General features: G+C 36.7%; 4 protein-coding genes across 4 annotated transcripts; 2 read left to right on the top strand and 2 right to left on the bottom strand.

The window, feature by feature from the left end:
- Window positions 1–44,196: 44,196 nt before the first annotated feature.
- Window positions 44,197–67,754, top strand: LOC128558739 (basic proline-rich protein-like). Its single transcript, XM_053548917.1, has 5 exons — window positions 44,197–44,295; window positions 53,909–54,049; window positions 64,414–64,523; window positions 66,183–66,533; window positions 66,593–67,754. Exons 1-5 carry the CDS (start codon window positions 44,197–44,199, stop codon window positions 67,752–67,754), a joined length of 1,863 nt encoding a protein of 620 aa, XP_053404892.1.
- Window positions 67,755–74,590: 6,836 nt separating this feature from the next.
- Window positions 74,591–76,135, bottom strand: LOC128558394 (cytochrome P450 3A13-like). The gene has a single exon (XM_053547382.1). It carries the CDS (start codon window positions 76,045–76,047, stop codon window positions 75,496–75,498), a length of 552 nt encoding a protein of 183 aa, XP_053403357.1. The 5' UTR covers window positions 76,048–76,135; the 3' UTR covers window positions 74,591–75,495.
- Window positions 76,136–80,227: 4,092 nt separating this feature from the next.
- Window positions 80,228–84,633, bottom strand: LOC128558393 (low-density lipoprotein receptor-related protein 5-like). Its single transcript, XM_053547381.1, has 3 exons — window positions 82,573–84,633; window positions 82,120–82,288; window positions 80,228–81,233 (listed from the first exon to the last, which is right to left on the bottom strand). The coding sequence occupies exons 1-3, from the start codon at window positions 82,832–82,834 to the stop codon at window positions 81,083–81,085; spliced, it is 582 nt and encodes a 193-aa protein (XP_053403356.1). The 5' UTR covers window positions 82,835–84,633; the 3' UTR covers window positions 80,228–81,082.
- A 14,213-nt stretch (window positions 84,634–98,846) lies between these two features.
- Window positions 98,847–100,604, top strand: LOC123556085 (uncharacterized). Its single transcript, XM_045346681.2, has one exon. It carries the CDS (start codon window positions 98,847–98,849, stop codon window positions 100,602–100,604), a length of 1,758 nt encoding a protein of 585 aa, XP_045202616.2.
- Window positions 100,605–144,179: the final 43,575 nt, after the last annotated feature.

A 144,179-nucleotide genomic window follows, 5' to 3' on the forward strand; every position in this document is an offset into this window, starting at 1 on the left:
AGTAGCAAAATATATTAAAAATATAGAAACAATAAACAACAAAATAAGTCAAACATTATTATAAAATTATATCAAATGGTCTTTTAAAAAGAGTCTTCAAAAATTCTTGACTAAATTAAAATAAATAATGAACTAGAGAAAAATACGGTCGTAATCTGGGCTTGAACTCGCACCTCACAGTATGCAATAATTACGCTCTACCAATTCCGCCAGCAATATAATCAAGTTCAACGTAAACAAAACATACATATGAACTTACTCTATAGAGATTTTTAGCCAGGTATGGACCGAATTTCGATATAACCCAAATGAAAAAGTGTATCAATCCGTCACGGCTCAAAACACGCGGTCGAACTATAAATTAAGCAAGACGGCGTACTATATCCTGTTTTACCTATCTTTAAAGACCGCAAGGAGACTGTTATTTCTCTTCGACCTGAAACATAAATTATCTACTTCAAACGCTAATTCAAATAAAAATGAAATAATCCCGCAAAACATTTCTATGTCAAACGCACACACGCATGCATGCATGCAAGCACGCACACACATAAATACACACATAAACCTTTTGTGTAAGCGCGCACAGTCGCACACATGCACGCACGCGCATCGCGCATACATACAATGTATGAATATTTTGTGAATTACAATCATTTAGTTATCAGGTGACTTTATGACATAGACATGTATCCTTTTATGTACTGACATTATTCTAACCTGACTAACATTCATGTGGTATTTATGTAAACAAATCGAATGCCAATTTGTGACATTTCGTTATTTCAATATAAATGAAAAGTTACGAAGATGCACTCATTTTACAGGAGTAACTTTATGGTAGGCTTGCACGTTTTATAAACCGGAAGTCATGTCGTAAGGTCATGTGTCAGGAAAACGTGGAAAAAAAATCTCGGACGAAAACCATTTTATAAATTAATTGCAATTGGTGATTACAAAGACAACTTTACTATCTTTCTTGTTTTAAAATGTGTTGTTTAAATATCTGACACGCTAAACCATTCCAAAAAATGTCTTTAAATCAGCTTTTAAAAAAATACAGGCCTAAACATTTTTACCATATCTTTATTCAACACTGGGAGTTTTTACTAAAATTTACATTGTAGATAACATTCTTTTCTCCAAAATGTTATCAAAATTGTAATTTTCCTATAGCCTACCATTATAAAAATTTGTGAGAGGTCAAAGTTTTCAGTTCAGTCTAGCAAAAGATCGAGCACAGGCCCAATTTGTTTTATTTGCCGAATTTTCTCAGTGTATTACAAAGTTTTGAAAAATCGGGGTTTAGATCAAAGTCTACATTGTAGGAAAACTTTTCATCAGAACTTGCAGAACTACCTTAAGGTATAGGTCCATGTTTCGGAGAAAAAAGTTCGAACGTCATCAAATCATAGAAAGAATGCATTGTTTTACATGAAAATTTAACAGCATATAAAACATTTATATTATTCTACAAAACCATTGTCAATTTATTCATGTATGTATTGAATTCCAGAAAGGGACTGCATGAAGGGGCCACACTTCTGGACAGTTCAGCGACTTTAAAAACTAACCATTTTGAAAAAGCTGTTACACGTCTTCGTTTTGATGCTTTTGCAACATCGTGCGAGTGTTTAAATTTTACATAACTAGATAAAACATCGTTTTTGACAATTGTTTACATTTATTTCTTTACAAATGGCATTCTTATTCAAAGAGGGACAACTCATTAAGAATATTTTAATAATCCAACTCTGCGGGACAGAACAGTAAAGCATGTATTGGACAGAAAAGTTACGTGTCAAGATGCTGTTCATTTACTAAAAAATCTGTTATTCTGTAATATACTGCTAAACCTTAACGAAATAATTTCATTCAACATGACAATTTTGTAGTTTCGTGTTTTCATCATTTCACCAACGTAGATCCGTTATATTGACTTTTCAACATCGATTAGGTGCCAAGTGCATATAGGAAGCATAAACTAAAACTGAAATATACGACTATATCAGACTTTGAAATTCTTAAAAGTGCATAATGCAGGCATACGTCAAACGAGACGACTGACGTAACACGTAAGTGCTGTGTATAAATGTACAAAAAGAGTTCATTTTGAGACAAATACGCGATAAATATACGAATTTTCATTGTTGTTTTGTATAAAAAAAAATATATCACAACACCAGCAAAGAAATGCACATGTCATCGTAAACTTGATTATTGAAGTATTAAAAATTCTTATCAGACAGGAGATCGGAATCTTGAAGTGATGGACTTGTAAACAATGTTATATTTCAGTCATATCTAACATAGAATAACAAAAACGTAACCCGCGGTCTAATCTTATTCGACTTTGGCTGCGGTACGCCTCGGTTATCTACAAAACTTAAACATTTCTGCGACATTTTGCGACGTATGTACTTATGTGCGTAAGACGTAGGCCTACGTCTGTTCCCGGTTATACCGCTCATATGACTTTCAAGCCAGTAAACTGCAGTTGTTCACACAAAACCTCATACCAAACTTCCATGTAATTTAGCTTACATTCTTGTATTTCTTTATCATACATGTGCTCATCCTAGATAGCAGTCGTAACCTTTCTTCACTTGATCTGACAATTTGTCAATCAAACATTTTTCTCGATTTTGAATGGAAAGTACTAGATGACTTGCATGGCAGTGACCATTTTCCAATTATTATTTCAAATACTTCTAACCCGCCTTCTAACAACCCTTCATATTTTAAATTTAATAAAGCCGATTGGAAGCAATTTCAAACTCTGTGTAAAAATGATTTGACTCTAGAGAATTTCACAAATTTTTATGATCCTGTTGATCGGTTTTCTGTTATTTTATCCGATATTGCTGACAAGTCTATTCCGAAAACTTCAAAAAATGGTAAACATAAAAATAAACCGTGGTATGATGATGATTGTAAGACCGCTGTTAGAAAACGTAGAGCTGCGATTAAAAATTCAATATAAGACCAACTAAGGAACATCTACAATCAGTTAAAATTTTGAAAGCAAATGCGCGTAGAACAATTAAACAAGCAATGGGAAAGTCCTGGCAATCATACGTTTCTAAAATAAATTCCAGATCATCAGTTAAAAGAGTTTGGGATATGATTCGCCAATCCTCGAACTTTGGTCATTTAACCAAATCGGATCAGTCGATAGCATCCACAAAAGAAGATATTGCAAACACTCTTGATGATAATTTTTCAAAAAACTCTTCGTCAAACAATTATGATCAACTTTTCCAAAACGTTAAATCAACTGAAGAAAATAACCTTTTACATTTTAGTTCAAGTAATGATGAAGATTGTAATAAACCTTTTTCACTTACAGAATTACTTGACTCCCTTGAGAAATACCACGATACTGCAGCTGGTCCTGCCCAAATCCACTATCGACTTTTAAAACATTTACCACCAGAATCATTGGAGCTCCTCCTCGAAATTTACAACATCACGTGGAAAACTGGAATTTTTTCCAGATTCTTGGAGAGAAGCGATAGTTATCCCCATACCAAAACCTGGGAAAGATAACACCGATCCCAGTAATTATAGACCGATCTCTCTAACTAGTTGCTTATGTAAAACATTAGAACGTACGATTAATTCTAGATTAGTTTGGTATTTAGAATCTCAAGGCCTTATAACAAACTTTCAGAGTGGTTTTCGCAAACAGCGTAGCACAACTGATCACCTTGTTCGACTGGAAAATTTTATTCGTGATGCATTTGTCAAGAAAGAACATCTTGTATCTGTCTTTTTCGATTTAGAAAAAGATTATGATACCACATGGAAATATGGTATTATGAAGGACCTTGACGACTTAGGTTTAAAAGGTCGTCTTCCATTTTTTATCTCCGAGTTCTTATCAGATCGCACTTTTAAAGTTCGTGTTGGTTCTACCCTTTCTGACTCTTTTGAGCAGGAACAGGGCGTTCCGCAAGGTTCTATTTTATCTGTTACACTTTTTAGCATTAAAATCAATAATATTGTGAAATGTTTGTTACCAGGGACAGATTGCTCATTATATGTCGATGATTTTTTGATTTGTTATCGTTCAAAAAATATGCGTACAATTGAACGCCAGTTACAGCAGTGTTTGAATAAAGTTCAAATTTGGGCCATGAAAAATGGTTTTAAATTTTCCAAGTCTAAAACTCAGTGTGTCCACTTTTGTCAATACGGAAACAACACTGTGACTCTGAGCTTTTCCTAAATGGTACCAAAATACCCGTTGTTGACGAAGCAAAATTTCTTGGTGTTCTCTTTGATAACAAACTTTCTTTTATACCACATATAAAATATTTGAAAGCCAAATGTTTGAAGTCATTGAATCTTTTAAAGGTAATTTCAAATACTGATTGGGGAGCCGATCGCCAGGTTTTATTAAGACTGTATAGAGCTTTGATTAGATCCAAGTTAGATTACGGTTGTGTTGTTTATGGTTCAGCAAGAAAATCTTATTTACAAATGTTAGATACCATCCATAATCAAGGTCTTCGTATTGCTCTCGGTGCATTTAGAACATCGCCTGTTGAATGCTTGTATGTTGAGGCAAACGAACCCTCTCTTTACACACGCCGAGAAAAACTTTCATTACAATATGCTTTAAGGGTGGCTGCCAACAAATCCAACCCTGCTCATAAAATAGAGAAAAGTGGAAACTTCACAGATCGCTCAACACGACAAAAACGAAAATGTTGCAGGCTCGGTTTGATTGAGCCTATTCATGGACGGTAGTGGAAATGCATGCTACCGTCCACGCCCTCTAGCCCCGGGTTGAGCAGAACTCAACATTTACTCATGCTAAAAGTACAAAATGCAGTTTAGAGACATCCGCAGATGTATTCATACGGCGGTTAACATGGAACCTTCAATGATACACTTGTTGAGGCGTGTAATTCCATGAAAAGCGGCGTTCGGTCCCCAGATAAAATAATGGGTTTGCCCCAAACGAGAAAACAATGGACAGAACTAAACAAACTGGAATTTAGGAAGGGGATCTGAGGTTATGGAGCCTGTGTATCACAGGAACTGTCAAAAGACAAAATTAAAAAGCAGGCAAATCATTTTTAAGCCCAATTACTTTGATTAATATGAGAATAAACCGAAACAAATCAAACCGTTTGGATTTCGCATAAAATCTTCTATGAATGAAACTGACTTTGAATTCGAAGATATCAAAGAAAATTCAATTCCGGATACGCCACCATGGACCCTTGCTTCCCCTAAGTTATTTCTGATTTGAAAACAGCCTTTAAAAAGTCAGAAACAAATCCTGAAATATTTAAATCCAAATATAATGAGATCAAGTCACTTTACAAGGATTATTTTCTAATTTACACTGATGGTTCGAAAGATGATTCGGGGGTTGGCTGTGCGGCCATCAGCCACCTTCATCAGTCAAAATTACGTTTACCAAATAACGCAACAATATTTTCAGCCAAGGCAAAAGCTATTGATTTGGCCCTAAATTTTATATCAAAATATAGTGAAGAAAAGTTTATTATTTTTTCTGACTCGCTTTCTGTTTTACAGTCAATTCACAACCGAAACATGGAAAATTCTTTCATTCAAAATATTCTTCTCAGGGTTCATGCACTATCTTTCAAAAAGTCTATCATATTCTGTTGGATTCCTAGTCATGTTGGTATTGGTGGAAACGAGGATGCTGATACTGCAGCAAAGAAATCCCTTTTATTATCACAATCTAATATGAAATTACCATATACTGATTTTAGGCCAAATGTCAAGAAATACATTTTATCTAAATGGCAATCGTCATGGAACAATGCTTCGTTCAATAAACTTCATGATGTTAAACCTACTTTAGGTAAATGGCACCAAAGGAACAGATCTGTTCGCAGGGAGGAAGTTGTTCTTTCTTGTTGTCGAATAGGTCATACCCGTTTGACTCATTCTTACCTTCTGAACAAAGAAGAACAACCTGAATGTGTACCATGTCAGACACCGCTTACTATTAAACATAATTTAGTCGACTGTGTGGACTTCGTTCCACAGCGCAGTACATACTATGACGTTCAATCTTTGAAAGAGTTGTTTGAAAACATTTCTGTCAGCAATATCTTGTCCTTTTTAAAGCAGATAGGCATTTATCACAAAATCTGAAATCATATATTTTTCTTTACACATTTTGCAGTATTGTTGTTTGTCACTAATATTTTAACCCCATAAACGTTTTTGCATAAATGTTTTTAGACGTGCTTTACAATTTACTTTACGTTTTGTATGTTTATACATTTTTACATAACTGTTTTTAGAGATGCTTTACAATTTACGTTTTCAAAGCGCTTGTTTTCGGCGATATATGGCCTTTTTGTGTCGGTTCGCCGTAAAATCTAACTCAGCCTCACCCTAGATAACAGTCGGCGGTTGTTTTGACATGACATAGTTGGCTGAAGACATGATCGTGTCTTAAAACTGGCAGATGAAGTATAAATTCATGCGTTTACAGAATTTTATTACAAGCGCGAAGAGCAGGGTCTTTCGAGAACCGAGCTTAGCATTAACGCACATGGTGATGGGCCGGAAGCTAACAAGGCAAACCTAGCGGCGAGCATTTCCTCTCTGCGCAGTGAAGAGAGGACGTCATTCTATTGCTCTAAATTATCACTCAAGTTTTTCAAGTTAGTTGGGGAAAAAAGCCCTAACCCTAACCTTCTTTTAATAGATAAACTGGAAAGAAACTGGAAAATATTGGCATTAATATTCCCAAACCCGGTAAAACACGGCGAATAGGGAATTACGTCACCATGACATCCCTTGAAGCACAATTAATTCCAATTTAAAAGCACAAGATAGAATTAAATGTTCCATTTAAACATGTTTGATACACTCTAGCATTTATGTAACATACAAAGTGCATACAGTACATTTCGGAGAAATTTATTGATAAGAAAATGGAAAATAGCATAATTTGAGGCGGCCGTTTTGAAATAAAGATTCCGCCAAAATAATGATAATGAAAAGATGTCACCAATGGATTTTGAGAGGCTGGGTGATTAAACTTTGAAAAAAAAACTTTGTAAGATATAGCAAAAAAAAAAACAAAAAAAAAAACACAAACACATTTTAGGACAATTTGGCACAGACTATAACGGTATTTAAAGTATAAATAGCTTCTCGCGAATTTCGTTTTCATTTGAGTAGTGAATATGGTTAAATGTAGAGCCTGATTTCTTCGAGATCGCTTTAAGGCTTTGCCTTACTTCATATCACATGTTTTTCAGACACTTTATTCACTTTGAGAGGGAATATATGATGTGTTTTCAAAAAGCTATTTATAAATGGGTGAATTTCGTAAAAATATGGACAAAAAATTTAGAGAGAGAGAGAGAGCTGTCTTGCACAAATCAGACACCAATGTGTCACATATTTTACATAACTTTGCACACCAAACATGAACCTGAAAGAAATAGAATGCATTGTAGCTGACAAAGGTTTTCATATATACGTCGAAACCTAAATAAACCGAAATAAAAACGAAACCGAAACAAAAACATGCACGTTTGGAAACTAAAATCGGGCTGAAGATGTTTAAAAGGGTCTTTTTCCAAAAACTGTCATTTTTTCCTTTCTCGTGCAAAGTGTATACCAGATAATCGTTGATGATCATCGTCGTGCAATTCCACGGGAATTTGTCTCTCTGTGTACATGTATATTCTATGCAGCCATATGCTGTTCGTTTCTTATTTTGGCGGGAAAACTGCAAGTGTATTTCATTGTGCTCCATCGGTTCATTAGCATACAATATCATGTTGCGTTTATGATTTCATGCCAACAGAATTGTTTTATCATAGAACGTTATGTTGAACTGTTCTGTAAGTAAACCAAATGAAAATGCGCGATTCTGAGCGTGAATGAATTTCGTTTCTGTACAACCGTGACTAGCTCTGAAATGATTGAATTCATAGTATATTCCTTTCAGAGATATTAATATTTTGATTGTGTTCAACTTCATAAAAAAAGGATGTTACGTTAAATCACAAAAAGACTGACAATGACGATATTTTCACTTATTCTGGCGAACAAAAAATTAATTGCCAGCTGTACAATGTTTAATAAACCCCTGTACGCCTCGTACTCTTGCAAGATCATGTACTCGCTGTTTTCAGTGACAAACATGTACAAGTTGTGAATCGAATCGGATACGATTAACAAATGCTGCTATTAAATATTATTTCAATAATAAAGATAATACGTTAAACTGATATCTTCGGAAAAGATATCTTGGTCCATTTTACTTTTTTATCTTCAGTGGTGTTTTGCATAATTACATGAAAATGTGTTTTTTTTATGTTTTCCGGATACCCACTGGTCTAGGGCAAGTATACTTAAAAATTGGACATTTCAATGGGACGTTTTGTGAAACTGATATTTCATCATTAGGTCCTAAATATACATTAAAAATACAGAAATATTAACAAGTTTAAATCTGTGTTGATATTTTACTCTTTATTTCGAATTTTCGGACACTTGTCCTTTTTTCAAGAATGGAAATATTTTTCTGACTAAGTAATATCCATGTAACATTTATATGACAGGAAATGAATGATGTTGACGTCCTGTCTCTAAGACGACGTCACGTCATTTTCTGTGTAAGACGTGACGTCGTTTCCCGCAAAAAGGCAAGGTGTCAACAGCATACATATCCAGAGAGCAAAACACAATACTAAGTACAGCAAGATATACAAAAACTAAAAAAAAAAAAAAAAAAAAAACCAACAATTTTTCGCAGCAAATAACTGTCCAATTCAGTTTAAACCCTAAAATATACAGGATCTATATGCACAGTCAGTACGGAAACACTAGAAATGCATGCATTGTCATTTAAGTGAAGGGACCCTCCATAGTTACTAAAATTACACAAAAAAGTTGAAGAATCCAAGGGTCATTACTGATGACAATAATGACCGAGATAAGTGTCCTTACTGAATGTATTTAAATATTAAGTTTTACGTTACACCCCTGTGGTGTCTTCGTGCCTAGCTTCTTTATCCATTCTTCTTCCACCATCTGTCTGTAAATGCGTCCTTCGTTAAACACCTTTTGAAGTACTGCAACCTTTACATCTGCTGCTGTATGACCCTCGAAATGTCTCATAATTGGTTTATCTGCTTGTTGACGGACATCTCTAAGATGTTCTTCTGTGCGTTCCTTCAGGGATCTTTCTGTCTCTCCCACATAAACTGTCACGCCAAAGCATATATTAGGTTTCTGTAGGTACATTTTGGAACTGAGGCTGTATTGTAGCTGTTGACACAGTTGGACAGTTATTTGCTGGAAAATTGTTGGGTTTTTTTTTGTTTATGTTTAATATCGTTTTTTTTTTTTTTTTTTTTTTTTTTTTGGTTTTTGTATATCTTGCTGTACTTAGTATTGTGTTTTGCTCTCTGGTTATGTATGATGTTGACACCTTGCCTTTTTGCGGGAAACGACGTCACGTCTTACATAGGAAATGACGTGACGTCGTCTTAGAGACAGGACGTCAACATCATTCATTTCCTGTCATATAAATGTTACTCATATAAATGTTACATGGATATTACTTAGTCAGAAAAATATTTCCATATTCTTGAAAAAGGACAAGTGTCCGAAAATTCGAAATAAAGAGTAAAATATCAACACAGATTTGTACTATACTTCCCTTTGGAAGATTTACAGACATATTGTTAACAAGTTTATTTAGGAAAACTCAATATTTCTATTTCTAGCAGATCAGCATCTTGTAAACGGTCACGAGGGCCTTTTTACAGTAGTGATAAAAGTCCCAACGAGGCAAATATTTGGAGTAGTAATCATTTTTATACCGTCATATTTTCATGTTAAAATTTAAGATTATACAATTATTGACTCTTGAACCATTGGATATGAATAAGTAACAAATATTTGTTGCAATATATTTAATGTTTGAAAGTAACAATAACTTCCATTCTATTTTTAGAAAGTTATGTTTAATTGGGAAAACCCACTAACTATTAAACATGGAATATATTTTGAAAGATGATGAGCGGTTTCGGCCAATGAAATTTAGGTTATTTTTAGAACATATAATAAATAGATTTATTGCCCTTTCAGTTCAGATTAATGTGATTGAAAAGGGAACATCCGGATGGACTGCGCTTTTATTTAAAACGGGTAATGTATCAATAAATCTCTAAATATACTCCCAATCCTGACTCGGCGAGGGTAATGTTTAGGTTACATCAATTGAAGTGAAGTTAGTTTTTAAAGTGAAAGAAAAGAAGTATATAAGAACGCCGATGTTTTATCAAAACAACGAGGCGTTGGCATACAAAACTTTTTTCGATTTACTCCTTGGGATTTTCTGTTTTGGGGTTTGTTGGATCTTTTTGGCTTTTTGGGGGTTTTATTACTATTATTATTATTATTGTTTTGTTTTGTTTCGTTTTTTTAACACTGACATGGCCTGTACATAAAGTCCAAAGTATTAACTCGATATAATAATGTAAATTCACAAACCAACACAGTTTTATCAAATATTAACATGGGTATCTTAATTTTTAGTTGAGCCCTAGTTTATTGCGCTACGGGCGCTGTCGTATTTGAAATTCTAATAAGACTAACAATGCTTTAATCATCGCAACAATATTATGTTGATGTCACGTCTACGTGATATTTAGCGCCATGTACGCATCAAGAAATAGCGCTTTCAAATTTCATGAAATATTTTACTAAATAACATGTTTTAAACGAACTATCACATTGCATAAATGTGTTGATTAATTTACAAACATACTGAGTTAGTGTTTCGCTTTGCTAAATAATTCGCAATAATTTTCGCCCGAACTGAATTCTGCCGCAAGACGTATTACTATTTCCTGTCCTGGCGTGTATAAACAAAGACCTACTATTGGTGCCATGCTTGCGCGAAGAAACAGTTCCATCATATTTGATATAAATTTTACAATAAAGAACATATTAGAATCGAAATAATTTATAACGAAACAGTGCTTTAGGGTTAGGGTTAGGGTTAGGCTGCGCCCTCGTGAAATTATTACGCCCGACGTATAACCGCCCATCGTGTATAAATAGTGATAAAGCTCTGTTTTGCTATAAATTATTTCTTAAGTCGACGTAACGTCATTTAGCATTACGGTCTTTGGGGACAACAGAAAAAAGTAAGATTATTTCTTTAAAATTGGATTTTTTTGAAAAAATGAAAAAAGAGATATTGATGTATGGTCTATAAAACTGTCTTTTTTGGACGATTTTACCGACACGGATAACTCAGAAACTAAGTAAACGTAATAGGTGGGACAGACTGTAGTCTATGTATATATTTTTCTGTTGATAAGATATTCACATACAGAAAATGGATATACAGGAAATTTGACTGGGCTTTCAAGTACCATTTTCACTTGGAGGAAGGGTTGGGGAGGGGGACGGCGAAAGATTGGGGAGTAAACCGGCATTAAATAGAAGTGTGAAAAGTGCAATTTCACATGTAGCAAAAGGCTGCAGACAAGGTTCTTGCAAATATGACAGTAATCGAAGGTTAAACAACATTTATTGCCCTTTGTTACATAAATGCAAACATAATACAAGCTATCTATTTAACTGAAAACAAAATGGTAGTGCTTCCACTTGTTTAACTGTTCATCCCTCCCCTTTAATGAACGAAACTGATTAAACGTTATGAGACTGAACACAACGCTGTACTATATGCATAAATATAAGGTTTTTCGAACTTGAACATGTTGGCTCGTGTAACACCGCCCACCACCATGCACAGAAACCAACCAAGCAAAGATGCAATTTCATTTTAGATTATTCAGATTTCACATCATGAATAATTGTCAGTCATTGCTGATATGTGTAATTGTACTTGAAGTATTAATCGAACCTGCAAGACAGTTTGTACTTCTAAATTGTGATGCCGTTTTAATCGTTATAAAGTATCTCCCTAAAATATAGAATTGTGTTTATAAGAACCTTACAATAACCATCATCTCGTAGATGTTTAGGATAATTTACCTCTGTAAGACGATTATTGTACTGCTTGTAGTCTCGGATGGGAAGTCAGTGTAGAGGGTAACTGTTTAGGAAGTAACGAAGCTCTGCCGAGTTACCGCGGAGACAGTTACCCATTTCCGCATGTAACCAGACACTGGAATCTGTTTCTTGCATGTGGTCGTGCAGTAATTAATATTTTCACAAGAAAACTGGATAAAAATCAAATATTTTGATAGACCCTCTTTATTCCTTGAAATATATTTCTCGATTAAAAAAAAACATTAACAAAGAAATATGTTCCGCTATGGATTTAGCATTTTCGATTTTATTTCTTCATTTTATCGCTCACATTAGCATTAAATCTCTTCAAATTTTCAAAACAATTTCAATAACTAAAATTAATATCTAAAGATGAAATACATGATTTATCAAAATCTTGGTACTATAAGGGGAAGTCATTGCGTAGAAGATGGCTACATCACGAGTCATCCTACATGGCTGTAAGATTGGTTTCTAGCACCGGTGAAAACTCTGGAAACTACAGTCCGGTATGCAAGATGTAATATATTTTTAATCATTTTAAAGTAAAAGTACTTTAAATGGTTTAAACGCACTTTTTCAACATTATTTCAGTTATGTAACGGCGCACAGTTAACCTGACCACTGTTCTTCTATTACGTACCAGTAAAAAGCTGTTCCTCCCAAGTAAATGCCAACTTCCCCTCATGAATCAGAGGCGGAGCACAAACGATTTTAGACAGAACGTCTTTTATCAAATCGTCACGGAGAGTATACGTCTCGCCCATGGATCGAACTCACGGCCCAGCGATCTGTAAATCTGCGCTCTCCTTATTGAGCTAAGCGAACGGGCAGTACTTTAACTAGAATGTGTCTGTAGGACACAGGGTGTGCCCCCACTGATACATTTGTCACAAATACGGGGCAATAATTCAAATGTTTGCAGTCTTAAGGGGGCATAGCCTCAACAAACATTTTATTAAAGGATTCATTATTCTAGGCCATATACTTTGTAAGTTATGAGCATCACAAACAAAAAAATCCACTATTTTGACTATTTTAAGGGCCGTATCTCTGTAATTTGTGCTAAAATCTCAAGAAGAATGCTAAGTTTGCAAGGTCACATCATGATAAAGACTCATGCAAGGGTTCATGATTTTACAATAAATACTTTTTGAGCTAGGCAAGTCATTAGTTGAACAATATAGTCATTTTTGACTATTTCAGGGGCAATAACTTTGGAATTAGGGGGTGTAGCCAGACGACAAATAGTAGGTGCGCAAGTTTGTATTATGATAAAGACTCATGTCTTCCTCAATTTTAATAAAATAGTTTTTTGCTAGATGCGTCACAAGGTAAAAATGTGCATTTTTGACTATTTCAGGGGCCATAACTCTAGAAATAGGGCGCTAAGGCAGAAAAAATAGGAGGTGTACAAGTTCATATCATGATAAAGATTCTTCAAAGGTTTCATCAATTTATATCAAATACTTTGAAGAGCTAGGCGCGTCACAAGGTGAAAATGTGCATTTTGACTATTTCTACGACCATAACTCTAGAAATATGGGGTGGAGCCAGACGAAAAATAGGAGGTGCACAAGATAAAATTATTCACGTTTTTTATCGTCTGCTAACTATTTTGTCTCCAGTTCCCGGTAGTTATTTTACCGCGTTTTCTGCTTGCAATTCACGATTTTCTCATGTTTTCAGTGCACTATATAAGTGATTGTTAATTGATATTCTTCACTCGAGGTTGAATATTTGACAGCATAACAAGTATTTTGATTATTTGTTTATTCCCTCCCACCCATCCTAACAGACATTTCAAGTTTCTTAATAGTTATTGCTGATGGCTTGTAGCTGTATTCGAATATCAAAGACAGATTTGACTTTTTGACTGTGATTTAAACAAGAGTAATCATTTAGTTCTAGAGAGATTCCTCAGGCCAGACATTACGTCTCCTTTATGTTCTGATAGAAAATAAGGTTCACAGTTACGTACCTTATATTTCAAGGGTCTTTAGACATGAACAGTTCCTTGTTAATTATTAATGTTGAGTATTCATGTATTACTAGAACTTTGAAGGCAGATATACATTTAACATTATATGAGAACATTTGAATTCTTCATGCCAGACTCGGTATCTACATTTAGAAAAGTAACATTTACAAGTACGCATTAAATTCTACATCAATATATTTTATGCTGTTTTTTCCCATGCAATGTTATTCTATCGTTATCAAATGGAAATTGCCGTTATCCTCTTTGAGCTAGTTTTCATTGTATTTTTGATTATACATTGAAAGAATGTTATGTTTTACACACTGCACATTTTTTCTTATTTTGTGGTTATTCAACGAAGCTGAGAGAGACCAGAATTGCCATCTTATATGCTGTTTAACTATTCTAGATAAGATGAGTTCAAGTTATTACATTTGGTTCATTCGGGACCTAATAGAAAGCACATTTTTACAGTTTAGATTTTCATGTACATCTGATTGTATGTTTGCCTTAAATTTTGATAGTATGTTTTCAGGCTGAGTGGTGTACAAAGATAAAGATAACCACATTTACCCCACTTCTACTGGTCGATCATCAACACATCGCACAACATCGTACCGTCTGACATTTGCAAGACAAATATATTCGTATTTTTGTACATTGGAATGCTGTCAAATACTAAGACCTGTATCCTATATTTTTGTTTGTTGTTTTTGTAGTTAGGAACATGAAATTAGTGAATAATTGGTTTACTCACGACATAGAGTGAGTAATTCATATCATGATATAGACTCATGCAAGGTTTCTCATGAATAGTGTTAAATCTACGTTTTACCAATCAGAATTGCTGAGTCAGTCGTGTTCATTTAATTGACGTTTTCAAATCGTATCGGATTCTCCGCCTACCTAACTGACACCTTGGAGTAACAAAAGTGTGTCGGCTGCCTTTGAAGTATTAACGAAGGGCGGTCATTGGTACGCATGCGCATTCAGTCCACGCTCTTCAGCGTGTAGAGCCGTTCTCCGAAAATTATTGCCCACGTCACATTGGTCTTCAGGAATAGGAAGCCACATTTTTTTTATAATAACTAGCTCTGATCTGGTCAAAAAAATAGGTTGCACTTCACAGAACACATGCGACGTTTAATGACTGTTATGCTAAATGTTTTTGATTACAAACCTTTTTATTTCAGCTCAAGGTCACCTAGATCTTAGCTATTTATCTACTGACCCAAAAACAATAGGGTTATCTACTGGCCACATGCAATCATCAAGTTTTATGGATTTTTCTGTTAGTGGTTGAAAAAAAAAAAACTGTTTGCACAAGTTCACTGTGATCTTGACCTTTGACATACTGACCCAAGTAACTATTGACATTTTAAATATAATATTCCACATTCTGTTTTGCTAACCCTCCAGTTCATTAATACCATGAACATATTTGTATTAAGGATTTTGACCCTTAATGCAATCGGTAAAGTTCGTACACTTTCCGTGACGATTTCCGATGTAGAAATCTATACGATCGTAAATTTACGGAAACTTTTTTTAATTTTAACAAAATTGCATTCGAATTTCGAATTCAATTTCAAGTAATAACTTAAAGAAGATAACTGCTTTTATAGATAAAAAGGAGATTTTCCATGTAGTATGATGTCATTGCGGAAGTCCATGTTGTTGACAAAATGGCAGGATCCGCTGAAAAATATTTCACAATCGAGGAAGATATTGAAAGATTTAGAACAAACACCACTCGCATCAAAATAAACCACAACTATGTTGATGCTCAACTGTGTAATGTCATGGATTGTGGTAATCTGTCTTGTAGTTGTAACGTGTATATGCACAATAGCAAATGTGCAAATATTAAAACGGATGACGAAGGATAGTAGAGTTTGACGTTTTGTGGGTTAAAATCTTGCAGAATTTGCCGTTTAGGCCCAGAACCATTTATTATCGTGTTCCATATGTATAGACATACTGCAATAAAACTACAGGAATGCCATGTTTTGCTGTAAAAACCGAACTTGGAACAGCCTCAACAGGTAATTGGTGAAATCTTAAATGCACTGTTGATTTTCTGGTAAATAGATATAACATTTGTAGCATACATATCAAATGCAAAGGAACTATTTATACAATTAGCTGCAAAGACGAGTTTTGCTATGCGTCAGTACCGGTTAGTACTGCGGTAAATGGTTGTTAGCTATAGTCTCCCTTTTGTTTTTGTTTGCCATTTGTCGTACTTATTAGGAAGTGGCTAGGGGCCCAGTAACCGGACCTCAATACCATGCAGTTATGAACACAATCCAATTCTGAAATACTAAAGAAAAACAAAAGTTTATTGTTTTAATCCTTCAATCCTTCATGCAAAAACACAAAATCGACAAAAAAAATTCTATTAACTATTTATTGACGTATACATGGCTAATTTCTATACATGATTTATTAAATTCGCGATCATGTTTTTCTCGTGAAAAAAGGATAATAAATACTTCTGTTTCCCATCATTTGCAATGTGTGTATATGAATGTATTAAAGGAGAGTAAATTTTTAAAATCATTACCTGATTTTGATAGATAAATGAAAGTTTCCTCTGTGCATGTACCATTCTAAGTATTCATATTGATTACCGGATCTCTAGACAGCGCACACGGGTAGCCTAGCCACTGCCTAGTTATTATGTTGTAAAATTAAATTGACATTTTACTATATCAAACGATCCTGGATACAGCTGTCATTTTTATTGTCAGGAGTGAACTTCACTATCAACTGGGCATGTGCAATTTTGTAAGACTTTTATATATTATGCTAAACAAAGCTTTCTAAAAAGCAAATTGATTTTGTTGTTGTTTTTACGAAAATAATATTGTTGAAGTTTCTTTTTGGTAAGTTTTGAATTTATTTTGAAAAAAAAAAGATTTTGCTGGCGTTTTGCTATTGTAAATTACAGATTATAACATTGCTTATTATGCCCAACCCCCTTCGAAAAAGGAGGGTTATATTGTTTTGCAGATGTTGGTCGGTCGGTCGGTCTGTCTGTGGGTCCGTAGACCAATCGGTCTCTGGATAATAACTCAAGAACGCTTTGGCATAGGATCATGAATGTTGTGAGGGAGATTGGTCAGATGACCCCTGTTGATTCTGCGATAAGTAGGTCAAAGGTCAAGGTCACAGTGACCTGGAACAGTTAAATGGTTTCCGGACGATATCATGAGAACGCACGAAACTTGACAGGAAGGTTGATTATGACCAGCAGAGAACCCCTATTAATTTTGAGACGGGTAGATCAAAGTTAAAGGTCACAGTGATCCGGAACAATTAAACAGTTTCTGGACGATAACTCGAGAACGCTTGGGCTTAGTTCACAGGGTTCCTTCTTAGGTAGATGGCCCCTATTGATATCTGGGTCACTTTTATGATTTTGAAAATATTCCTTTTCTATTCAGTAAGAGCGTTCGGGTCTGCATATCCTTTTCGACACCATTTTTAGCATACTCATCAATAGATTTCAGAAAGACATGTTTGAAAGTTTATAGACGAAAGAATTCTATACTTTGGATCTTTAGAGAAAACATTTCTGATTCTTTTATCATTAAAAGTTCTTTAAATTATCCGTTATGAAATGACCGGCCGGTTGATAACAGTATTTAGATTCATGTTTGCCAAAGATTGGTATCTTGATTCGTTTTCATGAGTTGCGCACAGCGATTTTGCCTGGCTTTAATGCTGATAGTCTCCTTGGGGATGTCAAATTCAGTCACCCAGGATTCCGTTTTTCTTGCTTGTTGCATAACATTATTTACTTTATTATTGAACGCACTGGTCAAATTTACGTCTTCTTAACTTTTTCAATATATAAGTCGATATCGGATATGTTTTAAAGTGTCTATACAGAAGTGTTCAAGTTGTATTTAAAGTTGGACAATGAGAGTACAATTTTCTTAAACTGGATTACACTTTTAATAATGCACTTACTTCGTAGCATGAAAATTGTTTAGTGTTTTTACTACAAGACATGAAGTCAAGAAGAAACAATATCCTTCTTGTTTTCATTATGATGCTGTCATTGTTTGTGTTTGGTTACCAAAACAATAATTGGTCGGTAAGTTTCTTAACAATTATATATAAGAAAACATCAAAATATTGTAACAAATTTGATCATAAAAAGAAAAAAAGACTTTCTCTGCGCAAGGCATGTGCACGTGCACGTGATGTAAGTTGCGGTTTTGGTAGGGTGCGATTTTGGAACATGGCTCCTCCTCTTGGATATTTACCCTTGTTTCATTCACAGTGTAACCTGCTCGGGAGTCAGAGACCACTTGCATCCCGAGACGACTTTTTAGTACCTTTGTGTAAAAGAAACAATTATTTTGTATTAAGAGACCACATGTGTTAAGCGACAATTCTGTCCTTCTATAAGCTTGTTTCTAAATGCATCGTCATGTATATATCAGTGTTTTTGTAGAGTTACAGGCTGTATTCTACAAAACTGTACCTTAAGTCCTTTATTTTTCGGAATGACATATCTTCGTTGGCTAAAAATAGATTGAAACACAATCACAATGCTATGCTGTCGATTCAATTTTTGCCGGTAAAAATAAGTTTGCTGTTGAGAAATAATTGACGGAAGATCTTGAACTAGCTAGACATTGGTTAGTAGATAATAAACTTTAATTACATTTTGAAGAAAGGAGTCCTCGGTTCTAAGCAAAGATTAAAGTCAAGCACTTGTAGTATTTGGTGCTTATGTAGTTAGTTTACCATATTACATGTATATACACCTATGCTTTCCCGCCTTACGATATAGTTGCACAGCAAGTAAACGAAGTATAAAAATAAAGCAGAGTTGTTTAATAAAGAAAACAAAAACATTAAAAATAGCGATGAGTGTAATATCAGTGAAAGGGATGAAAAAGCAAAATATAAAAAGAGATATCTGGCGTTCATTTCGTTGTACAGTAGAGTGTGTTGGACACTTGTTCATACACAAAAATGTCTGGATTAAGGCCTGTCCTGCAGATCAATGCGCATAAAGATATGCAGTCAGTTGATTTTCTTTCGAAGAAATATGTCGGAAAATTGAAGACCTTATTCGTCGATGTGAAACTCTATTCAAAGAAACGACAAATGCGCTACTATTGCACTACGCAGGGGACGATTTGCATGACATATATGACATACACCAAACATTGGATGTGACCAGAAATAGAACAAACTATGATGAAACTGTACAAGGCCCTAAAACTACTTTAAACCAGAGAAAAACGTTCAATTTAAGCACTATTGGTTCCGTAATATGACACACACATGTACAAAAACAGATGACCAGTTTTCAACGCGAGCAAAATGCAGGACATAGTAAATTTCATGATAAAGAGGCTGAAATAAAGTCACAAATCATTCAAGGCTGAATTTCAGAGAAAATAAGGCAAAAATGCTCAGAAGAGGATTATTTGTTGCCAGATATCTTGAAATAACGTCCGATCAGGCAGGTAAAGTATAAAACAACAACAGAGAGAAATTGTCAAAAAAAAAATATAAAAAAATAACTCATCGTTCGTTTACACCTTTTACATCAGAAAGACAGAGGACTTAGAATCTTAGATTATTCAAGAAAAACGTACCTCAAATGAAAGTAGAAGATACAGTATATTATATGACCAGCTTTATATTCGATATGTAACATTTGATGAAAAAGAAATCATTTTTCGAGAATGTGCTGAACACAGAGGCCGAATCTCACAAAGTAAAAGCTTTCAAGACCGAAAATGACAACAGTTGTGATTAGTCCTTAACATTCGAAATAAATGAAACTGAATCGTGCAGCACGATTACAAAATTACCGCGTAGGAATGTATACATAAATAATACAAAAAACAGATATTATTACCGATACATGTAGCACTATTTATATTATTAATGAAAAACAATGGCAGAAATTAAGATCTCTTCCAAAACTACAGTAAACTCATATTTAGGCATACGCTTACGGTAAAAAAGCATTTTTTTTTATTTGAAATTTTCTAAGAACTGCTGAAAACTAAAACAAAATTGTAACAGCAGAATCTCATGACGTCAATACTTGTGATCCATTGCTATCATATCAAACGTCCATCGATTTGAGGATGCTACCTGATTCAATACCGTTGAAAAAGGAGAGGAGTTGTGCCAAACATATTCTGATCGTTTTGGGGGAATAGGAAATTTTTAAAAAAAGGAAATAAGAATAACATTGGTGATAAAATCACCCCTGAATCAGAAAAGCACAAGAGAATTCCATTCCACATGCGTTAAAAGGCTGAAGTTTCGGGATATTATAGAAAAATCCTCAGGCCCAATGCCATGGATATTAGATACTGTATGTGCTTCAAAGAATGTGGAGAAATTCGCTTATGCGTACTCATAGGGTTAGGATTAGAATCAGGGATACGGTTAGGAGAAGCAACAAGGTAACAGTTTAAACCCTGCTGATTACATGTCGCGCCATCTTTTTGAAAACAATGACACTGGATGTACTAGATCAAGTCTCGCAGAGTGCTATTTTTCTTTCGTAACAGAAACTTCAGTACATGAAGCTATGGTTTTACAAGAAATAGTGTAAGCAACTAGTAATGACGACAAATTTCAATGCAATCTGCCAATCAAAACAACTGCGATAAATAGGTACGTAAAAAGTAAAAGCTATGACTGTACAATAAGATGCATTAATCATTATACGTTCATTACATGAAAATGCACCACTTTCTTTTTCATTCTCTTTGTATTGTGTACGTCAAATTGTATTTTGAATTGAATGCACATATTGGAGAAAAAAATACAGCTGTGAACGACGCAAGTCTCGTTTTGTGTTTGTGCATTAATATGCACCTTTCTAACTTTCTGAGCTGTGCTTTTTGTACATTTTCAGCCCGTACTAGAAGAGAACTTATGCCCCATCACCTTTGTTTTGGGAACAAACATTAGGGGCGCAACATTGAAATACTCCTTTTTAAATAATCAACATCCAGCATTATTCTCTTTCTATCTATAACTTTACTAAATGAGTTACACGATTCATTTTTATCACAGAAATATCAGCCAAAGTCGCAAGGATATTCTTGCTTTTTCTTAGACTTGATATCACCTAATGTATTTTCCATTTGATCTGTTTGCAATTCGCCATAAGTCATATAGCTAGTTTCTTTCTCCAGTTTTTTCTATTCTTTTTCTTCCAAATTGTACCTTTCTTCAGAAGTTTTAATTTTGTTTGAAAATGCTGTTTGCTCTAACGATTTTCTCTCTGTGCTTAAATTTTGCTTTTTGAAAACAAATATAATTCCTACTTCGTTAAAATGATTTCAGAGGCATTTTCTTGTTCTGATGGCAGCTCACTTGTTTTGTTTAAGGAAAATGCTTTGTTGGATTCCGTGGTTAATGTAGAAATATTTGGATTTGACGAAATGCTGTAGTAGACATACGAAAACACTCTCTCTGGGAACTTGTGTCTCTGTTCCTGCTTTTTGGTAATTTACCTGAGCAAATGGTCACCATATTGTCCTTATTTAAGTTTTGCTAATGCTGGTAGAACTACTGAAAGTATAGCAAGAACATAATTATCAATGTCAGACTTTTCTTTCAGACGGTTGTGAATGACATCCTCTTAGACTGGAGTATCATCAAACAAAATAAACTACCGCGCATAAAATCATCAAGATTCAGTGCAATACCGTCCAGTTGTTTCAACAATTTAAGAAATATTTGCAGTCACCATTGAAGTATCTGCCTCTTTATCTTCTTTGACTTTCCAAAGCGGTATTCTGTTATATTCTAAAATTTAGCCCAAAGCTTTACAACCAGCTAGAAAAAAAATATCAGACTAATCTATTTGAACATGTGACAAAAAACTACTGAGTTATGGACTTTTATCGAAAATATCTTTTCTTTCATATCCTCTTGAAAATAATATATATACCTTGCATTTGTGAACAAGATATTAAGTTGATAACCTTTCAGGGTCTATAATGGAAGTAACCATGACAACCTTTTTTGTTATCACCACGACGTGCAAATTCTTTACAGGGTTAGGGGGTTATGGTTAGGGTTAGGGTTAGGAAATTGTGTCTGCCATTAAATGTTGTCTTTTGACAGTTTCCATGATATGCATTCTCCATAACCTCGGTTCCCTTCTCTAATTCTAGTTTGTTTTAGTTCTTCTCATTGTTTTCTAGTTTAAGACAACATCATTATTTCAACTGGGGACCATACACCGCTTTGCATAGAACTGAACTCTGAGTATCAATGAAGGTTTCATGTACACCGCTGTATAAATACATCTGAGGGTATCTCTAATTCATAATCTGGTACTTATAACATGTGTAAATGTTGAATTCTGCTCTACCCGGGGCTATAGGGCGTGAACAGCAGCTGGAATTTCTACTACCGTCCAGGAACAGGCTCAATCAAACCGATCGTGCAACATTTTCATTTATGTCGTGTTAGGCGACCGGTGGTTTTCCACTTTTTTCTATTCAGGAAGCAATATCCTTTAAACCCAGAAGAGTATTGTTCCCCCCCCCCCTACCCCCAGCCCCAGAATCCCTTGTCACAAAAGCCCCCAATTTCTGACCATATTTTGATGTTTCGCCTGAATTAAGATTAGCTTTTTTTTTTATTTGTCTTAATGCAGAAATCCCCCTTCAATAGACCAACTATGGACTATTCCAACTAATGACAATTTATAAAGACTTTATTTTGACAAGTTTTAAAACACTAGTAATGACTGCACCTATGATTGTCTAATAAAGAGTAAACAGATGCATGCAATTTCAAACTGTACAGTTTTCATCAAAGAACTCATTGCTATTTGTTTTTCAGTTCAACGTTATTTCTTATTGTTATGTTCTATCTTCTTTTGATGCATATCATCGAGCATTTTTTTTTAATTTTATATTTGTTGTCTTCTTCCTGTATTCAATTCTTAGTTTAAAAAGATTCGTATCATCTTTAGTACACTTCTATTGTCAGCTTTAAGTTTCGAACTTTTCCCTCCTGTACATCTCTTTATTAGCAGTATTTGACTGGAGTTTTTTCTGAGATTTTTAAGCTTCCATTCATGTTTTTCTTCAATTATTAGATTCAACTTCCTACTCAGCATTTCAGACGTCGTCTGGAAGAAATGGATAATGATTGATCTTTCCAAAAGTATAAAAATGTCAAAGGGTTTAATGATGTCAAAACCTGTGTAGGGGAGTTATTTTAGCACAAAACTCTGAAGACGCTGTTTTATCTTATAACTAATTTCATGCCTCAATTTGAATTTCCACAGTGTTTCATATGTTCGGAGCAGCGATTGATTTAGATTAATTGTTCGATTATTCATAAGTTGTTCATACACATGTTCATATGTAGGACTCAATCTACTGGCTCTCAAAAGCGATGTAATACGTCTGCTTCTTGGTACTGCTTGTAATCGGTTTGAGCGGAATGCAGTAGTGTTTTCATCCAATGAGATTTTAATGATAAACTCGTCTGTGTATTATTGGTGGCAACATATAGCTGATAAAATGTAGTCAGTCATTTCTGGCATGTATATTTTTAAAAATATCTATTTCTTTCATATCGAAAAATCGAGAAGCTTATGGTGCAATAGAAATATTAGTGTAAGTCGATTATATTTGAATACGAAAATATACTTCAACTTAGTATAAACTGAAAGTTTTGTTATACTTGCGCAAAAAATGAATTCAAAATGTTATTTTATATTTTACCGTTACAGAATACAGTTGAATATACAAAAAAAGGATCATGCAAAAGTCTTGGAGACAAGTGCAAGATTTATCTTTTACCTGATGATGACAGCATAGAAAAAATGGACAACGACACACTGTATTTGATATTTGACAAGTGAGCATTGTTATTAAACTTTCAGTTGTAAAGAAGATATTGATCCTCCATTTCCTGCAAAGCACTAAATATGTATGAAAATAACTCACAAATATGGCAGTATAAACCAAATTATTATTCTGTCTAATACGAAAGTAAAATACAATAATTTCTACTTGTCACAGGTATTACAGTGGATCAGTATTAACATCATCCAACTTGCAACCAACCTACTGACAGTGATATTTTTCTAAATTGATCAAACGATATTTTACACAAACCAATTTAATTAAAGTAGATTTCAAAACATTTCCGTATTGAGTGTGCTTAAGTTGCAGATATAAGGTATGTTCAGAACATTTCTACCCTTGCGTCTTATTTGCCGTACAATTAACTTATTCAACCTAGGTAATCTTCTATCATTTGGCGTTTAGCCTATCCCGATGCTGACTTGGATGTCATATGCCAATAAAATATCGGGTTTTTTCTTAAATGCAATATAGTATACACATGTAACCAAGACTATCCAAACTTAAAAAATAGATGTTGAGGCACCCAAGAAATAGTGAACATACGTGTGTCTCTTGCTTGAAGACACAAACGATTAAAAGAAGTAACACAATACTATGTTTTCAATTAAATACTATCTGATTTATTTTCTAAAATAATGAATAGCTTTGTTGTAGAGGAAGACGGCTGGTGCCCTCCGTGCATTATTATCTCACGCTGAAGGCGGAGGGATAAAGTTTTGGCGATGACCGTCCGTCAGTCCGACGGAAAGGTGAAAACAAAGTTGTTACTCATAACTAAATGTTTATGCATTGCAGAAATAAATGCTTGGGAAATAAAAAGATGTTACACAATTATATGGCGATTTTCAAGCTTTTCTTACTATCACAGGAAAGGGCGGACGACTTGATAGAACCACCAATTGTCCGTAAGCGAGCTATATGGTTTCCTCACAATATACCCTTAACAACCCACAGCTGTAAGGGGCTTTGATTTGAAGTCAGTGACCTTAACCACTCTGCCAAGAGAGACCCCTTTTAAGATTGTTCTAGCTCCGGAAGATATGTGAGTTTTGAGCTTTTCCCACTTGATTTTTATCCTTGTTTCTTTGACGCTGAAAAACATCGGACATCCAAATTTGTACTTACACAGGATGCCCGTTACAAAACTAAAAAGATTTATTAACGTGTAAGCGTCTCTTTTTGCAACATTAAACATTACATATTTTGCAAGTCTGGAGGCTAACTGCCAGATGGGTAAGTCAACCTGATTGATGAAAAACTACCTTTAATTATTCTAGGGTGATTTACAGTCGAAACTTTTCTGAATACGTCAAGTCGATTGATAGAAGTAGGGTTAGATTTGGGTTAGGGTTAGCTCACACGATACGGAAATACACGTATCTTTGCATTGTTATCTATCTGATTCCAGCAGTCCATGTTACGTCACCAAACAGAACAACTGTAATTGCGTAATTGCATAAACTTTCAAAACTCAGTCTTCTGCTGCACTGACCTGGTTAAGTGAGCCAGCTTATGCAAATATCATGTCAAAATCCTGCTACATTTGCTTGAAACAACGCTACATCATGTACTCTGGTTAGCCGAATCGTCCCGTTTAAGACGTTTTTGTTTTTCAAATATCACAAATACAAACATTATGGATTGGTATATTTCAGGGGTACCTAGAGGGGATACTACTATGCATTACAAATGTAGCTGAAACGTTTCAAAATAAGCATTTGTGTTAAGGGTAAGAAGGAAAAACATTACATGGAATTTCACATATACCACATGTTCAGCCAAAAAGTTTAGTTACTTTTGCATTATTAAATTAACAGACACGTACATGGCAGAAAATGATGAATAATTTCGAATCCTTACTCCGCTTAAATCACCAGACCTGACTCAAAGTAAAACTCCAACTCTTTAGGTTCATTGTACGTACACGTTGCATGCCATATTGTATGCCCGAAAACGTTTACAAAAATGAAGAAGTTTGTGCCGTTAGACGTTCAGCACTCAAACCGAATAAACGCTTTAAATACATTCTTTTAGCACCATTGTTATATCTGTAACAATTTATACAAACTTAGATCTTAAGCCAATTGAATACTTCTCTGTATTTTTGTTAGTTGATACAAAATAATGTGGAGTGTGGCAAATTCCGCGACTAGTTCGGAACAGAGCTAGGTCTAAGGGATGGCTTATAAAAATATTTAGAAACACTGACCCTTTTTAATTGTTAAAAAGATCAAGAAAACGTAGATAAAACTGTAAATAAAAATATTTGCCTTTAAGCATACTTGTTGGTACATTTCAGTTATAGGTTCAATTAAGAAGTGTTTTTTTTTTCTTTTTCAGCATATAACCTTGGGCTAAAGCCAGTCTATAATCATCACTTTTATTGCAGACAGCTGTAAACTATATGACAATATGCACATTCCAAATCACCCTAGACATTTTCAAATACCGTTCAAATTACTACATGCACATTATTTATTTTTACTTATTTAGTAAAATGTTGTTAATACAATGTCCAAATTACAGCTACTTGAAATATAAAATCTTAAATACTTTTATTCATTTCAATACCTCAACCAATTTAGAAACGGTCGTAAAATAACACATCAGTAAAGAACTTACATTCATTTAAGTACTTGGCTCACATTTTATTCTAAATTGGAGTCAATTAAAAAGTTTGGTTAAAACTGTATGTTTAAAAGTGTCATGTGAGAAAATCGTTCTGACATGAACTGATGCAGGTTGCCCCGATAAGGTTGAATATTCGGAAAAGAGGGGTAACTCATTCCAATATACTACTGGACTTAATTTCAGTTTCTTTTAGTTGTTTTGACTTGTCAAATTATTTTATTATAAAGATTTATTTTGTAAACTCTTACTTTTCTCAAAACTTCTCAAAGCTCTAAAAGATTACTATTCTCTCTAACTTTGTTAAAACAATGGTGTTATTGCTCGTTTCGTGATTTATTTTTGTATTAAACGTTTAAAAATATATTACAATTATATGTTTTTGTGGCTTTTAAAAAACGGGTTAGGTCGCACGATGAGAAAAATGCATGATTGCTTAAATATGTTTTACTGAAACTTCTGTATGACATTAACAATGCTATTTTTTTTCAACTTAAAGTAACGTTAAGAAGGGGCATTACTATTAAAAAACTTTCATTATGATGCATGATAGGACGTCTGTTGTTTCAATAGTTGCCAATAATACAATACAATACAATACAATACAATACAATATTTCATTATTGCGTCAGGTTACATGTGCAACAACATTCAATATAATAAACAAAACAGAAAAACATATACATATGGGTAACAACAAGAAAGTACATAGCAATAACGTTTTTTTATATAAATTTGTAGTAAACTCTGTCATGGGTCGTGGTAGGGGACAGTGTTATTAATTTGTCCGCTTAACTTAAAGTATTGATTTTTAGCATGAACATTCAATATTGCAGCGCATGATAACTAAGTGAGTAAATAAGGAATGTCATTGACGAAAAATATTACTAGTATCAGTAAAGGGTCACGAAGAAAGTATACAATGTTGGAAGAATTGCATTTTATGAATGAGTAGGTATAAACTGTAGAAACAATTATAACTACAATAGTCATTTGTGATAAACTGTGAATAATTTGAATAGATTTGGATTTATGCAAACAAATTTTTACTGAACGTGCTTCATAATATATGATACAAATGTGCTGAGATTTTAAGTATTTCTGGATCCATGCTGTTCATAAGTTGGTTGTATTTAATAATATTTGGATTTCTGTAAAATCGGATTAGGATTAGCTGGATTCTTTTAACTCTGAATCGATTACATACAAGTAAATAGTGAAATTCATCGCCGAATTCTCTGGAATATGAGGAACATTTCCTATCAAAATATGGAATATGTGACCAGCGACCGGTCTCAATAGGATATTTATGATTTGCAGAACGATACTTAAAGACTGGCAAGTAAAGATGCTTAGGTAATAATGTTAGATAGTTCTCACAAGCATGTTGATCTTTAAAAAAGGCCGTAAAGATTACCCTTATTAGATGCTTGCATTTACCGTGCCACTCCGAAAGGAACTGGTCTGTCAATGTTTGTTTTACTAATAGGTGAATATGGTTGCAAGTTAGATCTGCTTGATTTAAAAATATTCCACTATTTCAAGTTCTATCAAAAATATTTCTAACATAATTAAACCATTAGAATTGCGTGTACTATTAAACATAATATTACAGGAAATTCTGGAATACTTATTTGAATCATCTATCACTAGTTTATTCCAATATTTGATAATTTTTGTGCGTATTCGAATATCAATAGGATATCTGCCAAACTCCCCATATAAAATATAAGCAGGGGTGCTTTTGCGTGAATTAGTGATTTTACGTAGAAATTCTAGGTGTACCTTTACAATATCACTTGAAATTTCTATACCCATACTTCACAAGAAAAGGTCAGGATTGGTACTACCGTGTTGTCAAATAATTTTAATTGAAGATCTGTTGGTAAATTCAAATTATATATACGCTTGTATAAAAGATGTATTGCTTTTCCAGTTTGTGTAATTAGATGTATTCTAGCTTTATTAAATTTACCAGTTTTGCTGAAAACAACACCCAAATATTTAAACTGATCAACAATTTCTTTATCAGTTCCATTTAAAAAAAATGACATATTTTGCGTACCCAAAAATCATGGCCTTTGTTTTATCTGTATTAATTTTGAGTTCCCATATTTGACAGTACGTATTAAATTCGTTCAGGCATTTTTTAAATTAATCCGGGCTATTAGCTATTACGACAGTATCGTCTGCAAAAGGAGAACAAAGATGCACAAGATTCAAACTATTTTTTTTTTCAGACAAATACTCCAAACAGAGTCCATGGTTATCTTTAGATTCCAAAAAGTCTAAAAAAAATCGTTTAAGAACAAAGAAAATAATAGAGGCGAAATATTTTCTCCTTGTCGAACGCCACGCAAGGAGGAGAATTTGCCATTTAGTTGGATGCAAGACTGTATATTATCATACATGTTGCGAACTATTCTAAGGCATTTCCCATTAATACCAATTAGCTTCTGGAATTACTGGGGCCTTGGTAAGTTGTCAAATGCACGGGAAAAACACGTAAGCAACTAACAATTTACGTTTCTGAGTCTGCAGTAAATTTACTAGAAAATTTAAGGTAAAAAATGGTCTACGGTAGAATATTTTTTCCTGAAGCCTGCTTGATTTTCATGTATTATATTATATGTATCAATAACCTTAGTCCATCTCCCATTTAAAATCCCGGTAAATAGTTTACCTGAGCAAATCGTGATTGGCCTATAATTTTCAGGTGACGAAGTGGAGCCATTTCCGTCATAAATTGGGATAATATAGCCCTCAGACCAAGTAGTGGGTATATTTCCTGTATCTAAAATTAAATTGACAAGTTTTGTATAAATAGGTAACATTATATCTTTAGTAAATTTGATATATTCATTGGTAATTTTGTCGGAATTACTCGCCGCTTTTCCATTCTTACATTTGTTAATGATTTTTAAAATTTCATTATCAGTAAAAGGATCATTTAATATAGCATCATTATAAAAAAATTCTTTGTTCAGCTTGAAATACATCATTTTCGTTAGGTGCAGAATTTAAAATTTTAAAATACTGATAAAACTCTTCGACTGTAAATTGAAAAGTATATCGTTAAAAAACTAAAACGTCAAAGTATGCAAAACTGAGTCAGTGTAAATATTGTTAAAGAAAGACAAGACAAAATTGTATTTATATGATATTGATATCGTTTAGTAGTTTCCATTTTGGTATGTAAAACATGTGCGCGTTTAAAACACGTATTTTTCATACACAAATGAACTACTAAATCGCGATTTATTTCTTGTTTTGGGCCTACTTTGCGATGCATGGCTCAATGGCTGTGTTTGGAATACTCTGTGCTTCCGGGAAATCTGCCCTTACTTTTTGTCTTTTTTATTATTATTAATATGTTTTCTTTTGTCTGACATATGAATATTAATATATTGAATGAATATGGACATTAGAAAATGAGAAGTCACACAATGCTAGAAAACGTCTTACAAAGTTTCAAAGGTCTATGACCATAGTGTAAATAAAAGTCAGCTCGGAAAAAAAGTATTCAGGCAGATTTGAACTCAGAACCGTGATAAATCAGGTGACAAACCATTCAAAGACCTTGATTATTTTTATTCTTATCCAAGTAGTAATAAACCGGAAGTCATAATTGACATCATGCTCTCTTACCGGTCCACGCGTCAATGATTATCGCAGAATATACAGAGATGGACTTTCTTCTTTATTTAACTGGCAACCAAATTCAGCCATGTTAGAATGTGCAAAATATTAAATGGTAAATTGCTCAATGTTTGATATGTCATCGATTTATTAACTGCAAATAGACTAGTATTTGATGCATGCCAAGAAAAACATGTACGATATAATAATGTTTGTATTTTTCTATTAAAGGTTCCCCTCAGTTTTTCTTCTTATGACAACGAACTTTAAAATCTATATACGTAAGTACCCGAATATTTGTAATGAATCACGATCGTAACACATTTATCACAGTATTGTGACAAAATATGCACAATTTATTTCCATTTACCGATTACCTCCCTTTCAATTGCGTTTACTTACGTTTTTTTTTCAAAAAACTGATTTATTTGATCGCGGATATTCTCACAAAATTAGTTTATACTAATTTGTTTTAGCTCGATTGTGATGAAAGCTTCAAGCTTATTGGAACCACTCTCGAGTCCGCTTCCTGGAAAAACCAGTACTGGTGTCATATGAGAAGTCATGGTCGTGACCCCAGTGGGGCTCGAACCCACGACCCCTGGATTGAGCGGCCGACACTTTATCCACTAGACCACCGCTCCCCTCACAAAATTGTAAACACTTTTGTCTTAAGGGTTTCCTATGGAAAAGTGACAACTATATAACATATATATATTACGGTAATTTTGATGTAAAGAAAGAATCGATAACTGGACATAAATCACAATGAACTATTTTTGTATTTTTCTGAAATGTATGATCTATTTTATTGTTTCAATTTTGCATTCCTATAAAGATAAATAAAAAAAACAATTTCGTCAGGTTTCATTAAAGATAACACTTTTCAAAGCGTTTTAATAAAATAACAGTGGTCGTTGTGCATGAATGAACTTGACAGTAAACAGGCTTTTGTTTCTATAAATAGAAAGACATTAACATAAAACACTTAAATCCTTACATTTATAAACTTTTACTTTAAACTGAGCGAAATATGACGCTTTAAAAATATAAATAATAGAGAGTTTGAGATTTCAACCTTCGCCTTCCCCTTCAACGTCTCTTGCGAAGTTAACGTATGAAGTTGAAGTTCGATTAAAATTCCTTGAGATTTCAAACATTAGAATGAACCTTACTTCTTTTAATCCGCCCATTCAATTTATCCGTAATTATGATCGTTTTTTTTTCGTGCATTTTGATACAAGTTGTCCGAAAGGGCAGGAATTTTACAAGAGGTTTTAAAAATGAAAAAAATGGAAATTAAATCAAAAAAAAACATTTAAATTAATATAATCATCGCATGGATATTAGAGCGATTACCTACAAAAAAAAGAAAGAAAAAAAGATAAAACAATGTGAACAATGTAAAAGTTTGTTAGTTTCTTTAGATTTTTGTTGCTATTGTGTGTTTGTTTAATTTGTAATTTATGCAACATTTTGTTTACTTTTACACTTTGATTAATCTGACCTATTAGATACTGGCACGTAGTAATTTATCAGACTGAAATGAAATGGAAGTTATAATTACGTCATGAGTTGGACTAATATAGGACGTGGAATGTTTTCTTAACGCGGTAATGGAAAGAATCGCGTGACGTCCATGGCGTCCACGCGCACGTCGCGACAACAAGTTGACGTCATTTTCGCGGAAAATATTAATGCGCGTCAGTTTGATTTGTTTATTGCGTTTTCGGAGATTTTTTTCCGTCTTTTTTCCTGTCTTCCATGACAGAACGGTAATTTAGATATAAATTAATCATTTGATAGTGGATATGTAATAAAAAGGTTATCAATTTTGTATGTGGATACATGCACTCGTTCTTTTGCGGACAATATTGCACTCCTAAAGTCGCGCAATATTACCGCTGCAGAACTCGTGCATATATCCAAATACAAAGTTAATAACCTATAATGATCATATCAAAGTGATAATCGCACTCTGTATGACTCTGTATAATGCCAAACTCTCAGACAGTACAATGTGATTTTAATATACTATTTTATAAGTAAAGCATCTGTGGATCCAGGACTTTTGGTTAGAGGGACACCAACATTAAAGAGGGGGTCACCCATTTCAGGTGGGGTGCGGGGAGGGGGTAGGGGTAGGGTAGTGTCACACCGAGTTTCAAGACCGACTTTCTTTGTAAAATGTAAGAATCAAAGGGGGAATTAACCCACAATGTCCCTCTGCCAGGCTCTGGTTCCGTGCATTTAAAGAATGGAATTATCCCATACGGCTAACAGGAAACGTCTCTCATCATATCATAGATCTGAAATTGTCTGATACTTCAAAAGAATTTTCCGTCTTAATAGTACCATTTTATGTTTATAATTAAAACGCAGTTGTCGTATTAAGTGTCCGACAGATCAGATTGATTTTATTTGGATGTGAAAATAAAATGTTCCACCAAATGATAATCGCGATTCAAGTAAAATGACTGTCATGCCATGTGCCTCCATCCAGATTTCAGTCTTTGATGCCGAGTATGTGGACAGAGTAGATGTAAAAAGAATGAAGTTTCGACTTTCGTGATATCACATCTTCGGACGTTCAAAACTTCACTTCATACGACAAAAGGGCCCATCTGGTATAATCGACACCGCCTGGGGACACAAATATGCCGTAGAAGTTAAAGTTTGAACAAAATCTCAATGCTTCTCAAAATCAGTTGATAACTTCATACTTCCAGGTTCAATTCAATGTATTTAGTTAAAATCATTATCCATACAAAACTTCATTATTCTTATACCTATTGATAGTGTTTCGCATCAAATTTAGTCTAATTATATATATGGATAATCAAATAACTTAATAAGCAGAAATCCTGAAACTAAGCTTTTTATTTCGCATAGTAATAAAGAAAAGTTTTAGGCTTACGTGATATTACATGGAAAACTTTAGTAGCAGCGTGTGATATAAATAAATTACACGCATGTCGGTGACGTTTTACCCAAAATATATATGAGAGACGTTGAAGGGGAAGGCGAAGTTTGAAATCTCAAACTCTCTAATATTAGTTGCCTGCCCGTCACAAGACGAGGTGCGAAAAGTCAGTGTTCCATATCCAGATTTCTATTTGAAATAACATTCAATTATTTAATGTTCATGGTTTGTCTCTACTAAGTAGTGCACGATTAAATTACTTAGAAACGTAGCTAAAATGTCGTCGAGGAAGAATAAATATCCCTGCAGATGCATTTTATCCACGTGAGGCGTTGAATTGTGGCAGGTGTATTAGTGAGCCCATAGCCAATACGATTCCACTCGTAAAATCCAAGGGCTCCTACGCTAAAGGCTGTCTTGGCTTTGTCTTTCCAAGGTCCTTTATTTGTGTGGTAAATACATTTTTCCGCTTTCCAAGGACTTGCTGAAATCTTAATACCTGATTAGGAGACAAATTGGTATTGTCAATACTGACACCTAGGTCCACCAGAGAAGAATCTGAAAATGAGTCCTGATTTGAAGAGATATGTCCGGGTTTGAGGAAGTATATGATGAAAGATGATCTACAACCTTTGCTTCAGAGATTACACAAAGTTCTGGAAATTGTCTTGGCCGTTATATGGAAATTCTGACCGGAACTTTCACAGTAGATAGTTGATGAATTTTTACAATACGAGGGCAAATATCATAACCTGATAATTTTCAGGTGATTTTATAACAACCAAAGAAATATTGTTGTCGAAATTCCGTGCAATCCCATTGACAGTAACCTTTCAAATGGGGCAACTATAATACATTTTCTACCGTAAACCTGAATCGTAAAAGTCTTGCTATCAAGATAAAGTTTGGCATTAAAGGAATCACGAATAATAAGCAATTAATCATAATGATCAAGGGAGTCTGGGGGACAAAGTTACGTTTAAGTTCAACCAGTGTCACACCTTCCAAAACAGTGTTAATGTATAACACTATACACATAAAATATCCCCAAAGCACTTAATACAGTACTTAGTGCTAATATGCAGTATCGAATACGAAAGTACTAAATATAGATAATCAGCACCGAACACGGAAGTACTATATAGAAAAGTACTTATCAGCAAAATTCCCAAAGCACTGGAAAAAATATTAGGTTTCCTAATATAATTGAAGTACTTTGCACAAAAATATCAGTGATTTGTGTGGAAATATCCGCGATTTATTGTACTTGTAATCGAACATTATGTCTAAACCAGGTTTTGAAAAAAAATACACTTTAATTTGTATAAATACGGTATTTGTGATCTAAAGTAACTAAATTATGCATTATACCTTGATTTTCATATCACACCAAAACAGTACTTTCACTTTCACCTCTATATATTTTTGATCGACCAGATTGAACATACACACTCTTGTAGACGTTACCAAGTTTAGAAAAATGTGAGTGTCTTAAAATTATTTTCTAAATTTCAAAGAAAAAATGTCAACATACCAAAACGATCAAAATTACAGAAAAGTAATTAAAAAACAGACTTTTAAGTCGAACGAGTGGCTTTAGTGCACTCGTATGCCAACAAAATTGATCAGCAATTCAAATTGCCTAAAGATGCCTAACTTTAAAACAAAAATGACCAAATTTTAAAAATCACTCTCACAAAAACAGGGGAAACGTTTTAACTGTATAGACTGAACCAGGAATGAAACTCAATAGCAAATTACTAAAACATTATTTTAGCAGACAGTTTAAACACATGACTTATGTTTCCATCCTTAATCCACATAAAAACATTTGCAGAGAAACTCGATAAAATAAATATGAAAATACTGTAAAATAGTTCACAAGACCACATTATAAAGTGTTCTTCATCGCGATGTTGTAGTTCCTTGACCTTCTCCTGGTTGAAAATACTTATTTGGTAATGAATTTAAATGATTGAGAAATCTCGAAAATCAATCCAGTCATTTTATAAAGAAATTGGTATACAAATACCGGTACTGCAATACACTGCACTAGTGTACTACACCGATGAAAACTTCTCAGCGACGTTGATGAATTGAAACACAGATTCACGGGGGAATCACCGCTGAGGTGAAAAATGCTGTCTTCGGTGTCTTTCGGTCTCGGCAGTATCGCATCACATATTCAGTGCTGATTGTCCGGCTCTTTTAGTTTTCCACATTTCCTCTTCGGGGAGCCATCTTGTATAAATGATATACAACCTCAGAAGTTCTATCTTATTACGACATGGTGATGGTAAAAGATTATTGCAAGAGCCTGCATAAAAATGATAAAACTTATAAAAATACTTGCGCACTAATTATATGAAATTTTAAAAAGAGCTACATATATATTGACATTTATTTCTAGCCCTAGGAATCTTTCTCACGGTGAAACACATAAAAATACAAAATACAAAAATATTATGTTAGACAATTTGCATATTTCAATTTACGCTTCACCGGTCAAATTTACATTATGTGTGTCATATTAGTCGGGCGTCGAATAAAAAAGCTAGGTTCATCATTACTAAATGGCAACTCCTGTCGTCTGTCTGTAATCCAGAATATTTTGCAGAACGGGAATAACGTGCGATCGGAAAAAAGATTAATGGCGACATATACCAAACTGTTAGATGATGTCTGAAGGTCACAAAATGACATGTCGCCAGTCTGAGTTCACTGACTGGACGGATCTATAATCTCATCAAAATGGCGGAAATATAACTTTCCTTATTTTAAAAATTACTTAAGTTACACAACAATATCTAATATTATTAATTTCAATTTTACATCCTTATATATTTGTTGTCATTGTATAACAATACTGAAGTATACAAATAATTAAATGAAATGAAGTAATATTACGGAATCCTGTTAGTGCCATGTGAAATGTCGTCCGTCGCCCCTCAAAGACATTGCGATACAATATCGCGACAATGCGATACGACGCGCGACAATTCGATACGACACACGACAATGCGATACGACGCGCGACAATGCGATATGACATTCGTCAAAATGTCGCAATGTCGCTTCGCAATGTCGTGCGTCGAGTTGGCAATTTTGGCACGATATGTCGCGATGTCACGTCGTATTGTCGTCCGTCGTATCGCATTGTCTCGCGTCGTATCGCATTGTCGCGATGTCGTATTGCATTGTCGTGCGTCGTGTCCTGCATTTTAGCGACGCGCGACAATGCAATACGACGCGCGACAATGCGATACGACACACGACATCCTCAAACGACATTGTCGCGATGTCGTGTCGTATTGTCGTGTGTCGTCTATGCGCCAATAGCACGACGCACGACATCGCGATACGACACACGACAATGTGATACGACATCGCGACAATGCGATACGACAAACGACATTCTCAAACGACATTGTCGCGATGTCGTATCGCATTGTCGTGCGTCGACCGGTGTTCACTTGAATAAATACCGGTGTTCACTTAAATAAATACCGGCTAATATTGGTCGCATTTTTTCGAACAATTCATCAATTTCATTTTATTATTAAAAGCGTTAAAAGTAAGGTATCAAACTGAAATTTCTTTTAATAAGTAGTATTGCCTAATCGAATATTAAAAACAATGTTCTTCCCCGGGCAGGCCGTCGGGAACATTTGCTGAACTTTGCCATTTTTGGCTTAAAATATTAGCAGTAAAAATTAATAAGGAAAAAGTGCTTATAAAATATTTATTTTGGGTAAATAACTGCAAATAAAAACTTGCTTTGAAAGAAAATGACAAAAATCTGAATGTTTGTGACAAAAGAGACAACATCTGTTCGTCCGTCTGTACGTGATTTAGGATAAAAGCTGTATTTCCGTACTTTTTCGTACGGAAAATGTCCGTGTTTTTCATTAACTTCAAATAATTGTATAATGCTCCAAACACCGGTATTTATTCAAGTGAACACCGGTCTACGCACGACAACTTGTAAATGCTATCAGTTATTAGCTTAAACATAATTGTGAATCTTGCGTACATGTAAGAGTCGAGTGCATAGGGTTCTGTGACGAATTGAGAACGAGACTGTCCATGACATGTCCAAATTGTCACTTTCACTTTCCGAGGAAGGACCGAGAATCAACCAATGTAGAAAAAGTGCAATTAAATAAGTATAGACTTCCCAAGAAGATCTTGATTATCAGCAGTAAATGTAACTTATTCTGTTAGTACCAGGGCTAAGTATCATTATTCCCTAAAGAATTTAGCTGTGGATGGAAGCTTTTCCGTCGAAAAACTGAATCGTTATGTATTCGTTCCATCGAAATTAACTATATTTCTGAAGTTTGTGTGATTATTTTGTATTTGTCAAGTTATGTAGTTAGTAACATGTCTTCTCCAATAGTGTTTACAATATCGGTATTATCTGCATTGCGTATTATTGAGTTAATTGCCGAATTTAGACTTATTTGAAATATTAAGATTTGGATTGGGGTTTGTAATTTGTCACCCACAGAACATTGTACTCTTTGAACAACTTATTTTTGCGATTACCTGCTTGACAGAAAACAATTTTTTTTCCTAAACGGATCAACAGAATTTCTAGTTAGTAGTAGCAATCTTTCAATGTGTTTCATACAGAGGCTAAAACATTTCTGAAAGGATTGAAAATGCTCCGCAGACAACTTGTCAGTTTTCAGTATATGCCATGCATATTTTACAGAACAGCTATATTTCATAGTTTAAGGGTTACACAACACATCATTCGAAGTGTGTCAACAGCGGCGATATATGAGTGTTACAACAAAAGCATGAATATAGAGAGTAACTGCTAAATGTGAAAGTGAAATTAGATTTGGTTATACTTATTATTCAGATTTATTCTATAGGTGTGTCCATTTGTGTTAGATAGAAGGACAAAAGTTCACTCAGAAAGATTCGTGAAATAGTCCGCATGCAGAATTACGGCATATAAATATACAATATTTCGAAGGGTCGTGAGTTCAAGTCCTGGCAACGTGATGGTGTTTTTGGTTTTAAGTTTTTTAATCTGTTAATATTGTTTTCAGTTATGAAAAAATAGTATTAGTAGATGTCAACGAGTGCCTTTATTTTATGTACATTTCATTACCATGCAACATAGAAATGACTTCATCAAAACATTTGTTTTATTCCACGTTCCTTTAAAGATGTATTATGTTCAACTTTTACGTAAATATTTCATCATTACAAATCAATTTAAATCTAAAAGAATCTTTATCAAACAATTAAATGTATATGTCCATTTGTATTAAATAGAAAGACAAGAGATCACTCGAAATAAAAGAGTTAACTCATTCAGAAAAAAAAATCGTGATATAGTCAAAATCTATAATTCTATATTCTATAATACAGTATATCAATATACAATTTTTGAAGGGTCATTATTTAAGTCCCAGCGAGTTGATGGTGTTTTTTGTTTTACGGTCTTTTTAAATATTAATATTTTTCCAGTTATTTAAGATTATTATTGTGTTAAATATGAACGGGTTTTTTATGTTTGCTTTACATTTAATTACGATGCAGTATATGGGCGAAACGTCCTGCTGAATGAGGAATACTTCAGAATATGTGTAAGCTGAAGCTATGCATCTTTTTCTTTCAAATAAACGAGGTATTTGTGCACATTTCAGCCCAAGCCATTTTCAGTTCTTATTGCAATTACAGCATCCTGATCATTCAAAGGTTTTCATTACTTCTAGACGCCAAGACAAAACTGACTCGTGGTCAGATTGCAGAATCTATCGTATTTTTGTGTTAAATAATGCTGTTCTGAGAATGCTGATTCCAATGCATTATCGTCTTGAAAACGCAATAACTTTAACATTGTTAAATTTTTATTAAAAGAAATCAGCTACTACTTCCATCCAAGTTTACTTTGAGACATCTGAAAAAAGGAAATCAAGGAATTTCATTTCAAGTTTAGTTCCAGCAGACAAGGCGGCTAACAATTATCATTATCGTCATTTGACGCCTACATTTTATCAATGTTTCTCAACACGAACTAAATAGCACTAAAGTACAATGAGTATTTCTGTTGAACAACATTTGATCGCTGATCACATCACTGAAGTTTCCAATTTGAAAGTGCGTATAGATGACCAGCAAATTAAACTGCCTACAATGTACTGGATTCCAAAATTACATAAACAACCATATAAAGCTCGTATTATCGCTAATTCAAGCTCTTGTACCACCACAAATATTTCCAAGTTATTAACATCATGTTTTACTGCTGTAAAAGCCCTTGTGAAAAGATATAGTGACAAAGTATGTGAAAACTCTGGTAAAAACTTATTCTGGTCGATAAAATAGTCTGACGAAATCCTGGATAAGTTTAGAATTAATAATAAATTTAATGTTTTTAGTCAGTACATACGATTTTTCTACTTTGGATACCACTTTACCACATAATTTAATAAATGAAAAACTAACTGTCCTAATTCAAAAGACTTTTGCTAGGGAAAATGCTATATTTTTCGCTTGCAATTTCATTAAAGCACTTTTACTAGTTACATTGTAAAAGATTATACTTTGTGGACCTGTGACGAAGTTTGTAAAGCCATTTCGTTTATATCGAAAAATATTTACGTCAGGTTTGGGGATGCAGTTTTCAGACAAGTAATTGGTTCTCCCATGGGAACAAATTGTGCACCCCTAGTCGCAGATTTGTGTTTATATTATTATGAAAGCGGTGTCATGTTGGACCTTTATCAAGATACACAGGCAGACATTATTACTGCATTTAATAATACATCACGCTATCTGGATGATATTCTTAATATGGATAATCCGTTTTATTGCGCAATTGGTGAATACTATTTATCCCCGGGAGCCCCACTTAAATAAACTAACAATTCGGATACTACGTTTTCATTTCTGGATTTACATCTCTCTGTTTACGACAATTTTAAACATACTTACATTAATGACAAGAGGGATGGTTTTAATTTTAGTATTGTAAATTTTCCCCCATTTGGATGGTGAATAGGGATGTACACCGGGCAACATCTAATGGGATATATATTTCTTAGTTAATTCGGTTTGCAAGAGCGTGTAGTCATGTTGAGGACTTCAATGAACGTAATCAATATATTACAAATAAGCTTCTTCATCAGGGCTACCGTTATTATATATTACGTAAATACTTTGGTAAAGTTCACTATCGTAATTCAAATTTGGTTTTAAAATATAAAACTTATTTAAAGACACTTCTGCGAGAAGGTATATCAAAACCCCTTTTTAAACCCGCATGTTTAGTGTTCAGCCCTTTTACACTGGAACGCTACGCTTTCCTCTTTGAATGGGTCTGACGAGCCCTTAATGGTGTTTTTCTTGTTGGTCTGTCTTCTTCTAAGGCATAGAGTACATGCGTTTTAAGTTATTAACGACTGCTTTTTATATAAATATACAAGACATTTTTGTGTTTTTGTGTTTTACATTACGTGCCTTCTGTTGCCTTTGCGTATGTTAGGTTTCATCTGGCAGGATAACTTTTCTTTAACACTGTCCTGTGACTTTGGAACATGGTGGGGGTTAAAGTAAGGTTATGTGCACCAAAAACCGGTTTAAGCTCCCTAGTGGTGGTTTTGCCACTGACCTACCAAGGCGGTGCCCCACTGTGTTCCTTTATTTGTTCGTTTGGCCCTAGTGTGCTTGCTTTGTGTGAGAGAGTGCGTGTTGGTCGTGCTGGGGCAACGTTTGGGGAGACTGAGGTTTTGGAACGTGACTTTCCCTGTTTGATGTCTATCCTTGTTTTTACAATTTATTACCCAAATTGATTTTCAGCAATATTAATTTCACAAGCTGTTATTGCACGTGCAAATGCTAATTGTTAAACTTTATCCAGACTGCAATTTATTTATTTCCATCATATCTAAACGTTTTATACAGGATATCATTGCTTAACTTTTTATATGACAAACTATTTCGTTATTGTGCTTTTTTTCAAGGCCTGCGTTCAGCCGATGGCGCTTATCTCTACCTTAACATCCCACTTATGTCTTTGGCGTCAGACTTACTTTACTGACAACAAATTTGATGATTGCTTCTTTGGACGTGGGTCCATTTTAGATGAGACAGGACACTACAAACTGAAAACTGAAAACAATATCCAAGATATAATATGTATTTATTTATCATGAAAGTAATATAGTTCAACAAAGTATATTGCAACCACTATGATATAACGAAGGCGAATGCAGTGAATAATCACGAAAGTACAATGTCATGTTTATCAATAATGAAACAATGATTCCTAGCTGTTCAACTATGAAAATATATTACTTTACACATTTAGTGTATACTGAATGAGTGAAATATCAAACTAATATGAAAACAATATTCAATATATAATATGTTTTTATTTACTATAAAAGTAAAATAATTCAACAACTTATATTGTAAACACTATGATATAGCAAAGGCGAATACAATGATTCATTGCATTTATCAAAAAACACCGAGGGTCACATGTTAGTTAGATACTAGTAAAATATAAAGGGACGTAAATATTATAAAGGGATAGAGGCACGAACGGAGAATTTGAGGGTTGTCGGTGGTTATTGGTCAGGCTGTACTTGATTATTTCCCTTTCATGTACGAATTAACTTGAGATTATTTGCCCTAAGACATAATTAAAAAGTCAACACAAGTAGGCGTATTGCACACATCATAATCTATGATGAACAACAAGATATATCATTTCTCTTAATTTGAAAATTAAATTGTGTACCAAACTGGATGTAGCCTATTTTGTCATGTACAGGTATGTGCATATACACCAATTCCACTGCTGTAGTATATCACGACAAGGCCCATGGAGTGATTCCGGGAAATATATATGTGAAGATAGCCCATTCAAGCAAAGTTCACAGTGTGTAGTGTATTCATTTGGGTAAGAACAGATGTTAACATACTGGTACAAATTTTAATATAGTAGATAATTTAAATGCATGCGCAAAGAATATGAAATATATTTATCAGTTTGTTACTTTGAATGTTAGAGACATAATTTTATTTTTAACCCGTATATTTTCATTAAACACGATAAGCCGAGGAAGGCAAGACGAAGGACATTTTGAGTAATGACTATGAAACGTGTTTAGAGTAAAAATGGTGTATAACAATAAAGACACTTTCAACAGAATCGATATTTTCAAATACCTCACTATTAGTTTTTTTTATTAAAACCTAGGTGCAATACCTTGTCCAAGAAAATGCTTTGGTTTATATGATTATCTCCGCATGATATATACTGTACAAGTATTTGGGAAAAACATTTGATATGGTAAAGTGCACAATCTTATAAGGTCACACGTTTTATAGTCAGGCACTTATTCATAAAATTAGTCATAACATTAGTGACATACTAGTATAATAAGAGGGATTTGAACGACCTTGTTCTTACCGTAGGTAACCTAGTAACAAATAAGACTTAGATTTCAGTGAGACAGATATCTGACAACAATTTATGTAAATCAGGAATATTACTGATAAGGGTTTCAATGGTTTGACAAATTAACCTTGTTTTCTATCTATGTGATCCAGTTAAAAAGCGATCCTATATTCTAAACAGAGAAGCATTCTGAAGTCGTATGCAAATCAGGTGACATCTCTAGTGTCAACAAGGTTTTAAAATTATTTTACCTCATGACCTAGTTTTTTACTTCAAACGTTACATAGATGTCATGGAGACAAACATTCTATCAAACTTTTAAAAGATTAGATACGAGTTCTAGCTTATGTTTTCTTTCTATTATTTGCCAAAGTGACATAGTTTTTAATCTTGCATAATCATGTTTACAACTTGACATTGATGTTATGGTGACAAACATTCTGGCCAAATTTTATGAAGATCACGTAAACATCTACGTATAAGTCTGTCAACGGTTTTTGACCTCTGCTAACCCAGCTTGGCCTTGACAGAGGTTCTGTTGAGAAACAGTCTATAGATAAACATCCGGGCAAAAACGATGATTAAGTAAAATATATGACCTCAAGAATGTTTTCCGATGATTTGACCCAGTGGCCTACATTTTGATCTAAGAATATCCATTTAACATCCCGTCCGACACCTTACAAAAGGAGCTATTGAGTATTTCGTTTTTTACATGGTATTGCAGGCCAAATTCCTTGCTAACTCATCAAACATATTCACGGAAGCTATATACGCTGTATTTTACGTCTTTAATAACATGATAGTTGTGTTGTATTGTAACAGGTAATTGTCATAAAATTGATATATTTTGAAAATTTATCACACGCTTTTGAAACAATATTTATGAGCATAACATGTAATAACATAGCCGGAAAATCACAGACAATATGTGATGACCAGGCTATCTAAAATATATATAGAAATAAATAGTTATATTCCGGATTAATTGCTAGTCTTCCAAATTGTATCGTAGCCTTAAGTGACTAGCTTGTACATGGTTTGATAGTTTTAGATTCTGAAGCTTGAATGCAGGCAAAATCTTTTAGAGTAACTTTTTGTACTAGTGTTACCTGAATAATTATAGTGTGTAATCATAGTTACCATGCATACATTGATAAAACTCTGAAACATGTTTATGTAATTTTTTAGGTCGAGACTCGATTTTGCCTTTGAAGATGCCATTTGGAAATCATTCAAATGCGAAATACACACGTTTGACCCGAGGTATATACTTTTAAATTTCCATCCCTCTCTTTTGTATTCCATCTACCAAATGTAACGCTACTTTAGTGCTAATGAATTTGCCTTTTTTGCAGAAAATAGCAAGATATTGTGTCCTGTTGTCTTACCGAGGTTAAGCTTATCAAAAATAGTCAGTTGGAATTATTCTTAATTACTCTTATAATTGACACATTTATTTTGCTAACACCTTGTATTCATTAATAAAAACGATAACACTGAGAATAACGCGCTTCCGTAGAAAGTATTACAGGTACAATCACCTTTTTTAATTGATTTCTGTATATTTCTGTGGCCATGTACATTGAATATTTCAAACGTTTTAACACACCACACTCATATACACTGGTGTTATTTTATCGTAAGCATGGAGGCTTACCAGGTAGGAATGAAAGTTAGGTCCTACGTAAAGATGCGTTGTTCTCTTAATATAACAACCAAACAGATCATGCAAGAATTTAAATCTGTAAGTGGTGATTCTTCCGCCTCGAAAGCCACTGTTTATATGTGGTAGGGGTATTTGATGAGGGAGAATCTAGAGTCCATGATTTACCTAGAGAAGGGCGCATAAAACTGCCCCATCTTCTCATAACATTGCTGTTCAATAGCCGAAACTGTGGTCATTTCATCCGATGGGAGTATTTATTAAATTCTGACTGAACGCTTGAAATTATCGAAGGTGGTGTGTTGAAGGTGGGTACCTTTTCTTTTGACCAAAGAGCGAAAGCCCAAATGGTGCAATGTTACAAAAACTTCTAAATTTCTATAAAATGCAGATGAAAGTATTAATAAACTTCTCTCAGGGGATAGGACATGTTGCTTTTATTTCGAGCCTCAGAGGCGGAAAAGCAACAAACAGCGGCTTATGAAAGAACAAGAACGACCAGTTATCGCAAAAGATCTCAATATTGCAAACGGGTTCTTTATACAATTTTCTTCAATTTCAAAGGCCATGTTGTGCAAAAAAAAATGCATCCGGCAGATTTATTTCTAGAAAGTTTAACAGGGACAAGGTTCTAAAATCAGTTAGAAAACATTACGTTAGAGGTCGCCCACAAACTGGTTTATTGAGCTTCTGCCTTATTCATGACAATGCATCTGCACATAAAAGCAATTTTGTACAGGATTATTTTCGTTTGGAAATAAGGAAATGGATAAAAAAACATCTTTACATGTTCTTTTTATAGCAGAAATATCTCTACAAATAAAATAAACATAACGATATTATTGATTTTTTGTTGTTCTAAATGTTTTCAAAGTTTTACATGGTTTAATTTAGAAATTGTTTAATTATTGTCTGAATACAAAGGCAGAGTTTTCCGGAATAACACAACATTGACGTTGTTCAATTTTGCTGCTTAGGCTCATCACATTTCCTCAAAAAGAAGGAGGAAGTATATTTCAGTCAAACAGATTATGGTATTATTGCCCGAGTACTTGTAGAATATGTCAACCCCAGTTTGAAAGCAAAAACTTAGGTTAAAATATCAATTAAGAATCATGCATAATTTACACGGATTGATTTGAACATGTCTCACGGGAATTTCTGGTCCACGTGCAGAACCTGGTACAAATACAACTTCCTTTCACAAACTTATGAAGGAAAGATAACCTTCTTTATATTCTCTATTACCTCCTTTGAAAAGGCATGCTGAAATAAAGATGTGCTCATTTACTATATACTTACAGAAATTCTGTCAAAATACGACTTGAATTTCACAGGTAAATACAAACAGGCAGAAAAAAATCCTAATTGTACCCTGTTAGTGTATGTTGCCGGACTACTTTCATTCTATATACATGGCCAGACACAGTTCTTTAAATAACGCACACAAAAACTTCACTCAGTTCTATTTTAACATCGATAGACATTGAAGATTTTGTTCGATAACAAAACAACAAACAAAAAGGTGGTGGTGTATAATACAACGGTCATTATAACAGTAGCTAGATCTGAAATTTTGTATTCGGCTCCCATGAATATTGTTACGTCTAAGGGTAACAATTCTTGTCACTTAAACTACTTAAGGTAACAGAAAAACAAACCAGAAACTATGAACAATAATAAAGGTTACTATGAAAAGAAACAATTTTAAATACTTTAAAAATATTTACTTGGAGAAAAGTCCAATCTAATATGCAAGAATAGTATAAATCTTGACCTGGCCGGATTTAAATCCAATCAGCGCTAATTCCAAAATATTTCACACACAGTTCAAACTGAATTATATATATTTAAAGAAAATAAATCCTCTTCTCAGACATAAATTTTTAAATCACAATTCTTATGTTAAATGTAAAAATTGGCAATATTTTGTTATTTGAAATACATGGAAGTTTTTCAATAAAATTTGACTGTTAGTTTTGCCGTGTCCTGAGACATCTTCTTATTTTAAGGATCATGCAAGGTTCCAGCTTTTTCTTGTATCATCAAGAATAAAAAGAAGATTCTGGAAATGTTCAGAATAACCCAGACTTTAGAATAGTGTAAACGCCCTGTTTGTAGAACCTTCTAGAAAACCAAAGTATAATGGTATAAATAACTTATTGACATACTTGATCCCTCTTGATATTAACATGGAGATTTTTTAACGGTAAATATGTTCTACATCTACATCAGGTTGAGATTGGTAGCCCTGGAGAAGTTTCCTTTAAGTGTCATTTTTCATTAACTCGTTGTTGATCTTGCAGCATTTCAATCATTATAATTTGCTCTGAAGTGCTAGGCATTGAATAATAACACCTGTATAAATTCTTGTGGCCATTCACTGATATTTTCTCTGTGGAAACTCATCTATCTATCTGGGAACCTAATTGGGTAATTCTGCATTTACTGTACAGAATTGAATACACATCATTAAAATACTAAAAGTCCTAGTGCATTGAGTGACTGCTGCATTGGCCCTTTACAAAGATTGTACAAATATACTGTTTCATAATAAATTCACAGGCAGAATCAGTACATATATGTAAAAGACAACTTCCTAATTTAAAAATAGTCTTCTTTTTTAACAGAACTTTTCCATCAGTACAAAAATGCAATGACCCTAGATGTACTTCATGTATTAGTATCATTGAAGGGTCTTCTTTCAGATTAAAAAATAGAATATTTCATGTTAAAGTAAGTATGGACTACACTGTTCAAAATGTACTATATGTACTGGTTTGTAATGGGTGTAATGAATTTTATATTGGTCAAACAGGAGATAAACTCAGAAATAGAAGGACAGTACATGACCAACAAATAAGAGACCCATCTACAAGACAATAACCTTTAAGTACACATTTAGATATATGCTCCAAAACCGTCCCAAAATGTTCAATAATTCCTTTTTACAAATTTCATAGTAATGATGTTTCAGCTAGGTTATTTAAAGAACGCTATTTTATTGACATTTTCAAACCAAAACTTAGCAATTACGCATTTTCTGACGCCATATTGTATTATTTGCCAAGAGGAGTAAATAAACAAAACCGGTTGGCAAGTATTAAGTAACCCATATATTGCTATTTATATTTTCATTACTCAAAAATATTTCTAATTCCAAAACTGTTTTGAAGTTTGCCTATTTTATAACTCTGTTTGCAAACTATCGTAGAGATGGTACCTATCCAAGAACATCTAAGGGAAACAACTCTGAATTGACCAATAAACTGAAGCCAACATAAAACATTGGTCAAAAGTGAAAGAAAAATCAAATAGGTCCTTTTCCCAACAACAGAACAAGCAGACAAAATATGACCTACATTTGTTTAAATCTCTTTGTACTCAATATACAACATGCACACTTTTCTCATGGCTTACACTGGCAGTTATTGTATAAGTTGTAGTGAGGCCCTGATAGAAAGTTTAGTAGTGCATGACAAAAAAGTAAAATAATGCAGAAATTTTACGACATTAAGAAACGTTATTACGAGGGATGTTCCAAAAATAATGTCATTTGTGTTTTATTTCGCGGAAATCGTGTCATGTGTACACAAAACCACCTCGTGTCGATAGAATGATCACTGAATCGTAACATAGGTAAATATCGCGCTCACACGTTCACTGACCTTGGTACAGTGAACATTGCTTTATAGCGTATTCATTACACTTTACACAAAATGACTGGGAAAAGAGCTGAAAATGTGCTTGAAATTAGGGCCTACATAAAAGGTAGGTCGCTACTCGGCATGAAGCTTGTAGATATTCACCGTGAGGTGTGCGACATTTATGGGGAGGGTCAAATGTCTCATAGATCTATTTGTAGGTGGGTAGCTAAACTTAGAACCGGGCAGCAGCAACTCAAAGATGCTGCTCGCACAGATCGTCCTTCAACAACTACGTCGAAAGGTAACATCGAAAAAATCCTCAATTTGCTAAAAAAGGATGCCCGATTCACCTGAAGGCAACTGGCCCAAATGACAAACTTGTCGTTAGCACGAGTTCATGGAATTTTGAAGAAACACCTAAAACTTAGAAAAATAAATGCAAGATGGATACCCCATTTGTTAACAGATGAACAAAAGAGGACCCGTGTAACAATGGCAAAAAAAAACTTCTGAACATGTACCTAAAATACAGCAAAAAGGTTTTTGATAATATAGTTACTGGTAATGAAACCTGGGTTTATTATTTTGAACCAAGGCGGAAGTATTCCAACCGAATTTGGGTCACCAAAAATGCGAGACGCCCAAGTATTGCCAAACGAATACGAACGGTGAAGAAGGTCTTGTATGTATTTTTTTCACTCATTAGGATCCAATCATTCAAATTCCGGTACCAAAAGGCAGTACGGTCATAGGAAAATTCTATAAAAAAAAGTTGTTCTAAGAAAATTGAAGAACTACTACAAAAGTCGCCGCCCTAAAACAGGACTTAAGTACCTCCGACTTTTGCATGATAATGCACCCGCTCACAAGGCACGCATTGTGACCGAGTTTTTGGAGTCAGAGAAGGTTACCGTCCTTCCACATCCTCCGTTTTCGCCAGACCTGGCCTCCTGCGACTATTTTCTGTTTCCCAAACTTAAATATCATCTGTCTGGAAAGAGATACAACTCGAGAAATGCCCTTGGATCTGCTGTTTATTAGTATCTGATGGGTGTTCCCATAGAAGAGTATGAACAATGCTTCCAAAAGAGGACTGACCGGCTCAAAAGGTGTATTCAGGCTGACGGAGAGTATTTTGAAGGGCAGAGCAAGTTAAAATGATCAGAACATTTGCAGTATAGGAGAACCGATGCAAGTGACATTACTTTTGGAACACCCCTCGTAGGTTTTGATCTTTTAGCTAAATTTATTTATTGTTCTCAATGATGATACCTTGGTTTACACAAAATTTATATATTAAAATGTAAATGTATATATCCAACAATGAGAAATTACAAAAAACGTTAAATTGGTATCACGTTTGTGTAACAACGTACTTATGCGTTAGTCATTTTGAAGCATTTCTCTTACTGTTCATGAGTACTTTGCTGCAAATAATGTAACACAAAAAGTCATCGTCATCAAATAGATTTACTACATTTTAAGGTAGTAGTTGTAATTACATTTTAAGGTAGCTGACAGGTAATGACTCTCTGCAATGTATTTTAAGCAATTCAGCATTCTCTGGATGGAACTATCACGATCATTGCTTTCCCTGAAAAACGAATAAATGCTGAAAATGCATATGGAGATTACTTTATTTGATGATTTTCGTTACAGGTCAACTACGTTAAACAAACTATAAGGTGTTTTATTTATTGTTGTAAACAAAGAAAGCGGGTAACTTCAGATATCAACATTAATTTACAAGTTAAACTGTTTACACAAGATTTTTGCTGGGGCCTCTCATTTACAATTATATCAACAATTATCACCTGAATTGAGTGCATTCATGAGCGGACAATATTGATGGTAAAATGGTGTAGAGGTTTGTTTACATTATAAAATCTTTAATAACTTCTTTCAGGTAAATTTTTGGTATGGTTTTGGTAAGCTTATAATAAAGAGCATGTCATTCTCTTTCACTAAGATTTTTTTCATGAGTTTTAGACTCTTTGCTTGTCTTGGATTTTGACTTTATTAAAAGACAAAAGGAAGTTCAGTATAGGCTCTTTCAAAATGTTGAAAGTAGATTAAACTTACACTGTACTCTATTGAATTTATTTAGCTGTGGAGACTTTTGATATAGACTATAATTGGGGAAATCCTAAAATCATTGAAAAGCGGTCAATACAAGAGTTGTCCATTTTGCTTCAGATATTTTGAGGACGTCATTTTTTAAGTATCAAATATTTCTATCTTTACACGGAGAGGAGGAAAACCATAAATATATTCAGTAAATTGGTGCACTTAGCTATCATTTCACTCTGAAAAAAATCTGTAAAGATGAATTGGATTTTTTTAGGTACCATCTCGTGTTTATGGTCAGATATGTTTAAGTCCCTTGAATGATTAATAAACATAAAAAGATAAAACGTTAATAGATGGCGCATATAACACAATTTTAGCCATGTCGATTTAAAGCTTATGTCAAACAGGCAGTTAGTATCAGTGAGAATGAAGGGCTCAACCAAACATTAACAAAGAAAAGTGAGGATAATTCTGACAAAAAGTGAGGATTTTACACACATTCCTGAGCAACCCAGTTATTTTCACTTGAAACAGAAAACATTATATCATTATCCCACCTCCACCTTTTACGGTTTATTTCTCAACTTCTCGGATAAATCATAACTAATTATTCAAATCTACATCTTACTTTTAGAAACAAGTATAATATCTAACGTAACTGTCTTGTTGTATTATATTGAATAAACATCTGAAATACGCATTTTTCTTCTTAAACATTAAACATAAAGGCGCCGATTATATACCCCTAGAAAATCTGAACGAAGATAGTTCGGCTACACATGAGCTTATATAATGCGTGTTCTTGTTATTTAGTGAAAACATCATTCCACAATAGAAACTTTTAATCAAAGAAATCGGTTTCTTATTTAAATAGTTACGCCCAGGTTGACAAATATAATAAAATACATATTTCTATGGCGGCTAACAACATATTACCCACGATTGTTATTATTATACTCAGGTTTCTTATATTTCATTCGTTTTACTCTTTTTTTTCTAAAGTGGTATTGTATATTCTTGTAACTAATAAAACAAATTCTGGGACCCTAACATAATCCGTAATAGTATTAATAACATAACAGAATTGTTATTTACGTTTTTTTTTTCTTTTTAAGCCGCTGTGCGTGTTCATATTAATAGTTGCATTTTCTATGGTTTATAGATTACTTCTTTAAATTTAATTTCATTCGTCTTTTAATTCTATTTCATTCGTTTAACTTTCCCCATTAAATGGTTTTAGTATATTCCTTTAATTGATTTTAATTAATATTTTTATCTGCCGTGCGTTATTTTCAATGTTTGTTTTGATATCTGCGTTTTTGTAATTTAAACATCCCCCAACTAATTCGACAACTTTCTTTCTAGATAAAAATATTTTATAGGTCTCTTCTTAATTTTTTTTTCAATCAGTGCATCAGAATCCTTTCAAGAAATGCATGTTTTAGTAAGCATTGGCGTTTTGTTAAACTAGTGAACAAATGGTATCTTGGAACTTATAAATTCTCCGACGCCCCCTATATATTTCGTTTTAAGCAGATATATAAATCTTAATTGGTCATTTCAGGCAATCGAACAAAGTTTATCATACATTTTCTTTTCCAGCTGCTTTTTTCAGGAAAAATACAGGGTTACCAATCAAACGCGCTCTATCTTTTACATAATTGCTATTTTCTACTTTCAAAACACATCGTCACCTTAGCGCAAAAGTAAATAAGTCCTTCTTTAAGTCACTGAGGTGTCGTTGAGGTGACGACATGTTGCTCTTCTGGTAGAATAGGCGATAACAAATCAGAAGCATGCTATTTTTAGATACCTACTTCGACTGAACTGGATGCCTGGCACCTGTCATCAATTAACCTGATCTTATTGAATTCTGTTCAATTAGCATTTATTTATATTAATTGGTCGTGTATAGCGTGGTGTTGATAAACTCGTATGAAATAATGATTTGTAATGCGAACTTGTATCCTCGCGGATCTCACGTATTGGAAAGTCAACTGTTCCGGATCTAATTACATACCTAAGTTCAAACTCTATATCAAACTATATCTCTATAGATTCAGTGTATTTTCTAGATCCAGTTAACTTTCAGAGAGAGAAAATATAGCTTCTCTGGTCCCAATCAGTAAAATAATATTAAAATGTCACTGCTGATTTTTGAGACATGATAACAGGGATTTGAGTTGAATTAGTACGAATGTGTAGTACAATTCGGGTGTGTATAAAGCAGCATCGAAACTAATGTCATTGGGTTAGTGGACTTGCTGCGAAATACGCACGCTCGTTTGTACTGCTAGGCGCTTTGTCGTAAATGGTTTTGATATATTGTGGTGATGATTATTTCGTATAACATCTCTCTACTTATTACAGTATATCAATAACAAAGTCGTCAAGAATTCCTTCCTTCATAAATTACCATCTTATTGGACTCTCTGGAAGAGATTTTGTTCAAACAGAACCTGAAATATGGAGACATCATGACAGACATGTCCGGAAAACGTGGGAGATGCAACGGCTTTCTACAATACTGAGATCGCTTTCCCACACTAACGTAAGTGACATCACAATATAAGGTTACATTTATTTCAATGAGGAACTATTAAACAATTCGCACTATTGAAGGGATAGTGAGTGTTCTTCACAATGCTTGGCTAAAGAATACGGCTTACAGTGTAAGGAAAATTAGGCTAGAAAAAGGAGTTACTTGTTCCATGCATAACAATACTTACCAAAGATCGTGTTAAAGGCACTTGTTCAAATGTATAAGTATGATATTTAAGAAAAAAACAATTGCGAAAAAAGAAATTTTCAAGATAGTTTACAAAATGACGCCAAATAAATCTTGACGAAAATAAATCATAACAATACTTACCAAAGATCGTGTTAAAGGCACTTGTTCAAATGTATAAGTATGATATTTAAGAAAAATCAATTGCTAAAAAAGAAATTTTCAAGATAGTTTACAAAATGACTCAAAATAAATCTTGATGAAATTTTTTTTCGAATTCAGTAAACACTTTCTTTCTGTCAGAAACTGCTGATATAAAAGAGACCTGAGAATTCAGAAATCGTTTTTTATATAAAGAAAAAAATCTTGAATAGTCTGTTCAATATCAAAAAGTCATTAATTGCGTTAGTGAGCAGAAGACAACTGATGTAAAAAATAATAAAGCATAATGTGTATTTTTTTTTTATCAATGTAAATATCATTTTCTGAATCTTTATTTTTTTTAAATTTTTATGCCTGTAATAGTGGTATACAGAAATCGAAAAATCTGTCTGCCTTTGGTCCGTCCATCTGTCCTTGCCTTATATTATGTCAGTTTCAATTCAAATTTATTTATTTCATATGATGCATTCTACATGTTTCTGAAATGTGTGTTATCGTTAGTTGAACTGGAAAAAATGATCACTTGCAGTCTAAAACTACACGAACTGTAAGTGTTATCATTCGTTGCGTTCAAACTCTAACATGATTCGTAACATCACACACTTGTTGTAAAATATTGCAGTTTACACTGAAATAAATAAAAGGTAGGTCAGTTGTTACACTGGGAAAACATAGCTCATTATAAAAGAATTGTGATTTTTACAAAGCCATGTGAATTTTTCAAATCTCCTTCCTTTTATGTGGAAAACAGCCATAAATTCAAATGTTTCGGTTTTTAAAAAATGACTTAAAGCTAACGATGTACGGGGTAACCCCAAAACAATCTACCCTTGTTACCTGTGCTATTACAAATATTTGTAACAAACTTACGGTATTCTCTGGGCAGTTGAGTATGTTTTTAACATTAGTATATACAGCAATCAGGTATGAAATTGACCTCTGCCTTTTGTTCGAGAAAATCCGATTATTTATGGTCATTTAGGTACGTGTAGAATCGCCATGCACAGATATATAGAAATTACTATAATGTTTTCTGGTTTCCATGCACGTTGATAGTTACACATTTACAAATACTATTTCATTTCAGAAAATAATAGACATTCTGAAGATAGATATAGAAGGATGGGAATGGGACGCCTTGCCAAATATGCTTCAGACGGGAGCTGTGAGAAATGTTAAACAACTTTGCATAGAAATACATTTTGGGTTCAGTTTTAAGGAGGTTATCGTAAACGGAACTAAAATGCCGCACCCTCTATTTACAAAAAATACCTGGGGTAATATTTCCATAAAGAATCAAATAAAAATTCTTAGGCAATTATACATTGCCGGATTCAGGATTACCATGTATAGCACAGTTGAATATGGATCAATAACTGTTAAAAGTAGAAAAATATCTACACTGTATGAATTAACATTGATCAATCTAAATTTATTAAATAATTAAAATTGTATTTTTCAGCTTTTGTGTTTCTTACTGTTTTGTACAATTGATATATTTTGTTATCGGTACTAATGGTTCGTTTGTGTGCAAAAGTATTCTTACGCTTTTGAAATTCCAACAACTGATTTAATAAAGATAAGAGTACTAATAGAGATGTACAAGCATAGACCGATGTGAAGATGGACACCAGATTAGCGACTAAAATCGGGGAGTTTCTCAAAGTAATCACCGTAATAAATAAGTAAGAAGCGATAGCTTAAATTATGCATACATTTATTCCTAATTTAAAAGATAAGCCCAATGGATTTCCTCCTGCACACCAAAGCTGCACATATCCTCACAGTAACAGACAACAAACTCCTGGGATTGCGCCACACAAGGCTTACACATTTATATGTCTTTTTTTTGCCTTTGGGGGGTTTTTTTTTCAACGATACTCAAAAATCCCTTTTGATTTCTTTTTATATCGTACACACTTTGGGCCTTTCTTGATTTCTTTTCCCGCACATAAGGGTTTTTAAAACGGGAAATTCCGTTTGGATATTTTTTTCAATTACCAAATACATTTTGCCCGGAAATGCAAATCGCTTTTCCCAATTTTTTACGAAATTACCCCTTTACGTTTGTGGTTTTTTGGGTACCAAAAAAAACCTGATTCAATTAAAATATTTTACCACTGTTATTATGAAAAAGGGTAATTTCTATGGCCTGAATAAAATTCGGTTTGGTTACATGGGTTTTTATTAATTCAAGGCGGTCCCATCTAGGGGCTCAAACAGCCCTTGAAGCTTGGGTCAACGTCCCCGCAACTGTTTGCCAGTTCAATACTTGGAAACCTGAAAATACGTTAAAGTGCATCCAATGCTTTATTTCAGTCTCAATTTACAGCCCCCAAAAACCCAAACTTTCTTGACAAAAACCGGGGGTAGAGGGGGGAGGGGGTTTGGGTTTTGGTTGGGGTTAGGGTTAGGGTTAGGGTTTTGGGTTGGGGTTGGGTTAGGGGAAAGTTGGGGTTGGGGGGGTTTTGGGGTTAGGGTTAGGGTTGGGGGAGGGTTGGGGTTGGGGTTTAAAGGGTTTTAAGGGTTAGGGTTGGGGTTTGGGTAAATTGTTAATCCCGTATAGAGGCCCTGGGGTTTCCTATAAAAAGGCTGGGCCCCCTTTAACGAAAATCCCATATAGGGGTTTGGGCGGTCCCATATAGTGGTTTTGCACACAAAGGCCCGCTCCTATATAGTGGCTTGGGGGTTCCAAATTCAAAGGCCCCGGTTGACATGTAGGCAAAGCGGTTGACCTTGACCTTGGATGTCCTCGCCCCCTTAATTTCGGACATTTTGGGCGTGCTCTTTCAAGGGTAGGTGCCCTTTTTTGGGGTTTGGGGGTAAAACAAAAAAGTTGCCAAATAGGGACCAGATTTTTCAAACCCCTTTTGGTACTATTTTAGGGGTTTTGGGGGCCCGCCCTATAAAAAGGCTTTTCTACAATTGTCTCCCTTCAAATTGTTCCCCTTAAATTGAAAGGGGGTAGAATTACTCCTATAAAAAGGGCCTTCGAAATTAAATTGTCTCCCTTAAAATTTTTCCCCCTTTAGTTCCGGGGGGTAAATTTTACCTCCTATAAAAACCCCTAAAAAATTTAAATTCTCTTTGTTTAAACGCCTTTCCCAAACCTCGGGGTAGGTTGCCCTATACAAAGGCCCAATTACTCGGGGGAGACCCCCAACTTGGTTGTGGGGGTTTTGGGGGGGGGTTGGGGCCCGTGGTCGGGGTCGTGGTTGGGGGGGGGGCGTGGTGGGGGTCGTGGTGGGGGTAAAGGGTTTCCGGTTCATGGAAAGTTTCGGGCTGCAAAGGATTTTTAAATTTTTGTAAGAAAAAAAATTTCCCCAAGTCCAAAAGGGGCCTTTTGGGACAAAAATTTGATACATTTGTTTAAAATTTCGACCTGTTTTTTTGAAAATAGATTTAGGGCCCCAAACCCTTTTTTACCCCAATCTTTTTTAAACCACCCTTTGACACTGCAAAAAATATGTGCTACAAAAGGGGAGTAAACGTCCCGTATATGTTGTCCCTAATAACATGTCCAAAGGTCCAAAAAAAAATTAAAGGGGCCCCTTTTGAACTGAAAGGGGAAAAGTTTTGATTTTTGTTTTGTTTTGTTTTGAAAAAGGGCCCTTTTGTATAGAAAGGGTAAGGGGGGGGTAAATCCTGGCAAGAGCCCAACAAATAAAACCTTTTTGAGATTTAAAGTTTGGTGGGCAAAGGCCCTGGCCCTCCGATCGGGAAAAAATTTCTTGGGGGAACCCGATCGACCCACAGGAAAGACTTTAAATCGGCGGAGTTTTGACCTCGACGGTTTGACCCCTTGAGGGATTTTAAGGCCCTTTGAAAGGGGCAAAATTAAGGTAAAATAACACCCTTTTTGGGCTTTTAAAAACCCTTTAAGGGGATTTTTTGTACTCCTCCCCCCGACACCATGGAGGGACTACCGGGACCTCTGGGGTTAGGGTCAGGGGTGATAGACTGTCAAGGTCATGCCTATGGGGGAAACCATGGAAAAACCCTGCTGTTTGTAACATCATTAAAAGGTCTAAGTGGATTTTTTGGAGGGCTTTTTGAAATAGGAAGCCCTTTTGTATAGGAAGCTATCCCCTAAAAACCACCAATTTGCAAAACTTATGGGGCCTTTTGCACGGGAAAGCCCTGTTGGGAAAAACAAAGGGCCTTTGTAGGGGAAAGGCCTTTGTAGGGGAATGCCTTTCCTATATAGGGCCCTTTTAAAAATCCCCTAAAAAGGCCCCTCTCCAAAGAAAAAGGCCCTGTAAAAAAAGAAAAAGGGTTAATAAATTGGGCCCTTTTTTGGCGGAAGGAAATTTGTGGGGGAAAATGCTTTCCTATATAGAGGCCTTTAAATCACATACAAAGGCCCTCCCTTTAAAAAAAGGGCCCCTTCAAAAAGAAAAAGTGTAATAACGTGGGGGCCCTTTTTGGGGGGAACCCTTTTATGGGAATGAAATTCCAATAGAGGCCTTTAAATAAACATAAAAAGGGCCCTCTCCAAAGTAAAGGCCCGTCAAAAAGACAAAGGGAAATTAAAGTGGGGGCCTTTGTGCGGGAAGGCCTTTGTATGGGAATGCATTCCTATATAGAGGCCTTTAAATCACATAAAAAGGGCCCCTCCCCCCTAGGAAAAGGCCCGGGCCCAAAAAGACAAAGTTAATAAAGGGGGGCCCTTTTGTGGGGGAAGGCCTTTGTAGGGAAAAGAAATTCCTATAAAGGGGCCTTTAAAAATCACATAAAAAGGCCCTCTCCTATGTAAAGGCCCTGCCCAAAAAGACAAAGTGTAATAAAGTAGGGCCTTTGTCCCGGGAAGGCCTTTGTATGGAAGCATTCCTTATAGGGGCCCTTTAAATCACATAAAAAGGGCCCCTCTCCTTTTAAAAGGCCCCCGTCAAAAAGCAAAGTGTAAAAAAGGGGGCCCTTTTGTGGGGGAAAGGGCCCCTTTATTTGGGAATCCCTTTCCTATATAAAGGTTTATTTTTCAAAATTTTAAAGGCCCTTTCCCGTATAAAGGCCTGCAAAAAAAATTTTTAAGTTAATAAGTTGAGGGCCTTAGTACGGGAAAACCCCTTTTTATAAAGGACTGCTTTCCTATATAAAGGCTTTTTTGCCACATAAAAACCCCCCTTTCCCTGTAAAAAGGCCGGGAAACCAAACCCTAACCCTGAACCCAAAGGGGGGGGGAAAATATTAAAGTTAAAAATTTTGGGGGCCTTTTGGGTCCAGGGGCCTTTATATGGGACTGCATTCCTATAAAAAGGCTTTTTTGTCAAAATAAAAAGGGCCCCTTTCCCTTAAAAAGGGCCTGGGCCAAACCCAAAACCCAGAACCCTTCAAATATTAAAGTAAAATAATTTGAGGGCCTTGAAAGGACAGGGTTTGGGGTTTAAAAAAGGCCCTTTTGTCCCAAAAAAGGGCCCTTCCCGTAAAAAAGGCCTGCACCAAACCCTAACCCAAAACCCCAAAACCCCAAAGTTAATGGGTTTGGGGGCCTTTTGCACAAGAAACCCTTTTATATAGGAATGCAGTCCATAAAAAGGCCTTTTAAAATCACATGAAAAGGGCCCCTTTTCCTATAAAAAGGCCCTCAACTATTACACTTAAAGGTTTTTTGTGCAGGCCGGGAACGAATAGAGGGCCTTTTTTTGAAAGGGGACGAATCTGCCCTTTGAAATTGGGCCCGTGGCTGCCTGTCGTGCATGTTTCCCTTTTTCGAAGGAACAAAAAACCACTCTTCCCCCTTTTTAAACCCCCCTTCCTTTTTAAAAATTTTATCAAAAGGGAGCCCTGCTTTCCTATACAAAGGCCCAAAACAATTGTTTTTAACTCCGCCATTGCCGGGTCTTGTGTTTGTGTTTTTTTTTAATCCCTAAAAAATTTTGGGGGAAATTTAAAAAAGTACAAAAGGGTCGTTTCTAGCAGTCAGTTTTTGCTTGGGGTAAGGGGTTATTATCACAGTTTTCTTGTTCATAATGTGTAACCCGAATATTTATATGCCCATAAATAACAATTGGTAAAGTTTAAAAAATTTTTTTATTAACAGTCCCTTCCCAAATTTTTAATTCAATAAGAAATATTTTTCAACCTAAAATTTTTACAGGGGAAAAGAAACCGAACGGTTTCGGTATGACTTTCCTTTTAGAAAAGTCAATTACCCTTAATAACATTTTACAGGGTTTCAAACCCTTTTCCCCTTTAAAACATAAATGAAACGTTTGATATACTATAAGAAAAGCTCTAATCCATTTTAAAAAAAGGGTTTGGGGTTTTGGGTTTGGGTTAGGTTAGGGTTTGGGGTTTGGGTTAGGGTTAGGGTTTGGGTTAGGGGTTTGGGTTAGGGGTTTGGGTTAGTTTTGGGGGGGTTTAGGGGGTTAAGGGGGTTTAGGGTTTAGGGTTTTTGGGTTAGGGTTTAGGGGTTTGGGTTAGGGTTTAGGGTTAGGGTAGGGTTTTTGGGGGGAGGGTTAGGGTTAGGTTTTGGTTAGGGGTTTTGGGTTAGGGTTAGGGTTAGGGTTTGGGTTAGGTTAGGGGGTTTGGTTAGGGTTAGGGTTTTGGGTTTAAAGGGGGGGGTGAGGGGTTTGGGTTAGGGTTAGGTTAGGGTTAGGTTAGGGTTAGGGTTAGGGTTAGGGTTAGGGGTTTGGGTTTGGGGTTTAGGGTTTTTGGGTTAGGGTTTGGGGTTTGGGTTAGGTTAGGTTAGGTTAGGGGGTTTGGGTTAGGGTTTAGGTTTTAGGGTTAGGTTTGGGTTTTGGGTTTTAGGGTTAGGGTTAAAGGGGTTTTGGGTTTTGGGTTAAGGGTTTTGGGTTGGGGTTTGGGTTAGGGTTAGGTTTTGGGTTAGGTTTGGGTTAGGGGGTTAGGGTTTTTGGGTTTTGGGGTTTGGGGGTTTTGGGTTTTTGGGTTTTGGGGTTTGGGTTAGTTAGGGTTAAGGGGTTTGGGTTTGGGTTTAGGTTTTGGGTTAGGGGGGTTTGGGTTAGGGTTTGGGTTAGGGGTTTGGGTTAGGGGTTTGGTTAGGGGGGGGGGGTTAGGGTTTTGGGTTTGGGTTAGGGTTAGGGTTTAGGGGAGGGGTTTGGGTTAAAGGTTTTTGGGTTAGGGGTTTGGGTTAAAGGGGTTTGGGGGTTTGGGGTTAGGGTTAGGATTTTAGGGTTAGGGGGGGTTTTGGTAAGGGGGAGGGGTTTGGGGTTTGGGTTAGGGTTGGGTTAGGGGAAGGTAAAGGGGTTTGGGTTTTGGGGTTTGGGTTAGGGGGAGGGTTAGTTTTAGTTAGGGTTTTTTAAAGGGGTTTGGGTTTTGGGTTTAGGGGGTTAGGGTTAGGTTAGGGTTTGGTTAGGGTTAGGGGTTTGGTTTGGGTTTGGGGTTTTTGGGGAAGGTTTGGGGTTGGTTAAAGGGGTTTGGGTTAGGGTTTGGTTTTGGGTTTAGGGTTTTGGTTCGGGTTAGGTTTGGTTTGGGTTAGGTTTTGGGGTTTTGGGGTTAGGGGGGGGTAAAGGGTTAGGTTTTTGGGGTTTGGGGGAGGTTAGGGAAAAGGTTTTGGGGGGGTTGGGTTTGGGTTAGGTTTGTGGAAAGGGTTTGGAAAAGGGGTTTGGAAATTATAATTTATCTTTTGGGGGGGGTAAAAGGGGGGGGTAAAAGGGCCGGATGGTTTGGACAGGAAGGGAGGGGGGGGTTTTTGGGTTAAAAGGGGGTTGGTTTTTGGGGGAGGGTTAAGGTTTGGGTTGGGGTAAGGGGGTTAGGTTAGGTTAAGGTTAAGGGTTATAGGGGGTTTGGTTGGGTTGGTTGTTTTAGTTTGTTTTTAGGGGTTTTTGGGTTAGGGAATTTGGTTGGTTGGGAATGGATTGGTTGGGTTCGGGTTTTTGAAAGGGTTTAAGGGTTTGGGTTAGGGTTTTTGGGTTTGGGGGGGTTGGGTTTTTGGGGGGGTTAGGGAAAAGGTTAGGGTTTTGGGAATTTTGGGTTAGGGATTTTCGGAAAGGGTTTTGGGTAGGTAAGGGTTTTTAGGGGTTTGGGGTTTGGGTTTTTAAGGGTTGGGGGTAGGGTTGGGTTAAAAGGGTTTGGGTTGGGTTAGGGTTGGGTAGGGGTTTGGGTTTAGGGATAGGGTTGGGGATCGGGGTTTGGGTTTTTGGGTTTGGGTTAGGTTTAAAGGGTGGGTTTGGTTAATTGGGATAAAGGGTTTGGGGTTTTTAAAGGGGTTTGGGAAAAGGTTTTTAAAAGGGGGAGAGGTTTGGGGTTAGGTTGTTTTGGGGTTTGGGTTTTGGGTTTGGGTTTTTGGTTTGGGGTTAGGGGAAAGGGTAAGGTTTTTAGGTTAGGGTTAGTTTTTTGGGGGAAAAGGGGTTGGATTGGGTTGGGTTTTTCCCGGGTTTGGGGGTTTTGGGCGGTTTCCGGGAAAAGTTAGGGAAAAAAGGGGAAGGGAAACGGTTTTGGGTTATTGGTTCGGGGAAAAGGGTTTGGGAAGGTTTAGGGTTTCAAAGGAAGGGGGGTTTAGGGGTTTTGGGTTTTTAAAGGGGGTTTTTTGGGTTTTGGTTAGGGTTGGGTTTTTGGGAAGTTAAGGTTAAGGTTAAGGGGAAGGTTAATTTAATTGGAAGGGAAGGTTTTTTAAGGGAAGGGAATTAAATTGGTTAAGGGGAATGGAATTAAGTTTAAGGAACGTTTAAGGGAATAATTGTTAATTGGGGAAAGGGGTTTTGGGAAAAAATTGGCGGTTTTTGGATTGGGAGGGGTTAATAAGGGTTTTAAAGTTAAAAATTAAAGGGGAAGTAAGGTCGGGGTTAGTTTTTAAGGGTTTTTAAAAGGGAAGGAATTAATTGTTAATTTAAGGGTTACGGGAAAAAAGGGTTAAGAAGTTTAGGGGAAGGGAAGGTTTAATTTTCGGGAAGGAAGGTTTGGGGTTTTTGGAAGGTTTTTGGTTAAGGGGAAGGGTTAATTTTTTGGGTTTTTTAATTTAAGGCGTGTAAAAGGGTTCGGGTTCGGGGTTTAATTAACTTAAGGTTCTGGAAGGGAAGGTTTAAATTTTTTCTTTTTTTTTTCTTAAGGTAAATTTAATTTAAGGGGTTTAAGGGGTATTAAGTTAAAATTGAGTAAGGGGTTTCGGGAATTTAATTTAAGTTAAGGTAGGGGTTCTTTAAAAGGGCGGTTTTCGGCTTTTCGGAACGGAATGGAATACCGGTTTAATTCGGGAACGGGTTTAATTTTAACTTTTCTTTTAACTTTAACGGGAATTTAAGGAAGGTTTAAATTTTAAATTTTAAGGGTTTTTAAGGGAATCTTTAATTTTCGGCCCGGAAAGGGGAAAGGGAAGTTTCTTAACTTTAATTTAAAGGTTCTTGGGGAAGTGAAAAGGGTTTAATTCGGATTTCGGTTAAAGGGAAGGGGTTGGGCGGGGGGGAACTTTAAATTTAATTTTTTTTAAAGTTCGGTTAATTCTTTCATTTTGGCCCGGGGTAATTAAAAGGTTGGAACCTTTAATGGTTTTAACGGGGAATTTAATTGGGTTCTTTTTTCTTTAAAAAGGAAAATTCGGAAAAATTTTATTAACGGGAAATTTAAAAGTTAAGGGACTTTATTTAATTTTCCTTTTAAAAAGGAAAATTTTTTTTTTCTTTTAATTTTAAACGGAAAGGGATCTTGGAATGAACCCGGGACGGGGTTCTTTTAAAGGAAGGGGTTTAATGTTTAAAATTTAACGGGAACGGGGGGGAACGGGAAAGGGGGAAAGTTCGGGTATTCGGGAAAAAGGAACCCGGGAAAGGGTTTTCGGGGAAAGGAACTTTAAAATTTCATAATTTAAAGGGATCGGGAAGGGGTTAATTTCGGAAAGGGTTTTTTTAAGTTTGGGAAGGGTTCATTAAAAGGAAAATCCGGGGTTCGGGTTTTAATGTAAGGAAGGTAAATTTTAAACGGGAACGGGCGGGGAAGGGAAAGTAAAGGAATGGAACGGTTCCCTTTAAAGGGGAAATTTAATGGGTTTTTAAGGGGAAGGAACTTTAAGGGAACGGGAAAATTTTGGGTTAAATTTCTTGGGGAAAGTTAATTTTAAGTTCCGGGTTCGGTAAGGGGGTTTTTAAGGGGAAAGGAAAGGTACTTTTAATTTGAACGGGGAAACCCCCCTTTAATTTAAAATAATTGGGGAAGGGAAAATTTGGGTTTCGGAAAGGGGTTTTTAAAGGGTTTTTGTTCGGTAATTTAATTTAAGGGTTTCTTTTCTTTAACGGGTTCGGGGGTTTTGGGAAAGGGAATTTAACGGAATTGGGGTTAAGTTTAAAATTCGGTGTTCGGGGTTAAGGGGAATTAGGAAATGGAATTTCTTCCCTTTCGGGAACCGGGGAAATTGAACGGTATCGGGAACGGGAACGGAACGGGGAAAGGGAACGGGAATTAAAAACGGGAAACCCCCAACCCCCAACCCCCCCCGGGGGGGGGAAACGAGGGGGTCAAAACCCCAAAACCCCCAAACCCCCCTAATCCCCCCACCCAACCCCCCAAAACCCCCCCCCCCCCCCACCCCCCCCCAAAACCCCCCACCCCCAAACCCCAACCCCCACCCCCAAAACCCCAAACCCCCCCCCCCCCCCAACCCCCCCCCCAAAACCCCCCCCCACCCAACCCCAAAACCCCCCCCTCCCCCCCAACCCTAACCCTCCCCCCCCCCCCCCCCACCCCCACCCCCTCCCCCCCAAAACCCCCCCCCCCCCAACCCCCAAACCCCCCCCCCCCCCCCCCCCAACCCCAAAACCCAAAACCCCCCCCCCAAACCCTACCCCCCCCCCAACCCCCCAAAACCCCCAAAAACCCAAAACCCCCAACCCTAACCCAAAACCCCCAACCCCCACCCCCCCCCCCCCCACCCCCCAAAACCCCAAAAACCCAACCCCCAACCCCCAAAACCCCCCCAACCCCTCCCCACCCCCTAAAACCCCCAAACCCTACCCCACCCCCTAAACCCAACCCAACCCCACCCCCACCCCCCCCCCCACCCCCCCCAACCCCCCCCCCACCCCCCACCCTAAAACCCCCCACCCACCCCCCCCCCAACCCCCCCCCCACCCCCCCCCAACCCCAAACCCCCCAAACCCAAAACCCCACCCCCCAACCCCAAAACCCCCCCCCTACCCCAACCCCAACCCCCCCAAACCCAACCCAACCCCCCCCCCTACCCCTCCCCCCCCACCCCCCCACACCCCTCCCCCAAAACCCCCCCCCCACCCCCTCCCCCTAACCCAAACCCCACCCAACCCCCCCCCCCTAACCCTAACCCCCACCCTCCCCCAAACCCACCCCCCTAACCCCCCCCCAACCCAAACCCCAAACCCCCCCCCCAACCCCCAAAACCCCCCCCCCCCCCACCCCCTCACCCCCCAACCCCAAACCCCCCACCCTCAAACCCCCCCACCCCCACCCAACCACCCAAAACCCCAAACCCCCACCCTAACCCCCCCCCCCCCCAACCCACACCCTCCCCCCACCCCTAACCCCAAACCCCCAACCCCCAACCCAACCCCCACCCCTCCCCTCACCCCCCCCAAAACCCCTAACCCCCCCCAACCCTCCCCCAAACCCACCCCCCCCCAAACCCAACCCCCTAAAACCCAACCCTCACCCCAAAAACCCCAAAACCCCCCCCCTCCCCCCCCACCCCCAACCCCCCAAACCCCACCCCAACCCCCAAACCCACCCCCCAACCCCCCCCCCCCTAACCCTCCCCCCAAACCCCAACCCCCCCCTCCCCCCCAACCCTAACCCAAACCCAACCCCCCACCCCCCAACCCCTTCCCCCCAACCCAAAACCCCTAACCCCCCCCCAAAAACCCAACCCCAAACCCAAACCCCACACCAACCCCAACCCCAACCCACACCCTCCCCCCCTAAACCCCCACCCAACCCAAACCCCCCCCCCCCCTAACCCCCCCCCCTAACCCCCCCCCCCCCCTAACCCCAAACCCCACCCTAACCCAACCCCAAAAACCCCCCCCCTAACCCCCCCCTAACCCCCCAAACCCCCACCCCAACCCAAAACCCAAACCCCCCCCAACCCTCCCCTAAACCCCCCCCCAACCCCTAACCCTAACCCCCCTCACCCCACCCCAAACCCCAAAACCCCCCCCCAAAAACCCCAAAACCCCACCCCCACCCCAACCCCCCAACCCCTACCCCAAAACCCCCCAACCCCAAACCCCCACCCAACCCCCCAAACCCAACCCCCCCCCCTCACCCCCCCCTAAACCCCACCCCAACCCCCCCCAAACCCCAACCCAAACCCTAACCCCCCACCCCTAACCCTACCCCAACCCTCCCCCTCCCCCTCACCCCAAAACCCTCAACCCCAAACCCCCCCCCCCAAACCCCCCCCCAACCCCCCCACCCCCAACCCCCACCCCAACCCAAACCAAAACCCCCCCCCCCCTCCCCCCACCCCCAACCCAAAACCCAAACCCCCCCCCTCCCCCCCCCTAACCCCCAAAACCCAACCCTCCCCCAAACCCAACCCCCCCCCCCCACCCCAACCCTCACCCAAACCCCAACCCCAACCCCCCCCCCCCCCAAAACCCCAACCCCCCAAACCCCAACCCAAAACCCCAACCCCCCAAAAACCCCCCCCTCCCCCCAAACCCCCCCCAACCCCCCACCCCCTCCCCCACCCCCAACCCCCCCCAAACCCCACCCCCCCCTAAACCCCCAAAACCCACCCCCCAAAACCCCAACCCAAAACCCCAAAAACCCAAAACCCCCCCCAACCCTAAAACCCAAAAACCCCCCCCCCTCCCCCAACCCCCCCAAACCCCCCAACCCCAAAACCCCCCAACCCCCAAAACCCAACCCCAAAACCCCCCCCACCCCCTAACCCCCCTAACCCCCCACCCACACCCTACCCCCAAACCCAAAAAACCCCACCCCTCCCCCCCCCCCTCAACCCCCACCCCAAAAACCCCAACCCCAACCCCCCCCCTACCCCCACCCCAAACCCCCACCCCCAAAACCCAAACCCAAAACCCCACCCCCACCCCCAACCCCCCCCCCTAAACCCCCCCCCTAAACCCCCCCAACCCTACCCCCCCAACCCCAAACCCAAACCCCCCAAACCCCCAACCCCCCCCCCTTAAACCCCCACCCCAACCCCCAAACCCCACCCCCCCCCCCCCAAAACCCCACCCCCCAACCCCAAACCCCCCAAAACCCCCCCCCTCCCCCCAACCCCAAACCCCCCCCCCCCTAACCCCCAACCCTACCCCCCCACCCCAAAACCCCCCCCCCTCCCCCTCCCCCCCCCACCCCCAAACCCAAACCCCACCCCCTCCCCCCTAACCCCCCCCCTAACCCCCAAAACCCAAACCCCCCTTAAACCCCCAAAACCCCCCCCCCAAACCCTAACCCACCCCCAAACCCCCAAACCCCCCCCCCCCCCCCCCACCCCAACCCCCCCCCCCCCCCCCCCACCCCCCCCCCCCCCCCCCACCCCCTCCCCCAAACCCCCCCCCCCCCCCCCCACCCTCCCCCCCACCCCCAAACCCCCAACCCCCCACCCCCCAAAACCCCCCCCCCCCCCTCCCCCCCCCCTCCCCTAAACCCCCCCCCCACCCCCTCCCCCCCCCCCAAACCCCCCCCAAACCCCCCCCCCCCCCCCAAACCCCCCCCCCACCCCCACCCCCTCCCCCAACCCCCCCCCCCACCCCCCCCCCCACCCCCACCCCCCCCCAAAACCCCCCCCCCCCCCCCCAACCCCCCCCCCCACCCCCCCCCCCAAACCCCCCAACCCCCCAAAACCCCCCCCCCCAAAACCCCACCCCCCCAAACCCCAAAAACCCCCCCCCCCCCCCCCTCCCCCCCCCCCCACCCCCCCCCCACCCCACCCCCACCCCCCCCCCCCCCCCAAACCCCCCCCCCCCCCCCCCCCTCCCCCAAACCCCCCACCCCCTCCCCCAAACCCCCCCCCCCCCCCCCCACCCCCCCCCCAAAAACCCCCCCCTCCCCCCCCCCCCACCCCCCCCCCCAAACCCCCCCCCCAAACCCCCCCCCCCCCCCCCACCCCCAAACCCCCCCAAAACCCCCCACCCCCAAAACCCCCCCCCACCCCCCACCCACCCCCCCCCCCACCCCCTCCCCCCCCCCCAACCCCCCCCCCCAACCCTCCCCCAAAACCCCCCCCCCCCCCACCCCCCCTCCCCCTCCCCCAAACCCCCCCCCCCCACCCCCACCCCCAAAACCCCCCCCCCCCCCCAACCCCCCCCCCCCCCCCCACCCCCACCCCCCCCCCACCCCCAAAACCCCCCCCCCCCCCCCCCACCCCCACCCCACCCCCCACCCCCCCCCCCCCCCCCCCACCCCCTACCCCCCCAACCCAACCCCCCCCCCCTCCCCCCCCCCCCACCCCCCCCCCCACCCCACCCACCCCCTCCCCCCCAAACCCAAACCCCCAAAAACCCCCCCCCCCTCCCCCCTCCCCCCCCCCCCCCCAAACCCCACCCCCCCCCCCTCACCCCCCCCCACCCCCAAACCCCCCCCCCCCACCCCCACCCCCACCCCTCCCCTCCCCCCCCCCCAAACCCCCCCCCCCCACCCCCACCCCCCCCCCCCACCCCCACCCCCCCCCCCCCCCCCCTCCCCCCAAACCCCCCCCCCCCCCCCACCCCCCACCCCCCCCCCCACCCCCCCAACCCCCCCCCCCACCCCCTCCCCCCCCCACCCCCAACCCCCCCCCCCCCCCCACCCCCACCCCCAAAACCCCACCCCCAACCCCCCCCCCTCCCCCCCCCCCCAACCCCCCCCCCACCCCCACCCCCCCCCCCCAACCCCCCCCCCCCCCCCCCAAACCCCCCCCCCCCCCCCACCCCCCCCCCCAAACCCCCCCCCCCAACCCACCCCCCACCCCCCCCCCCCCAACCCCCCCCCCCCCCCCCCCTCCCCCCCCCCAACCCCCCCCCCCCCCAAACCCCCCCCCCCTTTTTAAACACCCGGACTTTTAACAAATTTTTAAACGTAATTTTCAAACGTTTTTATTAAAAATTTAAGGGGCTTTTTAACTTTTAAAAAATTTTATTAATTGTAATTGACAAAACTAAAAGGAAATCCTACTCGATAAAAAGTTCCGGGTACGTTTTCCCCCTTGAAATTTTTGGTAAAAAATTTCTTAAATTTAATTAATACCTACACGCCCGTTAATAAAACAATTTTAAACCCTTTTCCAATTGGTTTTTATGAGGCAAAATTTTAAAATCCTGGTTAAAAACCCTTATAAAAAGCACACGGATAAAACCGCTTAAAACCCAACTAACCCCTGACTGCTAGAAACGACCATTTAGCTACTTTTTTAAGGGCCCCAAAAAAAAGAGGGGAAAAAAATTTAAAAAACAAACCCCACCGCCCCGGGAATGGCGGGGTTAAAAACAAATTTTCTAGGGCCTTTGAAAAGGCAAAGCCCGTTTTCCGTGTGATAAAGTTTAAAAAAGGAAGGGGGTTTAAAAAGGGGAAAAGTGGTTTTTTTAGTTCCTTTTCGATAAAGGGATCATGCACCACAGGGAGCCACAGCCAAATTGCCCGGGGAATTCGTCCCCCAACAAAGGCCCTCTATCGGTTCCCCGGCCTGCACAAAACCTTCAAGGTAAAACGTTAGGGGCCTTTTTATAGGAAGGGGCCTTTGCAGTGATTTAAAGGGCCCTTTTTAAAAAGGAATGCATTCCTTTTTATAAAGGCTTTCCTTTTGGGAAAGGCCCCCAAACCAATTTTCACTTAGGGTTCTGGGGTTTTGGGGTTTGGGGTTTTGGGGCAGGCCTTTATACGGGGAAAGGGGCCCTTTTTTTGGGACAAGGGGCCTTTAAAACCCCCAACCCGGCCTGTGCAAAGGCCCCCCAAAAATTTTTATACTTTAAAAACGAAGGGTTTTGGGTTTTGGGTTTGGCCCCGGGCCTTTTTAAAGGGAAAGGGGCCCTTTTTATGTGACAATAAAGCCTTTAAAAGGAATGCAGTCCCCCATATAAAGGCCCCCTGTACCCAAAGGCCCTCAAAATTTTTATACTTTAATATTCTTAGGGTTTTAGGTTAGGGGTTTTTTCCAGCCTTTATACAGGAAAGGGGGGCCCTTTGGGATGAGGGCAATAAAGCCTTTTTATAGGGGAAAGCAGTCCTATAAAAGGGTTTCCCGTACTAAGGCCCTCAACCCTTTTACACTTAAAGTTTTTTGGGGCAGGCCTTTTTTTAAAAGGGGAAAAGGGGCCCTTTTTATGTGACAATAAGCCTTTTTTAGATTGCTTTCCCATATAAAGGCCCCCTTTCCCCCACAAAGGGCCCCACTTTATTACCCTTTTGGGCTTTTTGACAGGGGGCCCTTTTCATAGGAAAAAAGGGCCTTTGTAAGTATTTTTAAAAGGGCCCCTTAAAAGGAAAGCATTCCCCTACAAAGCCTTCCCGCCAAAGGCCCTCACTTTTTTACACTTTTTCTTTTTGACAGGGGGCCTTTAAAATAGGGGGAGGGCCTTTGTTGTATTTAAAAGGGGCCCCTATATAGGGAAGGGATTCCCATACCAAAAGGGCCCTTCCCCCCCCAAAAGGGCCCCCACTTTATTACACTTTTTCTTTTGACAGGGGGCCCTTTTCATAGGAAGGGGCCTTTTTTATTGGAAATTTTAAAAGGGCCCCCTTAAAAGGGAAAGCATTCCCATACAAAGCCTTCCCCACCAAGGCCCTCACTTTAATTTTCACTTTGTCTTTTTGACAGGCCCTTTTCATAGGAAAAGGGGCCCTTTTTTGTTTATTTAAAAAAGGGCCCTAAATAGGGAAAGCATTCCCATACAAAGGCCCTTTCCCGCCCCAAAAAGGCCCCCCACTTTAATTTCACTTTTTCTTTTTTTACGGGCCATTTCAAAGGAAAGGGCCTTTTTTATTGATTTAAAGGCCTCTATATAGGAATGCATTCCCATACAAAGGCCTTCCCGCACAAAGGCCCTCACTTTATTACACTTTGTCTTTTTTTACAGGGCCCTTTTCAAAGGAGAAAGGGGCCCTTTTTTTTGTGATTTAAAGGCCCTATATAGGAAGCAAACCCAACAAAAGGCCCTTTTCCCCTTAAAAAAGGCCCCCTTTCTTCCCAACAAAAAGGGTTTCCCGTGCAAAGGGCCCCATAATTTTGCACTTGGTGAGTTTTTAGGGTAGCTTCCAAAACAAAGGGGCTTCCTAACAAAACCCTCAAAATATCACACTTAAACCCCTTTTTAAAGCATTTACATCAGCATGTTTTGGCCATGGTTTTTTTCCCGGGCCCAAAAGGGAAGAAACCTTTTACCAGCTCTACACCCCCGACCATAAAACCCCAGAGGTCCTGGTAGTCCATCCATGGTGTCGGGGGAGGATACACTTTTCCCTTAAAGGAAAAAAAAATCCCAAAATGACGTTAATTTACCTTAATTTTGGGCCAAATTTTAAGGTCCATAACCCCCTCAAGGGTTTAAAACCCATCGAGGGCAAAACCCCCCCCGATTGATGTCTGGGACTGTGCTCGACGATTCCAAACCCAAAAATTTTTCCCGAACGGAGACCATGACCTTTGGGCCCCCCAAACATCAAATCTCAAAGTGGGTCATATATGTTTTTCTCCTTTCCCCGGAGTAAACCCCCCCCCTTACCCCCCATTTTTCCCAACAAAGGCCCGGGTTTACAAAAAAACAACCACAAAATCAAAATTTTTTAACCCCCTTTTACTACAAAGGGCCCTTCCCCCAAAATTTGGGCCCTTTGGGCATGTATTAGACACACATATACGGGGGCCGTTTACTCCCTTATGTAGCACAAAAATTTTTTTGCATGTCAGGGCTGGGAAAAAAAGAGTGGGGAAAAACATTTTTGGGGCCCTAAACCCACTTTTTTAAAAAAGGTCGAATTATATCAAATGTATCATTTCCTGTACAAAGGCCCTTCAGGGCTTGGAATTTTTTTACTTTTCCAAAAAAAAAAATCCTTAGCACCCGAACACTACCAGAACCGAAACCCTTTACCCCCCACCACACCCCGACCACGACCCCCCACCCCAAAACCCCGACCCCCCAACGACCCCAACCCCCACCCCAACCCCGACTAACCAATTGTTTTTCCTCCCACGAGTAATTGGGCCTTGTATAGGAAAATACCACCCCAGAAGGGTTTTCAAGGGCGATAATCCAAAAAGAAAAATTTTTGAGGGGTTTTGTATAGGGGTAAATTTTTACCCCGACGGCAACTAAGGGGAAAAAATTTTAAGGGAACAATTTTAAAAACGAAAGGGCCCTTTGTATAGGAAGTAATTCAAAAACCCCCTTTCACCAAGGGGAAAAAAATTTGAAGGGAGACAACTTTGTAGAAAAGCCCTTTGTATAGGAAAAGGGCCTCCAACCACTATATGTACCAACGGGGTTTAAAAAAACTGGTCATATTTTGGAAAATTTTTTGTTTCAAAAACCCCCCCCCCAAAAAAGGGCAAACCCACCCTTGAAAGAGCACGTCCAAAAAGTCCCCAAAAATTTAAAAACGAGGACAAACCCCAAGGTCAAGGTCCCCAAACCCCTTTTGCCAAAATGCAAACCCGGGGGGTTTTAAAAGGAAACCACAAGCCACTAAATTTGGGGCGGGCCTTTTGGGGCAAACCACTAAATGGGGCCGCAACCACTATAAGGGGTTTTTTCGTTTTAAAGGGCCCACCTTTTATAGGAAAACCCCAGGGCCTCTATACGGGGTAACACTGAAAACCCCAACCCTAACCCCCCAACCCTAACCCCAAACCCCAACCCTAACCCAAAACCCTAACCCTAACCCTAACCCTAAACCCAAACCCCAAACCAAACCCTAACCCTAACCCTAACCCTAACCCAAAACCCAACCCCTAACCCTAACCCTCCCCTAACCCACCCCCTCCCCCCTCTACCCCGGATGTTGTCAAGAATGTTTGGTATTAGTGTCTCGTACATTGAGACTGAAATAAAGCATCTGATGATGCACTTTCAACGTATATACAGTTGCCAAGTATTTAGAACTGGCAGCAGTTGCGGGGACGTTGACCTAAGCTTCAAGTGGCTGTTTGAGCCATAGATGGCACCAGCCATGAATTATATAAGCCTCTGATAACCAACACGAATTTATTCAGGCCAAAAAATTCCACTGCCCTTCAACATAACATGGTAAAATTTTTTTATATTGAATCGGGTTTTCTTGGTACCAGAAAACGCACAAACAAAAGGGCTAATGCGTAAAAATTTGTACACAGATTGCACTTTCCGAAACGATTCGGGTAATTAAAAAAAAATATTCCAAAGGGACACCTTTTAACATTTTACTGGCGGGAAACGCAGTCAAAAAAGGCAAAGGGTACGATAAACGAAACACAAGGGGATATAGAGATCATTTGAACCCAATGGGCAAAATAAAGACTTAAAGGGGTAACCCTTTGTGTGGCGCAACCCAGGAGTTTTGTTGCTTTTACGTAGATATGGCAGCTTTGGGTGCAGGGGGAAATCCTTTTGGGGTTACTTTTAAAATTTGGGAAAAAATGTATGCATAATTTTTTGCTACGCTTCTTACTTATTTTTTACGGGATTTCTTTGAGAAACTCCCGATTTTTTCGCTAAACGGTGTCCATCTTTACATCGGTCAGCTTGTACATCTATTATACCTTTTCTTTTTTTAAATCAGTTGTTGGAAATTTTAAAAACGGGAAAAAACTTTTGCACACAAACGAACCATTAGTACCGAAACAAAAAATATCAATTGTCAAAACATAAAAACACAAAACAAAAAAAACAATTTAAAAATTTTTTAATAATTTTTGATTGATCAAGTTATTCATACATGTGATATTTTTTCTACTTTTAACATTATGACCATATCAACTGGCTATACATGAATCCTAAATCCGGCAATGTAAAAATTGCCTAAAATTTTTATTTGATTCTTTATGGAAAAATTTTACCCCAGGTTTTTTTGTAAAAAAGGGGCGGCATTTTAGTTCCTTTTACGATAACCCCCTTTAAAACAAAACCCAAAATTTATTTTTCAAAGTTTAACATTCCACAGCTCCCGCTAAGAAATTTTTGGGCAAGGCGCCCCTTTTCCCATCCTTCATAATTTTCAGAATGTCTATTTTTTCTGAAATGAAATATATTTTAAATGTGAACTATAAACGTGCTGGAAACCAGAAAACATTAAGAATTTTTTCTATATATCTGTGCATGGCGATTCTCATACCTAAATACCAAAAAAAATGGGATTTTCCGAACAAAAGGGGGGTCAATTTAAACCGATTGCTGTAATACAAAATGTTAAAAACATCTCAACTGCCCAAAAAACCGTAATTTGTTACAAATATTTGTAATAGCACAGTAAAAAAGGGGGTAATTTTTTGGGGGGTTTCCCCCCCGTCATCGTTTAGTTTTTAAGTCATTTTTTAAAAACCGAAACATTTGAATTTTTGGGTGTTTTCCCCATAAAAAAAGGGATTTAAAAATTCACATGGGTTTGTAAAAATCACAATTCTTTTTTTTAAAGACTATGTTTTCCCAGGTAACAACTGACCTACCTTTTATTTATTTCAGTGTAAACTGCAAAATTTTTAAAAAAGTTGGATGTTACCCAACATGTTTTTAAATTTGAACGCAACAATGATAACACTTTCGTTTTGTGAGTTTTAGATGCAAGTGTTCATTTTTTCCGTTTTAACTAAAAAACACACATTTTTAAAACTTAGAATGCATCATAGAAATAAATAAATTTTTATTGAAACGAATAAATTTTAAAGGGAAGACAGATGACGGCCAAAGGCAAAAGATTTTTCGATTTCTGTAACACTATTACAGGGGAAAAAATTTAAAAAAAAAAAAAAGATTTGAAAAAGATATTACATTGAAAAAAAGAAAATACACATTATGCTTTTTATTTTTTACATCAATTTCTTCTGCTCACTAACGCAATTTTGACTTTTTTATATTGAAAAGACTTTTAAAATTTTTTTCTTTATATAAAAAAAGATTTCTGAATTCTCAGGTCCTTTTTATCACATTTCTGACGAAAGAAATTTTCTGAATTCGAAAAAAAATTTCATCAAAATTTTTTTTGAGTCATTTTGTAAACTTCTTGAAAATTTTTTTTTTACAATTGATTTTTCTTAAATATCATACTTATCATTTTGAACAAGTCCTTTTAAAACCCATCTTTGGGAAGTATTTTTATGATTTATTTTCGTCAAGATTTATTTGGCGTCATTTTGTAAACTACTTGAAAATTTCTTTTTTCGAAATTTTTTTTTTTCTTAAATATCATACTTTAAAATTGAACAAGTGCCTTTTAAAACGACTTTGGTAAGTATTGTTAGCATGAACAAGTAACTCCTTTTTTTAGCCTAATTTTCCTTTCACTTTATTCTTAAAAATTTGTTTAAATGTTAACTCGACGGAGCCTTGTGCCAAACCTCGGTTCTATAAAAGTTTACTCTCCAGAAGATATCCATTTTGCATCTACAACCAGTGTAAACAATTTATAATTTGCAGCGAATTTGGACTTTAAACGAAACATGTCAGCAGAGACACAGATGCTATGAGCAAAACAATGTTCCTTCTCATAAACAACAACTTATTTACGCTTCGTTTTCGAGAATTCTCAGCAATTTAAATTGTTTACGTTTGCATAGCTGTTCTTGTGAAACAAAACGATTACATGTGATTACGAAAGATAAAATGGAAACAGAAATGTGTAGAAATTTGCAAAAATGACACAAGAAACAAAAAAAATAAACAAAAAGAAAAAAGAAAAAGAAAAAAGCAGTCCGAGTGAACGACAAAACTGTAGGAATTGTAGGACAGCACTGACATTTATTGTTTCACTAGCAAATCTGATTGTTGTCAGTTACTTCAACATTTGATCTTAACTGCAGATAAAATAGTTGTGGTTTCATTCTTCTGTTCTATTTTTTGTTTTTGTTTTATGATCTAAGAGGCCTGTACTGGTTCTTCCCAGGAAAGACGGCTTCGCGTGTATCGTTGCTATACACCGAGAACCAGACTGTCTATTCGCAAAGAGCTATGCTAAGTTAGCCAGCCAGGCCTGTATCTAAAATGGATTTCTCTCTATTTGTTCTGGGGGCTTTATCTCACTCTTATCCTCTGTTCAGATCTCTTTGTGTCTGTATTAGTAGAGGATGAATTTCGCGCAATGTGTGGCTGCGCTTGCGCTATGTAAAGCGCTTTTTAGCGTGTTTATCATGAAAAAGGCGGTATATAAATCTGGTAAAATAATATCATCTTATCTTCTCCGGCTTACATGCTTATCTTATGATCTAACATATTCTTCTTATCATTTTACAGGAATTAGTTCCTTATTCCTTATTTGAAAAGAGAATAATGAATACGAGACCAGTCTTTTTGTCATTATTCAAACAGTCTAAAAATAAAAGCATAGAAAACAAGCCAAATACTAAAATATTATAGTGCGTTTTATTTGACCTGGCGGGGCAGAGTTAATTTTTTGCTTATGCAAATAATTATAATCTCAAAAAAACGAGCAAAGTAGGTACAGCTACAGTGGTTACGATTTAAGGTAGATGGCCAAGGCATAAGAAATCAGATTGCCAAATATACTACATAGCCTGCGTAATAATGCAGCGGACTGTCGCGAAACCCCGCCCCGCGAGGTCGATTAAAATGCACTATACTGAATTTCACACAAGCATGAAACAAAAGAATCGTAACGCTCGCTCTATCGTCTAACCACTTTAACAAAGAGTCCATCTTTTGGTCTAAGAATTCCCCCTTTAGTAGTTATTTCCGGAGGTACGCTAAAATTAGGAGACCTTTCAATACGTGAATGTTGCAGCAGACGAACAATTGCCATCTTCACTTCCGCTAACGCCAGTTTCATCCCAACGCAATTTCTCGGACCAGCACCAAACGGAATAAAACTGTACGGAACAATGGCGTCTTTGCTGTGAGAAGCAAACCTCTCGGGATCAAATCTATCCGGTTCCGACCAGAAAAGCGGATTTCTATGGAGCGCATGCGTAGAAAACGTTACATCTTCCCCTTTAAGTAATTTAAGTCCTTTTATCTCAACATCTTGATTTGGTTGACGGTTAAAGCGTCCCGCTGGCGGATACATTCGCAATGTCTCTTGGAGAAACATATCCAAATATTCCATACTCAGAATTTTATCATAACTGATAGCGTCATCTCTCTGACCAATGACGTCATGGATCTCCGAAGAAAGTCGGTTCTGGCAGTCTGGATACGCAGCTAGTGAGTGTGTCGCCATTGACAACAAAGATGAAGTCGTTTCGTAACCGGCGGCCAGAAAGATTATTCGTTAATAATTATATCCTCATCGCTCATTCCATCATTTTTCATTTTTCGAATGATTTATCCTTCTCGAAATTCCAGGTTTACCGACATTTTCTGTGTGTCCATCATCTTGCTTCAGTAGATCATGATATTCGGCTGACCTCTCTTCCTTCCGGACTTTCACAGCTTGTCGCACTGTCTCGGTAAGAAATTTCATGGCGTCTTTGTTCAAACCCAGTCCGGATAAAAACATTATAACTTTTCTCTAAGTGCCTTGTCCGGAAACAAAAAGTTTAGAAAAATAACTGCACTAGTGATTCCAACACCAGAACTTTTGAAGCATTATTACAAATTGATCGTCTGCATTTTTCTGAGAGTTTCTTCATTGCCAAAGGCGGTGCTACAGATAATGTCCATCGTGAGAGGCCGGTGCTAACATTTTATATATATCAATCACGTGATTTTCCGATCGCTAGATTGTCATCCAAACAAGAGATAAATAATTGAGGCTAAACGTTTCAAAATCGGTGTCTCATTTTTATAATCTTGGCTGAATGACGTGGCTGAATTATCGGACGCAGATATTTCCATTCATTCCTTTGCGTTGTTTTAGGGAATCCGCCATCTTTTCGGGTCTCTATGGTGTCTGCTCGGTCATAAAAATTTGGAAAATTGCACTTATCGTGATCTCTCTCGGATTTTATCGGGTCACATATTAAAAGCAACGGGTGGTTGCCATAGTAACTTCCAAAATAAGGTCCATATCTATCTGCACATTTTCGATCGAAGTTATTTAGTCCTTGCTTTCCAATTGCGCTTATGTTGCCAAGAAATAATGTCGGCTTTGGCCCCGGAATTCCACGACGCCTGAAGTAACTTTGCTTGTACTTTGAGTAAACAATAAATGTTAATACCACAAAAACAGGCCAAAACAGCCACCATGGTACATTAAATAATCCTAAAAAATACATATTTCAAGTCCAGATGGTATATCTGCTCTCAACGTAACGGATGTAAGAATTCAATAAAATTGTAATACTGTGGTTGCAAAATATCCTATCTTAAGTACGCTATATTTATACCTGTATCACCTTTATCTTTCCCTATTGCTTTACCGTTGTGCAATGTTATCTCGCTACACATAAGGCTAATCAATTGTGTTTGTTTGTTTTAAGACAATCTGTGATCTCTGAAACAATAATTCTGATTTTAATTTGATGTAAATGCGACTCGGTCACCAATGCCTTGTTTGCACATACACCTATTTTTCCTCCCGCTGTGTTTCCGTCGGTTCTTCCCAAAATTCCTGCCCGAATCAATACCTATACAGTTTTTAGGGCACTGTCCCTGGTTTTTAAGTTGTGCCTCTTGAAATTTAAGATGAAGTGCTCCTCACAACGAATAGGACCTTTCTAACGTAATACGTAATTACCGAAACGGAACTACTGAATCCGTAAAATTTTAGGCTAATTTGGTGGACTATGGGAGACCATTTTCATCCAATTGTAATGCAATAGTATTCTCCCTTAGGGACATTATTCTGCAAATAACATTTACGGATTCAGTAATCCGTTTCCGATTTACGTTTACGTTAGAAATGTCTAATAGCAAGCTGGCCCGGATAACTTCTCTTACAGTTTTAGAAGGATATATCGCAAATGTAGGAAGATCTCACTGAGAACAGAAAGTTCGTAAGTTGTCAATACGTACTTGAAATACACCAAATTTAAAAGTTATGCCTGGACACCTGGGCCCAGTTGTTCGAAACTTTAACCGGCTGTTAAACTAACCGCCGGTTAAATTATGATTCAAAACACTGGTCTTGATTGGATAAACTAGTACGATGTTTTGATTTTATGGTAAACATTTTTCAATGTTCGTAATTCTTATCTCATACATTTGTTTTTTAGTCTTCTAAAATGTCGAAAAGTAACCTTAAAAATTAATCAACCGTTTTTAATCGGTTTTTAATCGCCTGTTAAAGTTTCGAACAACTGGGCCCGGATGTAGTTTAAGTTAATTCTCAATTATTGAGCTACATTTTGCATTTTTTTGTCAATTTATAATTATTGACTAGAATTTTGTTAAGCTAAATATATTGATAGAAGACAATGAGCGAAAATGTAGTATGCTTAAGAAATAATATATCTCATCCAGTGTTTTGTCGTTAAATTAATCTTTGTTTGGAGTTCAAGATGCAGAAGGATTTATATACGTGGGCGCAGCCCGAGTGATATAATAATTACGACATATGGAACGACAAACAATGATTTATTCAGTAGCAAATCACTTAAATGAGATATATTATTTCGATTCTAACCGTTACATCAAGGATTTTTTGTACATCCTTGACAAATAATAAATCAAATATTTGCACGTTTAATCGGTTTCTTTTCAGCGCGCCGCTATGGCCGTTTGGACGCATGACGTATAATTGTGACGTCAGAACAGTGATTTGTTGTATAATAATTCACTGTTTTCTGCCTTCTTTGTTTAATAGGAAAATGAATCGGGTCGTGTTAGAATATTACACAACTTCACCAAATTATCTCTCCAATGGTTTCTTGCATACTTGTGTTGTTATGATAGATACGAAGCCGACTACATTTCCAATTGTTACTTCGGTTATTCATTCATGTCATATGTGTACATGTTCAAATATTGCGAGAGAATCTTTCATTTGTTGTATATCTATAATCAATGATATTTTCGATAAACTCGTTCATGGATGTAATGGTTATACAAGTTATTATAATAAATCTTTTTGTTTAATGACACATAGAAGATTCAGCTAAATGCTGAGAGACGTAAAACTGATCATTAATTTGTTCAGCCATAGCTGTGCCTTAACGGTGTACTATTAAATGTTGTGTTTACTTTAGATAAACACACTTTGTTTAGCATGTACGTTTTCATGGTTGTTTAAATGTATGGCTAGACCAGATTTCATATTTAAAAATTTAACACTGTCTTCACATAGATGCCGATATGTATTCATTCAGTCATGTAGAAGTTATGGCCCCTGACTTTATAAAAATTGGTCATTTTAATGTTGTGTCGCGCCTAGCTCCAAAAGTATATGACCTAGAGTCACAAAACTTTACAGGCATGTTGGTCAGCATGTGTAGTTGTGCACCTGGGGTTTCGCGTCCGGATTCATCCAGTCATGTAGGAGTTATGGCCCCTGACTTAGTAAAAAAATGGTCATTTTAATGTTGTGTCGCGCATAGCTCCAAAAGTATTTGACCTACAGTCACCAAAGTTTACAGGAATGTTGGTCAGCATGTGCAGTTGTGCACCTGGGGTTTTGCGTCCGGATTCATCCAGTCATGTAGGAGTTATGGCCCCTGACTTAGCAAAAAATTGGTCATTTTAATGTTGTGTCGTGCGTAGCTCCAAAAGTATTTGACCTAGAGTCACCAAAGTTTACAGGAATGTTGGTCAGCATGTGCAGTTGTGCACCTGGGGTTTCGCATCCGGATTCATTCAGTATTGTAGGAGTTCTGGCCCCTGACCTGGGAAAAATTGTCATTTTTGCTCCCTGGCCTTTTTGGCCCCTGACCTGGGAAAAAATTGTCATTTTAATGTCATGTAGTGGGGGCATCTGTGTCCCATGGACACATTTCTAGTTTCTATGTTGCCTCATGTAAACAGATTTAACGCGACAGAATTCATACTTCAACATTGAAAAAATAAGGTCGAATGATGTGTTTCTGTTTTGAATTTTGCTTACTCCATTTAAAAATAACCTTAGGGAAGACGTAAAACCTACCTAAATTTCTTCCACAATATATAATCTAAGAGTGAAAGCAAAATAGAGAACTTTCACCGTGCGTAACTCAATATTTTTAAAGATGTGTAACTCTACCTCTTCTGTTTAAGTAGTAAATTCTCTTTGAACACCAAGAAATCGCTTATAAGATTCATTTTTTTCCATTTTTGTACAAAACATCAATAATAAGTCTTGAAAGAAGTAAAAACTTACTAGTAAAAAAGGAAAATAAGGGAAAAAAAAGTTGGTCTCAGTAGGGCTTGAACCTACGCCCCCCTAAGAATTGCAGTAAAAGTACGTTTATTGCAGGAATTGAATACTCTTCAAAAAGGAGGTTCTCTATTAGTGATCTAATACCTTAAGGCTCTTATAGGTCTTGATATTGGAAAGTGCGGATTATGAATGTGTATGGAATATACTGTGATTAATTTTGTGAGGACTGACTTTAAGAGGTACATTCTATTTATGTTTTTCTGCTGAAATTAGTTGGTTAGATAGCTACAGTGCTCATTGTTCTCGTCTGCCATCTTAGCTGAGGCTCTTTTATAGCATTACGAACTATTATGTATCAAAAGTGGACGTTTGCACTAGTTGTTGCGCTCCATGATTTTCGAACTATACTGCTGGAAATAGATTGAGACCTTCCCAATAAAAACATGGAAAGCGCACCAAAACAATCTCCTTTCTGTAATAAAAACATGGAAAGTGCACCAAAACAATCTCCGTTCTGTAATTAAAACACGGAAAGCGCACCAAAACAAGCTCCTTTCTGTAATAAAAAAGCATCACCATTGCACCAAACATACTCTTTTCTGTCATAAAAATAGGTAAAGCGCACCAAAACTATCTCCTTTCTGTAATAAAAGTACGGAAAGTGCACCAAAACAATCTCCTATCTGTAAGAAAAACATGGAAAGCTCACTAAAACAATCTCCTTTCTGCAATAAAAAGCATCACTATCGCACAAAAGTTAACTGCAAAATGTGCTGTAAGTCAAAATTTAAAGGAAAGTCGCCTTTATCTTCAACGTTGATCCTTACGTTTGATAAAGTCAGTCTTATCAAAAGTTAGTTCAGTCTCATCTTGATATCTATTCACTCTTCTGCGAATGTTATCTATCTTCCATAACCGTCGAACCCCTTTCGGGGACGTAGACGTTTAAATGTCGAATGTAACTAGGGTTTGTTAAGCTTTTTTACACAAGATTTATTACAAACAAGGTTAAAGCAAATTTCTCTCATGATATCAAAATGTGTATACCATCTTCCAAGTCGAACGCAATATCTTCAGGGGTGTCTATAGTTACACTTATTGGTCGTATGTTAGTTCCATCCATATTTCCGATCATAATTCGTGAAGTATCACCGCTTTCAAACCATGACATTAACCTACGAAAGAAAAATAGTAAAATCAAATTGACTTATTTCTGCCTGTCTCAACAGGTTGGCATTACGAAAGGATTAAAAGAATGAGCCGTGCCATGAGAAAACCATCCGCGTAGTCTGGTCAGGATCCATGCTGTTCGCTAACAGTTTCTCTAATTGCAATAGGCTTTGAAAGCGAACAGCATGGATCCTGACCGGTCTGGATCCATGCTGGTCGCAAACCCACTATGTTGGTTTTGTCATGGCACGGCTCAAATGACAACGAAAAAGACCAAAGCTTTCGAATCCCATGGAGACTTTTTTACCATGCTTTCTGTGCGAGTAATGGCAAATGCACTGGCAAGCTGAGAACCAGCTTCTGCAATACATAAACCCAGAGACTCTTTCTAACGGAAAGTTGTTTCCTTTTTTGAAAAACTGGTCGATGGTATACCAGTATATGATCTTCGCATATAGTTCTTTCGAACATGGAGACATTTTCTGCCCTGTTTTCTGTGCAAGCAATAAAACCAAAGAGACTCTTTCTAAAGGAAAGTATTTTTTTCCTTTTTGCTTAACTGGTCGATAATGTAACAGTATATGTACTTCGCAGATATTCACATCTTGATTACGTGGAACATTAGCATCATAAACGCACCGCTAACATAAAATATATAACGAAAGACAACTATACACACACGTCATCCTTTCTTCCTTTAAAATCGGTCTAAAAGAGCCGGGTTACTTTGTAAACGATATCAGTTTGTGTTGTATAGAGGTTTGATAAATTTTGTGAAATCATTAATATCTGTGAGGGACTAATTTTCGTGAACTTCGTACTTGTGTCAGTCCTACAAACGACACTGACTTTATCATCCTAAAGGTCAGTATAAGGTGTTTGAATACGTACCCAGATTCCGGCATTAAAGCAATTTTTCCAATGTCACCGTTTATGTCTGTTGAATCAACGACAGTCGTCACATCAAGGGAAGGACTGACTATTATGATTTCACCTCCAGACGATATATAGATGTTACCAGTTGATACATCAACTGTTACCGTGCTAGTATCATCAACACCTGCAGAATGAGATTAATCTGCGCTTTGTATTGAAGCTTTTTACATGTATACAAAACGCAACAACAACAAACGGATACACGTCGGGTACTGCAGTTAAAATAACGTAGTCAGGTATTGTTTCGTATAATCTTACAGTATTGAACTTTTTATTTTGTATTCAGTCTGTTATTTCTTATCACACTGGGTTCAGTGTTGGTCAATAGTCTTGTCATTTCGGATCATGGAGTCGTTTCGCCACTCAGTACTAAAAACACTGCTATTGCGAAAGTTATGGCCTGCTTACCTGACCGCACGGCAATTTCCTCTGTTGATCCGAGTCTCTTCTTTTTTACAGCGTGTTTAGCTATATCCACCCATATAACATCTTTCCTCACAGGGTCATAGGTCAGCGTCGTTGGTACGTTAGCATCGTCGATTTCAATAGTGTACGGTGTCTTTGTTTCTTGATCAATCTGATACAGACCACCCTGAACTGTATCCAAGATGACAAAAAAGTTGTCACTGAGAATAGCTGAAAAAGAAATACTACACCGCTGCATCTGCATTTGCGACAACCTGTTTTAAGACGCAATTTCCTTTAAGGCAGCCAGTCAAATAACTCCCAGAATGGACTTTTTGGATCGATTGTCTCACAATCGATCCAAAGTTAACAATGTAGAAATTTCCTTACTGCAGACCGAACAAAAGTAGTGCCGTAGGTACAAACAAATAGTTCCGTGCCATACATTTATTTAGCCATCAAAATATAATTATTTTGCCACGACGGTATTTTCAGCTGTCGAACGTCAATTTTAACGTATTTTTCAGTCAGTATAATATACATTTCTGTTGTTTTTTGTTCTGACTGCGGTAATATATTAATGCGCGAAAACTAGGTCATCGGACAAACCCCGAAGATATAAATAAATTTATTGGCTAATATATTTACGACTATTTTGGATTCTGGCTAATACATTTACGATTATATTAGCATAGCATAGCGAGACACGGGAAAGTTGTGAGTTGTAAATATTGTGAATGAGAAATATTTGTTCAATTTTATAGATGTTTTCTTTTGGTTTTTCTTAATTATTCTTTCCGTCAGTTAGCGCTTACATACAAATGTATATATATTCCATCAAAATTTTGATACAGTAATGAAATGACGGCGCTAGGAACATTACACGTTACTTTTAAATCAAAGGTTCACTTTGAACAGCATGTTAGTATTGTTACACTTTACTATTGATTATTCTTCGCGCCTACTTCATAGATGTGTCACTCAGTTTGCATGCCTATATTGATTGACAGCAGTCGGAATATTGGCGGGTAGGCGCTATGTCTGCCCGATATAAAAATATGACCCACACCATTTTTCCCTAACGATTAGGCATAGTGTTATGTGTGCAAGACATGATTAAAAATCCCCTCAGTCAGTACCTAACCATTCATATATGTTAAACACATCAAAAACAACAAAGGTCAAGTATTGGCCAGATGTCGTAAGACATGCAACTTAAATAAAATAATGTTATAAATGTAACCTGTTTGGCATGCCGATTTCAACGTTGATGAGTTTTTTGTCAGTAACAGTGAACTGCGTAAAAGACGGGTATCCCCAGTGACGAATAGACGGTTTGATACCTGATCGATATCGGACCTAGACATGATATTGGTCCGACTTAAAACCAGTGAGCAAAACTATAATGGTCTGACATCATATTTCGATATCTATCCTATAAAAAAGAGATATTGGTCCAAGGATGGTTAGATATGGACTGGATTAGATAACACTTTTATAAAGTGCTGAAACGTTTTCTAAACGGAACAGAAACTATTTCAGGGACTACATCTTCCGTTGGCTTTACAGACCTTCATTTTGGAAATTTGTATAGAAATGTTGTTTTATTTTTTGAAAAATATATTACGTACTAGTAAATCAAACAATAATTTGTTTCTAAATGCTTAAAAGCATCAAGTTCAGTTAAACGGTCAAAAGTATTCATGAATGCAATTACGGGCTAATACTGATGGCGGGTTATGGTTTTATCGGTCACGCAAAATATTGCAAAGGGCTCTGTCTTAAGTTACTTGCAGTATTTTAATTCATATGTACACAGAGTATAGCTTACGGATAACAGATCAAAGGCTAATAAATATGTTTCGAGAAATAATTGACGAGGAGTATGTATTAAACAGTCGTATTGTTACATGCGGAGAAGGCAGTGGCTAGGTAACCGATTCCGTCAATGTCAAATAGCTAATGTTAATCGATAAATGCTAATCGTCAAAATCTTGTTGTTCTAATGTCAACCTGTCATGAGCAACCAGACTGTGACGCTACCTTGATTGGCCGCTTAATACAGGTCTGACTCTAAACTAAACTACAGATAATCAAAGCTAAAAACTGAAGTTCATTTGAAAGATATGCTCATGAAATTCATATAACTGCGATCCGTATCATGCTCAATGTTTACATAAATTTTAATTTTTAAACGTCATGTGTAAATAACATACACACACATTTGATACCATTAATTGCATAAAAAGTTTATTCAATGAGTACTGTCTTGTTCTTATAATGCGATCTACTTTTGTCAATACGATTGCTGTAGAACTGATTGGACCTACATATTTACAATAGTTTAACTGTTGTTCTGTTTCCTTTTTACAGTCCCAATATTATTGCACATTCGGTAGCAAAGATGTTGACACCACATGTCGTCTGATGATGACTTTTACGGGATCGAATAAGGTTTAGTCATTGTATTCCCTGAAAGGAATGAGAGGAGAAAAGAAACTGGAAGACCTGGCTATCTGCAGGCCAATGCTGGCTGCAGGTCAATATTGAGTAAGTTCTGTATACTGTTACAGTGTGGAGTAAATTTGTTTTTAACATGTCCAGAGAAAGAGGATAGGTAGCTTGGTAATTAAAAAAAAACATGTTTAGAATATTGATAACATAAATCATCATCACTGACAGTACGTATTTTTTGAGGAAACTCATAAGACAATAACAAAAAAAAAAAGAAGCTGAGCATGCTGTTTTTAAAACATGCTCCATTCAAAAAAGGTGGATTGAAATTTAAGGTAGGCTTAGATTCTATTGCTTTTCTATTGTTCAGTGTTGATGCTTTTTGGATAAGTCAGAAAATTTACAACATTAAAACAGCACTTGCTTGAAGGTCAGACTGACTTAGGTTACAGTTAAATGTATCTAAAGATCAGTGTAACTTGAGCTCTTGATAATCTTCAGCTTTACTTCTTTGTTTTTGGTGTTGCACTAAAAAGGCCAGCATAATTTGAGGTTTTACTGCAGAATTCAGGATGGTTGAACTGATATAAAATTTTAGAACCAAATCTTTATCCTTAAAGTTTGCTTAAAACATAAATTTAAATTTCAGAAACAATTTAAACAAATAATTTGTCTTTGCTCCAGAATTCTATCATTGACATTGTTTTACACAAGTACTTAATATTAATGAATTATATTAAAACAAAACATTCAATATTATTACAGAAAGGTGTGACGGGTGCGTCTGCTGCAGGCAGGGAGGATTTGACGGTCAGCCAGAGGATTTGGAGATATACTGTAATGTCTTTAATGTGGACTTGCGTGCGATTTAAGTTTTCACAAGGGTTTTAGTGTGTGTGAAAGTATGTCAGTTTTCAAAATTGAGCTATGACAATTTGCTCAAACTACATAACTCAAAGAATTTGAAGCGATCTTGTTGAGCTTTTGTTTAATACCAGTATTGGTGATATAGGCCCATGATTATATACTGTAGAAAGTGAACAAGTTCACTGCTCGATACAGATAATCATATAGCTTGATCTCTGAATGATATTTATGGACCAAAAGAAGGCATAAAATAAAAACATACAGTAGTGATTTAAATTATTGATATTGTTAAACTAGATCTGGGCCTGTATTCATAAAGGACCTTAGTAAAAAAATTTATCTAGAACTTAATATTCTTCAATTAAGTCAAAAACTTTTCACGCTCTTTAAATATTTCACAGCATGACTACAAAGTTGTATATTATACCAAAGAAAAATAGATTGGCAACTTGAAAGGCATATAGAGCAAATCTTGCCAACATCACATGGCAACTGAATGAGATCTCCTTTTAGTAAGCATATTTGATCACAATTGATCAAGTCAGCAAACGCTTTGAAATAAGAAAACTTGATCGTTTGTGTATAATGCTAATGGTACTTTTTAAATAATGTTATCCGTATTTTCTACACAGGAAAGCAATGAATTTTTGATTGGAAGTCTGAGAAATCAACAGTTGTTGAAATGGGCTCGATTCGGTTTATTACGCGTCAGTGTAACATTAAATACTGACCACGTTGAAAATTGACCCCATAGATCCTTTTCAACGTTCAGAATTGACCCTGTCAACATTTCAACATCAAATTTTGATCAAAGGGTCCTTTTTCAACGTTGAGAATTGACCCCGTCAACATTTCAATATTAAATTTTGATCAAAAGATCCTTTTTCAACGTTGAGAAATGGCCCCACCAACATTTCAACTTTAAATTTTGATCAATGGGGTCAATATTTAATGTTACACCGGCTGTACCGCCAGTTTAATACTTCAGTAAGCATCTGTTGATTTGATCACGACTGATCAAATCGCCAAACACTTTGAAATAATATAACGTGAAATAATATAACGCGCTAACACGAGCTGACGCAAGACTCTCTCCAGTTGCCATTCTGTGTATTTTATAGTTCTTTGATTATACTGAGTACTCTGAAGAGCAAAATTAAAATGATTGAACTCCTTTAATATTGAAAATAAACGGTAAGGAAAAACATCAAGTAAAAAAAAACCTGAACTAAATAGAAAAGTTTGCCAAGATGCTTTATGAATAAAGGCTCAGATAAGCTTTTCATGTTGACTGATTTTTTTAGCTCTGCTATTCAGAGAAAAGGGGGGCTGTTCTACTCGCCCTGGCGTTGGCTCGGCATGACTTTTCTTGGTTAAAGTTTTCTGCAACCTTTGTTTTTCTGTCATATCTTTGTTACTATTCCCTTATATCTTACTGTAACTTCAATAAACATTGCCAGTGTACAAACAAAGTATGTACAGGGGCTGGGCCAATTATACCCAAGGTCAAGGTCACCAATGTGTTATACTTAGGTTATTTTTAAGGTTAAAGTTTTTTGGCAACCTTTGTTTTTCTGTCATATCTTTGTTACTATTGCTTATATCTTACTATAACTTCACATAAACATTGTCCAGTATACGAACAAAGTATGTGTTGGGACTGGGTCCATTATACCCAAGGTCAATGTCACCAAGGTGTTATAGTGACGTCTTTGGTTATTTTTAAGGTTAAAGTTTTTCGGCAACTTTTGTTTTTCTGTCATAGCTTTGTTATTATTGCTTATATCTTTACATAAACATTGTCTAGCATACAAAGTATGTACAGGGTGTTGGCCAATTATACCCAAGGTGAAGGTCACCAAGGTGTTATACTTAGGTTAAGGTCACAAACTTGTTATACTTGGAATTATTTTCATGTTAATTTTTTTAGAAAGCTTTATAGACATACCTTTGGACTTTAAAAATAGTGACCACTTTATCATCATCATCTGCATGTGTGGCAGCAATCCCATTAACTCTAATATGTGATTATGTGTTCTTGACAGAATTATGCACCTTGATGTATCTTCCTTTTAAAGTAGAGGTCTCCTATTGAGACATATATTCATTTTACTGTCAAATCGCCGAATAGTGGAGTGCGCTGTCTTACGGACAGCTCTTGTTGTTAAGACCCCTTAGAGAATTTCAAATTTGTTGTCGCAAATCTTCACTCTGATGTGTTGCACACAAGTCGCATCCATATAACCATGGTCAAGGTCACACTTTGGTCAAAGGTCAAAAGAGAGTTGATTCTAACACATTCTTTGTTTATTCTTTTACTATTTTTTATCAGAAAATCAAATTATTGATCGTCTGCATCACTTAAATTTTGTTTTTCTCAAAAACTGTCAAAGGTAACCATTTGAAACTTGGAAAACTTGTTCACTTTTACACATTTTATTCATTGCAATGCAGGTAACCCTGTGATTTGTTTTTATAGAGTTAATACCTCTTACTGTCTGTCAGTCTCCAATTTCTCAATACAATGTAACAAGGTATTTTTCTTCTTTACAGTGGTGACCTCATTCTGTTGACTAGGTGACTTTCAGTGATTTTTTTGTTGAGCTAGTGCCCCTTTTCGACCTTAAATTTTCATTTTTTTTTTCAATCCAATTACCCAATATCTTATCATAGGTATTGACATGATACTAGACATAATTTATTGTGATGACCCAATTTGTTAGACAAGAGGAGGTAACTCTATCAAGGATCATTTTCTAAGAATTATTGCCCTTTTTATACGTCCGTTTGAAAAATTGGACGTATTATGGGAAAGCCCCTGGCGGGCCGGCAGGTGACGTCCGGGGCATATCTTCTTCATGCATAGAGGAATTTTGATGAAACTTGGCACAGTTGCTCACCATCATGAGACGGAGTGTCATGCGCAAGAACCAGGTCACTAGGGCTGTTCAGTGTATGTGCATCCGTGCGTGCGTGTGTCCGGATTTGATTGTCCGGAATGTAACTTTGACATGCATGGAGTAATCTCGTTTATATTTGGCATGAATGTTAACCTCAGTGAGACGGAGTGTCATGCGCAAACCGCAGGTTCCTATCTCAAAGGTCAAGGTCACACTTAGAGGTCAAATGTTAAATTCAATAATGACTATCCGGAGCATTTCATCTTCATGCATGGATGAATTTTGATGAAACTTGGCACAATTGTTCACCATCATGAGACGGAGTGTCATGCGCAAGAACCAGGTCCCTAGGTCTAAGGTAAAGGTCACAGAGGTCAAAGGATACAAGAATGAAAACTTTGTTCGGAGCATTTCTTCTTCATGCATGGAGGGATTTTGATATTACTTGGCACAAATGTTAACCACCACGAGACGGAGTGTCATGCGCAAGAACCAGGTCCCTAGGTCTAAGGTCAAGGTCATACTTAGAGGCTAAAGTTCAGATACAAGAATAACTTTGTCCGAAGCATTTCTTCTTCATGCATAGAGGGATTTTGATGTAACTTGGCACAATTGTACACATCATGAGACGGAGTGTTATGCGCAGGTCCCTTCTTTAGAATAACTTCCCTTTGTTGTTACTATAAATAGCTTATATTGCAACTTTTTCATTACTAGTCGTAGGGGAAAATCGAGATCACTTTTCTGTAGTGCAACATGCATGATACATCTAATTCTGAGATGTATTTTGACCTGTCTCTACCTGGTAAGATTTTTGTGTGGACTTTGGATTTTTTTTTGGGGGGGGGGGATTTTTTTTTAAAGATTAACTTCCCTTAGTTGTTACTATAAATAACTTACATTGTAACATTTTTGTTATTGACCATATGGAAAAACCAAGACCACTTTTCTGTGGTACAGCATAGATGTTTTTTTCAATCAGTAACTTGAGAACCACTTTACCCAGAATGTTAAAACTTAATAGGATGATTGCACATGCAGAGTTTATGACCCCTATTTATTTTGGGGGTCACTGGACCTGAAAATGAGAAACAATTTCCATTTCATAACTTAAGAACCATTAGGCCCAGAATTTTGAAACTTAGTCGGATGATTGGACATGCCAAGTAGATGATCCCTTTTGCAGCCAACCATCATTGTCTCTTTGACTTTTGCTCCTGTCCCCTATTGACTTCTTGCCTATACGACGTACTATGCATTTGGGGAGACATACATTTTTCTTCAAAATCATCTTCTAGTCACCTTTGCCGAACTTGCAGCTCATGAAGTCCGTATTTACCTTGTTCCTGTGGGCATGTCATTGTATTAGATTTTGTTATCGTTAAACTACATAAGCTTTTTGTATTTAATTAAATTGAATTATCGTTATCGTTAAACTACATAATCGTTTTATAATTTTGGACTTGAATTATCGTTATTGTTAAACTACATAAGTTTTTTTGTATTTGATGGATTTAAATAATTGTTACGTATGCTTTAAACTATATTGTATTATCAAGGGGTGCGGTATTCCCATATACTGCTTAAGGGATTACTTTCGTTGTTTCTGAACTTTAACAAATATTTTAGTAAATTTTATAATTAGATCTTGAATTAAAATATGTAATTGAAATTTTGTTTTTTGCTTATTTATTTAAACATGAGCTGTCAAAGTAGATTGTATTTTGTGGTTTCACAACGTAACCAACAACGTTGTCACAATGGATACGACCCCACATTTTTACTTTGTCCAAAAACGTTGTATTGACCGCAACACAACTTTTATCCACAACGTTGTCGACGTTGACCGACTCCACATTTTTACGTTGCCCAAAAACGTTGTTTTAACGTTGTCAAAACGTACAGCACAACGTTGTAAAACATTGTTCAAGTTACTGTGTTCGGGCTCTGCTTCAATCAGCAAAGTTTTTCCCCTCTTGATTTTACCCGCCCTCTGCTTTGAGACAGGGGAATGTGGGGTTGGACGATTTCTTGATTGATTGAACACACCAATCTTCACCAAGCTAAAAAGTTGTTATGGCTTTTGACCCTGTATGGGGTGTAGTGGCATGTTTTCTTTACACCTAACCAGATCGTCAGCGTAGGGCAGTTTTAAACTCCTTTCGGTATTCAGACACGATCATTGATGAAAAGCAAAAAGATGTAGGGGATAAGACCCCCCCTTGTGGGAACCCATGACGCAACAAAAAATCCCTACTGCGGGCTTGTTCTAAACTGACTCTTGCTCTCCTGTTGTGAGGTATGACTTAATTATGCATGTGACCCCCTACCGGCCTCATCACTTGCGGGGAGTCCATCATCAGACTTTGTCAAACGCCCTCTGCAATCAATCCAGCGTAAGACGATTTTTTGCTTTGGAAGGCGTCCTCTTCTCTTGCGTAGTAATGGTCTGGTCGTCAGTGGAGCGGAATTGTCTGAAGCCAAAGTTGTTGGGGGTTGCAAATAGGTTGTTAGTCTCAGTACCATTTCAGGCGTGCATTCAAACCCCTCTCCAACACAGCTTTTTGGGCTGTTTGGGGCGGTAGCTTGCAGCCTTCTTTGGTCCTTCCCTTTTTGTGGAGGGGGTATACTGCCTTTTTCCCCTATCTGTGGAAGCAGTCCTTGTACCCAGCTGTATTTGAAAATTTTCCCTGGGATTTTGGGAAATTGGGTGCCTAGAGGGGTCAGCATTTCTTTTGTGACCCATCGGTCCAGGAGATTCTTTGTTTCAATCCCTAAGAGCTGCTGGGGGCTATGCAGTTTAAGACCCGCTTAGCTTTGGGTCACTTGGTTGTCCGCCTTTCCCTTTTTTTCTTTTCGGGTTCCCTTTGCCTTTCCCCTGTTGTTGGGGATTTGGAAACTCTTTGTAGTTAAAAGGGAAAAATGTTTTCCGCTTTTTTACCCCCCAAATTTTCCCCATTCTTTCCAAAGTTACTGAGCCTCTACCTTTTTTTCATCGTTACGCTCGTCAATCCCCCCAAGCTTTTGGCAATTCCCTAGGTTGAGCGGGCTTTTTTGTTTCCCCACTTTCCTCGGTTCCCCCTTTTGTGCTGAGGAAGGGCCAGGTTGCTGTAGAGAGAGGTTATTTCTTTTGAGGTTTGTTTTCTGCTTCCCCCCTGGTTCTGATAACTTTGCCTGTAGATTCTCCAAAACTCATATCCAGTAATGGCTTATTCCTTTTTTGGGCCCCCTTGGAAGGGCGCTGTAACAGCCAAAAAGTTTCTGGCGTTGAAGTTTTTGAAAACCCCAGTTGACGTCTTATTCCACTCTGATGTCTTTACAGAGTCTCACTCAGATTTTGGGTTTTAAAAGGGTCCCCTTGCCTTCTTGTGTTCCTTGGGGATGTTGGGTGAAGTAGAGGCTATACGGTCCATAGAAATTTGGACGGGGCGAGGGGCGACCCCCTGTTGTTCATTGATTTCCCCGCTTGAAGTCCATGTTGTCATCAGTAAAAAAAGGGCAAGATCAGCTTCTGGGTAAAAATTGGGGGGATCACGGCTTGTTGATGAGGTTTAGTGTTATCATCTTGCCAGTTTCCACTTCCTCTCCAGTTTTTCCAGGTGGTCAATCCCCACTTTGTGAGGCTGTCAAAAGTCTCCCACAATGGGAACCTGGGTTTTCAGTTGTAACTTTGTCAAGGGACAGAACTTTGTCACTTTGGGGATATTGTTCACAAGTTTCAAACTGAAATCGTTCTTTTGGGCTCAGAATTGGAACCGGATACCCTATGCGTGTTGGTTGGACACGTGATATTTTCCTGGCCAAAGTCATGATGCCTCCCTTTTTGTCTGCCCCAATTCTGTCCAGCGGAAACCTGGTTCCTTGACTTTGAAGGGTTTTTTTGGGTGTAGGTGATTTCCCGAATGCAAAAAAACATTATGTCTTTCTCTGGGGATTGCTCAATTCAGCATTCCAAAGGTCAGCCCGAAAGGTTGATGGGATTGGTTCTTTCTTTGGTTGTTCCTCCCCCTTTTCATGTTGTGGATTGAAGGAGGGCCCCGAGTAGTGTGGGTGGCTCTGTCGAGGCTCAGAGCCGGCACTGAATCCCCCTGGAGGGACCCAGAGATTTAGCACCCCGTTTTGAATATCGGATGGTGTGTAGACTAGGTTTGCATGGGGGCTATGGTTTGTTTTAAGAAGTGCCCAAAGGCCCCGCACCTCTGTCTTCAACTCTCTGGTTTCTTTCGGGGTTACCTCACCCCTTTGTTCCGAGTTAAAACCCTTCCTGGGAACACAGGAGCATTTGTCCCATGTGGGGGGTTTTTAAGGGCCCGGGGTTCCACACACCCGTGGGCCCGGCATGCCCCATGTTGGAGGCGACCTCCTCCGAGTCCCCTGCAGTTCTGCCCAGGCCGCAAGGTGCTCAGTTACCCTGTTGGGGGCCCAACCAGAGGGGACTGAAAAGGGCTTGTCTGCAGAAGGTTTTGTACTGGGAGGGGGACTTAGCACCGGGTCCTTTTTTACCAGAAGGTAGTCAGCGGTGGAGGTGAAAGGGGAAGGTGACAAACACACAACACACAGACTCACACTTGACCATCAGCAGACCAATTGCCAACTCTTAAATCACTAAAAGGCATTTTTGAGTCGCTCACTGCTAAACCCCGGCTACCCTATGAGAAGGGGTATTATCAGCATGCTGTGACCCAAAAAAACAGAAAAAAAAAATGTTAAACCCTTTGTCTGAAAATTGTTTTGTAACAAGCGTTGGGGTTTTTTTATTACTTTAAAAAATTCCATTTATAAGCAGCAAACAAACTTTAAATACATTAATATTTTTGTACTAAGGAAAATCATAAAACCAAATGAATGCAAACAATGCAGAAATCAGCATGTCAGCTTTTTTTTTAAAAGATTGTCTAGGGTTGGACTTCCCTTTTTTTTCCCTGTATTTTGGGTTATTTTTATCTTTTATTTTTTTGCAAAGAAATATCAAAAAAATACTGAATCGTGTTCATCTAACACTTCAATCTACTTTGTAAATTGTTCCAGATACCGGCTTTCGCTCGATAGTTCACTTTTTTTTTCCAAAAAGTAAAAAAAGTAACACAAAAAAAATATAGGTTCCCTGTCGATTCAATTATTGTAAAAAAAATCTTGATAAAAAATGAACAATGCAACAAAATGCCAATGAGTTTTGTATTTGAAATAAATTTCAAAAAAAAAAAAGAATTAAATTTATTTAAAAAAAAAAAAGATATAAAAAGGATAAATTATGCAATCCACTTGTACTGTTATTTCGCCTGAAGAAACAGTTTGTTTCTTTACATGTAAAATGATGTAATCAGTTACCAAAACACAGTAGAAGGAATTGTTTTTTGAAATTTTTCATTTACTTTTGTTTCTCATAATGGTCAACAAATGTGTGGAAAACATATACCATGTTCTTCCTGTCCAAAATTTTTAAAGAACAGAACTTGTCAAAACAAAATTAAAATATCAGATTTGTTTACTCTATTTGTGTCAGTTCATTTGGTATTTTTGGTTATGAACGTTTCCAAAGAAATTGTAAGAAAGTGGCTAGGGGCCCGGTAACAAATATATATGTAATATTACGTACTGTATTTCTAATGTATAAGGTAATTGCTGGGGAAAGTTTAATATGAGCCTCGCCATGAGAAATCCAACATAGTGGCTGTGCGACCAGCATGGATCCAGACAAGCCTGCGCATCCACGCATTTTGGTCAGGATCCATGTTGTTCGCTTTCAAAGCCTATTGCAATTAGAGAACCGTTAGCGAACAGCATTGGATCCTGGTCAGACTGCGCAGATGCACAGGCTGGTTGGATCCATGCTGGTCGAAAAACGCACTATGTTGGTTTTCTCATGGCGCGGCTAAATTATTAGTTATCATAAATTTGGCATTTTTTGAAAATATTTTATTTATAATTAATCTCGCACGGGTTCGATGCATATCATTGAATATGAAATTTTAACAGCGATTTCCAGTAGTATGTTATTATTTACTCATGCAGTAAAACAATTCAACAATTCATGACTTGATTACTAAAGAAAACGTTCAGATAAATATTTGAACTCGTCAGTCCTGAGAAAAAAAAGAATTACGGCGTAAAAATTTGCTCGGGATTGAAGAATTATAAATCTGTAAGATTCTACTTGTTAAAGACTAAAGTTATTTCCTTTTCACATACATGTATTTAAATTGATGAGGAAAAATACGAGAGCAAACATTTGAAATCATCCCCTGTTTTAAAGATAAAATTAGTACCCTCTACAACTAGCACCAGATTCTATTAACCAAATACTCCCAGAAACCCAAAGTATTAGAGTAAGTAACCTGGTAACCAAAAAGAATATAATGGGTTGTAAATGGACACTTGTGCACTGACACTAGAAACCCAAAAAGCAATATAGTAAGTAACCCCAGTAACCGAATGCATATAGTAGGTTACAAAGGACACAGTTGTGCAGCGGGCACATTTTGGGGCATATTTGGATTCTAAGGTTGGGTTTACTGATCCATACCCTAGACACTTCTGTTGATTTTTTTTTGGTAATTTTCTCCTCTACTGGAAATTTTTTCACTTGTCTCACCCGATCAAAATTTTTTTTCCCCCGAGCTAAACAATACCCCGAGAGTCTGTAAGTAAACTAATTTTGACCACTGTGGTTTCTTGCACCATTGTTGCAATATATCCGGTTAATGGTACAGTTACCTGTATTCATGTTGTCCAACTAATAAAAAAATCTGGTATTCAGCCATCACTTCTGCACATGATGAATATGCCGGTTACTTGACTGACACATCATACAGCCAACTCTTAATTAAATTGATTTTCCTCCGGAATTGAACATCATAAAAAATATTTCCGCTTTTTTCAAAATCTATTTGCTTCCCTTGTTAAATATGACTGAAGTCTATACAAAAGAAAAATTAACACAGAAATGTCAAAAGTTCCCGATAAACCCAAACCGACTCCAGACACTCCTTTAAATTTAAAGCGCTATTGGTAACAAAAGGAGCATGTTTCCCCTTCTTACTGGGTATTCAGAGTCCGATCTGTTCTGTAGCTTTCCTGCGGCGCTTCCCTTATTTTGTCGCAGACGAATAACATATTGCGGCAAACAGCGCGTGCGCTATATTTTTTAACTTCAATTCGAGAGTACAAATTGGTCCTAAGTCAAACTTAGGACTAAGTCTGTGACTAAAGATAAGATTGTTTATTGAAATGTTCTTAAGTGCAATTCTATTCCATCCTAATTTTGGTCCTAGGTCCTAGGACTTAGGACTAACTTAAGATTCTCCATGAAACGCGGACCTGGTTCCTGTTACTTTAACTTTTATCAAGTGATTCAAAAATCAATAGGGGTCATCTATTCAACATGTCCAATCATCCTATGAAGTTTCAACATATGGGTCAAGTGGTTTTCAAGTTATTGATCAGAAACGAAAATTTCCATGTTCAGACCCCTGTGACATTGACTGGTGATTTTTTTTCAATTTTTTTTTTCAAATGAGATCTCATCTTGGTAAAAGCAGGCTATGAATATATTATACTTAAATTACGTAGAAAAGACACTTCAGAATAGTTCTTAAACTAAAAGCAACCACAAAAGAATATTTACAATGACAAGTAGACACCGTCGTTTATATGACTGAAACATTGTTGACGAAGACGTTAAACCCGAACACACACACACACACATTAAATATTTCATTCAATTTTAAAACAAACAAAATTACTAATACTGTCTCCCATATCAGCACTCATCATGATCTTCAGGTTGCGTTCGGTCATTTTTCAGCTGTAGATTAATACAATATGCCTCATAATCATGACAACATGTATGTTTTGGTGTTGCTATATTTTCTAGCCCTTTGGGATCATGGAGTCCATTCAAGATATGTGTAATAGAGTTCCGGTGCTAGGGGTCGTAACAGGTGTTGCACAATTCATTACCTCTCATGAACAGACTCAAACAAACCGAGTCTGCTATTATTCTTCTTGGTTGCATTCTATGCTTCCAAAGGATCTTTTTACGAGTTTTATTGTTAGAAATGCAAGATTGAAAATTGAAATTTTTCTAACTTAGTTTGAATTGCCTCTAATGATTTCATTGCAGTCTTCCGAATCCCGCTATTGAATAATTATCCGAGAAGAAATCGTACGCCAGTAGGTGAATATTTGGGGACGAAAACACCGCAAATCTATCGGCGATTAAAATGCGAACTTGTTAAAAATAATGTTACTTTCGAATTTATTATACTCTTTAATGATATGTCAGTCACAAACACCAGCTTGAATGTAATATTAAATCAAACTGAAGTGCATACGTTCGTATCTTCGGGAAACGGGTACGAATTTTTCGCCCACTCCGTTAGGGCTGCAAGTATTTTCCTAAGTCGTACAAAATAAAAGCTATTTACGTAAATATTATGAAAGGGTCGTATCTTTCTCTAATAAAAATAGATAAGATAACACATCTTCTGTTGATTTCATGCAATATATTTTTCCATAAACCCATTTCTATGCTACAAAGATCGACGGATACACGGGTGCAATTTTATCCGAAATAGAACGCACGCCGGGCTAATTAGATGCTTTCTGAACATTTGGTCATGTGATCAAAGCAAGCATGCTCATTTTCATACGCGTTGTTTTTGTTATAAGATATTATATAGATTACGACATATATGTACTTAAGCAATGCATTTCTTTGATAAAGTTGAATCTAGAAGCTTTCTGAAAGTTAAACAGGGCTTGAATTACGTAAAAATTTTTGGAAGACTTGGAACTACTTGTCTTCGGTTTCGGAAAAAGCGTTTTGACTGTAAATTTGGGTTTGGTAATCTGTGGTCACGCTTCGCTGCCCACAAAAACTGAATATGTTATTGCAAATAACAGAATTTTTTAAATTTAAAAGGGTTTTGTCATATATATAATATACAGTTAACAAAACTTCAAATCGTTTAGCTTCTATTTTCGCTGTCTTTCTGTCCGCAGTTTCTGTTCAGGAATAATTAGAATATAGACATCTTCCGCTCAACTGATAATTGATATAATTATACATATTTATATATTACATACATTTATGTATTATAATACTAATTTCTGCCTTGTTCGTTAAACTCCTACATTTTATGATTTAATGCGTTTATCAAGCTATTTAAGTGCAGTCATCAGGTCGATTTACTGCAATCATCAAGACGATTTAGGGCGTTTATCAGGACGATTTAGTGCGTTTATCAAGATGATTTACTGCAATCGGCAAGACGATTTTGTGCGTTTATCAAGATGATTTACTGCAATCGTCAAGACGATTTAGTGCGTTTATCAATACGATTTACTGCAATCATCAAGACATTTCAGTGCAGTCATCCAATCAATTTAGTGCAATCATTAAGACAATAAAGTGACTTCATCAAGACGATTTATTGCGTTTATCAAGACGATTTAGTGCAATCATCAAGCAAGTGCGTTTATCAAAATGATCTAATGGGTTTACCAAGACATTTCAGTGCATTCATCAAATCGATTTACTGCAATCATCAAGAAAATTAGGTGCGTTCATAGAGACGATTTATTGCGTTTATCAAGACGAATTAGTGCAATCTCAGGGCAAGTGCGTTTATCAAGATGATCTAATGGGTTTATCAAGACATTTCAGTGCATTCATCAAATCGATCTACTGCAATCATCAAGACGATTTAGTGCCTTTATCAAGACATTTAAATGCATTTATCAAGACAATTTAGTGCAATCATCAATTTGTAAAATATAGAGAAATATTTGATATGGTATAAAACTGAGAGATATATAGATGTATTCTCAACGTATCTCGCAGTCACGGCCAAATAGAACACTTTTGTAAAACATCTGAATTTTGTAAGTGTAATTATTTTGATCATGTATAAATTAACGACCTTACAAGGATATCCACTTTAAATTGAAAGAGATGTAACTTCCCCCCTTCCTTCCGTTTCGGTTTTACTATTGTGTATTGTTAAGTAATAAAAAGCAGGATGCATTTGAAGTCCATCACCAAAACCGTTTGAAATGGCGGAAAGTAGAAAATTGAATGCAGCTAAAACCAGCTCCGGCGATTCTGTTCCTGGGCGCAAAGAACAAATATTATGTCAGCCATGTTCAAAAAAGGATTTACAAATAACGGCTGATGTGTATTGTTCAGAGTGTGACGAATTTCAGTGCAATGAATGTTCAAAGGCACATACAGTTTATGCGTTTATGAACAATCACAAGTTAGTGAATACGACAGAAATGAAATTAATATCATCTTCTTTTGATATGAAAGGAATGGACAATTGTGCACAGCACGGTGAATTGTTGAATTTTTTCTGTGAAGACGAGAACCAGCTTTGTTGCAGCACATGTGCTATAGCGGATCACCGGAAATGCCATAGCGTCGTAGAAGTACAGAAGATTGTCGGGAAGTCGCGTCCTGCTGGTTCCCAGTTAAAAAGAAAACTGGAAGAAGTAAAATCAAAGGCGGAGATGATTGTAAAACACACTTTTTCATCGAAAGAACAAGTCAGTAAAGATGTCAAAGCAATATTTGTAGAAATTAAAAGAATGAGAGGTGAAATGAATAAAATGTTCGACGACTTGGAAGTTTACGTTACCAGGGAAACTGACGTATTTCAGGCTGCAGTAACTAATAAACTGGCAAAGAAACGATTCAGTAGTGAGAAACATATCGCCGATGCTGCAAAGTCACTGGAAATTGTTGATACAGCTTTGCAGAATGGGACGCCATCACAGCAGTTTATAGTAGAAGAGACATTGAAGAAACAGGCCAATGAACTTTGCAGGGACGTGGACAATGAACGTCAAAATTTACAGACTGCTACCGTTTCCTTTAGATTTGATGAAATGTTAAAGTTTCCACCATTTCCTATTTCTGCATACGTTCCAGGAAAGCTCACATTAAAATACACCCTGTCTGAAGCAAAGAAATCTGTCGCACCTGTAGATCCGATCGTGAAATTAACGAAAATTACTTCAATTAAGTTGAAGAAGACTGGAGATGATGTCAAGGAACCGTTCTACACAGGACTGGATTTCCTGCCGGATGGTAGACTGGTTACCGTGGATAATCAGAACAAGAAATGTTTGATTTACAATGAGAAGCCTCAGAAAATAGGATCATTTCAGTTATCGTATCAGCCTCAGAGTATTGTTGCTATATCTAAGGAGGAAGTGGCGATAACAAGTGGTGATTGCTACACGATAGACTTTCTACGTGTCAGTAAATCAAATGAAATAACTTTGATCAGGACATGTAAAGTTAAGACACGGTATGAATCTATATGTCTAAAAGATGAGAGAAATTTTGTTATAGGAACTGTTGATGAAACAACACCTGTTCGTATTGTATCAATGTCAGGAGAAGAGAAATATTTCAGCGTCAGCTTTCCCAATAAGAAATATTCTTTACGCGATAGTGCATGCAGCTATATAAGGAATACTGAGAAGATGATACTGACCGATAGGTACGAGCATACTATTTATATATATGACGTCGCGACCAACACCAGAGTCGATGTCAAGGACGACCAGATCAAGGAACCACGTGGTGTAGCAGTAGGTCCATCCGACTGTATCCTGGTTTGCAGTAAAGATACGCATTCAGTTGTACAGATTTCTCAAACAGGCCGGATCTTGTCATCGTTTAAGATCGATATGGTATATCCATTCAGAGTCTGTGTTTCAAAGGATCAATCTATTCTTGCTGTCACAAATAGCTGTAAGGGAAAAATGAAGTTGCAGTTGTTCAAACTTACAGATTCTGGGTGATTTTATTATTGTTATCATTTAGTAACAAAGCTACTGTTTATCTGAATGACGTTGACTGTTTAAAGATATATATAATTGACCAAAATTCAAATTGCCAGATATGAGCAATTACTTTATAGTATCTCTGTAAACATATAATTAACAAATTTATGTGTATAAAAAATATTTGTGTAAGGTTTAAAACAGTGCACACCTAATGGATAATTTTGTAGCTAAGCACAGTTTAGGGACGTTCTGCACGGTTGGATCGAACTTTTTTCTACACTGTAGAATTTGATTAAACTCTGATTTTTCAAAACTTCAGAATATACCTAGAAAATTCAGGTAATAAAAACGATAAGGCCGTGTGCTTGATCTTTTGCTAGACTGATTTGAAAGATTTGGACTTCACGCAATATTTCATAATGAGAGTCTATGGGGAAATCATTACTTTCATGACATTTTTGCGAATAGAAATGTTTCTAAAATGTAGATTTTGATGAAACTTCTAACAGTTGTAAATAAACACATAGCCTGAAATTTAGTAAAATAAAATGTATAGGTCCTTGTGCTTATTTTTGAGATATTTGACCATGATTCAAGTAAACCGGGCATTCACGCTAGTTTTAAGACATTATTTTGATTTTTTTAACGTGTCATATGTTTTAATATCATATTTTGACTTTAGAAATATAGCAACAGTGCCATTATAATACTTTTACCCACAGGTTTCAATTAATTCATAAAATGATTTTATTTCCGTACGCCGATTTCAGGTTTTATTCTACGTTTTCCGGGTAAATGACGTTACGCCATAACTTCCGGTTTATCAAACGTGCAGAACTACCTTAAATGTGAACTAGACAGTTGTTACTGTGCAGTTTATATATATAATAGATTTAAATTTGTTTAATGGATATTTTCCACATTTAAAATATATAAAAATAAACTAATTGTGAGAAAGTTGTACTTTGTATTATATCATAAACTCTATACTGTTTTGCCATGATTATTGGATTGAGTACGAGTAGTTATTAAAAGAACAGACACTGTGCCATTGTTAATATATTAAATTCTGTCCCACCTATTACGTTTACGCCGTTTCTGAGTTATCAGTGCCGGTAAAGTAGTCTAAAAGAACATTTTTATACCATACATCAATATCTCTAGAACTTCTTTACATTTTTATTTTTAATAAAGTTCATTTTATAGAAGTAATCTTTTTTCCCCCATAGACCGTAATGCTATATGACGTTACGTCAACTTTCCAATATGGCGGCGCCCGTAGCGCAATAAACTAGGGGTCAGCTCAAAATTTGGATGTCCGAGTTAATATTTGACAAGACTGTGTTGGCTTTTAAATTAAAATTAACTTATCAAATTCATACTTGGGCCAAGCCACCTCATTATAAACAAGAGCACCGCCTTGCGTGTGCTGACGCTCTTCTGATTTTTTTGTATAGTAGAAAAATTGTCCTATCCATGATTTTCTAAGTCCAAAAAGGGCCATAATTCTTGCAAAAATCAGGATGGAGTTATGTTTCTTAATGTACCTAGTCAGCTTATGATGGTGAACAACTGTTGCAAGTTTCAATATTTTGAATAGTTTAGGAGAAAAGCTGACCTAAACATAAGACTTAACCAATAAATCTGATATTTTCTAAGTCCAAAAGGAGCCATAAGTCTTGCAAAAAGCAGGACAGAGTTATGTTTCTTCTTGTACATGATCAGCATATGTTGGTGAACAATTGTTGCAAGTTTCAAAGCAATAGCTTTGATAGCTTTTGAGAAAAAGCTGACTTAAACATATTTCTCAACCAAGAAAACTGATTTTCTAAGTCCAAAAGGGGCAATAATTCTTGAAAAATGCAGGATGGAGTTATGTTTCTTGATATACAGGGTCAGCTTATGATTGTGAACAAGTGTTGCAAAGTTTCAAAGCAATAGCTTTGATAGTTTAAGTAAAAAAGTTGACCTAAACATAAAACTTAACTTAGAAATTTGATATTTTTAAGTCCAAAAGGGGTCATAAATCTTACAAAAAGCAAAATGGAGTTATGTTTCTTGCTGTACAGGGTCAGCTTATGATGGTAATCAAGTGTTGCAAGTTTCAAAGCAATAGCGTTGATAGTTTAGGAGAACAGCTGACCTAAACATAAAACTTAACCAAGAAAACTGATTTTCTAAGTCCAAAAGGGGCAATTATTTATGCAAAAAGCTGGATGGATTTATGTTTCTTGATGTACAGGGTCAGCTTATGATTGTGAACATGTGTTGCAAAGTTTCAAAGCAATAGCTTTGATAGTTTAAGTGAAAAGGTTGACCTAAACATAAAACTTAACTTAGAAATTTGATATTTGTAAGTCCAAAAGGGGTCATAAATCTTACAAAAAGTAAAATGGAGTTATGTTTCTTGCTGTACAGGGCCAGCTTATGATGGCGAACAAGTGTTGCAAGTTTCAAAGCAATAGCTTTGATAGTTTAGGAGAAAAGCTGACCTAAACATAAAACTTAACCAAGAAAACTGATTTTCTAAGTCCAAAAGGGGCAATAATTTATGCAAAAAGCTGGATGGATTTATGTTTCTTGATGTACAGGGTCAGCTTATGATTGTGAACATGTGTTGCAAGTTTCAAAGCAATAGCTTTGATAGTTTAAGAGAAAAGTTGACCTAAACATAAAACTTAACCGAGAAATCTGATATTTTCTAAGTACAAAAGGGGCCTTAAATCTTGCAAAAAGCAGGATGGAGTTATGTTTCTTGCTGTACTGGGTCAGCTTATGATGGTGAACAGGTGTTGCAAGTTTCAAAGCAATAGCTGTGATAGTTTAGCAGAAAAGCTGACCTAAACATAAAACTTAACCAGGCAACGCCGACGCCGACGCCGACGCCGACGCCGATCAAGTGATGACAATAACTCATCATTTTTTTTCAAAAAATCAGATGAGCTAAAAAGACACAGAAAATCCCAAGGAGTAAAAAGAAACAAAAGCATCAAACAAAATTGTGCGTGCGAACGTCTCGTTATTTTAATACGTAATACATGGACATTCTTCTTATATTATTTTTTTCTGTCATTTAAAAAACTAATTTCACTCCAGTTGATTTAACATAATTTTTACACCTCGCCGAGTTGCGACTCTAAGTATTTTTGCTGATTTGATGAATAAAAGAAGAAACTAAACTTCGCAGTCTGTCTGGATATTCCCTTAAATAATCTGAACGGAAAGGACAATAAAAAATGTTTTAATATAAAAATAATTAGATATCTACTACTCAAAATATTTGCACTGGTGAGACTTAGATCTAGGTCAATACTTATAACACGGGTGGTAAACGCGCAATCCAATTCCCACTGGGAATACCATTAAATGGGTTGCGCGACTTCCGGTGCTGGTGTTGCGCATCAATATATACAAATTCGAGGTAGGTGGGTTTTTGTTTTTGTAAATAGTGACATATTTATGAGTGTTTTGAAAAAAGCAAAATGCTATTCGACACAAAAATGAATAAAGATCATATGTTTGAAATACCAAATTATTAATTTAAGAATCAGCCCTGATATCATGAAAACTCTGCTGGCTCGGTCTGTCAAAAAATGAAAAATGCAGATTTTCTAACTCTTGTGCCTTCTTTCTGGAAATGTGACGCTTCTAATGATCAAACACGTGTATAACAGTCATGAATATTACATACACTTGAACGAAATGTTGCTTTTAGGGGAAAGATTGGCAAAAAACAATCGTGAATGGAGCTGCGCCCTGGGAATGGAGTTGCGCGTATACATTATATACATTATAATGTATACGATCAACTCCATTCCCGGACCGCAAACGACATTCCCGGTGATTTTTGTCAATTATGTCCCCGTAAGCAGGATTTGAAGCAAAGGATTTTGATATTCGTTACTTTATAACAGTTGAGTTATCATAAAAAGCATCAGATATCCTCAGATTATGTATATGAGGTCAGAAACTTCCATTTTTGTTGATTTCATACTTTATTCACGCTTCATGCCGCCAGAGTTTTTGTGATAATAGAGTCGAATCATAAATTACAAACCAGATATTTTATATATACGGTGTATCATCATATTTGTGTCGAATAGTATTTTCTTTTTTCCGAGAAATAATATTATTGTCTCATACTAAGCAAAATCATGACTTCACATACCTCAATTTCGTCTACTTTTACGCGCAACACCAGCACCGGAAGTCGCGCAACCCATTTTAAGCGTATTCCCAGCGGAAATTGGGTTGCGCGTTTACCACCCGTGAAAAAGGCCCTCGTGACCGTTTACAAGATGCTGATCTGCTAGAAATAGAAATATTTAGTTTTCTTAAAACAAATTGTTAATATTTCTGTATTTTTAATGTATATTTAGTATCTAGATCTAATAATGAAATATTAGTTACTGAAATGTCCAGTTATTTTTAATTCCATGCCTTATAAACCAGTGAGTATTCGGAAAACATACAAACACTTAAACATACACATTTTCTTTAAGACTGCAGATATTGCATGTACACTTCTGTACTCGCCGCTGAGGATAAAAAGGTAGAATGGGTCATGGTCTCTTTTCCGAATAATTATTGTTATTATTAAAATAATATGAAATAGCATCATTGGTTAATCGTATCCTATTTGAAAACAAAGAGTACATGAGCTTGCAAGAGTACGAGGTTTACAGGGGTACATTAAACATTGTTCAGTTGGCAATTAATTTTTTGTTCGCTATAATAAGTGAAAAGATAGCACTTAACAGTCTTTTGTGTGATTCAGCGTATTTTTACTAACGACCTTTTTGAAGTTGAACACATAGTCAAAATATTGATATCTCTGAAAGAAAAATATCATTAATTAAGAGCTAGTCACTGTCGTGCAGAAACGATATCCATTTACTCTCAGAATCGCGCATTTTTTATTTGGTTTACTTACAGAACAGTTCAACATTACGTTCTATGATGAAATCAGAATCGTTTCTGTTGATATGAAACCATGATGGCAGCATGTAATTTTACATTAAAGAACCGATGGAGCACAACAGAAGTCACGTGCAGTTTTCCCGCCAAAATAAGAAACGAACAGCATATTACTGCATAAGATATAAACATACACAGAGAGATAAATTCCCGTTGAATTGCTCGACAAGGATCCCGTATAATTATTTGACAAACATTGTGTACGAGCAAGGAAAAATTGACCTTTTTGTTTTAAAACAAAGAAGAAGACAGTTTTAATCACCTATAGCCCGACTTAGTGTCCCCCAACCCCCCTCCACACACACACACACACACACACACACACACACACACACACACCCTAAAACAAATAACCATAAATTAAGCTTGTGCAAAAGACCACTCCCGTATATAGGCTACGACTTTAAAACCTGCACATAAAGGCTAAAATATTTCTTACAATTTAACAATAAATAAGGTTAATAAACCTGTGTTGATAAACAACCTGTCACATATGTTTATAAATCCGAGGCGGACTTTAAAATGGAATGGCGCTGGCGCAAAAAAGAATAAAAGACGAGCGATGTTCAGAATAATAATGTTTTGTGCCAGCTCCAGATGCTTTACGTAATCCCAAACTTCTAAATAGGCGGTAAAACATACAGCTACTACATATTTTACGTCACCAAGGACTGAACAACAAGCTGTAAATTCTACAGCTATCACTTACCTTACGTCACCCAGGAGTGAGTGATACACAACTGTAAATCCTACAGCCGTTTCAAGTGTTTTGAATCACCGAGGATAGAACGACAGGCGGTACAACCCACAGCAGTCACATGCTTCACGTCACGCAAAACTGACTAACAGACGTTAAATCTTGCGCCCGTCACACGCTTTCCGTCACCTTGGACTGATTAACAGGCGGTAAATCTTACAACCGCCACAACATGCTTTAGGTCACCCATGTCTTATAAAAAGGCGGTAAAACCTACAACCGCCACATGCTCTTCATCATTCAGGAGTGCTAAACAAGCGATTAAACCTAAAATCGCCGCTGGCTTTACGTCAACCATATTTGATAGACAGGCGGTAAAACCTACAGCAGCCACGTGCTTTACGTCTCCCAGGAAATTGGTAAACAGGCGGTTAAATCTACAACAGTCACCGGCTCTACGTCACCAGAACTGATTACCAGTCGGTAAAACCTACTGCCGCCACATGTTTTACTTCATCTAGCACTGATTAACAGGCTGTAAAATTACAGCTGCTGTCACATGTTTAACGTCACCGAGTACTGATTAAGAGGCGGTAAAACCTAATGCTGTCACATGCTGTACGTTACCCAGAACTGATTAACGGGCTTAAACACCTACAGTCGCCACATGTTTACGTAACCACAGACTGATTTACCGTCAATAAAACATACAACCGTCACATATTGTACGGCCTACGTCAACCAGGACTGATTATTAGGCTGTAAAACTTACAGCTGTCACGTGTTTATGTCACACAAGACTGGTTATGAGGCGGTAAAAGCTGTAGCAGTCACGTGTTTTACGTCACACAGGACTGGTTATGAGGTGGTAAAAGCTACAGCAGTCACGTGCTTTACGTCACACAGGACAGATTAACAGGTTGTAAACCTACAGCAATCACATGCTTTGTGCCACTCAGGAATAATTAAAAGGTGGTAAAACCTACAGCCGCGACATGCTTTGCGTCACCCATGACTAATTAACGGAGTGTAAAATCTACAGCCGCCACGTGCTTTACACCATCCAGGACTGACTAACAGGGGGAAAACCTACAGCCGCCACATGCATAACGTCATTCAGGACTGATCAACGGAGGTAAAACTTACAGCCCGCCACATGTTTTACGTCACTAAAGACAGATCAACGGCAGTGAAACCTTCAGCTGTCAGATGCTCTACGTCTCCAAGGAATAATTAACAGGCTTTGAAATCTACGGCCACCACATGCTCTACGTCATCCAGAAGTAATAAACAAACGGTAAAACCTATAGCTGTCACATGTTGTACGTCATCCAGGACTGATTAGCAGGCGGTAAAACCTACAGCCGCCGCATTCTCTAAACAGGAGGTAAAACCGATAGCTGCTGTCATCCTGGACTGCTTAACAGGCAGTAAAACTTAAAACCGCCACTTGTTCTGCATTTCCCAAAACTAATAAACAGGCGGTAAAACCTACAGCCGTCATATGCTCTACGTCTCCCAGGACTGATTAACAGGCTGTAAAACTTACAGCAACCGCAGGCTCTACGTCACTTAGGACTGATTAGCAGGCGGTAAAACTTACAGCCGCCACATGCTTTACGTCACCAAGGACTGATAAACAGTCAGAAAAACGTACAGTCACCATATGCTTTACGTCACCCTGGACTGATTAACAGGCGGTAAAACTAACAACCCCCATGTGATTTACATCAGCCAGAACTTATTAACCTGCCGTAAAACGTAGAACCACCACGTTCTTTACGTCTCCTAGGACTGATTAACAGGCGGTAAAACTAACAACCCCCATGTGATTTACATCAGCCAGAACTTATTAACCTGCCGTAAAACGTAGAACCACCACGTTCTTTACGTCTCCTAGGACTGATTAACAGGCGGTAATACTAACAACCCCCATGTGATTTACATCAGCCAGAACTTATTAACCTGCCGTAAAACGTAGAACCACCACGTTCTTTACGTCTCCTAGGACTGATTAACAGGCGGTAAAACGTACAGACGCCACGTGCTTTACATCACACAAGACTGATTAACAGGATGTGAAGCGTAAAGCCGCAACACGCTTTAAGTCACCCCGGACTGATTAACAGGCGGTAAAACTTACATCCTCTATTTACGTCACCAAGGACTGATTAACAGGCTGTAATACGTACTGTCGCCACGTGCTTTGCGTCACACAGGACTGACTAACGGGCGGTAAAACATACAGCCGCTACGAGTTTTAGGTCACCGAGGGTGAAAAGCAGGCGATAATACCTACCTACACGTATATAATATACATCGCATCTTGAATAAATTCTAACAAATGTTAAGTAGATTCATGTTATATCAAAACCCACTCAAAGATAATTGTAATCAATTTCTCGTAATATACATGTAAATATATGACATTTTTAAATTTCTCATACTTGTATAAATATTGCACAAATATTTATTGCCGATAATTGTTTCGCTAATATGACATCTATTTTGAATATGTAGCCAACTTTAGTATTAGGATAAGTGTCGCTTTGATATGTTATTGACGACGCGTGGTTGCTACCCCCCCCCCCCCCCCCCCCCACCACACACACACACACACACCTCGCCCTATAACTTTAGATGTTCAGTATGTTCTTGATCTGGTCCTCATTATGTAAGTTGTTGACGGTCAGGAAATCTTTCATATCAAACAATATTTATAAATAAAAAAAAATCGAACATATATAGTTACATGAATATCATGTAGAACCTGACTTGCAACTCTGTTGATATGAGGAATATAAAAGAAATTCTAAGACAAGTATTTTGTCACCTCAGTAAATTCCCTGTTACCTCTCATTAGTGAAGGAAAGGGGGACATAATTATACAGCATTTGAATAGCCTCAGTAGATATCGCCTTTTAACAAATCATATAAACATATGGCTTGATTTTACGAACGTTGATATTGCGAAACAGAGAAAATGTATTGTCTGTACAACCATTACAATGTTTTAAATCACCTATATACTTCTTAAATAATAATCTACTAAACTATGCTAAAATATGTATAGATATATTATTCAATAATAATAATGATGATAATAAACTGATAATAATAACAATAATGATAGTAATAATAATGATTAAAAATAATTATAATAATGATATTACTTCTGCTTGTAATAATTACCACAACAATAAAAATAATTATACGAAGACATTCAAGAATGTAAATTGCTTGTATAAATGATTATCTGAGTGTTTATTTGTAGATGAAATAAAATGCAATTGTTAACTAACTAAATGGTATAAATGATCAAATAAAGTGTAATCATAGTTCATATAATTGCATCCTATAAACCTAGATACGGTGTCGCGCTATTTAATTTAGCGACTTTCGCGATCTATGTGTCTCAGTGAAAGGTTATAGTCGCGAAACTACCCGCTACCGTAAAAAGGCGTTAGTATGTAGTTTTCATTCATAGTCAGCTGCAAAGCTTCTTCCCGATCTACGCATGTGTCTATTATAATTAAAACAGGTTTTATCATGTACAATAATTTCACTTAGATAGATATATACATACTTGTTGAATTAATCCCATAAAGTTTTGATATTTAAAGAACATCAGGAGTTACTTTTGACTGACAGGTGAAAACCAAAATGACGTCATATATAAAAGTAGCCATCGGAAAGTCGGTCAGGTTCTGCAGCTTTCTCTTGTCCCGTCATTACAACGTAAATATATATGATTTCCTTTTCATTTTTACTCCTGACTTTGCAGAATGGATAGAAGCATTGGCTTCACTAACTTGTCGACGGTTGATATGATCAATAGAACCTCTTTCGGCATAACAGCGAACAAAAATAGTTTCCCTGTGATATAATAGAGCCATGTGTAGTTTGATGGAATTTGATAGAATTATTATGTCAGAATACGTATGTCGGCCCATTTTGACAGAAGAGATTTTGCCTGTCTGCAGCTGTTCAAAGATTATTTACCATAGGCCTATGATTTCGACCAACATGCTGGGAAATGGTGCCGGTCAACCCTTGGATTGTTTCGTGTCGGATAGTTTTATTAAGTGCATGATTTTTCGTTTGATGACAGAATTGCAATATTGTACATTTTCTATACAGAGTATATAGTAAAATAACTGTAATCTTAGGCCTGATATGCGACGTCATATTTGTTTCTCATTCTCTACGTGCAAAAAGTCAAATAATGTCAGCCTGTAAAATGCACGAGGAATTGTTAGTACGACTCTTTCATCAAAGAATATCTCTGTTGTTAGCGAATTAAATACCGAATCTACGTGTGTCCAGAATAATCAAATATATAAAAATGGTTTCGGAATAGAGCCCAATACAAACGTTCGCATGTTAATTTTTCTTTCAGTTTTACGAGCATATGTTCATCAAGCAGATACAGTCTAAGTCTAATTTTTATCGACGATATAACAGCATTCGGTAACATGTCATTAGTGACTTCATTTTGCAACCTCTTCCCTGCACGACAGTAGTGGAAGCATCTCCCTCCGAAAATCTACTGTACCATCAGTTTTCTTTGATCTCCATGCTTTATCTTTAGGTATTAATAATTTAATGTAAACTTTTCTTTTTACATTTTTCTTTAAAACTAAATATTTAATTACGTAACGCCGATCTATCCCGCTTATTCAAAACATGTGCATAACGTCACAATTTTAGTCACATCATAAGACTGGTCAATTAGCGACACCTTATTGCTCTAAATAAAATACAGATATACCATCCCCATAATCACATGGAACTATAACGTTTCTTTAAAAAAAGAACAAAAACAAAACACTTACTCGCACAGCCTCCGCAACTGATTTATTGATTTATTTTTCTGCCTGTTCATATTTAATTGTAAGATACAAGCCGAATTTTTTACAGAATTTATGTAGGTATATAATAAAAGCGCGTATCAATTATTTAAACCATATACCGGTGGGATTACAGGTGTATCCGCAGCCATTTCTCGAAAAGCCTAAAACATTCTACGGAAACATCTATTGAACAATGGAATGTAGACTTGATTAGAACTTTTTATTACAAGATGACGCTCTATTTTGTGCTATCTAAACTTCAAATGTCGAACAAAAAATTCCAATTTATCTTTACAGATTTTTTTTCATAGTTAAATGATAGCTAAGTCCACCAATTTACTAAATATATTCTTGGTTTTCCTCTTCTCCATGTAAAAATAGAAATATTTGATATTTAAAAAATGACTTTCTCAAAATATCTGAAGAAATTGGACAACTCTTGTATTGGCCGTTTTTCAATGATATAGGATTTCCCCAATTATAGTCTATATCAAAAGTTTCCACAGTTAAATAAATTCATTAGAGTATAGTGTTAGTTTAGTCTACTTTCAACACTGAAAGAGCCTATACTGAACTTCCTTTTGCCTTTTAACAAAGTCAATTTCCAAGACTAGCCATGAGTCTAAAACGCTTGAAATTATTCTCACTGAAAGAGAATGACATGCATTTTATTATAAGCTTACCAAAACCGTACCAAAAATTTACCTGAAAGAAGTTATTAAAGATTTTATAATGTAAACAAACCCCTACATCATTTTACCATCAGTATTTTCCACTCATTAATGCACTCAATTCAGGTGATAATTGTTGACGTAATTGTAAATGAGAGGCCCTAGCAAAAATCTTTTTTTAAAGTAGTGTAAACAGTTTATGTTGTAAATTAATGTAGATATCTGAAGTTACCCGCTTACTTTGTATACTACAATAAATAAAACACCTTATAGCTTTTTAATGTGGTTGACCTGTAACGAAAATCATCAAGTAAAGTTACCTCCATATGCTTTTTCAGCATTCATTTATTTTTGAAGGAAAGCAATAGTTGTGATATTTTCATCCACAGAATATTGAACTGCTTAAAATACATTACATAGAGTCATTACCTATCACGTACCTTAAAATGTTGTAATTACAACCACTTCGTTAAACAATTTTAATTATATTTGATGACAATGAATTTTTGTGCCACATTATTTGAAGCAAAGTACTCCTGAATAGAAAGAGAAATTCTTAAAAATGACTAAACCATAAGAAATACTTTCAAATTGATTCATTGAAGTGATAAATATACGGAATCCAGCTGCTTTGTTGCACGAACGTTTTAAAAAATACCAATTTAACTTTTTTTTGTTATTTCTCATTGTTGGATATACACACTGGACAACCGGCTATCCTGACGCCCGCTGGACAAAAGCAACACCGCTGGAAATATAACCCAGCTGTAAATCGGTAGGTAAAGTTTTTCATTTAATTCTAATAAAACGAAGCCAAACTGAAGAACTTGTTAGCAAATATCTAAAAACATAACGATCGTTTTTCTCCCAGAAATTGTAACTGTATGATCATTCCTTAACAAAACTGTCAAGTTGATTTGCAAGAATTTGCTTCGTTTTAATAGAAATAAATGAAACACTTTATCTATCGATTTACAGCTGGGTTACATTTCCAGCTGGGTTACATTTCCAGCGGGCGGCAGGATAGCCGGATATCCAGTGTGCATTCTGATATATAAATTTTGTGTAAACCAATGTATCACCATTGCGAACAATATATAACTTTGACTAAAAGATAAAAACTTTATAACCTTTCTTAATACAGTTGAATTTTCTTTAAAGGAATTTATGCATTATTTTACATAATTTTCATGCACTACTAAACTTTCTATCAGGGCCTCGCTACAACTTACAAAATACCTGACAGTGTAAGCCATGAGAAAAATGTGCATTTTGTATATTGAATACAAAGGGATTTAAACAAATGTAGGTCATATTTTGTCTGCTTGGTCAGTTGTTGGAAAAGGGACATACCTGATTTTTCTTTCACTTTTCACTTTTGACCAATCTTTTATGTTGGTTCAGTTCATTGGTCATTTCAGAGTTGTTACATTTAGATATACTTGTATACCATCTCTAAACTAAGTAGATATAGCAGTTTCCTTAAAGTTTGATTAACACATTTTTATCCTGTTTAGTGTATGTTTATCTTTATTATTTTTCAGGTCGAACTAAATTAATACACTGGTATGGGCTGTAATAGCTACTATTATATATGTTGTTGTACTATCAGAAAAAGCGCGGGGCAGATGTCGAGATTAAAGACTATAACGGTGGGGTCGCAGGCCGAAAACATGCTAAATAGCGGGAGCAGGGGCGGGATTGGGGGCGCGGCGCGGTATAAAAACACCCTTATTAGAAGGAGCGCGGGAGAAAAAGTCGAGAATTTAAAGACATAATGCCAATATAATTCAGAACAAGAAATATCTTTAAAAATGATGGTCGGCGAATTGTAATAAGGAAAGAAGTTTATGAATTTTTCATCTAACATTCATTTTTCATCTAACATTTTTCAAATTACAAAACTAAACACCGCACTTTAACAATTTAAATGGTTCTCTTTTAATTTTTCGCAAAGGTTTCGTAGGGCTGCAATTTTGTTTCGTTTATCCTTAGACGAATAATTACAGCAGTAGTTTGATGAAGATTCATGAAGCGGTTCATGAGAAGAGGTCATTAAACGTGTTTATATTTTTAGCTAAATTGATCCCTATCCCCATTTGTAACAAAATAGCAGGAGACCTTATGATATTGTTACACATCGAGTTTGATAAAAATCCATTGCATTTTAGTGGTTAATGCGAAGAAAGGCATATCTACTTTTAGCTATAGTGGTCCCTAATAGGGCCCAAGTTCCTATATAAATCAATTTGGAAGAGGACCTTATAATGATGCTCCAGACCAAATATGACAAAGATCCACCAAGCTGTTCATGAGACGCTGTATAAAGGCATTTCTAGTTTAAGCTCTAACAGCCCCTAAAAGGGGTTAAATGTCCCAGCTGAACAAAGTTGGCTGCGGGCCTAATAAAGATGCTACAAATCAAGTTTGATTAGAATACATGAGAAAAAATCAATTAAAGGATTTTTTTATTTATTATTTTTATTTATTTCTAAAATAGGCCAACTGATCCCGCTTTAACAAATACATATTCGCTATTCATGAATCTTTGGACAATGACGTCCTATAAAAAAGTGAAGGTCAAGCAAAACATACAATTGTAATTAATTTCAATATTTCTGTTTCATAAGCAAAGTTTGACCGTAGTCATATCACGTAGATAAACTGTATGCAGCGTATCTTCATTTCAGTGTAATGAGATTCAGTCTTTATATAGCATATATATAATAAAACAGATTTCAACTGAATATTTGCATACCAGACTAAAGAAAAATATTCATATATAATAAATCGGTTAAATAATTTATAACAAATATATCAAAGCAAACAAGTACTCATTTTAATATGCAATCTGAATAAGTCACAAAAGCAAGAAACCTTTTCATATACAGACGACAATTGTAACAAGGAAAATCTTTTAAAAAGCACTTCTCTACATAAAAGATTCTTATCACACCCTTATTCATGTGATACACAGACCGTATTCAGCTCTTTCTTTAATTTGATATATGTTGGTATTTGAACAGGTTTTTATCATATTTATTAAACTTACTTATCATTTTGAGATATATCAATATTCTTGCTAAATATACTGAGCCAAAGTTAGCTTTAAAACTATGAACAGCGTCGTTTAGGATAAACGCTTTGTCTACATTTCACTCAGCGTAGCACAATCAACAGAGTGAAAAAATTGACACTCTCGTCCAATCAGGCAGAGTGTTGCACAAATCTTTCATTTTTATAAATTATCTATAATGCGTTATCAAGTAGTTTGATTTGCAAACTGAAGTCACGTGGCATAGATAACGAAAACGAATTTAGACGGCGTCGCCGAAAAAAATGCATGTCCTAAACGTAACACCGTATGAACGAGTCTCGCGCTTTGGTCATTGCTCCACCCAATTTGTATACCATCAATCTTCGAACTATAGTTCTTTAGTTTTTTCAGTGGCAAGCAAACAAGAACAATAAAGAAGAAAATTCCATGTGTGTAAACAGTAATGACAGCATGGGTAGAATAAGATGCAACGGAAGATAAAAGCTGTACAGTCTAACACTGTGTAAAGCGGTTATGGAAGGGACTGACTTGAAAGTGGCCATTATAAGGAGGTGACCACATCTCCAGGTTTAAGATGTAGGACTTAAGGAGGAAGGTTACCTTAATATTTTTATGTGCGCATGTCCAACCGGAAGCTAACATGACGAGTCACGACGACGTTTACTATGCGGCGCCTGTTTACTATTTTCTAGGCATTTTTTGATATCAAGAAATCGGTTTTCATGACGAGTCACGACGACGTTTACTATGCGGCGCCTGTTTACTATTTTCTAGGCATTTCTTGATATCAAAAAATCGATTTCTTGATATCAGGAATCTGTTTTTTGATATTAAGAAATTCTGTCTATTTTTTATATCAAAAAATCGATTTTTTGATATCAGGAATTCGATTTCTTGATATCAGAAAATCATTTCTTGATATCAAAAAATTAGTTATATTTTTTGATATTAGGAAATCGAATTCTTGATATTAAGAAATCGTTTCTTTATATCTAGAAATTCGGACTATTTTTTGATATCAAGAATCCGATTTCTGGATATCAAGAAATCATTTTTTGATATCAAGAATTCGATTTCTTGATATCAAAAAATCGATTTCTTGATATTCAAAAATGGCCAGTATTTCTTGATATCCAAAATTCCCGCTATTCTAAAAATAGACATGCAATTAGGGATATCCCCTAATTAATTCATTCAGTGAGGGGTATGGAACGCCTAGACTGTCTTGACATAATGATTATCAGTATGTCATGTGCTTTTTCCAATATATTCGGTACAAATCAAAATCTTTCTTGTAAATAAAGCAGTTTGTTATGTAGATTTACTAGTTTGTCCGGTACATTTCTTAGTTTATGTTGTGCATTCACTAGTTTGTGCCGTACAATTAATAGTTCGTCTTGTGCATTTTGCAATATATTTTGTAGACAAAACTGTTTGTTATGTACAGTTACTAGTTTGTCCGGTACACTTATTAGTTTGTGATGTCCATACATTAGTTTGTGCTGTCCAATTAATAGTTCGTTATGTGCTTTTCCCAATATGTTCGGTACAAATCATAATTTGTTATGTAGATGAAACAGTTTGTTATGTACATTTACTAGTTTGTCCGGTACATTTCTTAATTTGTGTTGTGCATTCGCCAGTTTGTATTGTCCAATTGATTGCTTAAAAATATCCGATTTCATGTTAAATTACACAATGTGTACTCTTACAATTTTTGTCTTTACAAGTGGATTCTCATACATACAACAAATATACTACTTATGTTAAATAAGTTCTTTTCGGCAATTATCTATTTTTGGAAACTTTTGAAAAGATAATTAATACATATCTGTTTATTAATTAAAACATAACAAACTGCTTTATCTACAAGACAAGTTATGATTTGTACCAAAAATATCGGGAAAAACACATAACGAAATATTAATTGGACAGCACAAACTAGAAAATGCACAACACAATCTAAGAAATGTACCGGACAAACTAATTAATAAGTTACAAGTAACTAATTAATGTACATAACAAACTGTTTTATCTACACAACAAGTTATGATTAGTACCGAACATATTAAGAAAAGCACATGATGAACTATCTGTTGGACAGCACAAACTAGTGACTGCAGAGCACAAAGTAAGAAACTTACCGGACAAACAAGTAAATGTACATAACAAATTGTTTAATCTACAAGACAAATTATAATTTGTACCGAATATATTGGAAAATGCACATGACGAACTATCAATTGTACAGCACAAACTGGTGAATGCACAACACAAACTACGAATGTACCGGACAAACTAGTAAATGTACATAAAAACTGTTTTATCTACAAGAAAGATTATAATTTGTACCGAATATATTGAGAAATGCACATGATAAAGTAATAATCATCATGTCAAGAAAGTCTAGGCGTTCCATAGCGGGGATTATACATTTCTATATGGTCCTGTTCAATCCATGTATAATTAGATCGGGGAGTGCCGAATTTTTGATATAAAAAAAATAGGCTTGATTTCTTGGTGTCAAAAAATTGATTTCTTGATATCAAGAAGTCGATTTTTTGATATCAGAAAATCATTTACTGTTATCAAGAATTCGATTTCTTGATATCAAGAAATAACACAATTTTTTGATATCAAAAATTCATTTCCTGATATCAAAAATTCTATTTTTTGATATCAGAAACTGGACAGCATTTCTTGATATCAGAAAATGAATTCCTGATATCAAAAATTGAATTTTTGATATCAGAAAATCGATTTCTTGATATCAGAAAATAAATTCTTGATATCAAGAAATCGATTTTCTGATATCAAGAAATGTGACTGAATTTTTTATTTTAAGAAATGATTTTCTGATATCAAGAAATGGAATTCTTGATATCAAGAAATCGAATCTTTGATATCAAGAAATGATTTTTTGATATCAAAAAATGCCTATAAAATAGTAAAACGGCTCCCCATAGTTTACGACATACTAAATGTGTTTGTATATCCTTTCTTCAGAAAAAAATATGATCTGATGCTTAATGGTTTAATAATGCAGAAATAATGAATAAATTGCCGCAGAAATGCTTCAAAACAATGTTGCCTTGAAATGACGTCATTAACATCATGACATTACGTGTCAGTTACCGCGCAAAATTAATAGCTTTTATTTTGAAAGTACGTAATTATGTGCATTTTCTTTTTTTTGAACTATTGAACAGCCATTATTTGCTGAAACATTTTTATGAGTCTTTCGCTCTGAATAAGAATCAATATTTTGCTTCTTATATGTAGTTATATTGAAATGTTGTGCAGAATGTAAGAAAATGGATGATGGTAACCAATGTTATTGGGAATATAGCTGGATGAAAGGTTACTTAATACGGCCATTTTTAAAAAAATCTTGTGCAGTTTGATTTTTGATACCTATTTTTTTTCAGTTTCCGTTGATAATTTGTTACTTATATATTAAAACTAAGCTCTATTTGTTCAAATTTCAATAGAATTTTTTTTTTTTTAAATTAAATTGATGTTACCATGGAAACGAAGCCCGTAACCTATATATTTGAATGTTGACACTTGTCTTTTAAGGAACACAGCTTCGGCATTTTTTTTTGCATTTCAACAACATGCATAATAATAATAGCAGCATGCAGAACGATTTTTCCATAAAATGTCAGACGAGTGGTACTGCTGTAAGTATTTTGAGGTGTGATTTTTTAAAAAAATAAATGCAAATAACTCGAAAATATTACTTACGTTAGAAATAAAATATTTTAAAGCTACATTAACAAGAAAGATTATCTTATTTAATATTTTTTATAAGAAATTACGATAAAAAGCAAGATATAAGCTATTTTAAACATCTCTGTTGCCATGGTTACTTTAAACTTTAAGAAAAATAGGGTACCATGTAAAGTGGTTGGTATTTTGCTAGTAATATTACCCAAGTATTCCATGTTGGTCATTAACAGAATGGCACTGAAGCCGTAGAAAAAAGGCCGTTTTTATATAGAGTTGTTTAAAAATGAGAGAAAATGCGTTACCATGAAAACACGGGCTCTGCGACATATACATTTCAAACTTATATTAGAAAGCTAAGGCGCATACTAGTAAAATTATTAATTATGCAGACTTCTACGAATAACAATGAAACCAAAATGCACATAAATCATTACTTGTAACATTTCGTAGTATAACACTGTTCCCTGATTTCTCTACATATTGGAAAATACATAGAGGATACTTGTTTGTTTCAATGTAAGATCAAAAATACACTGAAGAGCATGTAATAACGTATATGTATTTCTTCTTCTGTATCAGTGTTAACGTGAAAGTAAATAATTATTAGATAAGAGTTTTATCACATAAAATAAAAATGTTTATTTTTTAAGTTTACTCATTTAAAGTTCCAATTAGGGTGGGATAGAATAGAAAGCAAACAGATAAATATTTTTAAAGCAAAAAATGTCTGCCTTAAAATTCGCATAATTGTGAACAAAATGAATACTAACACCACTATCTCAGATATTTCAGAAATTAATACTTACGATTATTCCTGTTTAGCGAACAAAAATAGTTTCCCTGTTAGATATAATAGAGCCATGTGTAGTTTGATATTTTGTCAGAATACGTATGTCGGCATGAGTGAAAATATCAGAATTGTCTCCCTTATCGGTGAAGATATATTTCGATATCACACTGCAAACAAGCAAATTTTCTTTTTTATTTTATGCAGATTTGTAAAGATCAAATAATTTTCTGCTTATTGCATGCTTACATGTTCAAATAAGACCAATACTTTATGACGAAATTCGGATTTATTTAAGGTACCGTGTTTACATATGATGCATCCGCTAAATTACCATGGACACAAAGGCACATTGATATCGGATATCGGTGATTAGGTCCGTGAAATCAACACGACGCCATTTTGTTTTTAAAAAACAAGAACTGCATTTAAATATTTGTTTACAAAATTTAAAATCCGCTGCTAACAGACAAATAAGCATATTTAAAACTTTTCTGGTCAATGCCGTCTATTCGTTGAATAACCGGAAGCTTGCTTTCTTTACAACAAACACACATAAACATCTGAGGAATATCCGAAAGTCCTTAGTAAATCAAGCTGCGGAATTAAATGTCATCACGGATTCAAAAGAAATAGCTAGGAAATATTGATCTGGGGGCTGCACAGCATAACAAATTGGGCTGGAAGTTGGAACACAACACAACTGGCTTGGAACGATACATCGACGAAAATGCTGGCATCTTACGTAAGGTTGAGGATGTCTTGTTTATTTTGAAAAGTCAATGCTCATTAAGAGCAACCGACACAACAAAGGAAAGCAACATAAATAACATAACATAATAATACAATAGGGCTATTACAATAGTAGCTCGATCTGGGATGCGGTATCCGGTTCGAGTGGATTTTGCCTGAACTGATCTCCCGAGGCGCGCAAGCGCCGTGTGTGATCCGTCCCTGCAAAATTCACGAAAGCCTAATCAGATCGAGCTACTGTTGTAATAACCCTTTTATTATATACCTCGTTGAATTGTTATCGAACGAAATCTTAAATGTTTATCGATATTAAAGTAGAAATGTGTGAAGTTTTTGTGTGCACTATTTATAGAATTGTGCAAGGTCACATATGTTAAATGAAAGTAGATCGGCAACATGCACTACAAAAGGTACAGTATGGATGTTTTTCCGCCTGTTCATATTTACTTGAGAATTTTTGACATAATTCATATAGGTATATAATGAAAAATACTAGACAATGATTGGCAAAAAGATGATACTATTTAATGGGGAATGAGGCATAATAAACATATTTTACTGTAGTTGTTTCAATGTGGACATGATGTTTTTTACAGAATATGGCTAATTTTAACAAGGCAGATTTATCATCACTGTTCATTAACTGACAATATTTAACAGTATTAGGATTTGTATATTAATAATACTTATCAACATATTTCTTGTTAATCTACGATAAATTATCACATATTAGTACAATAATTAACTTAAATATTAGATCAATTTAATATGCCATTTTGAAACTGATATACTTACATACTTAGCTGACTGTACAGATATGACTAATTTATCATTATGCACTTTAATATAACAATATGTTATTCAATACTTTTCATACACCAAAACAAAGACGTTATGAACAAATAAGTAGCGAACAAACACCTCATTCATTTTCCTTTTAATTTTTAAAACTAAAATACAGTATATTGAAATATCAAAAGTTTATTATACTAAAAAAGATGATAAAATCTCTTCTATACAGGTTCCCAAGAATAAAACGTAAACATCCGCTAGAGGTTTCAATCTGAGAGATAAACGTAGCAGGGTACACTTAGATTCGAAAGTTTTGGGCACGGACAATCTTACATGTAGCGAGTCGCAATACTGCACTTCTCTTATGAGCCGAATCAGGGTGGCCATTTTAAAAATTGCGTGCATGTTTCGTGCTTTTAATTAGGCGTAAAAAAAATTGTTTGTTTCCGGTATCCCGACCTACCCTAAATTTTTGGCCCGACCCTAAATGTTTTTATGACCTTGGAGAATATTTTTTCAACTTTTTAACAAAAAGTTGCAAAACTGCACTTTTATGCTTTAAACATGTCCAGTGATGTTAGAAATCAACTTACTGATGCTCTGAAGGCATTACCCCCTTATTTACATTCATTTTTTGACACCAAAATAATTTCCGAAAAGTCTCCCTTAATAAAAAAAAAATCCAAAAAAAAAATTTTTGCGACCTATCTACCCTAATTTTTTTGAGCATGTTACCGGAAACAAAGAATTTTTTTTTAGGCCTTAATGGCAAGATCAGGATTCTCATACAAGAATAAAGAAAGTTATCAAAACGAAAGTTTTACACCATCCATGAAAAATAGCATGCCAAAATAATCAATTTTGCACTTTTTGAACAGCCTGCTATGATCCCGTTGCTAGAACAAAGCCCAATTTTATTGCATTTCTCAATTTAATAGTCCTTACTGAACTTCAGGATATAAACGGAATGGGGGCCTATCCAGCTCGTTTTTTCCCCCATAAAATAGCGAAAATGTTCCTGACTATCAATCAACAAGCACAGAACCCTTCCGTGATTTGAATTTTTCCGCGAAACTGTGTCCCATTGATTCATACAAAGCTGCCAGCAGTTAGTTTTACAACTGACATCAGAATTTTACATGTGTCGGCTGTATAAATTTTCTAAAGAATTAACAATCATTATCTCTCACCTTAATTTACAGACATCCAAAATCACGAAGGTCTAATTATAATAGATATTGACGGGGCCAAAATTCGAAGTGTACCCTGCTACCTAAATATACTGCTGAACATGAGCAGCTTATTTCACGGTAAAACTGTTTACTTCTTATCAGTCGATTAGTCTGGCTACCGACTAGATAATCCTTTTTTTAGGAAGAATAATTCTGTTAATATTCTGAATTCATCAGTCGTGTGTGTTTTGAGAAGACAAGGAACATAATTATACAAAACTGAAATAGCCTCAGAAGTTATCTCTCCTGTAAACAAAACACAGGGTCTGAACACAGACTATCAGTCATTACTCAATATTGAATATCGTGAGAAAAATGGGCTTTCATTAGATGAAAAGTTATCTTCAGTATAGTTTTACTTTAAACATCATTTGCAAGTAGAATGGAAGGATCGTAGAGTGTTAGCGTATTCCTGAATCATTGTGAGTTATTTAGTTTGTAATTACATTAAACAGGTCGGCATTTACATCAGATTCTGTGCTAATGTGTAGTACTTAAAGTTAGAATAAAAACCGATGAGCAGCTGAACACTATAGTCTAAATCTTTCTACATGTTCCAAGAGTGTATATTAACGTAAATGGGTTTTCTATGTAACTTTACACATTTATTTCATGCTTATAAAAGTACTTTAATGCCGCTTAGTGATAACATACCACTGTCGCATATAGCCAGGGAGAACATTCCTTAGATGGTGTCGCAGTTCTTCTGTCTGAGTTTGAGTTATTTTTTATCAAAATTATTGCTATAATAAATTATCTGCAAACGCTCTGTACAGTGATATTTTCACTTTGAAATTTGTCTCTATTTGAGCTTCAGGAAATATTAAAAATAACACACGGTAAAAGTTGTAACAAGGGTAACAATGTTACCCTTAAGACTGTGTCAAGTTGATCGAACGTTTTAAACATTAATATTGCGTGTCTACTACCTTAAGACCAAATGGCAAACAAAGGCAACGATATCTACAACATAATTCGTGACTTGACTTTTCCTCTAGCTCCGTGATAGTCATCTTTCAGTGCGTAGATTTCGCATCGCTAGAAGGAGGTAAGTAGTATAGGGGCCTCTTTGCAGGCAAACAAACGGGCGCCATCTTGGATGACCTAGTTACTAAAAATAGTAACTCATTTGCATATAAGAATTGAATTCACTGCACATGCGCGGCGGCCATTTTGAATTCTATGTTTAGAATGACATCATCTTTCTATTTTAAGAATGACTTCACTCTGCTATTTATATCTCCCAGAAGTATATAGAGCTGACTTATATACCTATCTAGGGCGTGTTCGCGCACATTGAGGGTCAGGTGCTCAGCCCTAGACGGGGAGATACCATGAAAACAAAATATTTCAAGAAAATCAAATAAATATTAATTATATTTGAACATATAGATTTATCTATAACGTAATATACATTGTATGGTAAACAAAGAACTTATTAATGCAAAATATTTATTAATTTTTTAATTAAAACCATTAAGCTTTATTTAAGATATTAAAAACAAAAAGCTTTTTTTAAGATAGTACGTTGGGAAAACCGTTAACTGAAAATAAAAGTATTACATTTTTGCTTAGGGATGTTTCCTCCTTGGGTCCCCCTTCCCAAATGATGAAATTTCATAAAGGGGAAATTTTTCCAAAATTTGCCCCATGCTCGGACCTATTTTTCAAAGGGATTTCTTTAAGCTTTTTTTTAGAAAGGCATGAGTGTTTCAAACGGGATCGTCAGAAAGTATTAGCGTGTGTTTTTTTTAAGGGCCGGAATAGAGGACAAAAAAAAATAAAACTGCCCAAAAGTTAATCCCTTTAAGTCCCCCACAATTTTCTGGCTTTGGATTTTTTTAAGAGGGGAAAGCGAAAACAATAGCCTATTAAACCCTGTCAAAGTTAATTTTTAAAAAAGTCGCCACAATGCCTGGCTTATTTTGTTTTAGGAAACGGAGCATTAAAAAAAGGCCCTATTGATCGGGCCGTTAATCCGTGTATTGGGGAAGGGAAAGGGGAGGGCGACATCGGGGGCCCGGGGTTTGAAAGGGGGAAACCAAGTGCCTCTTTAAATTCCCTCAATGATATGTGTTAAAGAACAATTGCCAATTTTTAATGCCCAAATCCAGAGTTTTAAAAACCAGTAAAGGCATTTTTAAAAGGGGTTAAAATCATCAAAATAAACGTTTTGGGGGTCCTTTTTTTTTACATTTTGGGTATCTGAAATTTTGAAAACCCCAAAGGGATTTTTAAAAACTTTACCAAAACAATTTGAAACCCCGGAAATGAAGTCTTTAAAAAATTTAAAAGCCCATAAAAACAAAACTCGGGCCCCAGGAAACCGAAAAACTTTTCGAGTAGGTTCAAAAAATATTTAAAAATTACGGCAATCTCTTTCCGTTTTCCCAGTTTTGGGTTTTTTAAAACCAGAATCTTTCACCCCGGAAAAACCCCCCGGTTTAAAATCCCTTTTATTTTTAAAGGGAAAACCTAGGGCATGTGGGATCAAAAACCAAAGGGGTCTCGACTAGTACTATAAGTTGGTTAAACCTCAAACCGGAAGTAAAATCAATCACGGGGAAAAATTCACATTTTCTGCACGCCCCTAGACTCAAAACCTACACAACAAAAAGCCAAGCACCCGCGTCCCACCCCCTACACACACACTTTACACGCACACCCCACATACACACACAAAAACACACACACACAAACGCACACACGAAAAAATCACCACACACAAGCAACCCACAGGGCGCAAAACTTTGCAGGACCGCACACTACGCCCCATTAAAAAATATATGTAACATCTTTAAAAATATTCAAAAGTTAAAAAAAATCTTTCTTTGCCTTTTACCCTAGTACACAGTTTGGTGCCCTGAAACTTCAATTAACGGGTTTAACAAAAATATTTTCCCTTTTGAAACTTTACATTTTTTCATTTTTATTTATTACAAAAACATCATATTCTCCCCAATTGAAACATGCAATTTTCCAAATAGGGTGGTAGATACTCCAACACACCCACACAATTTTTCATTTTATATAAATTTGAACATCCAAAATTTAAATTTAAAAGTTACACTTAAATTGTAATCGTTAACAATTTCAAATCCTTTAAATTCCCCCCGCGGATTTTAAAGGGATTAAAAATTTTTTTGACTTGAATCGGCTTTAAATAATGTAGAAAGGAAGAACTGGCCCAAATGTTGACCCTAATACTTTAAAAAAACTGTAAAATGGGGGATTAAATTTGGGTTAAATTTTTAAGACTTTTAGGAGAAAAATTAAAAAAAAAACAAAGTTTTTTGTGTTATAAAAACTTTTATAGTCCTTTAGGATACGGTCTTAAGAAAAAGATAGGTTCTGGGAAAGCCTATTTCGACCATTCAAAAGGAAATCGTCAAGATTTTCAATGAACAAAAAATACTTTGAAAAAATCAGTTTTCCCCTTTCCCCCGTGCCCACACTTTCTATTCATAAATTCTGGGGGTTTTTAAATTTCATGTGATAAAAATTCCAAAAATTTTTTTCCCTTTCCCCCCCCCTTTCCAATTGGGAATTTTAAAACCTTTAAAACGCGTTAGGGACGAAACCACGATTTTAAACCTTTTTTAAAAATTTGCAATAAATTTGAAACAGTTTTTTTTTGGAAAGATCTCGTCGCAAAAAGGTTCAAAAAATTTGTATAGATTTTACCCTTTTTAGATCCTTTTCCAAAATATTGGCTTTTAAAAGATTGAATTTGACGTCCCTTTTAAACCCGGAAAAATTCAAATTTCGCAACCAAAATTTTTAAAATGTAATTTCCCCTCTATTTGTGGACCGATTTTTTTGATCTTGGTGTAAACCCCCCCCCGGCCCTTTTTTCGAGCCCTTTAATGTTGGTAGCAAAAAACCGGAAATGAAATCACCCCTTGCGAAAATGTCAAATTTTTCCCCTTTTAAATTACTCACCCGCTTTCCCGTGTTTGGTATCCTAGCAAAAGGTTTTGCTAAAAAAACTTTTCCCATTGTTTGCATAAAAGAAAAGGGGGCCCATTCACCGAAAAAAGGCGTCAAAGTAAGTTTTACCTGATTTACACTTTGGATAAAAAATTTTTGAAAAAGAACAAAATTCACGGGTAAATTTAGAACTGCTAAAAAGTTAAAATTGCAAAGGGATGATTTAAATTTTTGTGAAGCAAAATTTTTGGAAAAAAAAATACAATAAAAAATGTTTTTTTTATTTGTTTTACCCCCACAACACCTACTGACCCCCCCCCCCCCTTCTTTTTTTAAAATAAAATTCAAACGAATTTGGGTTTAAAAAAATAAAAAGACATTTGTTCTTTTAATTTTTTATTCCCAAAATTTTTGTATCCCTAAAACGGGGTTACATGTATCAACAAAAATAAGACAAAATAAAAATCATTCACTTTTTGCAATACACATAAAACGGTTTTTCCCAATGTCCTTCTTTTTCGTCCAAAACCCAACGGTTATAATTTAATTACCAATACAGCCCGCAATTTTTAAAACTGAAATTCCTGAATTTGCGGGAAGTTCTTTCCAGTAACGCTTTTTTAAACCCCTTGTTCAAAAACCCCCTTTGAAGTGGAAACTGGTCTATTACCTATGAATCAAAAAATTCGTGGGGTTCCCCCTTTTTGGAAAAAAAAAGGGCCCCCCCCAAATGTTTTTCCGACCCCGGGTCTTGCTTTTTTTGAAATGCCGTTTTTGTCCCCTACGATCTTAAAGTTGGCCGCCCATTTTTTAAAAAGGGGTACTTTTTCCCTTTCCCTCAAAGCTCGTTTTTTCTTTTTAAAATGCATGGGTTTGTTCCAATCCATAGTATTTTTGGGCCCATTTTTTGGCGTATTTTTTTACAGATTTGGGTTTCAAAAATCACGACTCAAGGTGGGGCCCCTTTTTTACCCCTATTTCGCTTCAATTCACTATGTTTTTCGGGGACCGTCTAAATTCCGACCTAGCAATTAAACCCGCTTTGGGCTACGGGGGGTCACAATTTTTTATTTCGGGGAACTTCCCCTTTTTTGGGGGTTCTTTTTCTTCTCTTTCTGTTTCTCTTTTATTTCAGCAATTTTTTTCAAAGATGAGCCCCGCTCCCCACGATGTAAGGGCCCCCCATAGACCCGGATAAAACATATCCCCCCCTCAATTTTTTGAAGGTTGAAACCATTTTCCCCGGGTCCGGGGTTTATCCGGTACCCCATTTTTTTGTTTTATTCCGGTAAACCCTAGGGGTACCCTTTTTGGGGCATGATAAAAAAAGGTTTTAAGCAACCGCCAACCCTTTTCTAAAACGTTCATTCACATGGGGTTTCTTAAATCGCCATCATTTTCTTTTTTAAATTAAAAAGGGCCCTTTAAATATTCTTTTTTTGCTTTTATGATCGGGCCACAATTTTTCATCAAATGGGGTTTTTTTCTAAGGGAAAAGGCTTGCAAACCCGGATTTTTTGACAGCCCTTTGCCGTTTGGCTATCTTATTTTTCTTAGCCGACGTAAATTGCGCTGAGTGGGGTCTTTTTGGGAAAGCTCAAAAAAAGTAAATTTAAGAAATCGGCAAAATTTTATTCTCAGTCTCTTTCTTAATTGAGGAAATTTTCTTTCATTACAGTGCCCCCCCTTTCCTTTTCTTTAAAAGAACCCCCCTTGTTCTGTATAGTTTTTTAAACTTTAGCTTTTTAAAATTTTTCCCTTTAAAAAGATTTTTCTTAGAGGATCCCGAAAAAAGCTTATCCCATATCTTCCGCGTGATCGCTTTTTCTATAATCTCAACTTTTTTAAGTTTTTCCTGGAGGGCCCTTTAACAAAAATCGTTTCTTTTCAAAAGTTCATTATTTCTATTTTTTTTGTTTCATCATCACTATATCATCATAAAAGGGGATAGACTCTTTCCCTTTCCCTCTTCAACCTTTTTTCATCAAATTTTTTTCAGTAAGTATCCTTTACCATTGAAAAAATCTTCCTTTTTTATTTTTCTCTTTTGTTTTCTCTTTTTTTGGAGTGTTTGCCCCCAAAAAGTTTTCCCCGTTTTAAAAGGGGTTGTTCCTTTGGGGGGTGGATTTTTTAAATCTTTTTCCCCAAAAACCGGGGGGTTTTATGTCGCTCGTTTAAAACCCCTTTCCCTAAAGATGGTTTTCTAGACGAAGGATATATTCTTTTGCCAAGTAGCCATTTCTGTCTACAATAGGATTATTAAAAAAGCAAAAAGATACTGCGTATTCCAAAACGATACCCCTGCAGGGTTTACCTTGGGGGGAAACAAAATTTTTTTTGAGATAAAAGACCGATATGTTCCGTGGTGGATGCCCTTCGGGAAAAAAATCCAATTCTTTTGGGCGCTTTAGCTTTTAGTCCCTCAAATCGTCCCAAAAACCGCCCGGTTTTTTGGGGCTAAATTTTATATTGGGGAAACTTCAAGTAGGCTGGAAACCGTTTTTACAAAAACGACACCGGGGATTTCCGCGGTTTCATCTACAAAGGCTTTCCCTTGTCCAAAACACCATAAAGATACGCTGGGCTGAGGTTTTTTAAAGATTTTTATGGGTAGCATTTTTTCTTGCCATTCATTTTTCCCCTACCCTTGGTCCCCGAAACGAAACCCTGAAAATGGAGGGTTTAAACGCCGGTTCTCTTGAGATGTCCCATGTTTGTAATGGCCCGGTGAAAAACGCCCGTTGCTTCGTTTCCCAATTCCCCCCCCCTGGACAAACGTTATGTCTCCGCATGTTGTCAAACCCGGGAGAAAGACTGAGGAAAAGGACCCCTGATGATTTGTGAAAACCCAGTAAATCTTTTTCAAAAAGACATGCTTTATTCTGTTTTCCATTTACGCCCTTTTTTTGGGGAAGTGGAAAGGGAAAAGGAGGAAAGGGGGAAGGAGTGGAGGAGGAGGAATGGGGGAGGGTGGTGGAGGAGGGGGGAGGAAAAAGGGGGAGGGGGAGGAGGTGGAGGAGGAGGAAATGGGGGGAGGAGGAGGATGGGGGGGGGGAGGTGGGGGGAAGGGGGGAAAGGAGGAGTGGAAGGAGAGGAGGAGGAGGGGGGAGTGGCGGGGTGGAGGAGGAGGGGGAGGAGGGGGGAGGAGGGGGAGGAGAGAGGGAAAAAGGAGGAGGGGGGGAGGGGGAGGAAATTGGGGGAGGGGAGGAAGGGGAAGGAGGGGGGGGAAAGGAGGAGGTTTGGGGGAGGGAGGAGGAGTGGAGGGGAGGAGAAGGAGGGGGGAGTTGTTGGTAAATACCCCCGTAAAAAACCTTTAAACAGGTTAAAATTTTCTTTTTCGGGTTATAAATTTTCGGGGTTTTCCCTTTAAATGTTTAATCAAAATTTCCCCAATTTTTAACACCAAAAAGCTTGCTATAAGTTTTTACTGACTAAACAGAAAAGGTTTTCTTTGGGCCCATATTTTTTACTTTTCATTGTGAAATTGTTCATTGTCATTTTTGACTCAAAAAAGTAAGGGCAGTAAACTTCCCCTTTTACGCATTTTTTCGCCGTGATTTACCCCATATTCTTTAGGCAAACAAGGAAAGTTTCTATCCCAAAAAACCCCCCGTATGATACCCAAAAACGGGGGAAAAATCGGGTTTAGTAATAAAGAAAAAATCGAATATTTTTAAGCAAGAGGATTTCATTTCCCGGGTTGGGTTTTCTACCAAAACTTTGGGTTTGCCCCTTTTGGTTTTTACCCCCAAGGGCATTAAAAAACGGCCCACAAATAGAGGGAAAAAAAAAACTTTTTTTAAAGATTTTTGGGGGCCGGGAAATTTTTAATTTTACCCCCAAAAGGGAACCCTCACTTCAATCTTTAAAAGCCAAAATCTTGAGAACGGGGTCAATTGAGGTAAAAAACTTTATACATTTTTTGAACCCCATGCGACGGATCTTTTCCCAAAGCTATCGGGTTTTAAAGTTTTATTACAAAATTTAAGAAAGGTTTTAAATCGTGTTACGTAAAAAACGCGTAAACGGTTTTAAAATCGAATTTAGAATGGGGAAAGTTAAAAAGAAAGAAATTTTTTTGAATTCTATCACAAAAAATTAACATTCAAAATTTTTGAATAAAAGTGTGTAAAGAAAAAGGGGAAAAAAATTGTTCAATGTTTTCTGTTTATTGGGAAAATCTTGACGAAATTTTTAAAAAGGTTCGAAAAAGGCTTTTTTTAACCTATCTGTAAATTTAAAAAGTATTTCCCAAAAGGCTAAAAAAGTTTTTTAACCCCAAAATACCGTTTTTTAAAAAGTTCCCCTTTTAAAAAAAAAAAATTGGGCCCAAATTTAATCCCCTTTTAAAAGTTTTCAAAGGGATTATTTTCAACATTTGGGCCCGTTCCTTTTTATACATTATCTTAACCCATCTCAATTCAAAAAAATATTAAAAATTAAAATCCCCTGAAAGGTTTTAAAATTTTATGGGAAACTTTTACGATTACATTGAAGTGTTAATCTGTTAATTTTAAAATTCTGGATGGTTTTAAATTTATTTTTAAAAAAAAAAATTTTGTGTGTGTTTGGGTATCTAAACCCTGGGGGGAACCTGGCCTTTTCAATTTTGGAGGGCTTGATGTTGTTGGTAAAAACAAAGAGGGGCAAATTTTAAAGTTAAAAAAGGAAAATTTTTATGTTTATAACCCGTTAAAGAAGTTGCAGACACAATCTGTGTTTTCTAGGGTAAAAAGGGACGAAAGATTTTTATAATTTTTTAATTTTTTAATGATATTTCTATATTGTTTTAAAAAAGGGGTAAGTGTGTGCGTGCATGCGGTAAAGCGCCCTGTGGGTTTGCTTTGGGTTTTGTGAATTGGGGGCGTTTTGCGTGTTTGTGGTGTAGGGGTGTGTAGGGGGGTGTGCGGTGTATGTGGGTTGTGGGGTTCTCGTTGGGGTACCGGGGGCTTTTTTGTCTTGGGGCATGTTTAGGGGAGTTTAGGGACGTGCAGAAAAAGTGAAAGTTTACGCGTGATTGATTTTTATTCCCGGGTTTTTAAAATGAAAACCCCCCCTTTTAAAATAGGCGGGGACCCCTTTGGTTTTGATACCCAAAATGCCCAGGTTATCTTTAAATAAAAAGGCATGAACCCCGGGGGTTTCCGGAGAATGATTCTGGTTTAAAAATTTAATAACCGGGGAAAAAGGATTTGAGAAAAAAGGGGGGCCCGAAAATTTTTCATAAATTTTTGAACCTACTTTAAAAGATCTTTCTTTAAGGGACCCGGGCCCGAGTCTGTAGAATTTACTTTTAAATTTTTAAAGACTTCATTTCCCGGGGGCCACCTATTTAAGGGAAAAATACACCCTTTGGGCCCTTTTTAAAAAAGTCAGGGTTTCCCAAAAAGTAAAAAAAAGGGCCCTTTAAAAGTTTAATTTTTGATGAAATTTTAGCAACCTTCTTAAAAAAAACCCCTTTTTGGTTTCCAAAAACCCGGATGGTCCCTTAAAAAAGTTGGCCAAAGGGTTTTTAACATTTAAATCATTTATGGTTGAAGAGGCCCCCTTCGGGGCCATATTGGACCCCCAAACCGGGTGTCGCCTCCCTTTTCCCCTATCCAAAAACACGGATTAACTTTTGGGCAGAACAATAGGCCTTTGTTAAAGCATCCCTCCCTAAATCAACAAAGCCCCGAAAAATTGTTGGGGGAATTTAAAGGGGAAATTAAAAAATTTACAGTTGAATAGGCAATTTTAACGCCCTCCGCCCCCCTTAAAAAAAATACACGCCCGAAAGTTTTTGGGGAATTAAAAGGGGTTAACTTTGACAAATTTTCTTTTTTTTTGTTCGTCAACCGGCCCTTTAAAAAAACAGCTAACATTTTCGACCATGGGTCACGTTTTGATGCACTCATGACCCTTTTTAAATAAGCTTTTGGGAAATCAATTTTGAAAAATAGGGCCCAAAAATGCGCATTTAGGAATAAAACGCTTATTATTGCAGTCATTTTGTCAGTGGACGCCAAGGATAAAAAAATCCTCCCCCCCCCCAAAGTAAAACTTTTTTTTTCAGTTAACGTTATTTCTAACGTAGCTAATTTTAAAAAAAGCCCTTAAAATTTTTTTAATTCTTAAAAAAAACTTTTAAAGGTTTTTTAAAAATTTAAAAAATATTTTTTCATTAAAAAAGTTCTTTGTTTACCATACAAAAGTAAATTACTTTTTAGTAAATCTATATGTTCAAATATAATTAAAAATTTTTTTTGATTTTTTTGAAATATTTTGTTTTCATGGTTAAACTCCCCCCTTTTAGGGCCTGAAACACCTGACCCCCAATGTGCCCCGAACCCGCCCAAAATAGGTATATAAAATCCCGCTTATAACTTTGGGAGATTTTAAATAGCAGAGTGAAGTATTAAAAATTAGTGATTTCATTTTTAAACATAGAATTAAAATTTGGGCCCCCGCCCCCATGTGCAGTGAATTCAATTCTTATTTCCCCTTTAATATTTTTAGTAACTAGGTCATCCAAGATGGCGCCCGTTTGTTTGCCTGCAAAGAGGCCCCTATACTACTGAGGTAAATGAAAGAGGAATGTTGCCTCGGCAACGAGAATGAAGACTGACTGGCACATTCTACAAATGTAAGATAAAACTGCATACAATTATGCCCACACAGCGGCTGACGGACTTCTGAGGGTTATTACAGATTTTGTTTCTGGTACCTTCTTGATTATTTAACAAAGATAAAATGCTACAATTTTGAAATTCGTATCATTAACGCAAATGTTGCGTCTAATTTTAAAGGGACTAGACCAAACATTTTAGGCGAAATATAATTTCTCTCAAAAATCCATAAAATGTGAGTACTCTGAAAAAGACTAATGGTACAAACTTATTGACATAAGAGTTTTGCAAGATAGTCTTATAAATAACCAAAGTATTTGTGCAGAAGGTAGTAAACCGTTGCAACGCTTTTGAAATAATGCAGAGCAGAAAATTGACATTCTTCTTGGCAATGCATTTATTTCATCCACATTATCATGTCATATGTATACATTCTATGCAAAACTATGAACATGTTAAGAAAGTTCACCCAAAAGTTCACCCAAACTGTGGCCAGGTGTCTTTAAATATCACACTGTAGATACATACAAAATTACATCACATTTAAAGTAGCATATTACAAATGCTGGAAAAAATGTGTGTTAATATTACAAGACATGGATAATACTTTTTCGCTACAAGCATTATTGAATGGCTTGTCGATCAATAGTCAATATTATTACCAGAGGACCATAGTCAAAACTATTGCCTGAGGAATGAACTTCGGGCAAATTGTTTGACTAATTACATGCAAACCAGTCAACTAGAGTTTCATTACATAACATCAGAAATAATGTTTTATATTTTTACTTCAAGAATTTACTGATGTCCAGCATAAATTAATGTTAAATTTATGACAGTTCAATAACACTAATTACTGAATGTGAATCATATAATAATATTGTGTTTTAAAATATTTTTATACGCAATAAGTCTCTGTACGTTAAAAATATGATGGGGCTAAAGTTTTACAGCCACCATCATGATCTCTAGGCCCAGATGCCTGTTTCTAAAATAGAAAAAAGTTGAAACTCTAAAACGTTCAACCCGCCCGCTTAGCTCAGTAGGTAAAAGTGTTGGTCTACGGATCACGGGGTCGTGAGTTCGATCCTTGGGCGGGGCGTATGTTCTCTGTGACTATTTCATAAACGACATTGTGTCTGAAATCATTAGTCCTCCACCTCTGATTCATGTGGGGAAGTTGGCAGTTACTTGCGGAGAACAGATTTGTACTGGTACAGAATCCAGGAACACTGGTTAGGTTAACTGCCCGGCGTTAAATGACTGAAATACTGTTGGAAAACGGCGTTAAACCCAAAACAAACAAAACAAAATCTAAACGTTCATATGTCATAATTATCATATGTTCTTTTCTAGCAACAGTTTTTTTTACCTAAATTCTTCGATAAGCAAAAGGTCAAATTAATCTTCTTAAAATGATTTTCGTGAAACAACTTCGACCTAAGTTATTATATTGTTCTGTGTAGGCTTCGTGAAATTAAACCCAACAATAATTACAACAATGAGACCTAATTTTGTAATTAAGTATTTATTGTAATAACTTCCAGCTAAACACAATCTATATGCACTAGTACACTGTATAGTTTGTATGATTCTACATTGTCTATTTTTGGTGGTAGCAAGTACGATCAGTTATGGACCGTCATTGTAGGACAAGGAACGGAAAAGCTGGCCCTCTCATAGGAAACTCGGACTTGCTGTTGTGAATAGGCAGCATGAAAATTCTATCACTTCATATTCCTTGATAATTGTGATATTGCCCTCTTTGATGATGGAACTGTCCTTGTTCATCAGGGAAGTGAGGCGAAGGAAAATTTCAATTTATTTGCTTAACTCTGAACATCCATATTATTTTAACAAGAGAACTCTTTGTGGTTTCGGTCTATAATTATTGACCGAATTACTCCTTGTTACAGGTCTGGTAAAAAAAAACCTCTTAGTCTTTTAGCAGTCACAGAAAACAATTTTATTGCAATAGTTTCGAATGTAAATACACAAGGAATTGACTGATTTTGCCTTATTTGGAGAGCTGTTCAAAACAATACGCGATCTTTCATCGTCCAAATAAAAACAAGTTGTAAGAAAGTGAGACGTTGTTAACGGATTCGTATTAGGAAAAAATGCTGAGAGGAAGTCAGAATGATTTTTGTCATATCTGTGAAATAATGAAAACGGAACTCTTTTCATACATCTATTTAAATGTGTACACGATCGATCTACAAAATCACAGCAGTGTTCTAACTTATATAGTTCTTCTAAGTTGATAAATACAACTTACCAAAACTGTTTTTTTCAAGTTTAAGATATCATAGTTTATGACGTTTAATCAGTCAACATGTTGTCTCGATGTACTTCCAGCCCCAACACCCAAACGTCAACTGTACTTTTTTACATTTTTTTAAAGTCCCAAGTGAAGGCGTAGTCCTTTTTTTTCATTGTTGCTGGCGTGATAGGGGTCGAGGAGTACCCGCCTACCAGCCTTACAATGATAAAAAGAATAATGTATTAAATACTTTAAATTATCAGGACGAACCTTGTATCTGCACGGTACTATTGTCGACAGAACTGGTATTGTTGTTATCCGGCCGGCGTCTAAACAAGTGACCAATGGGCTGAGAGGTTTCCATTATTAATCTAGCTTGTCAAACAAGGGAAAAGCATGCAACTTCCCCACAAGACTGATATACATAATTCTGATATGTCTCTTTTCTTATAAAAATGATTGCAAACAAAACTGACAGCGGTTAGATGGATTCCCAACTCACAGTCTTTTTCATTTGTAGCAGCCGAAAGGATCGGGTAAAGATAACCACTTACGTATTAACTTTGAATATTAGAATGTTCGTCTTTAAACTGGTGTATAAAAGATGTATAAAACATCAATCTTAAAAAAGGATATCTAACTCCAATTGATAGACAATTTACTTCCTCATTCCATCCAGTTATAACATTGTGTATCTAGGATATGTAAACGTTAAATCAATATAAAGTACGCGGCATTTTGAAGTCATTTTCCAAAATACGTTTACAATGGCGGAAAGTGATAAGTTAAATTCAGCTAAAAACAGCTCCAGCGATGTTGTTCCTGGGCACAAAGAACAAATATTATGTCAGCCATGTTCAGGAAAGGATTTACAAACAACGGCTGATGTGTTTTGTTCAGAGTGTGACGAATTTCAGTGCAATGTATGTTCAAAGGCACATACAGTTTATGCGTTTAAGAAAAATCACAAGTTAGTGCATGTGACAGAAGTGAAATTGAAACCAACTTTCACTGATATGAAAGGAATGGACAATTGTGAACAGCACGGTGAATTGTTGAAATTTTTCTTTGAACACGAGAACAAGCTCCTCGCAAATAAATCTTTCGCACCTGTAGATCCGATTGTTAAGTTAACGAAGATTACTTCCATTAAATTAAAGCAGACTGTAGATGATACCAGGGAACCGTTATACTCAGGATTGGATTTCCTGCCGGACGGTAGACTGATTGCCGTGGATAATTACAACAAGAAATGTTTGATTTACAATGAGAAGCTTACGAAAGTAGGATCATTTCAGTTATCGTATAGACCACAGAGTGTTGTTGCTATATCTGAGGAAGAAGTGGCAATTACAAGAGGTAATCAATACAAGATAGACTTTCTACGGGTTAGTAAATCTAATGAAATAACTTTGTTAAGGACATGTAAAGTTAAGACAGAGTATGATTCTATATGTCTAAAAGATGAGAGAAACTTTGTTGTTGGAACTATTGATAATACAAGACCTGTTCGTATTGTATCAATGTCAGGAGACGAGAAAGATTTCAACATCAGCTTCCCCAATAAGACATATTCTTTAAACGATAGCGCGTGCAACTATATAACAAATACGGAGAAGATGATACTGACCGATAGGTACGAGCATACTGTTTATATATATGACGTTGCGACCAACACCAGAGTTGTTGTCAGGGACGACCAGATCAAGGAACCACTTGGTGTAGCAGTAGGTCCATCCGACTGTCTCCTGGTTTGCAGTATGAGAACACATACCATTGTACAGATCTCAGCAACAGGTCGGATCATATCATCGTACAAGTTAGATATGAAATTTCCAGCTACAGTTTGTGTTTCGAAGGACAAAGCTATTATTGCTGTTACAAATTGCTCTGACGGTAAAAGAAGGTTACAGCTGTTTAAATTTACAGGACTGGTTCAGAGTGATCCCGCTATTGTTATCACTCAGGTGTGACTTTAAGATATTCTATATCTGAAACAGAAAGTTGTTTTTATATAACATTCATGTATTCTTTTCAATGTCTAAAACTTTCCATACAAACATTCAGTTAGTGCTTTGAGAACAGGACATTGCTACTGTTTATCTCAGTAAGATTTGAAAGATACGTTAGAACCAAGTTCATATAAAAGATATGAGCAGTATACATGTACACATAAAAGTTAAATGTTAGTGTTTGTAAACAGTACCGTGTGTAAAGTTTAAAGCGACTTGTTCACACGTTAAAGTAAAATATTTCTTTAATAAATCCATAGAATTTAGGTACGGTAAAAGTGACTAGTGGTACAATCTGACAGTTGTTCCCAAGATAGCCTAATTTAATAACCAAATATATTGTGCTGATGGGAGAAAACAGTTGCAACGCTTTGAAAATAATATAGAAAATCAGCATTCTTCTTACTTTTTACCAATATCTAATACCTAGTTTCGCTAACTTTATCCCAAACTAAAAGCTATTAAAAGAGCAAACAACATTACATTGTTTACTTAGTACTTTTGTTTACTAAGAGCGTTGGTCTACGCATCGCGGTGTTCGATCCTCGGGCGGGGCGTATGTTCTCCGTGACTATTTGATAAACTATTTGGTACAGAATCCAGGAACACTAGTTAGGTTAACTGCCCGGCGTTACATGACTGAAATACTGTTAAAAAAGCGGCGTTAGCCCTAAAACAAACAAACTTTTGATTACCAGAGTTTATATAACAGCCATATTATATTGCTGAATTGGTCGAAACTGTTTTGTAAAAAGCACAACTGGAATATAATGCGCGGAAACCCTCGCCTTATTAGATCGTGCTTCGTAGTAGAATTGTTATACGGTCAAACTTGTGGCTAAGGTGTCGGCCGCTCAACACGGGGTACGTGGGTTCTAGCTTGAATGAATTCTCATATGAGAGCAGTACCAGCTTTCTCAGGAAGCGAATTCGCGAGTGGTTTAAAAAGCTTGAAGCTTTTATCACAATCAAGCTAAAGCAAATTAGTATAAACTTAACTTGTGCTGAAAACCACATCCGAATAAAGGCCACTACTTTAAAATATCAATATAAAGGCCAAAATCTTTTCTTTCCGTTTAACAACAAATAATGTTAATAAACCATATTTATTTATTGACGGGCAACCTGTCATCAAGGACCGCATTTTTGTTTTCCAAAGAATGTTTTTTCAAGCCTTTTAGACAGATTTGACTCTATATATGATTTACAATAGAAATCATAATAACGTCAATAGCGAAGGCAAACAAACACCTTCCATCTTCAGACAACGGTTTACATTTGGATCCCCTCTAAAGTTTACCTTGCACATAACACTCCACATATATATATTCCCATAAATACTTCTGCAAAGCTGAATAAGGAGATCGATGGAACCGAATAATTCTCCCCCTTCATCACGTAATAATGTACATAATATGATTAAGATTGTTTCAGAAATGTACAAACTGGAATAATGTGTGTAGTCTGCATTTACCTAAACTATGTTTAATTGCAAGTACCGATGTATTTGAAGTTGTGCTCCAAACAAGGAATTGAAATTACTTTATCTTACCTGTTTTCTAGGTTCCTAAATCCGGAGACCGCCGGTTCGAGCGTCGCGCGGCTTACTGTCACACCAATTATATATTTACACCAGTTCAGCTTTTCTCTAGATTGATTTCAATTAGATCTTTTTAACTGCTTCTACAGAAATAAGACAAATATGTATGAATGATGAAAAACATTATTATCGATGGCTTTTTAGCTAATGCAATATCGTAATCATCTAGTCTAAGATATAAGTATTGCCTTTATCTCTAATTGACAATAGCGAGGTTGCACCTCTTTAAGGGCGTATTTATAGATGTAGTAAAGTGCAATTGCAAGCAGCTAGTATAAATGATTATCTAATGATGTAGTCTGGCAGATGGCACAAGACCACAATTATTTGCTCTTGGTTGATCACAATACGGAAGTGGTTACGCGGAAAATAGTTCCTCTGTTTGATGGTGAATATTGGTGAATTTTTGAGTGAAAGACCAACAATAAATGGCATGATTTAATAGAGGAGATATGAAAAAGAAGGTACATGTACAATTTGACAGAATGAGAATGTCAGAATATGCATAACATGACTTTTTGATAAGGCCTGTTTTGCCTGTTTGCGGCTAGAGAGTATTCTTCATACGCATGTGATTTGGTTCAAAATTGTGGAAAAAAGAGCCGGTCAACCCCATGTTTACTGGGGCTGAAATTTTTTTTCTTGAATAGTTCTGTTGAGTTCAGGTATTTTTATGGGGGTTGGAATGCATGCAAAATTTCTATAGTGTCCAGTGCCTGTATAGAACATACAGTAAAAATAACTGTGGTCTTAGGCCTGGTATACAATAAAATGCTACAGTGCTGGTATGAAATGATCATTTGAGAGCGTATTTGAATTGAGATGCAATAAAATGCAGTTTTAAATTGCTAAAGTTTAGTATAAAATGATCATCTGATCATCTGATGTGTATTTGAAGATACAATAAAATGCAATTGTAAACTGCTAGCTGAAAGCGTATTCGTAGATGCAATAATACGTAGTTGTAAATCTCTAGTATAAAATGATTATCTGAGAGCGTATTGAGGATGCAATCAAATGTAATTGTAAATTGCTAGACTATAAAACGTCCATCTGAGAGCGTTCTTGTACATGCAGTAAAATGCACTGTAACTTATGTGGCAGGCTTCAAAATATAAAATCTACTTCTCAGTTAATTAAATTTCGTATTCAGCTGCGTTGTGTACTTAATGGTGGCAAATTAAGCCAAGTATCTTTCGATATACTACATACATATTCAGATAAATACCATTTCTGAACATTGCAATTATATTTCTTGTTGTGTCTAAAATATTGTATTGATATGTTTTTAATACATTATTACGAGTTTAAATTTAGTGTGTCAAAAGCGATCAGTTACGCGCCAAACAATCTATTGTAACACTCGTTACAATAGCTGTCATCTGTCAAATGACGTTTCATTATTTCTCGATTATGTTTACTATTTGTTGTTTTATATTTTCACATTACAATGACTTCTTGATAGTAAAACAACATCATGTTAATGAAATGATTTATTACAACTTGACGCTGTCTAATGCATATTGGCATATTGAAAACACTTTGTGCTTCTCTCTCTCCCCCCCCCCCCCCCCCCCCCCCCCCCCCCCCCCCCCCCCCCGCCGCCAGGCTTCATGATAGTCATTTTAGATTTTGCATCGCTAGATGGAGGTACATGAATGAGGGATTTTGTCTCGGAACCATATAGTTTTGGATTTTTGAGAGAAATTATTTTTAGTCTAAAATGTGTGTGTTTTTCAGTTTAAATTTAAATATTAGAGGCAACTTTTTCAAAATCGTCACATTCTATTTTTGTTAACCGCAGTGTGTGCATAATTGTATGCAGTTTTATCTTACATAGCCAAAAATATTGTGCAGAAGGTAGTAAATCATTTCAACGATTTTGAAATAATGCAGAAAATTGATATTCTCCTTGCATTTTTACCAATCACGCACTTTATCATTTTCAGTGTCATATAATATTAAACGTTCTATGGCAAACTTGGTGGAAATGAACATGTTGAAAAATTTCATCCAAACTGTTGGCGAGTAGCTTTAACTTTCATACTAAAGATTCACACTCAAATACATCAAACTTAAAGTAGTATATTACAAATGCAGAAAGAATGTGTAAGAATTTTACAAGACACGGATAATAATTTTTCGCAACGCGCATTACTGAATTGCTTGTCGCTCAGAAGTCAATATCATTGCCAGTGGATCAAGGTCGAATCTATTACCAACTTCGGGCAAATATTTTGACTATTTACCCGCAAGCCATTAAAATAAGGTATCATTACATAACATTAGAACTAATCTTTTTATCTTTTCTTCAAGTTTTGACATAAACCGAGCGTAAATTAATGGCGAATTTTAGACAAGATAATAGCACAACTATTGACCGTGAATTATATAATAATCCTGCATTTTATAACTTTTTTTATCTGCAATAAGTCTCTTTAAAGAGGTAGGTTACCTTAATATTTGTATGTGCGCATGTCCAACCGGAAGCTAACGTGACGATTTACGACGACGTTTACGACAAACTAAATGTGTTTGTATATACATTCTTCTGAAAACAAATCATGAACTTGTCTTCGATTTGATACTTTATGGTTTAAAAATGCAGAAATAATGAATAAATCTGCAATAAGTCTCTTTAAAGAAAAAAGTATGAAGAACACTCCAAAAAACTTTAAGCACATAACATAAACATTAAACTGTACTTTAATTGTGCAATCAAACCGAGACTGCAACATTTTCGTTTTTGTCGTGTTGAGAGACCTGTGAAGTTTCCACTTTTTCTAATTCTTTTTGTATGATTTAAATCTTAAAGATCTATTTGAATAACACTTTTTGATCATTTTCAATGTCAAATATAAAGTGCAATCAGAGTTGAAGATATTGATCTGGAGGCATACTTTTACAGTACTTAGATAAGCAAAGGTTACATTGATTTATAGATAGCTGAGCTGGGGCACGTCCTTTTTTACAGCAAAGCGTGTAATGTACACGAGAGCGTTCTCGTTTAAATAAAGTGACATTGTGTAGTTTGCAGCTATATCCAAGTTCAGTATAATCAATATTCTTATCAAACGGCCTCGGGAGAGATATCACACCCGTTAACCGGTTGCGAGCAAAACAGTTCGCGGCGGACAAAACAGTTCTCCGATATTTTTGCCGGCATCTATATTGGGGTAAGTATTTTCGATCCTAGAATCGGTTGGTGCAAAATATGTTAAAGATTTTTATTTCTATAAAAAGTAGCATGCACAAAGAACATGCCATATGTTTCTCGTTTAAAAGTAATGTATATTGAGTAAGTTACGGCCAGTTAAAAGTGTGATCTTGTTGAAAAATGCGAAAACGAAAGTTTATCGTGATATATTTGATTCACATTTCAACTTACAGCTATACTATTAATGTCAACCTTTAAAATAATGTTTGCTCTGAATATTGTCCAACTTTTAACCGACAAAACGCAATATTCAATGAGTTATAGACATTCAAACATGATATGGTCAAAAAAATGTGTGGCGGCATTGCACAGTTCAAAATTATTTGTGTGGCGAGACAGAGCAGTCTCGTGTCTTTTGTGATTTTAGTTTAATAAATAGTATAAATGGTGATATCAAGCTCGTTACTCATTGTAAGCTGACAAAAGAAATCGGTACTAGCTCAGCAATGTCTCAGTGAGTGAAAATTTAGACAAACGTAAACCTTGGATTTAGTACCGACATTTGCGTAGTTTTAATAGCCACGGTACCGGTAAAGCAACGTGGATTGTGTCTGTTTAAGGATTGATTATTTCTAATGTTTAAATAGTACAGCGGAGATGACATTATGCATTTCTTATGCATACACTGATGTAAAATACGCGTATATTTATTATATACATCGCCAGTCCATAGTTGCTACTATTTTACAAGTATATTTTGAAATAAAGGATAATTTTTGGATTTTCATGTAATGCCATGCCGGTCAGTAGCATACATTTACGGAATAAATTGGGCTTGTTAGTTAATAATCATTACTATTTGCCCGAGGTCTGAATGCAACCAATCTATAAATAGTTTATAACATGAGATCTGAAATAAATTTTCAAGTTTTGTTAAATACCGAACACTGCTTGTTTATTTGTTGGTTCAGGGTTTAGTGTCGTTTCTTGTAGTATTTCAGTTATATAACGGCGAGCCTAACTTGTGGTTCTACCCTGTTCTCAGCCAAAAGACCTGTCAACTTCTCCCCACGAATCGCAGTGGGAGGAAGAAAGGTTTTAGTAACATTGTCTTCTTTCAAATAGTCACAGAGGACGTAAGTGTCGTCCGGGGACTTGAACTCGAACTCATACTCGTTATGTATAGCTCTCCCTAATGATTTAAGTGAGTGGTCTTTGTTCGAACTATAAGGATTCTTATCATTTAATTAGTTTAAACATCCAATAAGCTGCCAAATATTTCCATTTTTTATCACTTATTGGATTAATATGCCAGGTTACAGAGTTCCTAGTGAGTCAGCAAAGACACTTATTGATTTCGTTATTGATTAAGCTATTGCTTTCATTTCGGTGCGTCCATTACTGCAAAATGTAAATTTATTAGATATTCAATAAATGATCTGCAGTTGTCAGAATATAAATATTACTTTTTAATAGTTAAATGCTCGATATCACTATTTAGACACTATTTATTTAACTAAAACAAAAAAATACACATGACTGCTCTGTCTCGCCACACAAATAATTTTGAACTGTGCAATGCCGCAACACTTTTTTAGACCATGTCGTATTTGAATGTCTATAACTCGTTGAATATTCCGCTTTGTCGGTCAAAAGTTGGACAATATTCAGAGCAAACATTATTTTAAAGGTTGACGTTAATACTATGGCCATATGTTGAAAATTGAATTAAATATATTGCGATAAACTTTCGTTTTCGTATTTTTTCAACAAGATCACACTTTTAACTGGCCATAACTTACTCAATATACGTTAGTTTTAAACGGGAAACACATGGCATGCTCTTTGTTCATGCTACTTTTTATAGAAAATAAGATCTTTAACATATCTTGCACTAACCGATTCTTGGATCGAAAATACTTACCCCAATATAGATGCCGGCAAAATTATCGGAGAACTGTTTTGTCCGCCACGAACTGTTTTGCTCGCAACCGGTTAACGGGTGTGGATATTGGCATGCTAGAAGACACGCTCCTATAAACTAAATTTGGAACGCGATAAGATAGCAATGGGTAAGTGTTCCGATTTTTTTCTGAACGAACACCTTGCTAGTTCAACAAGAAATTCCATAACTGAAAACTGCCGGTAAAAATGTTGATAACTCTGATGTTGATAATAATCACTAGTCTTAATTCATTGAAAATAGGCAGGTGACAAGTTCATTTTACATTAATCTTTGCTTTTTAATTCTGACACCTAATTAATGATAACAGGATAGTAGATGTTGCAAAACCCCGCGACGCTGAAAGATAACTCAGACACATTAAAGAATGGGTGAAGTTTATGTCACAAACCGGGGAAAACACTATTTTTAAGTGAAAATATAACCGACAGTATTCAGGGAAAACGCACGCAATGACTTTTTACTAGCATAAACGAAATCTGAATCGTCTGGATTCTTTATGTAA

Source organism: Mercenaria mercenaria, chromosome 7 (genome assembly GCF_021730395.1).
Source record: "Mercenaria mercenaria strain notata chromosome 7, MADL_Memer_1, whole genome shotgun sequence".
Lineage (NCBI taxonomy): Eukaryota > Metazoa > Mollusca > Bivalvia > Venerida > Veneridae > Mercenaria > Mercenaria mercenaria.

Bases quoted from the DNA above. Each gene is read 5' to 3' on its own strand.
- LOC128558739 (XM_053548917.1), top strand. From the start codon at position 44,197: ATGGAGGCTTACCAGGTAGGAATGAAAGTTAGGTCCTACGTAAAGATG. The intron at 44,296-53,908 runs GTAAGTGGTGAT...ATTTCATTTCAG, and splicing joins TCATGCAAGAATTTAAATCT to AAAATAATAGACATTCTGAA. The intron at 66,534-66,592 runs AAACCCCCCAAC...CAAACCCCAAAA, and splicing joins CCCCCCCCACCCCCCCCCCC to ACCCCCCCCCCCCCCCCCTC.
- LOC128558394 (XM_053547382.1), bottom strand. From the start codon at position 76,047: ATGGCGACACACTCACTAGCTGCGTATCCAGACTGCCAGAACCGACTT.
- LOC128558393 (XM_053547381.1), bottom strand. From the start codon at position 82,834: ATGCAGATGCAGCGGTGTAGTATTTCTTTTTCAGCTATTCTCAGTGAC. The intron at 82,289-82,572 runs GTAAGCAGGCCA...CTCATTCTGCAG, and splicing joins GGAAATTGCCGTGCGGTCAG to GTGTTGATGATACTAGCACG. The intron at 81,234-82,119 runs GTACGTATTCAA...TTTCTTTCGTAG, and splicing joins GCTTTAATGCCGGAATCTGG to GTTAATGTCATGGTTTGAAA.
- LOC123556085 (XM_045346681.2), top strand. From the start codon at position 98,847: ATGGCGGAAAGTAGAAAATTGAATGCAGCTAAAACCAGCTCCGGCGAT.